The following is a 144,179-nucleotide window of genomic DNA, read 5'->3' as shown; positions in this document are numbered from 1 at the left end:
CTTAGCTACAAAAGGGCCCCCTGAAGTCGGGAGCTTCAGCTACACCTAGAATGTTTCTTTAAAAGGACTGAGAGAAATAAGGTAAGACTCATGCATTCAATAAATGCTGAGTGCCCACTAGGTGAGGGGCAGGGGTGGGACCCATGCAAAATTGCCCCCAAGAGTCTGGGTAAATGCTTCTTGATTCATACCCTTCTCTGGGCATCCATGCCCTCCTTCTCCCCAGCAGACATCACAAAAACACACAAGGTGAGTTTCAGAAGGCAGCTTTTTACCCACATCTGTGAGCGTGCATGCACGAAAACACACACAGACTTCAAAAAGAACAACACGACATGGCAATCTCCTCTCCCTATTATTCTTTTTTTTGGCATAAAGAAACAGAAAAAATTCAGGTCCATCTTTCACATCGTGGTAATAGGAAAGAAAAGAACAAAAATATAGCAAGAAAAAAGCTGTCAGCAAGACAACAGGGACCCAGTTTTCAGCGAAAAATGTATGCATACCCCAAAGCTGTAACCTCGCAAAGGCCCAGGAGGAAATTCAAAGAGGAAACAAATGTATGGAAAATGGTCAACCTCAGGAGTGGCCGGAATCCCCACTCACAAACCCTCCCACCTGCACACGTCGGGAGTGACGGAGGTGAAAAGGCTCCTGGGGCCTGAGAATTCCTACCCACTGGGCCCACAAATGACAGGGAGCAAGTGACCCTCAGAGAGGCCAGGCGTCTGGAGTGTGGGAAGGGGCCAGGCTGAAGAAGGTCGGGGACACCAGGCCATGTGGGGAGGCCGGGGGCTCCCCAGAGATTGTCTCAAACACAGACGATTTGTGAGTGCCTTAGCCGTGGGGCAACAGAGTAACTGTCACAGAAACTATGATGAAAGCACTGCTTTACTCTATTTCCAGTTTTTTGAATAACGCCCAGTGCTGGGAAGATGGGGGACTAAGAAAAGGAGAGCTTCTGTGCGCACAGGATCTGAACCATCCATGAATCACCCAGTGCCCATTTAGGGTGTGCTAGTCAGTTTCAGGCACTGGGGCTGCCCTTTCATCCAATCAGCTGGTTTCATACTTACAGCAAGTCTCTGCGGGGCATTGGTATGATCCGACCGTCACTGGACTGACCAACTTGCCCGGGTTTGACTGGGACATGCTTGACTTCAGCACGGAAAGTCCCGCATCCCAGAAAAACAGGCACAGTTGGTCACCCTACACTTTTTGGGTGAGGAAATCTGATCAGAGAGGTGAAGTGGTCGGACCAAGGCCAAGATGCCAAGCCAGGGTTCAAAGAATCCACAGTGGCACAGGTAGGGAGCAACAGAGAAATCAAGGGCACCCAGATCAAATCAACTTTGAGGGCCCTGGACACGTGCTCTTTTGGACAGAGCAGCTAAGCCTCAACACTGGGTGAGGGCTGGTGAGTTAGGCAGGCCCGGCTGCCACCCATGTCAGTGTCTAGAGGGCTGTCTCCTTGTAAAGCAATTTGGCTACTTGCAGTTCGTGCTGTGAAACTGTAGAGCCTTTGACTGAATAATACTATGTTTGGAAATCTATTCTAAGGAAATTATCTCTTTTTTTTATTATGATTGAAAAGCTCCTGGAGGACTTCTCCGGTGGTGCAGTGGTTAAGAATCCACTTGCCAACGCAGGGGACATGGGTTCAATCCCTGGTCCGGGAAGGTCCCACATGCTGCGGAGCAACTAAGCCCGTGCGCCACAACTACTGAGCCTGCGCTCTAGAGCCTGTGAGCCACAACTACTGAGCACATGTGCCACAACTACTAAGCCCGTGTGCCACAACTACTGAAGCCCATGCACCTAGAGCCCGTGCTCCACAACAAGAGAAGCCACCGCAATGAGAAGCCCACGCACCACAACGAAGAGGAGCCCCCACTCACCACAACTACGGAAAGCCCGTGCGCAGCAACGAAGACCCAACGCAGCCAAAAATAAAATAAGTAAATAAATAAATTTATTTTTTTAAAAAAGCTATTGGAAAGAAAATGTTCTCTGCAGTATTATCTGGAAGAGAAAAAAACCTGAACAGTCCACAGGGGGCGATGGCTTCGTACATCATGACCCATCTGCCCAGGGACATTGTCACACAGCCACAAAAATGTAATATGGATGACTGGCAACATGGAAAACTCTTACGATGTAGCTTATGGAACAGGATAAAAATGTCTCTTGTGCCTACAACTTTGCAAAATGCTCTTGATTGAGGATCAGGCTGGAAGGGAATATGCAGAGTGGCGGGCATGGTGGGGATAAGGGAAGATTTTTATAAATTAAAGATAGTTTTTAATCTCCTTATATTGTCTTTTCAAAAGCAAGAAAGAAGAATTTTCTGCACAGATAGGCTCATGCACATGGACAGAGACATCACTTACCAAGACGGTCTTTGTGGTACTGGTGGAAATACCAAATGATTGGAAACAACCTGAAAATCCATCAAGGGGGAATAGTTAAATAAAAACTGGTACATTCAGGGACTTCCCTGGTGGCGCAGTGGTTAAGAATCCGTCTGCCAATGAAGGGGACATGGGTTCAATCCCTGCTCTGGGACTATCCCACATGCCGCGGAGCAACTAAGCCCGTACGTCACAACTACTGATCTTGCACTCTAGAGCCCGTGAGCCACAACTACTGAGCCCTCGTGCCACAACTACTGAAGCCCACACACCTAGAGCCCATGGTCCGCAACAAGAGAAGCCTCCGCAATGAGAAGCCCACACACCACAACAAAGAGCAGCCCCACTCACCGCAACTAGAGAAAGCCCATGCACAGCAACAAAGACCCAACGCAGCCAAAAAAAAAAAATAAACCTGGTACATCCATACAATGGAGTATTACATAGCTGTTAAAAAGAATGAGGCGGCTATAGTTACAGGACGATTATTAAGATACATTAAGAAAGAAAGGCCAAGTGCAGAAGTGTGTAGAGAATGCTACTATTTGTGTAAAAATCACACACACACACACACACACACACACACACATACAGCTATACCTATATTCCTATATATGCAGAGACTGTCTCAGGAATGAACTCTGTGGAGGTCTATGGGTGCCTGGATGACACGGGTGGGAGGGCGCTTACCTCCCCTCCATGCATTTGGTACGTGTAGTGCGTTAAATGGTGATCCCCCCAACCCAGATACAGATACCCGAGGCATTCTACAGATTCAATGCAATCCCTATCAAATTACCAATGGGATTTTTCACAGAACTAGAACAAAAAAATTTTAAATTTGTATGGAAACACAAAAGACGGAAATAGCAACAGCAACCTTGAGAAAGAAAAACGGAGCTGGACAGGCTCCCTGACTTCAGACTATATTACAAAGCTACAGTAATCAAAACAGTATGGTACTGGCACAAAAACAGAAATATAGGTCAATGGAACAGGATAGAAAGCCCAGAAATAAACCCACGCACCTATGGTCAATTAATCTATGACAAATGAGGCAAGAATACACAATGGAGAAAAGACAGTCTCATCAATAAGTGGTGCTGGGAAAACTGGACAGCTACAAGTAAAAGAATGAAATTACACCATACACAAAAATAAACTCAAAATGGATTAAAGACCTAATTGTAAGGCCGGATACTATAAAACTCTTAGAGGAAAACAAAGGCAGAACACTCTTTGACATAAATTGCAGCAATACCTTTATGGATCCACCTCCTAGAGTAATGAAAATAAAAACAAAAATAAACAAATGGGGCCTAGTTAAACTTAAAAACATTTGCACAGCAAAGGAAACCACAAACAAAACAAAAAGACAACCCACAGAATGGGAAAAAATATTTGCAAACGAAGCAACCAACAAGGGATTAATCTCCAAAATAAACTCATACAGCTCTACATCAAACAAACAACGCAATCAAAAACTGGGCAGAAGATCTAAATAGACATTTCTGCAAAGAAGACATACAGATGGCCAAAAAGCACATGAAAAGATGCTCGACGTCACTAATTATTAGAGAAATGCAAATCAAAACAACAATGAGGCATCACCTCACATTGGTGATCATCAAAAAAATCTACAAACAATAAATGCTGAAGAGGGTGTGGAGAAAAGGGAACCCTCCTACACTGTTTGGTGGGAATGTAAATTGGTACAACCACTATGGAGAACAGTATGGAAATTCGTTAAAATTACCATATGATCCAACAATCCCACTCCTGGGCATATATCTGGAGAAAACCATCATTTGAAAAGATACATGCACCCTGATGTTCCCTGTAGCACTACTTACAATAGCCAAGGCATGGAAGCAACCTAAATGTCCACTGACAGAAGAATGGATAAAGAAGATGTGGTACATATATACAATAGAAGGTTACTCAGCCATAAAAAAGAATGAAATAATGCCATTTGCAGCAACATGGATGGACCTAGAGATTATCATATTAAGTGAAATAAGTCAGACAGAGAAGGAAAAATATCATATGATATCACTCATGTGTGGAATCTAAAGAAAAAAATGATACAAATGAAGTTATTCAAAAAACAGAAACTGACTCACAGACTTCAAAAACGAACTTATGGTTACCAAAGGGGAAGCATGGTGAGGGGAGGGATAAATTAGGAGATTGGAATTAACATTACACACCACTATATATAAAACAGATAACTAACAAGGACCTATTATATAGCACAGGGAACTCTACTCAATATTCTTTTTTTTTTTAAACATCTTTATTGGAGTATAATTGCTTTACAATGGTGTGTTAGTCTACCAATATTCTCTGATAACCTATATGGGAAAAGAATCTAAAAAAGAATGGATATATGTATACACATAACTGAATCACTTTGCTGTACACCTGAAACTAACACATCACTGTAAATCAACTATACTCCAATATAAAATCAGAATTAAATTTTAAAAAATATAGGATATCCAGGGAGCTGCTCACTGTGGCTGGGAGGGTGGGCTGGGGGTGGTGGGGGAATGTACACATCACCCTGGAGACGCAGGGAAACACAGGGAAGCCACGTGACCCAGGTCAATCGTGGAGGGGCGCTCCAGGAAGGGGTGCTCTCCTGGCCTGCCTACAACCTCCTGCGGGTCCACGGAGGCTCAAAGCAGTCCCAGGGATGTCGTGTGGATTGCAACCCTCCCCCAAAGACTGCACTGTGGTTGTTCTTGTGATCTCATCAAGGGTCAGTAAGGGCTCTGGATGTCATGCAGATCCACTGGATCCAGTTCATTAGTTCATTCATTGATTCCACAAGTATTGACTGAGTGCCTACTATGTGCCCAGCCCTGCTCCAGGCACTGCTGACAGAGCCGTTACAGAGACACACTGTGAAAGAGACAAATACATGGAAGCAAAGGTATGTCAAGTGCTGCTAAAAGCTAAGGAGGAAAAGGAGGTAGGGGTAGAGGGCGGGGAGAGGGGAGGGTTTGATTTTAGGTAGGACAGGCCCTTCACTTTTGTTTTAGAATGCATCAGTAGGTACTCAAAAAATATTTGATGAATGAATCGTAAAATACAAAAGGCGCAAGAGACTTTGAAGATCATCTGCTCCCAAACTCTCAGTTTACAGGTGAGGAGACTGAGGCTCCGAGAGGCTAAATCGTCAGCCACGTGTCACTGTAGCTATGAGGTGACCCAGCAAGGAAGAGAAGATGCTGGGGTCGTCTGCCTCGTGACGCCAAGGCTCCGCCAACGGCCCTCCCTGCTCCTCATTCATCACAACCTGTGGAGGGCAAGGTGACTCCACATCCGCCTGTGGCTGGAAGCAGTGAAAGCCTGTGGCGCCGCCCCTGACCCGCGTGTGGAGACGCAGGGCCGGCTCAGTGTCGGCGCTGGACGCTGAGCCTTGCCTCGCCTGCAGCTCTTCTCAGCAATCTCGGGGGATAACAAAAAGGTGCCCCTCTGCTCCTGGTGTGCGTTTGCAGTGACTTGGTTTACACAGAGCCCAGCCAGCATGTGGGGATCATGCACGAGGTCACCGATGGGCTACTGGCCGGGCCTGTACTGGTGCCCCAGGGAGGGGCCCAGGAGTGAGTAAGCCATGCCCCCCCTCCAGACACGGCCATCAGAGGTGCTGGGAACATGGCTCAAATATCGCAGCCTGCAGAGCAGGGGCAGAAAGTGAAGATCTGGGGGCTGTGACGGGGAAAGGGGCCTAGGATGGGGTTCGGGGAGCAGCATCGGTGATGGGACTTGAAGGATGGGCAAGCTGGAGATGATGGGGGTAAGGCCAGGAGGAAAAAGCACGGCCGGGCTCAGGGGCAGGTGTGTGGGTCAGTCCAGAGTCCGGGGCTGTACACCCAGAAGGGCAGGGTCATCAATGAGGCTAGTGGGGGCCTGGCTGTCGTGTCTTTGATGGAAAGCCGCGGGAGGTGTTGAGCGCGGCAGTAAGGGAGAAGGGAAGACGCTTCTCTGGAGGATCTGAAGTTCCGGATTCATTTCCTAGTTTCCTGTGTGACCTTGGGCGTGTCACCTGACCTCTCTGAGTCTCAGTTTCCTCACCTGAACACGGGACTAAGAATCCTTCCTGGGCTGCTGTGAGGAGCAAGTGAGCACGGTACACAAGCAGGAGCCGCTACTAGGATTCACGTCTTTGACAAATATTTATTGGGCACCTACTGTATGCCAGGCTCTGAAGCTGACCTGGGCTTCAGTGGTGAAGGGCAAAGCCTTCTGGCTTCCTGGGGGGAGATGGACAAGTTATCAAGGCTCTCAATTCTAGTGGGTGGGGCCTCGGGGCAGGGAAGGGCATCGCCCCAGCCTGGCGGCATCGGGGTGAGCTTCCTGAAGGAAGAGGAGACACTCCCTTGGTGAAGAGAGGAAGGAACAACGTAAGCCAAGACCTGGAGGGACAGCCTCACCCACTAGCCCCCTGTGCTCCTGGACACGTGTGCTCCTGGACATGTGTCCCCAGAACGTGTGTGTGTGGGAGCCACTGGCACTTGGCAGCGGCAGTGGGCAGGAAGGCTAGACATCCTGTAGTGTGCCCGCCAGTCCCCAGGACCGGGATGGGCCCACGTCCCGCGTGACGGTCTGACGTCTCACTGGGCATTCATGTAGGCAAAAACCCCGCTTGAAATGACCTGCGTCTAGAATCTAACTTCTTCATCTTACATGTAAATGCAAATTTTCTTTTCCTGCCCTGTTTTAATAGTCACTGGATTTTCCAGGAATGCCACCACCATGTCAGTTGAGGGAAGGTTGTTCTTTGTTTCATTTGGACATTAACCAAGAGCTGGTCACCATTCTGGAAAATCACGTCACCAACGGCCTCACCCACGGGGCACACCTGTGACTGTCTGCACTTGTGGCCGCTGCCTTCCTGGAGATCCTGGTACAGGACAAAGCTTCTGATTCCCCACATCATTTTATGACAAATTACCTTCCTTTTAATCCTCCACTTTTACGTTATGATGAGGGAATTATATCGCTGTTTTGGAAATCACACATACAGGTGAATTACATACCTATGAACTCAACTTCAGGAAAGAGAGTCACGTTACAAAATATTCGTTTTATAAAAGAAGCATCGGGGGACTTCCCTGGTGGTCCGGTGGTTAAGACTCCGTGCTTCCAATGCAGGGGGCACAGGTTCAACCCCTGGTCGGGGAACTAAGATCCCACATGCCGCGCGGTACAGCCAAAAGTTAAGAAATAAATACATAAAAGAAGCGTCAGGTCTGAATGGTTGCGAGCTCTTGAGTCAGGAGACAGACAGGGAACTGGTTTTATGACGGTGTCAGCCAGGGCTGAGTGGAGGGACCAGCTAGCCTGGGGCACCCACCAAGGAGCATGCAGACCTCAGGAATGAGTCAGTGATGTGGGAATGAGTCAGGATGGGGGATCAGAACCTCGCACCACCTGCTCCAAACAGTGCCCTCAGGCGGAGATTTCAAAAGTACCTTTGCCTGGTACTGACTCATCTGTGTTCTCATAGGTGCGTCCTGGGAGAGGATTGTGATCCCGAGAGCAGCCAAATGCACCCAGCCGCCCCGATTTGGGTAGGCAAGGTGGAGGCTCCTTATGGCAAATAAGACTTTGAAACTGAATCCACCTGGGATACGGTTGGCCTTTACGGAGGGTGAATGACCCACCAACGAGGGCAGGGAATGTCAAATGAGAGACACTTCCAGACCAAATGGCAGGTCACTTCAGAGGACATGATCTAAAGCTCCTGGGTTCACCAAAAGAGAGAGGGATGGACTTTCTATTCGTAAAAAATGTGGTTTCCTTTGGGATAAATGTGCAAATATTTAAAAACTATCAAGACGAGTGTTAAATTTCCAACCTGCCTGGGACCCCTGTGGTTGGATCCCGGCTGTCCCTTAGAGGGATGAGGCTAGAGTGCCAGGCATCGGCCAGATGACCAAAGGCCTCGTAAATCACGTCAAGGAGCTGAAACTTAATCCCAAATTTAATGGAAAGCCTTCGGTGGATGCTGACCAGGGAGCAACGTGATCAGGTCTGCATCTTAGAAAAGTCAGTTTGGCTACAGGGCGGACAATGGGTGGGAGGGTTCAAGACTAGGTGAGGAGTCTCGCAGCATGCTGGGGGAGGGAGGCAGATTGTCTTAGGGGACAGGAGATGACAGTAGGGGCCATGTAGCGGGGAGATGAGGGTGGCCCAAGAAATCTCGGGGGTGTGGGCACACAGGTGGTCTGGACTGTCCAGGGGGGAGATGTCAGCGGCCTGGCTTAGCAAATGGGCATGTGCAACCCTTCTGTAGCCCATGCCCTGGGCAGGCACTGCTCACGCAATCCTCCCAGCAAACCTCTATGGCAGGTCCATTGTGATCATTTCCATCTGACATGGCATCATTTCCATATGACATGATCGTGTCATTTTTACAGACAAGGAAAGAGAGCTTAAGCCCTTGCCGTGGTCATCTCAGTGGGACCTCATTCTCAGAGATTCCAGGGCTCTTTCGGAGGCAGACTGCCAGGTCTCATGACTGATTTGTGCTAAGGAAGAATGCGTGTCTGCATGGCCTGGCCAGGGTCTCCTCAACCTCATTCAGGAACAAAGAACTCAGGTTCTTCTGTCCAGGCAACGGCCCCTAACTCAAACCTGCTCATGCTGGGAAGGTGGCCCTGCAGAGTTGCCTCGCTGAGAAATGGGTGGTAGAGTGTTCCTGGTGGGCAGCCGAGCTGGGTGGGCGCAGCCAAGAGCCTCTTGTCTGAGCGGACACAGCTGCCCCACGCAGGGAATGGACCAAACCCTCCTCCCGCCTCCCAAGGTCACAGGCAGCTCTGATCAGGGCCAGCAAGGGTGCAGGACGCCCCTCCCTTCCTGCTTCTCCACCATCACCGGCGAGAGTCACTTAAGCCCTGTCCAGAGTCCAGCGGTCCTTCTGCAGAAGACCTGGCGGGGTACCGGCTGGAGGCCAAAGCGCGGAACCTCCCCCTTCCCCCACCTCCACGCCTCCCTGGGCGACCGTGAGAGCAGGAGACGCCGGCCCTGTGGGTTTGGGGCGCCCTCTGCTGGACATTTTCCACTGTCCGCCGTGTGATGCCGGCACCTGCCTCTGGACTGGATATTTGAGTGTTTGCGGCAGGCGGGGACACGAGGCATGTGGGGAGAGGATCTTCTTTCTCCTCAAGCTGGGACGAGGAGGCAGTCACAGGGGTAAGATGGACGGTCCCCAGCCGATGGGAAAGAATACGCAGGGCCGATGAGCCTACGTTTTTCATTTCAATTTTTGTGTCCCCATCAATAGCGATCTGCCCTGCTGGGACCCCCACTCCATCCCTCCCACAGGCCGTCTTTGATCGCTTACCTCATTTACGAGTCACAGTAGCCCTCGATAATCACAGTACTAAAATCATTTTAATGAATAGCACTGCTACTACTACTTATTTTATTGGATATTATTTATTAGCTATTGGATTCACAATAGCCCATGATAATAGTATTAAAATTATTTTAGTGGATATAATTATTCCTACTTATTTATTAGATATTATTTGAATGGCTATGCCAAATATTCTTACTTATCTGTGGGTATTTTATTCAATATTATTTGTTGGATTTGGAAATTTATTAGATACAGGATATTACTGTATATCAGATATTACTTATTGGATATTGGATTCACAGTAGCTCACAATTATAGTATTAAATTCATTTTTAATGGCTAGAACCACTCCTCCTATTTATTTACTGGATATTTGATTGGATATTATTTGAATGGACAAAACTGACAGAACTCAGTTATGTGACCAAGCCTCATTACCTCGTTTAATCCTCACTTCTATTATCAAGCCCATTTTTCAGATGAGAAAACTGAGGTCCTCAAAGATTAAGCCCCATGCCCAAATCACAGGCCAGCACTCTCCCACCTTCGCCTTGAGGGCCCCTCCAGCTGAGCCAGACAGCTTGCGCGCGCGCGCACACACACACACACACACACACACACACACACACACCGTCCCCCCACCCAGCCCCAAGGCGGTGGGAAAGTTCTAACTGGGCTCTGACTAGTGCAGGGAGCCACTTACCTTCCGCCACCCGCTGGTGCAGCTGTGTCGGGTAGCTCCTTACTTGAGAAGCGGCGGAGGCGAGGGCCTGGCCTGACACATGCGCACCGGTGTTCCCATAGCGCCTTCTGCGCTGGGGGTGGGACTTGGGGATGCCCATCACCCCTCCCTGCGTGCAAGTGAAGAAGACTTTGGCCGAAACCATCTATGTGATCAGGAATGTTGATTAAAGAAAGGTCATTTCTTGGCCGGGGAAGAACAGCCTCTTCCAACAACATTCTTTCAAAACAAATCCATCTCAGCTCTGTGGGGTGTGCGTCCCAGGGTGCTGGTGCTTCGTGAAGATCCCAGCACGTCCTAAGGGGCCCCTTCAGGTTTTCTTTCTGGAGACACACCTGAGCTAGACATTGGGCGGTGGGGGAGGAAGGACGGATGCAGAATTAGCCCTCACTGAACACCCTCAACCAGGTTTTCCAGGCTCTGTGCAGGGTGTTTTCATTGGCTATCTCACCAGCTCATTACCCGTGGGGAGACTGAGGCACAGAAATGTTAAATGACTTCCTTGCCCAGGGTCACCCAGCTGGGGCATGACAGGCCTAGGATTTGAACTCAGACCTTTCCCACTCCAAAAAACCCACCATTTCCCCATTAAAGTGACATTTGTATTTGGCCTGTGGCCTGCTTTGACTTCCAGATCTTGTTCTCCTCCACGTTTGCACAAGGCCAGTCCTATCCTGTCTGGCAGCAATACGCAGTGTTTAAGTGCACGGGCTCGGGGGCCAGCCCACCTGGGATTTAATCCTGAGCCCACTACTCACCTGCACCAGGTAAATGCCTTCATCACTTGGTGCCTCAGTTTCCTCATCTGTAGAAGAGGGATAGTGATAGCGGTACCTACCTCCGAAGGATCCTGTGAAGAGTAAGTGAGTTAATATTTATTTATGTAAAATTCTTAGAGTCTGGTCCAAGATAAATGCTCAACAAATATGGGCTTTTAATCACTGATGTAATTGCTCTCAGCCCTGGTTGCGAATCAACCCAGGAGCTTTAGAAAAATGCCAACATGTGGGTCCCACCCCAGAGATTCTGATTTAATTGGTCTCAGGTGGAGGGAGGCCAAGTGTAGGTGTCAGAGCTCCCCACGTGATGCCAATGCTAAAAGGTGATATGCAAAAAAAAAAAAAAAAAGGCGAGATGCACCAGGCCAGAGTCTCCACGGCAGGGCTGGTGTCCTGGGCACCCGGGATAGTGGGCGGCACCCAGCAGGTGTCAGGAAATGCTGGAGGGCTACTCAGATGCCCTGTAGGTCTATGTCACTCTTTATTCAACATCAAGATCACGAGTTTGGATCTCATCTCCCATCACTTAGGAGGGAGGTCACCCACTCAGATGCAGGTCATCAACCCTGAAATAAAGACAAGCTCTGTCCCATCCTGAAAGTTCCTAATCCAAACATGAAATCATCCCAACTCTGCCTCTGCCAAGGGCTGTGCAAGTTCCGCCTGGACTACACCAAGTCCCCGGAATTTCCGAGAAGGGACTCGCCCCGTTTCTTTCTAAGTCACCTCCTGCTGGCCCTTAGCTTCCCTGGGATGTGCCAGGAGGAGAAATTCAGGTCCAGTGAAGATGCTGGGGCAGGCAGAGGGCTCTGAGCTCCGGCCCACCCCTTCCAAGTCACCCAAATCCCTCTCCAGCCGAGGAAGTCGATACACGTTGACTCTTTATACCATCTTACAAATGACTTCCACTCTCTGGGTCTTTGTTTCTTTGTCTGAAAATACTTTGTAGGTTTCAGTGAGGATTCAAATGATTGAAGACCTTAAGTGGTGGTTATTTATTTATTTTATTTTTATAAATTTATTTATTTTTGGCTGTGTTGGGTCTTGGTTGCTGTGCACGGGCTTTCCCTAGTTGCAGCGAGCGGGGGCTACTCTTCGTGGCGGTGCTCAGGCTTCTCATTGTGGTGGCTTCTCTTGTTGTGGAGCACGGGCTCTACGCCTGTAGGCTTCAGTAGTTACGGCGCGCAGGCTCAGCAGTTGTGGCTCGCGGGCTCTAGGTGCGCGGGCTTCAGTAGTTGTGGCACGTGGGCTCAGTAGTTGTGGCGCACGGGCTTAGTTGCTCCACAGCACATGGGATCTTCCCAGACCAGGGATCGAACCTGTGTCCCCTGCATGGGCAGGCGGATTCTCAACCACTGCACCACCAGGGAAGCCCCTTAAGTAGTGGTTATAATACAACAGTCACACCCGTTGTGACGGGGGTGGCCCAGGCGCATCACCCGATGAGGGGTAGCTGGCCATGCTGAGTGGGGAGAGGGCTGCAGGGGTTCAAGGCCCAGGTCTGGCCCTTAGAGGAGGGGTCAGAAGCTGGCAGAGAGCAGACAGAGAAAAGTGCAGTTGGCACCAAAGTCAGACCCATCCCCTGCTCCATAAAATGTTCCTAACTGGGACCTGATTGCAGACAGAGAACACACTCAGGGACCACCATGGGTTCTGTTTGCAGCTCTAGAGCCAAGCATCCTCATCTCTGCTCTTCTGTCCCCAGCTGCAGATCCCAAGCATGGGGACCAAGCCAGAAAATGCCGCCCACCCAAGATGGCGTTTCCCCCCAGAGACATCAAGGGACCCACATTTCCAGAGTTCCTCCAAGCACAGAGCAATATGCCTACACAGGCATGACATGCATCTTGGGTAAGCCTCCCGGCAGCCTTTCAAGGAGACGCCAGCCTCTGCTCTCTGCTTTAAAGACAACTGTGGCTTGGAGGGGTTAGATGCTCTAGAATCCACACCCAAATTTGCTCAAGTGTGAAGCCATACTTTTCTATTCTGTTTGCATGCTAGAATCAGATGTAGCTGAAATATCAGCCAGGGGTCTAAGGGGCCTCCCTACATTATCTGGTTAAAATTATATGATGGAAGATGCACAAGTCTAAGAAAGTCACGTTCCCTTATGGGGGGACAGGTCACTCTCATCTCCAGCTTGCTGTCTCGTGACAAGGGGGTGGCATCACAAGTCTTTGTTGACTTAAACATTCATTTATTCATTCTTTGAGCAAACACTTATTGAGCACCTCCTGGCCATGATATGAAGCACTACAGACCCAACAGGGAACAAGACAGACAAGGTCCCTGGGCTGACAGAGCCGGCATTCCAGGGTGTGGGGGGAGCCAGGTGAGCAAGGAAGAGACAAAAAAGTAAACAAACAACAATGATGAAAGGCTGTAATAAGGGCTATGTATCGGTTATGTGTTGCTGCCTAACGAACACTCCTAGACACATGGCTTAGACAACCATCATTTATTTCCTCCCAATTCTGCAATTTAGGCCAGACTCAGCTGGGCAGTTCTTTTGCTGGTCTTGCCTGAGGTCATTGGTAGCCTCAGCTGTTATCGGGTGGCTTGACCGGGGGTGGGGTGGCTGGAGGGTTTCAGCTGGCCTCACCAGTGTCTTCTCTCTCTCCATGTAGTCTCTCGTTATCTAACAGTGTACCTGATGGCTTCCTCACATGGTGGCCAGAGGGTTTCAAGAGGGCAAAGGCAGAGCTGCAAGGCCATTTGGGGCCCAGGCTTTGGAACCAGTGCTACGTCACTTCTGCCACTTTCTATTGGCAAAGCGAGTCTGCAGACCAGCCCAGATTCAGGAGATGGGAAAATTAACTCCCCCTTTTTTTGTGGGAGCAGCTGCAAAATGATATGGCCATGTTTTTCAATTTACCCCAGGCTAGGAGAGGCATACCAGGTGCTGAGGTAGGGCAGAAGTCAGAAATGAGGCCCATAGACATATTTGCTTGGTCTCAACAGTGTTACACTTAAAAAAACAAAAATCAAATTAACTTTAAATGCAGAAACCAGAGCATTTCGTGCAAAACTCCAGATTGTCCAGCTTCTGTCCAAAACAGAAGTTCTGGCAACACCTGGCCAGCATTCCCACATGGCAGCAGACTACTTGCTGAGCCGTGGCTGCCACCACCAGATGGGTATCAAAGTTCTCACCTCTCCCTGCTGATTTCTAACCCTGAGGCTGAGCGTCTGTGGCCAGTTAGGACTCTTTAGCTACTATGGTTCTGACAGTAGAGCTAAGGAGGAAAGTGAAACATTGCTCCTACCTGTGGAAAAAACAGTAGACCGAGAAGAGCCCACGTTTGGTTATTTGTATTGTGTATGTCATTCGTATTTGCAGAGAATCAGCAGTTGGTTCTTTACACCTCTGCTTCACTTATAGACCCTTCTGGCATCTTCCACCCTTCTGATACAGAGTTGGAGGAGAGAAGCAGGGAAGTTCTCCATAAAGACGAGCCACTGATGCTGTACCTGAAGGATGAGAAGCCAGGATGAGTGAAGGGAGGGGGCACAGCATATGCCAATGCTCTGTGGTCACAGAAGGCCCCTGGGGCTGAAGGGCGAGTTGTCAAGTGGCACAGAATGAAGCTGGAGCCATGGGCAGGGGCCCCCTTGCAGTGGTTCAGAGGCCACGGCATGGTCGGGTTTCATTCTCAAGGCAGCGGGACAGCAGCAAAGGGCTTTTACGCTGGGGAGTAACATGGTGGGATTTCCAGAGACTGAGAGAGCAGATGGGAGGGGGCTAGGATTTGGGGGATGGGTTTTTATAGAAGTTGAGCGGGATTGGCAGAGAACACTGGTGAAGACAAGAGGGTCTGTCAAGACGCCTGTCTGTCTGAAGGAAGCCTGGGTAAAGAGAGGCCTCCAGTGACTCAGGTGGCCCAGGGCCTTCTGCTGTAGCCTCTGTAGGGTAGGAAGTTTGAGTGCCTCAGACCTTGAGGAGTTGGACTGGGAAACTCTGGCCAGCGAAAGCCTTGGCCAACTCTGGAAGCAGATGCATCGTTTCCAAGATGGAAAGAAATCTGGGAAATGGGTGGGTCTCAGCTCTGGCTGAACATTAGTCACCTGGGTCCTATTCCTGGGCCCCTCCAGACTAATCAAGGTTGAACTCCTGGAGGGTGGGGTTGTATGAGTTTCCTATGGCTGCTGTAACAAACCACCACGAACTGAATGGCTTCAAACAACACACATTTATTATCTCGCAGTTCTGGAGGTCAGAAGTCCAACACTGGTCTCACTGAGCTCAAATCAAGGTATCACAGGACCGTCTTCCCTCTGGAGGCTCCAGGGCAGAATCGGTTTCCTTCCTTTTTCCGACTTCTAGAGGCCGCCCACATTCCTTGGCCTGGGGCCCTGCATCACTCTAACCGCTGCTTCTGTTGTCACCTCTTCTCTTTGGTCCTCCTGCCTCCCTATTAGAAGAACCCCTGTCATGACACGGGGCCCACCTGGATAGCCCAGGATCATCGCCCAGCTCAAATCCTTAACTCAGTCACATCTGCAAAGTCCCTTTTGCCTCATCAGGTCACAGATTCTCTGGTTCAGGGATTAGGACATCGATGTATCTGGGGGCTGGGGGAGCATCGTTCCGTTAACCACAGGAGTTAAGGTATCGCAGGGATTTTTCTGCAGAGAACGGTGAGAGAGAGGGCCCTGAGCACAGCTGGCTCTTCTGGCCATGTCTCCAGGCTGGGTGCTGTGTGGACCCATCAGTGTGGGGACTGTGTTAGTACCAGTCTCCCTGTGTTCTGTCTGCTGACAAAAAGAGACAGCATAAAGGCAAAAGGACAGTTGTAGGAAGAACCTGGGCATGGGTATCAGATAGACCTGGGTCCAAATGCCAGTTCTGCCTCAGACCAGCCACATGACTTGGAGCAAGTGACTCAAATGGCTTGTGACGTTCCTGTCTGTCAGGGGACGGTCACGATGATCTCTTAGGAATGCCGTGAGGATAACCGGCAGCAAAGGACCCACCACTGTAGGGTAGGTGTCCGATGGGTGCTGTCCCCCCAGAGTCCCTGGGCAGCTTAAAGGATGGGGGGAAGCAGCTAAGGGGCACCGACACCCCAGGCAGGTGATACCCCTCTTCCTCCCAGCTGCAGTGGGGAAACACAGCAGTGGCAGCGATGGAGAATCTGGCCGGGCTGGAATTGTTAGTCAGTTTCCCCTTTCCTGGCCATAGCTGATAAGTATATCCTGCTGGATAAAAATACATCCACCCTTACGGTAAGATTCCCAGGCTGGGAATTCTCCGAGCACCCCGCCTCCAGCCTGGGGGAGCGTAAGTTGCCTTTCCCTGCAAACATCTTAGGAGTGGCTATGGTTCCTGGGCGAGGGGTCCGGCAGCCGTGCCACACTCTGAGACGGGGAGGAGGCTGCGGCTACCGCTGGGGAAGCAGCAGGCCAGGCCGGGCCGTAGCGCAGGGCACCCTGTTAGTAAGTGGCAGTGCCGACGGAGCCGAGAGGCAAGAGCCCTGTGACCAGCACAGGGCCTTGCCGTGCGCCGGCCGGGGCTTGGTGCCACGTGGTAGCCCCTTCAGCTCGCACTATGTCCCCAGGATGGTCCCGTTGTCCCTGAGGCACAGGGGGTAAGGAACTACCCCAAGGAAGCGTTGGTGGTGGAGACCGGATTTGAACTCAGCCGTCTGGTATTTAACAGGTAGACTAGCTCCTGCTGCATCGAATTCAGAAAAGCTGTTCGGATTTTCAGTTTCCTGATGGTGAGGAAGAGGTCTGTGGATCACCCCAGACGCCAGCTGACACACACACAGGTGGCAGACCTCGCACACCAGACACGTGGCACTCCCGCCCGGGGCCGTCTACAGTGCACAGCACTGGGGGTAGGAAACTGGATTCCCATTTCCTCAACCTTGCCAACGACCCAGCAGCTAGTGTTGATCATTTTTCTGATTTGTTCCCTATACTTGATCCCTCATCCTTTTTTTTGAGGCTAACTTCACATAACACAAACCATTTGAAAGTGTGCCATTCGGTGGCATTCAGTACTTTTCACGACGTCGTGCAAGCATTTCTATCTTTTTCCAAAACGTGTTCTTCTCCTGAAGGGAATCCCCAGGCCCATGAGCAGTTGCTCCCCGTTCCTCTCTCCCTCCAGGCCCTGGCAACCATGAATCTACTTTTGGTCTCTAGGGATTTGTCTTTTCTGGACATTTTGTATAAATGGAATCATAGAATACATGGTCTTTTGTGACGGGCTTCTTTCACCTGGCGTGTTTTCAAGGTTCATTCATGGTGGAGCATGTATCAGTGCTTCGTTCCTTTTTATGGCTGTATAGTATTCCACGGCATGAACAGGCCACATGGTGTGTATCCATTCATCTCTTGGTGGACATGTGGGTTGTCTCCACCTATCGGCTAATGTGAGCAGTGCTGCTGTGAACATTGGTTTGAGCCCCTGTCTTCATCTTTCCTGGGTATATATGCCTGAGAGTGGAAATGCGGGGTCACATGGTAACTCTCTTCAACTTGCTGAGGAAACGCCAAATGGCCCCCCATAGCAGTTGCACCGTTTTCCATTCCCACCACCAGTACACGAGGGTTCCAATTTCTCTACATCCTCAGCAACACTCGCTATTTTCTGTAGCTGTTGTTTCATGATAGCCATCCTAGTGTGTGCGAACTGCTCATCCTTCACTGTGAAAGTGGAGCTGAGATACCACACAGCCCCACCTCCACAGATCCAGCTGAGAAAGTGGATTCCCAAGGTCATCCTGGAACTCAAACCCTCTGCAGCCCCGGGGGCGACTTTATTAGCAGGGAATGCGTTGCACACAGAGAGAGATCCTTGGGTGAAAATGGACTGGGGCCAGGGGAGGCCACTGACACAGCTCTTGGAAAAAATTCCTGGGGACAAAGAGGATCATGCCCTACTCACACCGAAATTTCAGAAGCTACTCCAAAACCTAACAGGCAGTGAACGTGAATGAACTCAAGTTCTCCAGAAAGCTACAGGTTTCTTTTACAACAAAACACCACCACACACACACACACACACACACACACACACACACACACACACCTTCACTCAAAGTTGGTTTTTGTTTTTGTTTTTTAATTAATTTATTTATTTTTGGCCACACTGGGCCTTCGTTGCTCCGCGCAGGCTTTCTCTAGTTGCGGCGAGCGGAGGCTACTCTTCGTTGCGGTGCACAGGCTTCTCATTGCGGTGGCTTCTCTTGTTGTGGAGCACCAGCTCTAGGCTTGCGGGCTCAGTAGTTGTGGCACTCAGGTTCAGTAGTTGTGGCTCGCGGGCTCTAGAGCGCAGGCTCAGTAGTTGTGGCGCACGGACTTAGTTGCGCCGCGGCATGTGGGATCTTCCCGGACCAGGCCTTAGAACCTGCGTCCCCAGCACTGGCAGGCAGATTCTTAACCACTGTGCCACCAGTGAAGTCCAGTCTCAGTTTTTTAAAAAAATACCTTGGCTCTCATCAGCTTCTATTCCAGCTGAAAAAATGGTGGCGGCACCAGCAACGAACCTCCTATTTCAGCTCCCATCGAGGAAGTCTTCCCTGACTGACCCCTTCGGCCACAAAACGGTTTGATTTTCCATCCTTGGCCATTAAGCAAACACACGAGCAGCTTTCAAGAAGGTCTGTCCCCTTTCCAGAGAGACAGGCTGTTGGTCTGCCTGGCCTTGAATCCAGCTCTGCCCTCCCACCACCGAGCCTGACTTTTGGCCAAGTGATAACTTCTATGGGCCTCAGTTTTCTCTGCTGTAAAATGGGTTGTTGTGAGGATGAAGTGAGTTAACACGTGAGGTGCTTAATGCAGTCCCTGGCGCACAGTTGGTCAAAACAAGATACGTGTCACTCTCCGAAGCCAGCAACAGTATCAGGAAGGTGACACGGTCAACGTCCATTGTCCCATCTCCACCTGCATCAAAACTGGCAAAGCGCCCCTCCCCCACCACCTACAACAGGCAATCTGGGGTCTATTCTTCCAGAACTGGGTTCCTTTGCAGGGCAGGCTTTGAGCAGACTGACATCTCAGGTACTGTAGACATAAAAGGGACCTGGCAATGATCTGGTCCAGGGTTTTATATAACAAGGAATTATGTCCTTGCCCTCCAGACAAGGAAATCCAGTGACCTAAGTCTCATTTTAGAGACAAGAAATGGAGGCTCTGGGAGGGCAGAGACTGCTAAGGCTTCCCAAGGGTGAGTGGGCACAGCCAGGACCCCTCGGAGTTGCTGGTGGAGGCCTGGGCGTCGCAGGGTCGGGCTTCAGGCTGCGACAGCGCCGACTACACCTCCCGCAGCCAGCCCACTTGGGCACTGGTTTCTGGCCAAGTCTCTGTTTAAAAAGAAAGGGTTCCACAGCAACCTTCCCACCCCCACCCCCCAAAGATAAAAAGGCTGGCAGGCCGCTGGACCATAGAACCTTCTCGCTATTACGGAAGGTGGAAAGGATTTAAAACCAACTTCCAGAACTACCTGACGCTATGCTGTAGGACTGAAGAGGAATATTCCGTTTCTCCTCCTTTCCAGGTGACCTCAGGAGTGACTCTGGCCGACTTCATGTACGTAACCTTGACACTACTGGGAGAGTCTCTCTCTGCCCCGTGTCTTCGGTGGAGATCTGCCTGTGACATTTTTCAGGACCCCTGGTCTTTGTAGCTTTGTACTCTGTGGGCATGAGAGCAAGAAGAAATTACGGAGAATTCTGTTTGTCAGAGACAGAATTCTCCAACGTATAATTAGACCGTTGAGGTCAGGATCCTCTATTCCTCGTAAGTCTAATTTCATTCTCTCTTCCAAGGAAAGTAAGTCTGAAACTGTCTTTTGGGGGAGTCAGAATGGGGACTTATTCTGATAAGGGATGGAAGACACCAAGGCAATGACTGTGGAGTGTGGTGAAGGAGTGTATCTCACGCTGTGAGCCAGGATCCAGGGAGCTGATACCCAGACCGTTTAAGATGTGGTGTAAAAAAGATAATTTTCCATTCAGAAGTCAAGCCAAGCTGTATCGACAACGCTAACTTAGTGGGAACCACTGTAAAAATCAGAACCGATTACAATGCCTTCCCCATCAAATTGTTTTATTAGGTTAATTAAACAGCTTAAAGACGATTCGTTTGTTCGGTACCCTTCTAGAAAATATTTCAAGTTTTAAATGAACTTCCAGTACATAAAACAAAATTACTTTACCATAGACAAATTTCAGATCAAAATACAACACTCTGTTTCTGTTTTCTTACAGTTATAAAATCCAGTCAATACAAACTACATAAAAAAGATAAAACACTTTCACTGATCCTTGGTACAAGAGAACAGCACGAATGCAGTTATGTTCCCAAAGCACAAATCCTGTGCTCGTGAAACGGGGTGACCCCGTAGTTACCCCACAATAAACCAAGCTTGTAAACAAAGTGCGTGCTACTTAATTTTAAGAAAGTTAACATAGCCTGTTTGCATCAGTATTACTTGTAAACCATAAAGCAACTTTGTAAGAAAGGTCACTAATTCAAAATTACTTCAACTTCACTAAAATTTCGTACCAGCAACGGAATAGAAAACTACTCCACAGAAGAAACGAATACGCTTGTACCACAGGACGTTTGAGACGTGACGTTTCAATGAAATCACATTAGCACAATTTCTCTGCTATCCTACTGAATTCGGGGAGGATAACTCTACAAGTTGCAACTTCCCAGTACTTGAAATATTTTGAACTTTCCATAGCATGTCTTTTGTCTAGCTTATGTCTATTTCACTGCAAATCTCTGGTTTTTTCAGTAGTAGGTCTTTCTTTAAAGATCGAGATACCTCATCTGAACACATGTAACCTCATCGGAATACACGTCTAAGTAGACTGCTCAACTTGGAATCTTACCAGATAATAAAAGCTGCAGGATTTAAATTAAAAACTCTTCTGTACGTACCGTGTCAGAAAATATAGATATGTTAATTAAACAAAGACTTGCGTTTAAGAGGATGAATTTTGATACGGTATTTTGGGAATCTGGTATTCATGGACTTCGCTTTATGGTATTAAAAGCACTGAAAATGACAAAACAAGAGTGTGCTGAAAACTGGTTCTTGACAAGGGCGGCTGTCACACACGGCGGCTGGTGCCGCACAGGCAACCAGGCAACAGGAGTGTCGCTGGTTGTTCTTGCCGGACCAGGGCCCACTGTGAAGATCAGCCCTGAGTCTGGGAAAGTCAAACTGAGTTTATGGCCCTGTTTCAAGGAGTTCCCTTGGTAGTCTTCTCTCACAGCGGAAGACTGGGATCGGTGAGAGAAAACCAACGAATGAATCTACACGTTTCAGAATAAGTGATGGATGGACCCCATTCACAGATAGGTACGAGCGTCTCTGTCACCAGGAACATACAGTGTGAAAATGAAGTCTGCCAGAGCCTGCTTGAGGTACTTCTACAATAGTTTCTGATGAGGATGGGAGGGAAGGGGTGGAGGAGGGAGGCGCTTTTGTTAAATCCACTGATCACTCCAAGCTCTGCTGATGCAATTGCAGAACGGGCCGCGACAGGTGTTCAAAATGTTCTGCCGAAAACACGATTATTTTTTCATGGTCGACACAGTTCACAAGTGGTATGATCGAACACAAAACAAGTACCGCTATGTCACTGGCGACTTGAAGGGGTACAGGAATGAGGAGCCAAACAGAGGCTGTCACAGATGCGTCAAAATGAAAAGAATCCCATCAGCAGAAAAAGCCACTGATATTTAATGGAGCAAGTGTTGCTAAAGCACCTGTGCTTTGCTCAACTAAAGGCCACTTGAGACATTTCCCATCATAAAATCATCTACCCCATGCAACCTGGCTGATCTGTTTTCACGTAGAACTTAAATTTTGAGGTCCCCTATAGGAAAGCAATGCTGTAAACCCACCGACACTGAAGGTTTGCTTTCAAGCTGATGATACATACCCTTTTGCCCCACGTACCAGATCCTACGTAATTTTATACAAAGCATAGAGTCCAATTCAGTGAACATATGCTTAGATTAACAAGAATACATTTACTTTCTAGAGTCTCTTCTGAAGCAAAAATTCCTTTTGAAAAAAATACATAAAGATGGTCTCTCTCTTACTGTAAATGAGGAATTCTAATTTCCGATCCTAGTCACAATTTGGAGTGCAGTGTGTTTTTAATCAGAGCTAAATAAGAGGAAAGGACGAGGTGGAGCCCGCACGGCGCCTGGCAGCTGGGTGCTGATGTGGTATGTCTGGCATCTGGGGCCCCTGCTTCTAGCTCAGAGAGGAGCCCTAAGAACCTCCGGGGCAGGTGTGGAGGGTGAGGCCGCCTGGGGCCCTGGGGAGGCTGTTCCAGTCTAGCTGCTTAAGGAGCCGCAGAGATGCACCTGGCCATGCCTGGGGCGGGAGGCTCCAGGCCCCGGGTTCTCACGTGGGAGGAGTAGAGCAGTGCAGACTCCGGGGGCTGCCCGGCCTGGGCCACCGCTCTGGCTCTCTGGCGGTGGAAAGCGCTGGTCTCAGAGGCCAGGTGAGGGATCCTGGAAGAATGCTTTTTCAACACGTGTTTTAGGCTAAATGTCTGAGGAACTAGAAGAGCGCCCCCCACTCTTTTGGATACATAATTCAAGCAGTTAAAAAACCAGACTGGGAGAGGCCACGGGATGAGAACAGAGGGCAGGCGAGGATGCGATTGCCAAGAAAAGTAGGTAAATAAGCGTACACTTCAGAACGCAACCAAAATACCTCCCCCATCTTGCCTAAAGTTCCTCAACTGCCCAGAAAGAAGTGTCCAACTGCAGGAAGGGCCCATGTCCTCGGAGATCCCACCCACAGTCTGTGCAGGCACAACGGGACATGGGGAGGAAAGTGAACGCTGGTTCAAACAAAGGGTTAACAGTGAGTGAAGACAGCCGAGGGGATGGGCAGAAGGCACACGCCCGGAAAACAACGCGGACAGCTTCCTCCCTCGGACCTGGACCTGGACCTGGACCTGGACTTGGGTGCCTGTCCCAGCCTCTGCTCAGTCCCTGGGCTTTGGGGCAGGTGGGGTCGGGAGGAGACACAGAGGGGGAGTGGCGCCCCTGCAGCCCCGTCAACTGGGAGGAAGACTGCAGGGGCTTTCATAGAAGAGGGAGGGACAGAACCCGAGAGGAAGCAGGTCCTCTGGAAACGCCTCTCCAGGGATGACTAAGTAACCCATCAGCGAGGTGCCCATTCCTGGAGCTGGGAGGGGCTGGAAGAGGTCAGCCGACCCAACTCCCCCCAGTGCACGGTCCCCTCGACGGCATCCCAGGCCTTGCTTAAAAGAGTCCGAGTTTTACTTACCAGCTTTCTTAAGCCTGCAGAGGCACTGAGGGATTTAGAACAAAGAGTATATAAACAGCAAGAATCACTGTCTAGTTAACAACATGGCTTTAGGGAAATCTCTAGAAGTACGTCTATTTCTGAAGGTTCTGCTGAAGCTGGCTGTAGCCGTGGGCCAGTGGCTGCAATCAGGAGTGAGCAGAGAGGACGGAGGGGAGGGAGGCGGGGAGAGAGCACACGTCAGGAGGAACAGAGGCCCTTCTCCTCAAAAACAATGTGAAAGCTAAAGTACAAACGTTATTCCCCCCCCCACCCACTTTTTTACTAAACTGTTCACAGAACCTCATCTGCAAGAAGCTTTGGAGCCTGTGACAACATCCTGTCACCGTGCAAGACCCCCATGGTTGACAGTCACACCCACTAGTCACAGCTGCATGGGGCATCCTTGGGGTGATTCTCATAGCTGAGCGCTCCGAACCACAGGAGGCACCCATTTCATCACAAGGCAATTCTAGAAAGTTCTAAGAGTGACAGAAACATTCTGCCTCTACCGTTTCTGCCTCTCGTCTTGAGCAAGGCGCTCTGGGGCACGCACATCTGCTCCTTCTAAAGCCCTCCCAGCAGGCCAGAGCCTGGGGCCTCCAGAGAGCCCACCACCCCAGCTGTCATCCTCCAGGTGGCCTCCCAGGTGCTGGTGCCCAGAGTCGGCAGCTCAGTGCAGTTCCCAGGGCCCATCAATGCAGCATGTGGACGGAACAGACTTCCTCTTTGGGCTACCAGCCCCCAACACAGACAAGGGCACTATTTTTTTAAACAGTTGGCTTATGTTCAAATTATCAATGATTTCCCCCTCCCCACCCACCACACACATTTTTTTCTTTCCCTCTCAATTGGGAACTATCTTCTCTGAGCCTAGACATAAGACTATATTTAGCCATGTTATTAGACTGTAAAAAAAAGCACTGCAGACCCTAACACCCAACACTTTCCTCTGCTGTCTATAGTTTCATACAAGTTAGTAGTGAAAACGTTAAAAACGCATACTGCTAGATTGCCCCCGTCTGTGCTGACACAAGGGCCCGTTCCTATCAACACTGCCTGGGTATTTCTCAGCCCTTTTAAACCTATTTCTACTCCCTTTTCTCAATCACAAAAATATCAAGAAAGACTTTATCAAATGTCTTATTGAAGTCAAGATAAGCTGGGTATGTCCCGTACCACTAAATTCACCAGTCTGTAATCTGAACTGGAAAGGAAGTGATTTTATAAAAGGATTAAGTAGCTCACTTTTGGTATCACTTTGTTAAATAACCCTTCTTTACCTGAAGGTACAGAAGTTCTACACACACACACACACACACACACACACACACACACACGTAACACAAAGTTTCTTTGTTTTTAGGTTCCACATAACATCCAAGTTCAGAAAGCATAGTTCAGGTATACTGATCTCAAACAGAGATCTAGAAAACATCCAGTATATTGGACTAATATAGACTACTACCTTTAATATTTTAGGGAAAAAAGAAAAATTCAACTTCAGGAAAGAGTTTTAAATATTACTAGAGTACTTCATTAGGCAAACCCTGAAATAAGGGATATTTATAACCACTCTAAATATTCTAAACACATATTTTGGGGTGTTTCCGCTGTCTAGAGTTACCTTGAATTGAGGTCTTAGAGAAGCAGGAGGAGAACGGTGTCATGGATCCAGAAAATAACTTTGGAAGTGCAAATATGCATTTACTTGTGTATTGTGGTGGCAGACGTGAGAATGAAGAAAGCACTAAGGGTGGGGACACTCGGCGAAGGGCGAGAGCTAAGACCATGAGTGACTAGAGGCTGAGTCGGGCGGCAATGGCAGCTGAGATCCCAACCACCCCATCTGTGTGCAAGACACCAAGTTCTCACCGTCCTTACTCCACTGATTCCTCACAGCAACCCTAGCAGGTAAACACCCATCATCTCTTTCTACGGGGTAAAGAGCTTTGAAGCTCACGAAGCAGCCAGCGGCCAGCATCTCCAAACCCATGTGCACCGGGCCCTGAAGCCCACGCGTGCTCACAACCATTGGGTTCACTTGAGACAGTACAGAGAATGTTTACAGATATTTTCCTCAAAACAATTACAATACAAAAGCTTAGGGCTTTAGAGGGGTGAACCTTGGTTCTCTTGGCAACCACCTAAGGGAATGCCTCATGGCCGACGGCTAGAACCACCAGAGGAGGACTTTGTCAGCAGCAAGCCCTTTAGTCTACAAAGCACAAGCACATCCATTAAATCTTAATGCACAGGGACAGTTAAGGTTTTAGATCTCACCTGGTATGTAAGTTATTCCTAGTATGCTAGGTTTTTAGGAATGGGCATAACTCTTTTTGGCCATGAAGGGTACTGGGTAATTCCTATAAGAAGTCACCCCCGGAAGGGAAGGTCTGTCTACGAGAAGCGATGGGCCCCGCAGCTCCCCCTCACTCACCAGCCAAGTAGGCGGACAGATGCTGGCGAGGACAGCACCCACACGTGCCCTGTGCAGATGGTGCGTACGGGAGGAAGCTGGGGACATTCCACTGACACACAAAACAAACCCGATCACTCGTGATTTTAAGCGTAATGCAGTTCTATGTTGTTTGGTCAACTCAACCCTGCACTTTCAGAGTTTCATTTTAAAACCCCAGGTTATCAGAACTAAAAGAGAAGAGGAACTTCTTGATGAGCCCTATACTTTCATCAAAATTAAGATTCTTGGGAAACAAATTCATGAAACTACACCTAACAGACCCTTAAACTGCTCCCAATAGCACCTTATAGAATATGGAAAACAGTAGCCCCAAGCATCTAAATCCCAAACACTGGGTCCAATTACAGACAGACAAGATTTCCTGTCTGATCTGAATGACGATGGCAATGAAGCCCTCTATTTTACACAGCAGTGGTGTTTAAATATACTACTTTTCTACGTTATGAAAACATAGCCTTGTAAAGACTCTTTAAAGTTCAAGTTGAGTTTCAAGTAATCACTTTGCAGCAGCTCTAGGAGAATTATTGTTCCTCCTGATTAAAAGTGCCTATTTTTTAAAAAAAAGTAGTAAAATGGAAACTACGCCTTAGAGGATTGTATTCCTCAAGGCCACTTACTGCTTGTTTCCAGGCTTTTGTTAAAGGACAGAATGTGTTGAATTCTTCTAAACTGGCAGGGGATCAAGCACAACACTACATAATGAGGTAGCCGAGAACAGCGTCTTTCCTATAAACACGAAGAACAAGGGAATACGCGCATGTGTAATTCTCATCCGATTAAACAGGAAACATGATAAAGCAAACTGTGAACCAAATTCCTCGGTTTAACTTGCAAAAATTTAACCCAAGGTTCTAAGGTACACCTTGTGTGTAATTGATGAGTGAGAGGAATAAAAATAAGGTACTTAAAAAGCTGTACTGACATGCTAAGAATAAAGTTCTAACAAACATAATTCACCAACCAGAAAGAAAGATGAACCCACAGCCACTCGGGATCTGAATTATTTGAAGTGGCCATTCATTTACTTGGGTCACAGGAAGTGGCTAAGCTTTCTCCACGTCATCTTACGCAATGTGTACCCAGACTTCGTGGGCTGTCACCCCCTCCTACCTGCACCTTCTCTAATTCAGATCACAGTGATTTAAGAGTCTACCACAACTTTGTTGGGCCATGAAGACGTCAATATCAAAAATTATAATTAGCCTAAATTTCAGGTGAGTAGCAATTTTAAAAGATGAGTTTTTATCTCAACATGAAAAAGAGAAGGCAACAGACATTTCTCACTAGATCATTATGCAACGTTATTAGAGATCTGATTTCATAAGAAAGGGAAGGCGTTTAAAAATCCATTCGTTTAGGGAACTTCGATGACAGAACTGAAAAGAACTAGCTTTCCTAAGCAGTATACATCAGTCCAAAGAATACAGAGTTACATCCGAGCTTCTCACACGTCACATACCGCAGAGACCAAGTTGAGATATGTTTAAAATTAAAATAATAGAATCACCTCTGAAACAAAATTACAAAAAATTTAGAATTTTTACTAGCTGGTTTGCCAAAAAATAGAGGAAGTCTCCAGTTCAAGACCAGGAGGACTCCGCTGCCAGCAGGCAGGATTAGCTCACCTGAGTTCACACTCCCCTCACATGTGGGCAAGTGGGGCATTCCTCACCCTTGTACCATAAACTTCTATCAACCAGCTCTAGGGAATACGTCAGGGATTACTAGAAAGCTAGCAAAATGCTTCCCTCAACATTCTAAGACACAGTATCTTTTCCCTTACTGATTAGATGTGGTAAGAAAGGGAAGGATAAATGAAGCTTCAGCTTTTAAAAGTAAAAACAGCTTCTCTCTCAAACACAAACGCTTATGACCTCTATTCTTACAACTTTAGTAAATTCTTAAATTTCCCACAGCTAAATGACAAAGAAAACCAAAGATCTTTTAGTTTATATTTGTGCAACTTGCAAAGGATATGTTTGGGGGTTTAAGTTATACCATAAATGATTATCATATGATTAAAAATACTTGTATGCCTAAAAAATTAAGTGATACTCTAATACACTGAACAGTGAAACTGATAATCCAAAGACCAGATTCCACTTTTTGGCTTCTACTCACATCTGAAGCGGGGAATGAAGCTGTATCTACTGGGCCTCAAAGGCTGCTTTCTGTCCAATGGAGAGCACTGCACCCATCACAGAGATGTGAGGATCAAAGCAGTACGTTCTGGAAAAGATTTTGAGCCCCATAGAAAAAGCCGTGAACAAAACCCAACATTAGATGCCGTAAACATTATTGGGTGTGCTGAGTACAGGGTCTCAAAAATCCTCCAGAACATGTGGAGACCACAGAGCTGTGCGTCACATATAAGTCAGGCACTTTGCGTTTTTTATTCTGTACTGGTTTCCCACTCTGTATTATGAGGCCGGCCTATCTGTGTGCAAAGTTTCTCACTTAAAAGTAAGTCCCTTTCAATCCTGTGTAGAACGTCACCTGGATCACAAGGACACTGTATTCGTTGGTCATTTATTGACTACCTACTGTGTGCCAAGCACTAGGATTAGCAGAAGACTAAAGTAGGGTTCCTGCCCACAAGGAGTTTACAGTCTAGAGGGAGGGCAGGATTTCATCTGCCTCACTGTGAAGCTCCCCAGAAACCCGAGCAGAATTCTGAGTAGGTGCTCAATCAACACTGTTGATTAAACCCAGGGCGGGCTCTTCTGTGCCGGTTGGAGTCTCTTCTCTCACGGCTCCAGGGGCAGCCACTGAACCAGAGCAGCCTCACCCTTCCCTTCCCTTCCACTGGGTGCTCTGTACGGGGGTTCCAGCATCTTCAAAACTGATGTGGTGAAAGTGCCACCTCATTCTTTCCCCGGATAATCACATGTCTTCACCTGATCGCAGGCAGCCTCCTCTTAAATCAAGAAAAACAACATTCCGGAAGGTAATACTGCAGTGTTTTTAATGCTCCTTGGAAAACTTCTGGAGATCCCTGGTTTGGTGCAATGAAGCAGGAACACACCAAACGGAACCCCAAAGGACCTAAGCAGCTAACACATTTCTCTAAAAACCTAACTTGCTACCCTGAGTAACTGCAGTGCCACAGCAAAGGAGCCCTGTCTTTACCACATCAATATAAAGGATGTATCTCCCATGCATTGCCTAGGGAACTCCTCACTCCTAAATGACAAAATGGCACTTCCAAAGCATCACCGAAGAAAGTGCCATCATTAAAGTGGTCGTGCAAGATAAGAGAACACTTCAAGGCAAGCAACATGCCGTCCAGCATCCCCCAGATACTCTCTTCTGGTGGTTGCACAGCTTGAAAAAAGTCTACTGTCAGCTATCAACTCCTCATAGCAGTAAAAGACACGATGAATTTAGAAATTTCTTGGGCCAAATCTTTATAACATACCAACTGTGAGTTGGTAAACACTAACACTGTTTTTAATATGCTAAAGAAAAGAAATGCAAACGCCAAGTAAAACTTACTACAAACTACAAATACGTCAATATATACACTCAACATGAGTTAACACAGTAGTATAAACTGAAGGACCACAGGCTCAAGAATTTATCTGAAGCACCAGGAGACAATAATATATGTAGTTTGGAACGACAATTCCAAAGCTAAACATATACAGACAGACTTAGCTAGTCACATCACACACATACACACACTCACACACACACTCTCTCTCACACTTTTACTCTCACAGGATATTAGCACTATCACAAAAAAATTTAAAACTTCATTTTAAATTAAACACTTAAATCTTTGAAAAAAAATCTGTATTTGGATGTGTTAAACAAAGAAACAAACAAACCTACTTTAGACCGTAGCCTAGAAGAGATACTTTAAATTACTCTAAGCTGAGACAACTTTCCTTCTGTTGGTGGATAATGAAAACAAATTGCACTTCCCCCAAAGACACTGTATTTAAAATTTTAAGATCTATCTTTCGCTGCTAATTCCAATATACACCTGATAAAAGTGCCTAATGGAAAAAGAAGTATCAAAAATTTACCAAGAAAGGGTATTTCAAGGCATAAATGGATGGTTAAAACACAAACCTGTGTGAAATTAGTTAAAAATTTTTTCACGATACTAAAGGAACTGTAATTTACAAAAAAGTCATGATTAATTTTGGAATATAATAAAATTAAATACATGCCTACACTTCAATGTAATATTTTTATATTATTATATAGTAAAATAACAGTTTGGCACTTAGCAGCTTTTCTTGTTTATTGCATCCCATATTATGCAGCAAATTTAATTTTAAAAAAGTTACCTAATTTCTGCAGCTACAGTGTCAATGAACTAAATTAAAAAAAAAAAAAACAAACTACTTTTATAAAATGAATTGACCAAGTCATGCAGGCACTGATAATACTGCAACAGGGACCCATTCACTCCTGAACAATGAACTGTCTCCTTGGAGAGGCCTGGCGTAGCCTGGGAAGGACTTTAAATTTCAGAAATTAAAGAAAAGAGAATTGCTGACTGTCACGGCTTTAATAGGACATTAGTTACCACTATAATGTACCTCAGCTGTGGCTTCTGAAGGCCAAGGTTCTGTTCTGTATGGGACATTTTACCAAAGAAAACCCACTTTTTCAGAAATTTATTTCCTCTAAAACTAACATCTAGTTGTACAAAGAAAGTTTTCTTTCTTTGCAGTGGCCATGCAGTTTGCTTTGATTAGAAGACACCCAAGGTATCCTGGGGAAAGCATGCAGACAACTGCTGACTGGTACACGGTACAAAGCAAAGAGGCTGGCTTTGACTTACGCGTCAAATCTGACTGTTATGTGAATGGCCGGCAAATCTGGCCCAGTGCCTCTGATAGAGAAGAGGAAAACCCTGTACCTCCTTTTACCCATGTCTCTGCCAGGATGGAGAGTTAATGCGCACACACGACATTCTTTAGAATTCCCACAGACAAGGCTGCTCAGTGACTTTTCTAGCACTGGATTGACTTCTACTGTTCCTGGGTGGGAAAAGACAAGTGATGTTTCATATGCATGGGTAAAGCATACAGACATTCCAGGTAGGAAGTTTCTAGGAGAAATTCCTATTCTCAAATTTATAACCAAAGGATACACTTATGCATTTATTAATCATTACGACTAAATGCTGCTTCTTATAGCCATATACTAAGGGCGGGGGGAAGCTGTAGAAAACAATTAGAAATGAAGAGCTCTATATTAAATTGATTAGAAATCTGATATTGCATAAAATTCAAATGATGAAGTCATCAAGCACTTTGAACTCCTTGGTTTCACACTAAGGTGGTATAATTCGAATGGAAAACAAAATATCTTACAAGGTAAGTACCACTAATGACAGACTTTTTCCACTTTGAGGAGTGGAGTTGAGTGGGTCGACATGGGAGTGAGAGGGAGGGAAGGAGGAAAGGATTAATTTGCTCTACAGGAACAGAATGAAATTAAGTTGAGGTAGTTTATTCTACCAGCCAACCTTTACTTGTAATGTAATTTGTCTGAATCTCGTACTAGTGAACGGCATTGAGAAAATTCTGCTACAAAGACTAGATTCTTAACGTGGATTCGCATTCCAAGACACGTTTTCAAATCCTAGACAGTAGTAAACAAGACTCTGTGTGCTTTCAGACAGATTGCTTTTAAAAGTTTTTGATCCCTATATATTTCCTCTGGACTTTTTTTTTTGGTCATAGCAGACCTTTATTATTTGTCCGGCTCAGGTCCTTCTTTTACAAAATCTCCTACTCACTAATATCCTCATATTTATAAAACAGTTCTGGTTAGTTGGAAAGGAAGACTGGCACTGCATGAGATCCTTCACAACCCCAGAAATGACGGCATGACACGTCTTCATCTGAATTAACACAGAAGTCAGCAACTTCCTTTAAATTCATGGGAGGGCTGCCACCTGACTCCTTAATTTATTGAATCCTTTGGATTACTAAGATAGAATGTCATAAAAGAGAAATTTTATCTTAGTTTCAATTCATCATAATTTAGTTTAAAAAAGATTCTTAGGACAGAGAACTAGTAGTAAGTGGAGACTAACTGGCGTTGAGTCCAATCTAACATTTTAGGCACAAACCTTAAATTGTTGGGCAGAGTTAGGCATAATATCTCCTTCCAAGTGCAGTGGAAAAGCAACCCCGGTATGTTTGGATATGTTGATATATGCATGTTTGCTCGTTTGTTAACCAAAGCCAGGTACTCGAACAGAGCGGTCAGGCAGACGTGAGTTCCCCGCGGGGAACATGCACCTTGGTGCTGTAACTTCCTGATTTTACATGACACGGATTCCCACTTCCCTTTTCCTCTGACGCTGACTAGCCCGGTTGGTCTAGGGACACATCTCCTGGAGGAACTGACTCCTCCTCGTTTTTTTTCAGCAGTTACGTGTTCTCCCGAACAAGAGCTGGAAGCCCAGGCTTCTAAGCGTTAGAAAACCACTCGTGTTACCGCACAGAGGCCGGCGCAGAGCAAGGGTCGCCTGCCATCTCTGTCCCCTCGCAGAGTGCCGCGTCCCGGCGCGCTTGGTCAGGAGCTCCGCTTCCGCGCCGCGGCCCCGTCAAGGTGAGTGAACGCGGATGCGGAACAAGCCCTGCTGAAGCTGCAGGCGGAAAAGCTTGCAATTCGCAATACGTAAGGCTGCACACCCGGTGCGGCGCAGGTCGGAGGGGAGGAGGGGCTTGGTGTGGTGCCAGGTTCCCGTGCTCCTTTTGAACTCGCGCACGTAGTCGTAATTGGTACCTGCGCCGTGAGAATAAGCAGAGGTGACACACCGTGCCTCAGAATCACCGGGAAACCGTTCCGACAAGATCACTGTAACATTCTGACCTGTATCAAGATCTCCGATCACATAGATACTGGCTCCTATGGGGACAGCTCCGTACACAAAAGAGGAACTGGCGGGGATGCATAAATTCTGGTCATTAAGATAGATCCACCTGAGAACAAACAGAGGGACAGAATGAAGGAGGTCAAAGGGTGCCCACGACATCTCAGCAGGCTGAGATGACAAACTCAGTGAGCCACCTACAGTACCAGGCACGACACCGACACCCCTCTTCTGCGGACACACTCATTTCCTTCCTGTCACTGAAGACTTAGTTGTGTCTGTTCCAGAACGTCGCATATAATGAATCATGGAGTGCACTATCCAGTCCGCTTCCTTCACTCAGCACAGTGTGAAGGAGGTTCATCCATGCTGTGGCTTCATCGTTATCTCATTTCTTGTAATCTCAAGCAGGATTCCATTACATGGTACAGCAGAATTTGTTACCCATTCACCTGTTCAGGTTCATCTGGGCAGCCTCCAGTGTCTGGCTATTGTGAGGGAAGCTATTTTGGACTTGAGAGGGCAAAGCTCTTTTGTGGACTTACGTTATGGAATTGCTTGGTTATACGGTTAAAGGTATATTTCCTTTGATAAGAAAACACCACACTCTTTTCCAAGGTGTTGTGCCATTTTGCATTCCAATGAGCAACATGTGAAAACTCCAACTGCTCGGCATTACTGCCAGCTCGGGTACCGTCGGTCTTTTTCACTTTAGCCATATGAGTGGTGTGCTTTTCCCTGAAGACCAATGGTGCTAAGCATCTCTGCATGTGCTTACTGGACACTTTATGCATCTACTTCTGTGAAATTTCTGCTCAAAGATCTGCTCATTTTTCAAATTGGCTTTTCTGTCTTCTTATTAAATTTTAAGATTCTTTTTATTTCATGGATACAAGTCCTTTGTTGGATACATGTATCACAAATCTTTTTCCCAGCATGTAGACTGTCTTTTCATTATCTTAATGGGGACTTTGAGAACAGAGGTTTTTAATTTTGACGAATTCCAGCTTATCATTTTTTTCTTTTTATAGTTCATGTTTCCTATGTCCTCCTAGGAAATCTTTGCCTACTCCAAGGTTGCAAAGGTTTTTTAAATTAAAATTTCTGGAAATTTTATTGTTTCAGTTTTTACACTTAGGTCTTATGATACATTTCAAGTTAACTTTTGTGTATGATATGAGGTGTAAGAGTCAAGTCCTTTTTCTCCCCCATACGGATACCTAGTTGTTCCAGCATCACTTGCTGAAAAGACATTTCTGTCCCCACTACATTGCTTGGTACTTCTGTTGAAAATCAATTTAGCAGCCACTAAAAGGAGCCAGGGCTCCATGAAGAAGTGGCTGACTCCACAGAAGAGGCCGAAAATACAAGATGAGCCTGGATCGTCTTGCGCTGCCACCTAGGAAGAGCTTCAAACAGGATGAGTTGTGTCAGGAGGACACCGGAGCTGATATGCAGTAGCTCCCAATGGCCACGGTGGGAACAACTGGAGCAACGCAATGAATAATGATAATCCTGGACACATAACTCACAGAATAACTATCCATAAGTCCATACTGATAAAAACAAATGACTGAATACCTTAAAAAAAAATTAGGGAGAAGGGGCAGGTCTTCTTTACAGAATTCCAGCTGACAAAGGTAGAAGGAATGAGGGAAGCAGAAAATTCACCATTAGGCAAAGAGCACAGTGATAACTACTGCAAGGCCAGTCCACCAATGATGTTAAATTAGTGGTGAAAGTTTAAGGAGAAACAGTATATTCCCATATTCTCAAATTCTCTCTTCCAAGATACTCATTAATTACAAAGGGAGAAGTAGTGACTTTACAGTGGGGAAACCCAAAAGATGCCACCTTAACCAAGTCATCAAGATTAGCATCACCAGTAACGAGATATTATCGACATCATGCTCCCCCTGACGCCGGGCAGAGAAGGGCCCAGCAGCACTTCTGTGGGATTCCCGGCCCAAACGTGCAACCTCAGCCTCATCGCGAGACGTCATGAGACAAACCCACGTGAAGAGACATCCTAGTAAAAAACTGACCAATAACCTTCAAGGGTGTCAAGGTCATGAAGGACGAGGGAAGACTGAGGAACCGTCACAGATTAAAGGAGACCGAGGAAACTCAACAACTGAAAGCCATGTCAGGTCCTGGATCGGATCCCGGAGCAGAGAGAAAAAGATATTAGTGGGCAAGCTGGTGAAATTTGAATAAAGTCTGTAGTTTACTTAATAATACTGTACCTATGCGAGTATCCTGGTTTTGATATCTGTACTATGGTATGTAAGATGTCAACATTAGGAGAAGCTGGGTGAAGCTGGGAGAAGCTTTTGGGAACTCTTACTATTTTTGCCACTTTTCTACAAGTCTAAAATTATTCCAAAATAAAAGGGTTTTTTTGCTTTAAAACAAAAACAAATGACTCTGCTATGTAATAATGTTTACTTAAGGTAATCTGACCAAACAATTTCCCTTTAATAGCTAAAAGCATAGCCAGGTCAGAGCAGACCTCAGCCAGACCTTGGAAATGTATCTAAACCCTTCAGAACTACCAGTGTCTGGGCCTCCACTCACCATCAGAGCACGAAGATGCCCTGGCGCTGTTCCCCTGTGTCTAACTTTATGCCATCAAGTGTCCAAGAAGCCACTGGCTAAGGTCTACAGCATCTTGATGTTAAATACAAATGTAAAATTATTTCACTAAGAACAGCACTCTTATTTCAATGAGCACTCTTCCCAGACTGTTATATAAAGTAGCAGCTTCCATATTTTTAATCCCAAGAAACCCAGAAGCAGAATGATTTGCCCAAGATCATGGAACAACTCAGAAGCAAAGCTGCTGTAAAGCTGTCATACCCCTGAGTACCTTTACCTAACATCCGATTCCTCGAACATCTAAAAGTTGATTGGAATCAAGCAGTTAGCTGGGACTGGGAGTTCAGTTTGGCCCCTGCCTCCGAGATGCGTCTAATAAATAGGAAAAGGGAAACAGCTAAGAGCTCTCAATGCAAAGTGAAAATGGGGACCCGAACAGGCCTTTGAAAGAAAAAGTTTGAAAAATGTCAAATACAACAACTGGTTTGTTCATATTTTATGTCTTCAAGGCTAAATAAACATAAATAACTAAACCTCGACATTTCAATTCTTCCCAGGTCCTGAATCAAACAAAGCCGATGAGTATCCCCCTGCCCTGTCTGCAGCTGAGCCACTCCCAGGATGACCCTGTTGGAGAGGCATACAACCCTTCCAGCAAGTCCATCAACAGGGCCACAGGCACGCCCACAAGGCAGCTGGCACTTCTGCTGAATTAAGACATACGCGACTAGATTATCTACCGAAAGAACGCATCAGAATACGAGGGCATTTCTCAGTAATTTTGTAGAGTTGAGAATTCGACATAATTCCTCCCTGGAATAACACAACAAAGCTGAAGATATTGGTCTGTGTGGACTGTCTACCAAATTTGGTCCAAAGCAGATCAGTGATTCAGAGTTCCTGGGTTTCAGAAAAATAATCCTATGTGATCTATTTTATATAATGCTGAGGCTTCAAAGTACATAAGATATGAGAATTTAATTGGATCATATATTTAGCTGCTGCTTTTAAAGATGGTATAAATGGCATGTACTTCTGCATTTCTACCATTTATCACCTCGTTGACCTTGGATGACTGAGCTAACCCAGTCTCTCTTTCGTCATTTGTAAGGTGGGGACGCCATCACCAAGCTCAGGTGTCTGCTGTGAGGATGAAACGGAACAGCCAATGTAAAGTACTTTGCACAGTGTCTAGTACATAGCAGGCATCGTGAAGTAGCAGTAATCTTTGTAATGGACAAGGCAATATTATGCCTTTATTACACTGTTCTCAAACGTGGGCTCCTCAGGACTTGCAGGCTACAATAATGTGTCCTCTGGTAACTCAGAATTAAGAATCCCCCCTCCCTCAAAGGAAACTTTAAAATGGGGCAAGCTTCAGAGAGAGCAGAGAGGGAGGGGTAAGACAGGCAAGGAGAGAAGGTGGGAAGGAGAGAGGGAGGGGAGAGGAAGCTTCAGCGAGGGCTGGGCTGAGCCTCCCACGAGAAGCAGCTACAAACTCTAGACAAAATACAAAAGACAGACTGCCTGAGGGCTCTGGAGACCGAGCAGAAGCAGGCAGATTTGGGAAAGAAGTTGAAAGCTGAACAAGCACCCACATGGAATGAGTTTCCAGTTCCTTGGTAGCTCCGTCTGAAGGCAGCCTGGGGCTGGCAGCTCTGGGGAACAAAAGCCCCAGAGAAAACCCTGCCGTCTTTCTGGCCACCGGAATCAGGGGAGAGCATCTTGGGGCAACAAGGATCACTGAAGTGTGCGGGGGTCTCAGAAAGATGGGAGGTACAGAACTAAACTGACGGACATCCACCTGAGTCACGTCTGACTGACACTGGAGCCACGAATGCTTGCACCTGAGGCTCCATGAGTCTAACCAAATCCACTGTCTGCTAAATGCCCGGAGCAAGTCTCTGAAGCAACAGCAAGAGACCTCGGGGCCTCAACAATGTCATGTTCGCAACGCCCCGGACACAATCCAGAATTACTCAACAAAAGAGCCAGAAAAATGAAAACCCCTTTGCAAGGAAATAAACAATCAACAGACGCCAACTCTGAGATGACTCAGATGCTGGGATTATCTGCCAGACAGGGACCTGCACGCAGCTACCATGACGATGCTCAGTGAGGGAAAGGAAAGCACGCTTATGATAAAAAGATAGGAGAAATTTAAAAGATCAAATATGCTACCTGAAGAAGCTAGAAAAGGAAGAACAAAATAAACCCAATGTAAGTAAAAGGAAGGAAATAATATAGACAAGGGGAGAAACCAATGAAACAGAAAACACAGTGGAGAAAATGAACATGGATGCGTAGCTGGTTCTTTGAGAAGGTAAGCACAGCACAGAGAGCGCTGGTGGGACTGCAAGGCTGGGGAGAGGAAAGGGCTTCTTCCCTGGTGTCGGTGGCCTTTTCCTTCCTCCATCTGCTCTGCCGCCTCCTGTGTGCCGGGGGACCAGAGTGGCTCTCCCTCAGGGTGGTCCTTTGCCCGCCAGCAGGCAGCTTCCACGCACCAGCTCTGGCCCTGGCACCCCAGGGCTCTGCCACGTCTGGGGCCACTGCACACCCTCCTCCACGGAGGTAAATCCAGCCTTGCGGGGCAGGGAGGGCTCTTCCCAGTTTGCTCCTTCCTGGGGCACTTTCCCTCAGCCCTAAAGGCTGTAGTCGCGCTTCCTTCATCGGCTGTTTCTGCATTCTCTCACCTGTTAGCAGCTAACTACTCTTCCTAGTTAATAATTATGTACATTAAATCTCCCCTGCAGATTACGAGGTGGTTTCTGTCTCCTGGCTGGACCATGACTGAAGCGGATTTGGTTAGGAGCAGCGTTCATCTCCCATCCTCTTGCTCACGTGTCTTACAAAGGCATCTGTAGTATGTGCTACTTCCTAAGCTCAGACCCAAACAGCATAACATGGTCAACGGGGCAGACCAATACAGTACGGCACACCGAGGTGATCAAGACCTCTGGGGGCTAATAATATAGTGCACACGGCAAAACTGACACAGTCCTGAGGCAACACTGTACAGGGGTACCGCCGGTCCTGCCAGGTACAAGAAACAGCTGCTGGTGGTCACGGCAGACTGGTGTGCAGAGAAGGCATCAGCTAAGGCAACGGCGGCACCAAGGCCAGGGACTGTGCTGAGTAAAGACCCCACCCGCGGGACTGAGGCTGTGATCAGCTTAATCACCTGCTTAAGTTTATGGAAGTTCACGGTTATTTTCCAAAACCCACTTGACTTTTCTACGTTTTCTAAGTGAATTAAGTGGGGATGTGATACGTAGCGCGACTCTTGCATTTTCAAGTCTTTGGCGGTGGCACAAATGTCTGCACATTCCTCAGGATGCAGTACTGCTTCTGGTTTTCTATCTCGGCAGGGGAGGAAAGTTCCAGTGACTTCCACTTAACCCTTGCTACCATAATGGTCCCTTACCCACAAGTCAGAGAACCACAGGGGATTCAGCCAGTGGTCAAAGATATCTGTCCAAGTATACATTCAGGCATCAAAAGATGAAACTCACAGATGTAGGCTTCAAAGAATAGTTAACATGATTTACCTGTAATATAACAATGAAAGGGGGAGGGCATCTCGGCTGAGCAAATGCACAGAGACGATAAAACACAGGATGGCTCTAAGAAGTGAGCTGGAGCACAGAACATGTGAAAAGGAGAAAGCGAAAAAGGCTCAACATTTTTCTCAACCTCAGATCGTGGAGGGCCCCGAGTAGGAGGCTAAATACTGTTATCTTTACTTGGTAAGCAATGGGGAAACAGGAAGAATTTCCATCACGATGAAATGACCAACGTCAGATTAATCTTTCAAAAGCACAAGTAGGTGAAATGTATTAGAGAGACTGGTTAGAAGACTTTGCACATATAAAAGAGTGAGCTCACTGGAGTCAGGGCAGAAAAATAAAGGCAGGGGGAATGTGTGAAAAATACTACAGAGTTTAAAAAAAAAAAGAAAAAAGAAAAAACTTGGCAACTCATGAGATGTGAGGCGTAAGAGAGAATCAAAGATGACCTTATTTTGAATATGGACCACTGGGAGGATGGTAGTACGAGTAAAAGAACAGGGATACAAGGAACAGAAATAGAGATACTGTCTTTCTGGATATATGAAGTTGTTGCCATGACTTGGTATAAATAATGGCAATTTTTTTGGCTTTCCTTCGCATAGTTTTGTTTTTAGTCAGAAACACAGAAAATAGTAAGATATGGCATTTTTCCAGGAAAGTTTTAACCTAAAAATAGGGAACAAAGACAGGAAAGACAAGAGATTACTTAAAAACAGTAAATGGTCTCCAATCTAATGCAGGTTGTTCATCTGGCAACAGTTTCCAGAGTATGCAAATATCACACACTTGGAAACATCTGATCTTTAAAGAAATAAACTACTTATAGATTTTTTTTCCTTCTATAGATATTTATGGGAAAGCCTATATTTTTAAGGCAATATTGTGTGGTGGCTGAAAATGTGGACTCTGGGGCCCGAGTTCAAATTCCAGCTCTGCCACCTGCTACCTGTGTGTTTTGGGGCACATTACTTAACCTCTCTGTGTTTTGGTTTCCTCGTATGCAAGATAGGCATAAAAAGAGTAACTATATCTCAGAGGGTTGTTTTGAAGATTAAATGAGTTAATACACGGCACTTAGTGTTATGTGCATGTTTAGTGTTATCTAAACAGGAATCCTATATATCAACAGAAGTTAAGCTTTCTTCATTCTGCTTGTGAATCAACACTGGAAAGCTTGAATATAAGCCAACTAAAGATAATACAAATTTTATCTGTAAGTGCTTTTAAATAGCAAGGAAGAAGCAACACTCACGTTTAACAATTATGAACTGAAAGCAAGTAATATACTCATATCTGAAGCTTCTCAACTATATTAATATGAGATAACCTGATGGAAATCTAAAGGTTCTAATAATTGCTAGCATATCAAGGGCAGATAAAAAACTTTACAGCCAGATTTAAGTCCTACACAATCAAAATAGGGACAGAAAATGGTAAAACCATAAGCAACCCTGATTACTTCAGCAAGCGAGTTTATAGCTCTCTAGCTCACACTGTCCAAACAGTAATTCAGTCATTATGACAAAGGCTTATAACAATATTTTATCAGAAACCAAACGTACTGACCACTGCTTGTTAATGAGGTTGGGCACACTGTTTTGGGATTCATTTGGGCAAGAAATTAATAAACTACTTCATACCTTGAACAGTCAGCCCTCGCAGTAACACATTATGGAAGAGAAGTGTAGCAAAGTCCTTGAAATTCTGCCCCCCACCGCTACCAGAGCAAGCATTCTCAAACTGCTCTCACACGTTGTCTAGTAAATTTTCCTAAGACTGTTTGCTCCCTGTAATTGAAGGAAAAAGGGGGGGAAAAGGCTATGCAAATATGCTAACTTTAAAATACACTAATAGTTAGGTAACATTTATACATATTTCTAAAATCTTGGCAACCGCTCATTGTTTGCCCTTATCTAAAATAATATGAACTTGGACATTATATTCTGGCGCCCCCTTCTGGTAACACAGTTGAAATGCTATCACAAGATTAACTTCAGCAGGGCAGTTTCCCTGTAGGATTGGAACATATTACTGCAATAACAACACTGTTTGGTGGCTACAACAATATAACGTGTCAGAGGAGGGAAGTGAGGGGGTTGGAAGGATGCTGCCTACTTTACAAGACATATGGCAGCCTGTCAGATGTTTTAAGAATCTCTGACACCACGTTTACTGAGTGTCTGACACTGGCCAGGTATGATGCCAGAAGCTAGGACCCAAAGCTGAGCTGGAACTTGTCCTGAAGGAGCTTCCGTTACCTCTATCACATCCAAGAGAGAGATGTATAGGATCCCAGACTGAGGAGCCTGACTCAGACTGTGAGGTGTGAGAAGGCTTTCTCTGGGCAGTGATGATTAAGCAGAGTTTTGGAAGAGGCCAAATTAACTGGATAAACATGGGAAGGGAAATATTAGGCAAAGAGAATAGTACAAAAGCACAGAGCTTTCTCACAGCTTACCCTTCCCCCTCCCCATATCCTCAAGTCCATTCTCTAGTAGGTCTGTGTCTTTATTCCTGTCTTGTCCCTAGGTTCTTCATGACCTTTTTTTATTTTTCTTAGATTCCATATATATGCATTAGCATACGGTATTTGTTCTTCTCTTTCTGACTTACTTCACTCTGTATGACAGACTCTAGGCAAAGTGAGAGAGTGTCATGGACATATGTACACTACCAAACGTAAAACAGATAGCTAGTGGGAAGCAGCCGCATAGCACAGGGAGATCAGCTCGGTGCTTTGTGACCACCTAGAGGGGTGGGATAGGGAGGGTGGGAGGGAGGGAGACGCAAGAGGGAAGAGATATGGGAACATATGTGTATGTATAACTGATTCACTTTGTTATAAAGCAGAAACTACACACCATTGTAAAGCAATTATACTCCAATAAAGATGTTAAAAAAAAAAAAAAGCACAGAGCTGAGACAATCATACCATGTTTTGGAGGAAAAAAGTCACTCAGTGGGACTCAAGTGACACATCTGGTTGAACAGTAGCAGAAACAGTAGACATAGGCCAAATCACAAAAGGCCATATCTGCTAAGTTAAGGAGTTTAAACTTTCTCCTAAAAGCTATCAAAAGTGTCAAGGTCTGATCTACATTTTAGAAACATTCTTCTATGGCTTTCCTATGAGTTACCAAGATTTCCGAAGTCACTGAATAAATATCTACCATGCATTAGACATAAATAGATAAATTCAATGAAATAATTTCAAAACAAAACTAAACAAAGCAAAACATGCCTTTGAAAGCATAAAGAAAAAGTTGCAGAAGCCGCATGAAACCATTCATAAATACCTTTTAAACTCATCGTGGTAGAATTCCGACTTGCAGGTTACCATCTCGCCCCCCTGGATGTCCTCACGACTTCTGACTCCCCCAAATACATACAGTTCCATGGCGACTCCACAGGCTACAGCTCCAAACCTGAAAGGCCACATAGGGCATACTAGGTATTAGATTTACAACTCATGACCCGATTCCATAATTCCTCTTACGCTTGTTTTAGCTCTGCGCCATTCAACGTTTCACAAATACATGGGTCTTCCTTTTTCAGAAAATGGCTTATTAATTTAATGTTATATCAACCAAATGCCAAGTCAAATAAAAGATTAGCTGGAAAGAAGGGAAAAACAAAAGCCAGGTGAAGGGGGCTCTGCACAGTCCTTATCCAAGTTCTCTCACCTTCTCTCTTTCAGTGGACAGATAGCGGTCCACTGCTGGGTCCGTGTGTCATAACATTCCACAGACTCGAAGAGTTTTCCATATGATCCCCCACCCATGGCATAGATTTTCTTTTTCATAGCTGCATAGCAGCCAATCTGAAAGGAGAAAGCAACAGTGGGGGAGGCAACATTTATTATTAAAGTTGGGCGAGTAAATACCAGCTTGGCTAGAGAGCACTGGCAAATATCTGGAAAAGGATCTGACTTCTAATAGTAAGACTATGTATGGTGCCTTCCAATATTACAACAGAGGCTTTTAAAAATGAGAAGAGCAAGGTAATACACACACTGTTAATCCTCAGAAAAGGATTAACTCCATCTAATACTATTCCACTGAGTGAGTAAATAATCCTAACTTCTAAAGAGGCTTTCCAGGCTCTCTGTCCTCACCACTATTTCAAGAGTCCCACATGTGGACTCCTTGGAGCAAGACATCACTCAATTCCTGCCCCAAGTAAGTCAGTCGAAAGGGCACAGACGGTGAGAGATCATATTATGAGCAAATCCCGGTACACACGGTGTAAAATACCTAGGGCGCTGGACAAGGCTTTGGCATGACGATGAAACTCCAGCCTCCACCAGGGAGAAGAAATACAGACTAAGCTGTAAACAGCTAACATGAGCCATTTGTTTTCATCCTGCTCTGCAATGGCAGTTCTCTACCTATGGATGAATGTTTCTCCCCAGTCCTGCACAACGATTAAGAAAACAGGTTTGGGAGACCTGGCTCCTTCCTAGGTTAGTGCAATCACACAGCATTTATCAGGCGTGGGCCTTGGACACAGCAGCGCTGCCCAGAGCCCACTGCCAAGGTAAACGCTCTCACACACCGTTTCCTAGCTTGGTGTGTGGCTGGTAATAGTGAAGGCAAGCTACCAACAAAGACAGAGTTCTATAATGTTAATTCTTTTAACGCTATCAATTGTGTTAAAAGGCATATGTAGGAAATGAAGAAACATAACTTTAAAATCCAATTTGTGAATTAGTTATCACAAGATATCATTCTCACCTTTCTAACCATGGTTAAAGCGGGTTGCTTTGTCCAGGTTTTAGAATAAATATCATAACATTCCATGGAAATTAGCTCTTTTTCACCATCTTCTCCTCCTAAAACGTACAGCATCCCATCTATCTCCACAATTCCAAAGTTATGTCTTGCCTGAAAAGACATCAAAGATCTTTGTAGACAAAAGGCCAACTATCAGATTGAAAGCTGATATTCATACATTTAATAAAAATTACAGATATTATTATATTCCAGCATTCCAGCAAAGAAATACCAGGCTCAAAACCATCTCTCTCCAATATTTCTGGTTTCCCTAGCAGCTCACTCTTCTATCACAATAGACAGAGAACCCAAGTCCAGGAACTTCCCGGAACAAGGGAACTACACACGTGGTGAATTCACTGGCAGAATCCTTACTTTTTACTCACAGCAGCTCACGACAAGAAAGAGAACTATTACTGTGCGGCTCTGTAAAGTGATCTTCGTCCAGCAGTGGGCAGCAAGTGGCAGCTGACGTTTGCAGTCAAGTAAGGTCCACGTCAACAGCACTGCCTGTGGCTGGAGAGCCGGGGGTGGGAGGGCGAGAGGCCCGGGCTAAGGCTGCCTGGAGCAACAGAACCTGATGTGTTTCACACTCATCCACTCACAGCACTTCCTGGGTGCCCAGCCCCACCCCAGCACTGCAGGGAGAGCGCTGACCACACAAACAAAATGCGCTGCCATCATCAAAAAGTTTGTGCGAACCGTTGAGAAAGATCTAGTATGTGAGGAGGTTCTATGTGGTATGAAGAGAAAGAAAGCAGGGGAGGGGGCAGGAGAGCTGAGAGGCCGGGGGAGGCCTCGCTGAGGAGGAGCCATATGGACAAACACTGAAGGAAGCAAGCAGCGAGCCACGTGGGTACCTGGCAAAGGTCCCAAAGCAAGTGCACTCCTAGGAGGCTTCAGAAGGGGGAGCGAGGGAAGGCACAGGGAGCAGGGCCGGGAGGCGGGCACGAGTGTACCAGGCAGGGGGGCTTGGCGAGGCTGCTACCTCTTTCCTTATACTCAAACGCAAAGCAAACAAAAGTGCTAAAGGGAAAAAAGAAACATCAGACAAATTACAAAAGCAGTATTTTACCTCGTTCATTGGTGGCAGTGCGGTCCATGTGTTTGCATCTGGGTCATACTTTTCTCCTGAGCTCAGGGTCTGCTTATTTTCGTCTTGGCCCCCAAATACAAACAAAAATCCTTCTGCAAAAAATCAAAGACACGCAAGGAAGTTGAAATGTAAGTTTTCAACACCTATCTCTAGCCAAATACAAATGCCGTAAGGGCAGAGATAGGATGTGGAGATACCTTCTCTGACAACAACGGGTTCGAAATCTTACCAAGCCTGGGTGATAGAGCCAAATCTGTGAGTCACTCTGACCATTTCGCTTGCCTCGGGATCTCTGAGTGGATTCCCACTACCCTGCACCTTAAAAGGAAAACTGACACCACCCACCCGGTCAGCAAGTGACTTTGAGTTATCTCAGTTCATCTGTTCTGTTCCCCAGACTCTACTTAAAACAGTCTTCTTAAAGGAGAAGAAGCCAACAAGACACTATGGTAAAACTGAAGGGAAATGTGGGCCCTAGAGAGGTTACCATGCATGGAAACCATTTTGCTCTGAGGGCGTTTAGCAATCTGGGAAAAATGCAACCTTTCTCTTAATGGCTTTGAGGGGATGAAGAAGATAGAAATCTAAATCCCAGGCCCAGGTCCAGTGGTCAAGCTCCACGCTTGCAATGCAGCGGACGCAGGTTCGATCCCTGGTTGGGGAACTAAGATCCCACACGCCGTGCGGGGCGTACAGAAAAAAAAAAAAAAATTGACCCTAAATCCCAGGCCCACAGACAGTGTGGCTTCTGGCAGGAAAGCCTCGCTGAAGTTCTAACCATCAGGATGAAGGCCAACCAGAATTAGAAGCCAGATTTAAATCTCCTTGCTTATCTAGGAAATCTCAAAATTGGAATTCGATTTACAGTAATTACAAATTAGTAGTGTTTTCAGGCAACTGGCAGAAAAAAACACAAAAGTTCTATGGAAAAAAGTATGTTTATCTAAGTTTTAGATTCTAACATTCTAAGATTTTTTCACATTATCCCTACAAATAATTTTTTTTTTTTTTTTTTGCGGTACGCAGGCCTCTCACTGTTGTGGCCTCTCCCGTTGCGGAGCACAGGCTCCAGACGCGCAGGCTCAGCGGCCATGGCTCACGGGCCCAGGCTCACGCTCCACGGCATGTGGGTTCCTCCCGGACCGGGGCACAAATCCATGTCCCCTGCATCGGCAGGCGGACTCTCAACCACTGCGCCACCAGGGAAGCCCCCTACAAATAATTTTTAATAAAACCATCTTTGGCACTCAGCCAAAGATACTCAGGTATACAAAGAAACCAGACTCTATTAAGAAGAAACAGCAGAAGCAGACAATAGGGAGTAGTCTTGCAAAGATTCCAAATTTCAAATATTGGAGTAATCAGAAAGACAATAAAACAACAATGCTCACTATGTTTTAAAAAAGACAAATGTGAAGGTAACTCTAGAAGAAGAGAAGTGACATAGTAGATTTGAAAAAAAATTACAGAGAATTTCTAGGGAGAAAAAGATAAAAACAGATTAAATAAAAAATTCAATGGATGGATTTAATGGCAGATCCATCACAGTTAAAGAGAGAATTCATTAAGTGCAAGATAAATCAAAAGAAATCACAGAGCAACATGGAGAAGCAAAAAGATGAAAAAGAAAACAAAAAGAAGGTAGAAGGCAGGGGCTGGAGTAGAAAGGTCTAGCCATGTTTGATCTGACTTCCAAAAGCAGAGAGACAGAGGAGAAGGAGCAAGGGTGACAATATGGAGACATAACAAACAAGAAGTTTCCAGATTTGATGAAAGGCCAAGCTACAGAGTCAAGATGCCCAACAGTCTCCAAATATGGTAAAATTTCAAATAAAATGTTGCCTAAGCACACTACAGTGAAATGGCAGAAAAATCAAGACAACAAGAAAATCTTAAACACAGCCCAGAGAAAAGGCAGAACTTTAGATCTGACAACTGACTTAATAACAGGAATGACAGAAGTCAGTGGAAAAACATCTTCAATAATAGATGCCAACCTAAAATTCTATACCCAGCAAAAATATCCTTTAAGGATGAAGGCAAAATAATGACATCTTTAGACAAACAAATCTAAGAGTTTGCTACCACTAAACCCACATCAAAGGAAATTCAAAAGGATGAACTTCAAAGAGAAGGAAAATGGTCCTAGATGGAAAGTTTGAGGAGTAAGAGGGAAAAACAAAGAAAGTGGTAAATATGTGGATAAATCTAAATGAACACTATCTACAGATATGTGTATAAAACAGATAAACATATATATGTAAATAGTTACTTATAAATAAATACGTGTTCTAATACTGTAAGACTATGGAATGTGAAAAATAAGAGTATAAATGTACTATTTATACTACTAGACTTTGTTAACAGTACAGGCTGTGGATTCAAAAGTGACCTTCAGGGGACTTCCCTGGTGGAGAAGTGGTTAAGACTCCGCACTCCCAATGCAGGGGGCCCGGGTTCGATCCCTGGTCAGGGAACTAGATCTCACATGTGTGCCACGACTAAGGAGCTGGCGAGCGGCAACTAAGGAGCCTGTGAACAGCAACCAAGACACCTACCTGCCACAACTAAGACCCAACGCGACCAAATAAATAAATAAGTAAATATTAAAAAAACAAACATAAAGTGACCTTCAAAGGAATATAGACATAGAATATAACTTCTAACCTGGTAGAGGGAAGAAACCGAATGACAAAAAAGTCAATCAATTTTTTGAAAAAAGGCAAGAAAAGAAGAAACACAGAACGAGCTGGACAAATAGGAACTACTCAGTCATTTCACAACTTCAATGAATACAACTGGGCACAATTCCTCTCCTCATTGTTTCAAGTTTCTGAAACAACAACCTCTCTAGGAAATCTGAAAATCAGTGATATAGGAACCTTTGTGGTAGGTGTGCATGTGTGAAAATTATGCACATGTATACACATTATGGTAGGACAACTTAAGGAAGCTAATTTTAAGAAGGAACAGAGAAATCAGACCCACATCCTGTTGCCTACACCACTCCATCCAGCTGATTATCATTGACAAAAACTTCAATAATTGTGGAACCTATGATTCCATTTCTATTCCATAGCTTTAGGCATATCTAAAATATGGTACAGTGTGGCACAGCTTAAAAAATTTAAGGTAATGTTTGTGGACAAGCAAAGACTATAAAAGAAAAACTGCTAACAATAGTTAGAATGAAGTGAAATGGCACTTGCAGGATGAAGCCAACAAGGCAAATCCAAGGTGAAGAGAAAGGCAGCAAGGACAGCCTTCCCCATCACCTCCTGGAGAGAAAGCTTTGGATAACGTTCCAAACTTGTAAACGTCAACTAAAACATACTTCCTGTCATAAAACCACTTTAAGCCAGAGCTAAGTTAAGCTATATTTTCTCAAGTTTCATATGAAATGCCTGCTTTTAGACGACACTCTTTTGAATATAGTTACACGTTGCGATTCTACACTGCACAACTTTCCAAGATGAGAGGCTGTCACGGCTCAAAGAAGTCCTGCGCCTCAGGTGTGATCATCCAGCTAACGGCTGGTAAGAGCCACTGAGTTTTGCTCTTCTATCAGTTAAGTCATCCAACAAAATGCTCCTCAAGTGATGTCTTAAAAACAGCTACGTATTTAAGATTTGGGAACGATAAGGACTGACAGAAGACACTCTTCTTACCATAGTCTTGGAAGCTAGAGCCACCCTGAAAAAGTCACCACAGAGGGATAATAAAAGTATTTCTTTAAAAGGTTCTGAGTCATTCTGCACAACTCTGAAATGACATTACTTGATCTTGTGTTTAGGTAAACTTGATGACAGCACGGTACCTGCTGAGAGGACTCCGTGGTTGATTCTCGGCATGCTTAAAGGGGCCAGTTCAATCCACAGCTGCCGATTAGGGTCATAAAGGGGGCACATACATCGCATCGCTGCTGTTGGCTTCCGTGAACTAAGGAGAGAGATAACTGATTAGTAGTTAATATGTTTTATGTACTTCTGCTTATAATAACTATGACTAGTTTTACTACGCTAAAGAATGTTTCAAACATTTAAAAAAATCTATTGCTATTAGGCTTTAGATACTGAAGAGTGTTATAAATTTCTGTTTACGTGGAAATCTCTCTTCCCTACACCACCACCCATCAAACCGCTCACAGCCACGCTTACACTCTTTCCTCTCCGCCAACGGTCACGATGCACTCCGAGTAGCCCCGGGGCTTGAAGCTGGCGAGCATGGCCTCCCCCTGCTGCGGCTGGCTGAGAGGGATGTTGCTGCACTCTTTGACAATCTCTCGGACTAACGGCTCATTCAGCATCTGCTCCCGTAAATAGCTCGAGTCCAACCCTGAAACCCACAGCGCCGACATGACATCCTTCATGTGGACCTGGAGGGCGGAAAGCACGGGGAGGAAGAATGGAGAATACGTTGTACATTTAGAATATACGTTTTCCCACTCCTGGAAGACTAAAATTATTGACAGTCAGATTATCAACAGGCAAGTGGGTAAGGGTCAGTACTGCTTGAATGTGTTTACGGTCCCTTTTCTTTCTACTTCCCTTGGCCTTGATAAATAAAAGTTTAACTTAAAAAAAAACCATCACTTCAGATTTATATTTGATGTATCACTGCGAAGTTTTAAGCAGCTTTCTTTAATGCCCTACAGGGTTCCCACAGCAACAGGAAAACTTAGAAGAACCCTGCTATGATTTGCCTTATTTCACATGCTTGGATGTGCTGTGAGTTACATCACATTTGTAGAAACGTCATATACAGGAATAGCTTGATACAATATGGTCAACTAGATAATGAACATGTATCAACATTAACATTACAAGAAAAATCTGAAAAAGCCAAATTTCAAAAAAAAAATCCTGAGTACTATAGAATCATTTCTTCAGTAATTACTGTTAAAAATTATCTAACATGTATAATGTGAATGATACACTTTTTTAAAAAATATTCATGCATTTTACTTGCTTATTTTCCTTATTTATTTATTTATTTATTTGGCTGCCTCGGGTCTTATTTGCAGCACATGGGCTCTTTGTTGAGGCATGAGGGATCTTTTCATTACGGTATGCCGTCTGCTAGGGTTTCTCTCTAGTTGCGGCATGTGGGCTTCTCTCCAGTTGTGGCGTGAGGGTTTTCTCTCTGTAGTTTGTGGCACGCGGGCCCTCTCATTGAGGCACGCGAGCTCACCACTTGTGGTGTGCGGACTTAGTTGCCCCGCGGCATGTGGGATCGTAGTTCTCCGACCAGGGATCGAACCCATGTCCCCTGCAGTGGAAGGCAGATTCTTTATCACTGGACCACCAGGGAAGTCCCTGAATGATATACTTTTCATGCTCAATCATCAGATTTGAGCCAACTGACTATAGCACCCTACGTACATAAGGTGACTAGTTTTTCTGGGCTTTGAAATTGTCATTTTAAGGTACACTCTTTTATACCCTGAGTAATCAAAGCCAACAGTCCTTACAGCACCAAGTTCAGATTAACCACAGGATGAGGGACTGCCTCTTGTTTCCCAGCAGCCGTTCCATCTTATATGCCCTCATCACTTTAAGGCAAGAAGAGGGTCAGAGAGAAGATACTTCAGTGGTGGCAGCAAGGTGGAAACTCTTCTATCCCCTTTCCCAATCTACCCCACCAATGGGGAAAACAGAGGAGCTGTACTAAGGAGCTGAAGCTACGAATGTGGTTTCTAAGTGGACATGCTCATGGGCCTGCACATTTAAAAACTACAAGATAATCATTAAAATGTAAGCCAAGAGTTACTAAGAACAATTAACAATGCAATTATGCATTCTGAAAGCCACCCTGAAACCCAATATATTTCTTTATTTTGTTATAGTAACTGGAGCTAGGCTCTAGTATATAAATATTAGACTTAAAGCCTTGTGATTTAAAGGTGAAAGCTCCCTCCCCCAATGTATTAACAATGTGGATCTCAAGCCTGGTATTCTCTAAGACCCTTCCTTCCTAGGCTGTCACTCCTAGAGCCTTCCTATTTGGAACCTCATCGCCATGAAAGCTCCGGAATGCTCTCCCACTTTCTCCTCCAGTGGTGTCAATCACTCCAGGGAGAGCCCAGTGCCAGAATTCAGCCCTCTGCCAGAATTCCATGTGCCCTTTTCTCACCCCACTTCCTGCATCAGAGTCCCTGTAGGGGTTAGCCCACCATCACAGAGGGAAGGATGCTGAAAGCAAGGATGAGGAGTATAGGGTGCATTTCTATACTCTCCAGCTTAGCTTGAAATCCCTTTCCCCTTAATAACAACATTCAAAGGATATCATGTGACTTGTAAGTATTACTATTTTCATTGCTATATGATGAGTTACATGGACTTTGGTAGACTGGTCTGAACAACCAACTGCTTTAGTGAGGCTACAGGAAGATGTTTTCCAGGTTATGGTTTAGATCACAACCTTGTCAGTTTTTCAAGTTGGAGGAGAAAAATAAAACATCTAGAATTTGGATTAAAAATAAACAAACAAATGAATAAGTAAGTGAAAAGGCAAAGTCAGAGCACGCTATAAAGTACGGGTACCTTTCTTATTTCTGTGTCATGTGCTATCCATCGGATGACTGCTTCAAATACATATCGTTCATTGCCAACGTTTAACTTCTCAAGAGAAATCACTTCTTTAAGCTTTTGAGGACTCAGTTCTAGGAATTCCTCTGTGCTGCTGACATCTCGGAAGTGAGTCTCCAGATATTCTGTGGCCAGGTAATGGACGTGGTGCAGGCAGTAGTGGAGTGCAAAGTCTCGGATTCCGATGCAGTTCTCGGCGGCAATGCAGCCTTCTAAGAACTCACAGCAGAGAGTTTTAAGATCCGTCAGCAGGAGCAGGTCTGCTGCCTGCACAACATCTTGGATGGTATCTTCGCTCAGCCGGATCTGTAAGAATGATCATAGACAGTCTATGTCTGAATGTATATATTTAGAATGCAACCACTAATCTATCAGGCTGGACCATATGAAAGCTCCATTTGTAGAGGTCAAAGATGATTGAAAACTAGCAATTTCATACGGTTCAGCTTTGTTTTCAAGAATAGTCCGAGGGCACCAAGGCACCTGCGGACAACATAGGCAGCGTGTGGCTGATTAACTTTTCCCAGCTCTTCCCTTCCTTTACCGAGATGAACCACCAATATCCCTGCCATGGTGAACTGTCCATGGGGCTCGCTTCTATACTTAGAGAGAAACCTCAGATGACTGAAATGCTTAGGAAATGGCAAGTTCCGCATTCTATGGTAAACTGAAGGCGATTTCTTTAAACGCTAGCCCCTGAACTAGTGAAAATCCTGCCTCCAAATACATTACGTTCACTTCTTTGCCAAATGGTACGTGGAAGATACCACACGGACCCTTGAAGAGAGGGAGAGCCACACTGCCCGAGGGGGCCTCATTCTGAACACCAAACATTGCACTTGGTGCAAAAGATACAATCTGGTCTCAAAGCTACTTTCTGGAATAAATCCCTAAGAAGATTTTTTTTTTTTTAAATCATGGTGAACATTTACTTCCCCTTAATTTCCTTCAATTTCTTGACTAATGCTTCTTCCTCCACCCACTTCACAGTGTTTCTACGCAACAGTAAGGCAACATCAAGAAACAGGCCCCTAAAATACTGTCCCAATCACGAACGGTCCAGACTCTCCGAAAGAATGGGTATTTATCCTCCATTAGGAAGCGTTAAGTGAGATTTCACAGTGAAGTGCAGCAAGAAACAGTTTACCACAATTTGCACATTCTGTACCATAGATAAGTAAGGTTTCAAATTTCCAATGCAAGCCTGAACATGAATACACTCCTCTAACTTGTTATAACTGTCACTGAACTGATTTTACGAGTTAGATAAGAGTTTGGACCTAAGCCTGGTTTTGTGATGCTAAAGAGCATTGCCAGTATTTTAAGGGCTGTCCCCAAACTGGTTTAAATTCATTTATTTTTAATAATCATACACATAACCTTATTTCCACACACCCACCACCCAGTGTTCAGAGAAAAGAGAAAGTGATAACATCATGAAGTGACATAAAAAAACTTCAAAGAGGATGACGATCACCGAGTTTGACTCTGGACAGAATGAACATATTTAGAGAAAGTAAGCAGTACACTCAGAATACTTATGTAGGAGACAGAGCCTTTACAAAAGGAAAATTAAAAGAAGAATGAGGAAGAAGGAATAAAGGAGAGAGCAGGACATGAGCCCTCAAAAGGAGTAAAGATAAAACGTACTCTTGCGTAATGAGATGTGAGGCACATGAACTCCTTCCTAATTCATACCCAAGATTATCCTTAAGAGTCCTCATGCTATACACTTTAAATCACATAAACAGGGGAGTAGTGGGGTGGAGGAGGGCAAAGAAAGGGAAAGGACCACTAGCCACTGATCGCTTTCTTCCTTGGCTTTCATGAAATCCCCAGAAATATAAATGGGTACAGAGACTAAAGGGAAATCAGAAAGAACGAACGTGGGGGAGCGGGGATGTTGGTCCTCCTGAGGCAACAGGACGGAGGCATCGTGAGTACGATGCACGCGCCTGTCACTGGTGTGACTCTCGAAGTCTTTATTTCTACAAAATAATCCCCACCGCCCAAGGAGGCTCCCAAGTCCGTGCTGTGGAGACAGGACGAGTTCCCCGATAGTGTGGGTACAAAGCAAGACTGGAATTAAGATTTAAAAAACAAAAAGACAGCAGTGAAGGGAGCACCCCATGTTCCTCATGTCTCAGACTGGAAGGTGGAGCTCAGGACGGTAGAAACAAAACCTGGGATTTGGGTAAGATCTTACTTAGTCTGCTTTTCCTTCAAGGGCAGAGCCCCGGAAGAACACCCTTGGGTGCCATGTCCAGGAGGAGACCCAAGTCAAGCACACAGTGACAGAAGATGGAGATGGCGGTGTTGCTCGGTCACAGAGTGGATGAAGGCGACCCTCACCCTGAGCTTGAGGAGCCTCTACTCAGTCCTCCTTCCTCTGTGTCTCATCATACCTGCCCACTGAAGATGTAATCCAGGATCTCTCTCATAACCATTACCGATATCCCTTCAAGTTCAATCTTATAGGTTGATCCATCATCTTTTGGAGGATTATAGTTTAACTTTGTCCTAAGAAAGGGAAAAAACATGTAAAATTTCTATGAAAGAACAGAAATAGCTAGAAATATTTATGCACTAAATACTCTATAAAGTATATGATACGTATCCATATATGAATCACACCTAAAACAGTTTGTTAACTTTAGAGCAACATATTTTTTATGACTTTTAACTACAAAGCATTTGTTCCAGGATTCAGAGTGCTACCTCTTAAAAAAAACAAATGAAACAGACAACCAAAGCGCTAAGGTCCATGTGAGCAAGGATCTCTACTTCACCTTGGGAACCCTAGGCCCTTTAGGCTTATTTTTTTTCCCCTGTATTTAATTATCCAATTATTTTCAGTAAGGTAACAAGGACCCCACAAACCTACCACCCAAAACAAAAGCTAGGACCTTGACGATAACCTGCTTTTAGCCAAATGGTCCTCGCCACCAATTCATTCCTCTGCTTCCCCATCTGAAGTAACTATTATCCTAAATCCCACCTATATTCAATTTCCTCTTGCTTTCTTTTTGTATCCATGAAATATATATAACCTATGACATATATAGATTTATTGATGATCAATGTATATATATAATTTTAAGGTTTTAATTCTATAAGTCTTTCATGCTGTCTGTAACCTCCTGGCGCTAACTTTTTTCATTTAATATTGTATCGCTCAGTCATTCGGCTTGCTGCATGTCACACGCGTTCTTTTGCTCTTTCTGCTGTGTAGTGTGCCACGTTCCCGTTGATGAGCCCCTGGGCTGGGGCTCCAGGTGTTTGGTATTGTGAACAGTACTGCTATGACTATCCTTGTATATGTCTCCTTTTGTGATACGCAGAAGAATTTCTCTTGGGTGTATCCCTGGGAGTAGAATTAAGCTACTTTCTTCTCCAAAGTATGAGCTAATACTCAATTATTCTCCAAAGTAGCCGGAGCAGTTTTTAGCCTCATCTGGTATATGTAAGGGGATGTGTGGACCCACAAAGTCTATGGCATTTATCTCTGTCCCACTTCCTAATCCTCCAATGCACGATCCAGTGAGCGAAGTATGGTCTCCGGTGGTGGTTGTGACCTGCCTTCCCCTCATTACCCAGGTGCTAAACAGCTCTTCAAAGATCTGTAGCCCCCTGTGTTTCCTCTTCTGTGAAACACATGTCCAGTTCAAGTCTCTCTCTTTTTTATTCATTCATTCATTATTTATTTATGGCTGCGTTGGGTCTTGCTGCACGTGGGATTTCTCTAGTTGCAGCGAGCAGGGGCTATTCTTCGTTGCAGTGTGCAGGCTTCTCATCGTGGTGGCTTCTCTTGTTGCAGAGCATGGGCTCTAGGTGCGCGGGCTTCAGTAGTTGTGGCACAAGGGCTCAGTAGTTGTGGCTCGCGGGCTCTAGAGTACAGGCTCAGTAGTTGTGGCGCACAGGCTTAGTAGCTCTGCCGCATGTGGGATCTTCCCGGACCAGAGTTCGAACCCGTGTCCTCTGCATTGGCAGGCAGATTCTTAACCACTGCGCCACCAGGGAAGTCCCTCAAGTCTCATTTTTAATTGAACTAATCACCCTCCTCATATTGAGGTGTAGACATTTTTTGTTATCTTCTTGATATCAAACCTTTGGCAGACTTGACACTTTTTTTTAAGGTGATGAACAATGTGAAGAATAATTTTTCACAGTCAACACTTTTTGTGCCTTGTTTAAGAACAGGTACTTTACCCAAGATCTAAAAGATATTCCTAATTTAGCAGCGAGGGAAGCTCAGACACAACCTAAGTTGCATTTAATTACCCTCCCCAAGGCTCGGAATTGGTAGGATGAGGAAGCTGTGGAAGGAGGGGTGAAGGATGAGCTAATTACAGAAGAAGAGACTGACAAAGTCTTAGGAAATAGGTGAGTTCCCAGATCCTTGCTCCACACAGATACACGACTCCTCTGCCCTTTTTAGTAAGGCTCCCCAGCTCCAGTGGAAGATAAGTGACGTGCTCTGGAGAGTGTGAGATGGAGGGGGCGTCTCTGGACAGGGGGGTAGCAGGCACATCTGAGGGTAGGTGCACTGCACCAAAAACAGAGAGTCAAGAGAGTGTCTACATATTGAATGCTGAGATCAGAAGACTTTTTTCTCAATTTTGCTCCTAAAATTACTGAAAGCCAGATCTACATCCTCCAGGTGAGAACCTGATGACTCTTCTGAAGGATTTGATCAGCCCCAAAGCAAAGGTCTAAAGACATGGGCACAGATCTGCCTCAAGAAAATGACCCAGGTGGACCATGCAACAATGAAACCCACTGTCACTAAGCCAACCTATGGGCTCTGAGCTTCCCACACACTGTGGCGAGCACTTCTGAAACTTCTTCACTTCACACCACACACAGAAAATGTAATATGACCCTGGGGTAAACAGATGAGGCTGTGTGCAGGGCCAGGGGGATTCAGCCTCCCCAGATGCTGCCCTGCCACTTGGAGGGCTGACACCATCATTATCTTCACACATTATGACATATTTTTTGGGGGGGGCACGTGGGTTAAGAAACTCTGCTTTAGAGCCCCACTCTTAAAACTGAGCAACTCAGTAGATGCCTAACAAAGAAGAAAGACAGAAACCAAAACCAGCAGAAAAAAAGTCAGCTTGGAGGAAGTACAGATCTCACACAAGATGACAAGTCAAGGAAAAAAGAAAACCTCTCATTAACATTCCCAGAGAGAAAAGAGAGGATGTTGTGCTCGTGAAACAAGAATAGGATGCTCTAAAAGGGAACATTCAGAGAACAACAACAACAACATTTTAAAGACTACAAAAAAAAATTTTTTTTAATGTAATGTCAAAATTAAAATTTGTAGAAGTCATAGACTTGTAGACTTCAAATCGTAGAACTTGTAGACCTCAAGTCTGCCAAGAAAGCAAAAAACACAAAGGTAGAAAATAGGAGACACAAGGTAAGAAAACTGGAAGATCAGTCCGGAAGGCTGAACATCTGAAAAACAGGAATGCCCATGCCAAAAAAAAAGAGAATATTATCAAGTAAATGCTCATAACAAGAGAATATTATCAAGTAAATGCTCATATTATCAAGTAAATGCTCATAACAAGATAGGGATAAAAATACGCCTATCCGAGGCATGTCATCATGATACTTCAGAATACTGGAAACAGAAAAATTTGTATAAGCTTCCAGAAAGAAAAACAGGTTACACAGAAAGGAATGGGTATCAGAACGGCTTCGTACTTCCAAATGGAACTTTAATAGCAGTGTGGAAATGACTTCAAAATTCTGAAGGAAAATTATTTTCAACCTAGATTTTTATAGCCAGCCAAACTACTCATCAAATATCAGGACAGAATAGACATTTTCAGCTATACAAACTCTCAAAATAATTGATCTTCCACGCAGCCCTTCTCAGAATGCTGTTGGAAAAAACTGCCCCAACAAAGAGGAAGATTCTGGACTAAGAAAAGACATGATCCAACACAGAAAAGCAGGGACAGGAATGGTGAAGAATGACCCTAGGGTAACAGCTCTGCACCAGCAGAAGGAAAGCTGGTTCATTCTGGTACAGCAGGATGCCTCAGCAGGCCTTAGGAGGGCAAAACTGATGGAATATATAACATGTGTTTTAGACAACTTTGCTTCCCCCCTATATTCTGTATCTGCTATTCCTACCTCTACAGTTTCTATAGAACTAATAATTTTACTCAAAAGGCATTTCTTTTCTGCTTGCTGCACCCTAGGTGTACCTATATGACTGACACTTTTACTAAAAGTGAAGAAAAAAACTTCAGTCAGTTCTCAGTCAAGAGAGAAAAATAACGTAAGTAGTAAGAATAACACCTAAATCATTAATATTTGGCTCTGAAATCTATCATATGCAGACACGTCCTCCAGGAATGTTTCACTCAGGATGTCATGACTATTTGTATTTCTTAGTCACCGTGCTGGTTATCAACATACTGCCTCTCAGCTCCAAGTCCACCCTCTTTGCATGCTCTGTGAAAATGGCTCTGAGCCTTTCCAACAGTTTTTCTGCGTTAACTGGTACGATGTTAAGCTTCTCAGTGGAGGGTGCTGGAAAGACACTGCAGGAGGAGACAGTTTTGCTGCCGGGCTCTGGTTCTGCAGCTGGATAGGCTCCCGCAGTGCACAGCTGCCAGCAGCACCTTGCAGCTTTCCCTGGAACTCCCAGAGGCAGTTTTGCAGTCAACTGTTTCTGGGGAGACACCTCCCTGTGAACAGCTTTCCCAGACACCTTAAAGGACAGATTTCTGGCAAGTTCCAGAGGGCTGATTTCAAGCAAATTCCACCAGTGTGGCTTCTCTGCCATGAGGTGAGCTGTGGCTGTGTGCCGTCCAATAAAGTCTGGATCTCAGCCCTGGGTACACCAGCTACTCCTTTAATTTTTAGAGTTTACTTCTTAGTAGTCAATCCCTTATTACTCTAATCTCTTGCTGCAGTTAAAAATTCTTTATATTAAACTCTCCTTGTTCAAATTACTATGTGGTTTCTTTCTCCTGACTAGATACAGACAGAGTCTTGCCCCTATTTAAAGGCAGTAGCTCTAAAACGTGTTCAGATAGAGGGGCACCACCTAGAATTCAAGTTGTTCAAACAAGGGCTGGCTGTGCCTGCCCATGGGCTGTGGACAGTGCAGGAGGAGGGGGACCAGGCTGACGGGGAAAGGGGTTACAAAGAGACCGTGCAGTGTGTCCCCTTTTTATTTTTCAACCATGCGACTGGATTTTTTTTTTAAAAGATGACTATACAGTCATCTCTTGGTATCCTCGAGGGACGGATTCCAGCACCCACACGGATACCAAAGTCTGCAGATGAGCAAGTCCAGGAGTCCGCCCCCCGTATCCTCACCCACAGACTCAACCAACCATAGATCGTGTACAGCTGACCCTTGAAAAACATGGATTTGAACTGTATGGGTCCACTTATACGTGGATATTTTTCCCAATTAATCTGTGTATAAGTAAACCCGTGCAATATTGAAAAACACCCGTGCATAAGTGGATCCGTGCAGTTCAAAGCCATGTTGTTCATGGATCAACTGTACTATCCCATGTTTTCACAATGAAAAATGTTTCCTTTTAAAGAGTATGGTTTTCTTTCAGCAGATGGCAGGGTACAGACAATGGCTAAGAAGACAGAAGAAAAGACTCCTTTAAATATGAGCACTGACCATTTCAGATCCATAAAGTCTGACCCTTTTTAAAGCCCATGAAAAATGAGTCATTGTACTCTTGAAGTCTCTAAGCATCTGAGGGTTAAATTATAAAACCTTGTTTTGATTACGGTTTAAATTCAGATCCCAAGCTTCCCATCTTTCGGTCCCACTTCTGATCTCTCCCTCATGCCGTCTGCGCATGTCCAATTCCTGCCATCTTCTTAGGAGCTGTTCGAATGCCGGCCTGGCAGTGGCTCCCCTTCACCTGCCCTGCCCCAGGCTCCATCTCCGCCCTCACTGCCCTGCGGGTGAAAAGAACTCCTCATGTTATCAATTTCCCCAGCACTTGATATTGTGGGATCATCAGGTCCTGTCTTGTATGATGGTATTTATGTACAAAGCCCATTTCCTCTCTCCTTTATTAACCCCAAGTTCCTTGGGGTCAGAGTCCTCTTTATCACTATAACCCTACAACGCAGCCTGTCAGTTTACAAAGAATGGATGTTCAATAATGATTTGTAAAATAAGTTTTTGAATTAACAACAGTCTTTAAATATCTGAAGAGCTGTCACAGGAGATGTTTTTCCTGCAGGATCTCAGGTACAGTGAAGCAGAGCTAGAATCAATACAAGGAAGAACTTCCTAATAGTTTCATGCATTCAATGTTGAAAGGCCTGAAGCACAGAGCTTCTCAAGCTTTCAGAAGGTCCGTGGTGGGAGCTGAGTTTCTGCATTGGTAACACCCTCAGTGACGCAGACCTCTCCAGACCTCTCTGAGTAGCAAGGGGTTAAGTGATGCTTCTCAAATTATCCATGTGTGTTTTTGTATTTCTAACCCATCTCAGATGAATCTTTTGTAAAATATGATAAAAATGTAATGGGGATGAAGTGTACAGCACGGTGCCTAGTTAATAATACTGTACTGAATACCTGAAAGTTGCTAAGAGAGTAGACCTTAAAAGTTCTCACCATAAGAAAAAAAATTTTGTAACTACGTGTGGTGACAGATGTTAACTAGACTTATTGTGGTGACTCTTCTGTAATATACACAAATATTAAATCATTATGTTGTACACCCTGAAACTAATATAATGTTCTATGTCAATTATACCTTAATAAAACATGAATGAGTTATTAAAAAACAAAATTTAAAAGACATAAAATACAGGCCCCAATTCTTTTTTTTTTTTTGCGGTACAGGGGCCCCTCACTGTTGTGGCCTCTCCTGTCGCGGAGCACAGGCTCCGGACGCGCAGGCTCAGCAGCCATGGCTCACAGGCCCAGCCGCTCCGCGGCATGTGGGATCTTCCCGGACGGGGGCACGAACCCACGTCCCCTGCATCGGCAGGCAGACTCCCAATCACTGCGCCACCAGGGAAGCCCCCCAATTCTGTTTTAAATTTTTTTTTTTTTTTTGGTTACGCTGACCAGGGATTGAACCTGGGCCACGGCAATGAAAGCACAGAGTCCCAACCACTGGACCGCCAGGGAATTCCTGTGGCCCCAACTCTTTTATCATTAGATTCAACGGACATAAAATTATTCTGTCAAACTGCTACAAGAGTTTCTAACTTTTACTCTCCGTGTGTACTTATATTATCATGGCCAGGTGACAATTCACAGACCATCACCAGCCTGCAGGTGACGTCTCAGGAGGCTGATATCCATCTGTCTGTCAGGATTATAGTGAAAGTTGGCCGTTAGCCCTTATCCGTCTTAGACACTAAGAGTCACTCAGACCTGCTGTGAAACTGTCTTGCTTCACAGCCTGCTGTCATTTGCAGTTACTTCCTTCTTTCACTTCTATTTTTTAAAATTTTTTATTCGAAGTATAGTCGATTTATAGTGATCCAATATTTTTATAAGACTTTTTTTTTTTTTTGGCCTTGCCGTGGGGCATGCAGGATCTTAGTTCCCTGACCAGGGATCTTACCCCTACTCCCTGCATTGGAAGCACGGAGTCTTAACCACTGGACCACCAGGGAAGTTCCCCCTTCTTTCATTGCTTGGATACTTGCCATCCCTTTCTCATTTAGAAACCTGGACTTATTTTCCCTCTTCTTGTCTTCACTTCCCCCTCCCCCATTCCCCAATGAAATCTCTATATCCCTTCAGTTTTTGTTGCATTCTGTTTCACATTTCTTTCCTCCAGTAAATACCCTGATTTTCCCAATATCTACCAACACATTTTCTCTGTATTTTCCCTTTTTTAATCTAGAATTTTCTCACCTTGAACATCATTTCTATCGTCTCTGTCACATAAAACTGAGAATTCAATGAACTGGACTGAATGAGTTAATGAATTAAAAAAAAAAAAAAAAACCTAAGCCAAAGGGTTAATAACCAATAGTTTTGTTTCTAAAGTTAGTCCATATATATCAAGAAGTAAATCAACTCTTCTGTTTCCTTTCTTATTTTAATTAAAGTATAGTTGATGTACAATGCTATATAAGTTCCAGGTATACAATATAGTGACTCACAATTTTTAAAGGTTATACTCCATTTATAATTATTATAGAATACTGGCTATATTCCCCATGTTGTACAATATATCCTTGTAGCTTATTTTATGCATAACAGTTTGTACCTCTTAATCTCCTACCCTGATATTGCCCCTCTCCCTCTTCTTTTCTGTTTTGTATCTCCACCCCAGGAGATATAGAGTCATATGTAAATTTACTGGAAGTCACAAAATCCTTGTTTTTATTATTATTATGTGATGTCAATTTACAAACTCTCTCCTAGAAACTGCCGTAGTCTTAAAACATCACTTTGAGAATTTCATAACACTCTTTGAAAAAACTAGAAATAATGGGGAGTATTGTAAGATTGGGCCTCCAGTGTTCAGATATAAATATCCATGTCTATCACATTCTTCCCCAGTTTTCTGTTTCTAGGGCAAAACATTCCCCCCCTCTGCCCCTGTTCTCTCATTTGTAAAAAGAAGAGGTTAAATAAGGTGATCTGAGGGCTTCCCCACCCCTGAGCACTTCTGGGCTAAACTGCTGAAACACACCAAAAAGTTAGGGGGAGACTCAGCTCTGGAGACACATTCTGTTGAGTCCTAGAGGATAAAGTCCAGCCAACTCAATCAGTTTCATAGGATTTACAACATGCCTTCTGTGGGTGATGCAGTGCAAGTTCATTTTCCCTCCAATCACCTACCCTCTGGGCAAGCATTTATTTGCTGTTCTATTAAACTTAAACACCAGTGAAACAAGATCAGTTTTTCATTCTCTTGACAACACTGGAAAGACGTTTTATAAGAAAAAAGTTGTTGGCTAATAAAGAAGCTGGTATGATTCAAAGTTTTACATCTATGAAAGAGGTCTACGACTTTTAAAAAAGTGTAACAGAGCAAAGTCCTCTGCTGGTTGTATACTATCCTCTTCTAACTGGCTTCCAATGGCTGGAAAAGTCCGGTGTGTCTAAACGTCATAACAAACACCCCAGGTAATCAGTCCTGGTCCTCCTCCTACGGGAGACGTTACTGAACGGGATCTGATATAACAGTGACACAGAAGACATCTAAGTGACTTTTCCTCCCCCGGGATGCAAAAGCTTGTCTCCAATAAAAGCAAGGAAACCTCCTCAAATAGGATGCAAGAGAATGTAATGCTCAAGGAGTCAAGCTTTACAGAAGCTCCAGGGAAATTCAGGGGCATTACTCACACGGTTTCAAATGATTCATGTCACCTCAACCTGGGTAGCTCTCAAGAGCAGAGGGGCGTGGGCTCAGCACTGCATTTGCCCACTGAGGCCCAACTAATGACGTCTGCTCCTGTGGGGAGCCTGTTTTACAGATGCCCCCTCCTCCTTTTTTTGTCTTTGTGAGCTCCTAAAAACCACACCAAAAAAGGATCTTTAGAGCAGAGGAATTTCAGGGCAGTGACACTAGTCAGTATGTTACTACAATGGTGGATACATGTCATTATGCATCTGTCCAAACCCACAAAATATATACCAAGAGTGAACCCTAACGTAAACTATGGACCCTGAGGGATGATGTGTAATGGAGCATCATCAGCTGTAACAAAGGCTCCCCTCTGGTGGGCGATGCTGAGCATGGGGGAGGCTACACATGTTCTGTTGGGGTTTTTTCTGACTATTTAAAAATATATATTTATTAAAATATATTTCTTTTTAAGTTCTCAAAGCTTCAGACCATCTTTCATCCAGCCCATGAGGTACTTGAGTGTAGACATTACAGTGTACAGCAGTGATTTTTCTCTCCCTGGGTCTACTCTTCCCTTTTCTTTAAAGTGAAAAGGTTCACATATCTGAAGAGCCCCACCTAACTCTACTAGTGTAATGCGTTGGTTTGACTACTTATTGCATCTTCAGTCAGTACCCCCTGTGGCTTACTCAGTATTTTAAATGGATGAGTCGTGTTTCCCTACCAGATCATTATGGGTGAGCAGTAAGTAATACATAAAGAACATCTGTATTGAATAGTATTCAATGCAGTTCTTGGTTTTGCATAGAAGGAGGATCAGAATAAGAGGGGGGCATTAAGGCCATGAAGAGCTCCCTGACACCTAAAGACATTAAAGTATCATCTTCCTGCAGGCAGTGCTGTCTGATGGGAGAAGCTCACTCTATTTGGAGGATAGGTCAAAGCCTTGCTAACAGTCCTGCTTCTCTGCCTTTAGTCTGCTATCACTCTTCCCCCAAGAAAGGGAAACAGGTCCCAGCACATGCTGCCATCATCATGAAACCTGCCCCCCGGGTTCTGGTCTCTCCATCCACCCTCTGGTCACAGCAGCCTTCTTAAGGCACAGAAAGACTATGCTTGGGCCCTCTGCAGCCTGGCTGAGGAGCTGCAGTGGCCTCTGAACTTCAGGGAGCAAGTGCTGGCTTCAGCTCAAAGTTTCCAGGAGCTGGGAATGCCGTGAAAACAGCCAAAAGAAGAAAAAGGAGACGTGGGGCTGGAAGTTCAATGTCTGGAAAGAGGGGCCCCAGCTCTCTCCAGCCCCCAGAGCCTGCACAGCTGTCACCAGCTAAGTCATGCTGAGATGTGGACAGGCTAGGTAGTAGCCCACACCTGAGCCCAGGACCACGCCAAAGAAAATCCAGGTGTTGTAGGACATAATAGCCAGCATCATGAAGTAGTCGATGACCACCTGAGCAACATGAAGTAGAGACTGGCCGAAGTGACACAAGAACCACCTGAGGTGGGTTCTGCTGACTGCAGGGGACTCTGAGCTTGAAGAACTCTGGTCTATCTCTTCGATGAGCTGCTGGCTGGTGGAGATGGACAGGCTCATCAGGGCCTGGTGGAGCAGCCTGGCTTTGCCAACCTTGATGCCTTCATACAACACAGCCAGGAGCAAGACGACCAACACCGAAAGGGCCATGCCTGCAGGACTCTGGACACTCCAGAAATCAAAGAGAAGCGGAAGTAGGTAGGAGGTATATGGGGAACCTCTGTCTTCCTCTCAATTTTGTTGTGAACCTTAAACTGCTCTAAAAAAGACAGTCTCTTTTTAAAATGTAATTTTTTAGTCCCAGTCAACTTTATGAAATATAAATGTGCAGGTAATATTTCCATCAACAGATGGCATCCTCTCATGACAAGGCCTGCTTTTTGGTGGAAGGGAATGCAGGAACCCATCTATCTCCCAGTTCCTGCCACCTAAGAATTCCATCTACACAGGAGAAAAGCATTTACACAGATGTCTGACACGTGACCAGGTGTCCCAGAGGGAGGTCCAAGGAGATCCCGAGGCACATGGCGGGATATGAGCTAGGTGCCACCGGCCAACCTCTAGGTAAGCTCCCCTTGCACAGCACCTCAACCTACATAGGCTAACTAATCCTTGCAATGCTCCTCCCACAAGACTGAGCAAAGTCAGGGAGCAGTGAGCAGAGGAAACCACGAGAAAACACAGGCATGGTGCTGTGTGGCCCGTCTGGGAACTGCCACCAGCAGGACATTGGTTCACTCAGAGCAGGAGGTGCCAAAGAAAAAGTAGAAATGCGGACCAGAGCCGCAGTCCTCTATTATTCTAAGAATCAAACTTTATTATAAGAGTAGCATTCTCATTAAGGTTCAAGACTGTTTCTTTCCCTTCATTATTTCATTTCCTCTATTCATTTCTCTTTGCCTCCAATTCTTTTTTTTTTTTGCGGTACGCAGGCCTCTCACTGTTGTGGCCTCTCCCGTTGCGGAGCACAGGCTCTGGACGCGCAGGCTCAGCGGCCATGGCTCACGGGCCTAGCCACTCGGCGGCATGTGGGATCTTCCCGGACTGGGGCACGAACCCGCACCCCCTGCATCGGCAGGTGGACTCTCAACCACTGCGCCACCAGGGAAGCCCTGCCTCCAATTCTTTTTACCCAGAGGGATTATGGTTTTTACTTATTTACCATCAACACTGTTTTCCTCATATAGATCCTGGAATGACTCATACTTTTACTGGATTTTAAGAGTAGCTCTGCTTCCCAGAAGCTTCTGAAGAGTTTTTATAGAAAAGCAGGTCCTAGACCAATTATGTCAGGTCCAAGACAACGTATATTTTAAATGTTTCCCAGCTTATTCTGATGTATTCCCTCCTGCCTGGAATACTCTCTCCACCTCCCACTTCCTTGATTAGTGGAAGGAAGACTTAATCCTTCACTGACTTCAGGTCTCTACTCCAGGAACACCTCCAAAGAGCGGCCCAGGTACCTTGTTATCTAAAATAACAGCCCCTGGGCTTCCCTGGTGGCGCAGTGGTTAAGAATCTGCCTGCTAACGCAGGGGACACGGGTTCGAGCCCTGGTCTGGGAAGATCCCACATGCAGTGGAGCAACTAAGCCCGTGCACCACAACTACTGAGCCTGCGCGCTAGAGCCCGCGAGCCGCAACTACTGAGCCCACGTGCCACAATTACTGAAGCCCGCACGCCTAGAGCCCGTGCTCCGCAACAAGAGAAGCCACAGCAATGAGAAGCCCCTGCACCACAACGAAGAGTAGCCCCCGCTCGCCGTAACTAAAGCCTGTGCATAGCAACTAAGACCCAAAGCAGCCAAAAATAAATTTTAAAAATAGATTAATTAATTAATTAATTAATTAAATAAAATAACATCCCCACTCCCCTCCCTGCTTTATTTTATTCCTAGAATTTACCACCATCTAATAGACGGCATTTGTTTAATGTTTACATCCATGAAAACAGGGACATTGTTTTGTTCACTGCCCTACCTCCATACCCCATAAAGTGTCCAGTACTGAATGGGCACTTGAAAAATATCATGCACTTGATAACAGCACACAGCCAGGTGGGGGAACCAATGGATTTTAACGCTGCAATGATCAGTTACTGTTTTCATTTGGCTCCGAAACAAAATGAGCACAAGTGTGCAGAAGGGGCATCATTCACCAGCTAAGCATCTGTACGCTCCCCTGTACAGCATCCGCTGGTTGGTCTGCACTGAGGGGAAGGTGCAGCTTTCCCCCGGCATCCGAGCCAGGGTGTGCTGCAGTCAGCACTCAAGAATTGAATGTTCAAATGTTCCACTATCCAGAGGCCCCTGATGCAATCATCTGCCTTTGTGCTGAGGCCCGAATGTAAACTGGCTGTAGGGGAGGCCTGTCATCTGTGAACGTGCCTAACTGCCTGGCGCTCCATCCTGCCCTGCTTCGCTGCCTTCCCCTCACCAGAACTGGTGCACTGCATGGGAACTTAGGAGCTACAGAGTGATGGAGAAGTGCGAAGGTTAGGAAAGGTTTCCAGAAAGGAAAGGCTTACTGTCCAGGTGTCAGCCAAACCAGCCCCTGGGAATGAAGCCAAAGCAGAGCCCCTTCACCATAGAGGATGCAGAGGCCACAGTCCTATCTGTCCCTGACCACCTCCCCGCTCCCTGATCACACAACACGTGAGGATTCACAAAAATGTTTTCCATCTTCCTCCTCTTATCACATCATCCACTCTGAAGATGAAGTACAGCGTTTCATATTTAGATCTGCTCTGAGTAAGCACATCCTATGACATCAATATCTGGAAGAGATACGAAAACACAAACTATATGCCTTCCAGTCATGTGATTTGAACAAGATAGAAATTTACCTCAGGGAAGGTGATGTTTTCTGAAAAGAGAACGTGGAAAGTGTGAATTACACCTCAAACAGGGACAGCACAAGGAAACTGTGTAGACTGTGAGCCAGTGTTGGGGATGGGGGGAGCGGACAGGGAGGGAGGGAGGGAGGTGGTATCCACGAAATATCACAGGGACAGTGGGTGTACACGACCACGGGTGACATTAATTACTCCTGGCAGAAACGCAGAGATTGCCAGAGGGAAAGCTGTAAAGTGAGACCAAACCCATAAAAATGGTGACTCTGTTTTTGCACAGCTAGTCCCTTCACTGCCCGGGCACAGCATTCAGCACTGGGCATGGATTTAGACACTGGATCTCAACCAGCCGGTGGTCCCCACCCTTGAGGAACTGACCAACTGTCACTTCTATTTTTTTTTTTTTTTTTTGGCAGTACGCAGGCCTCTCACTGCTGTGGCCTCTCCCGTTGCGGAGCACAGGCTCCAGACACGCAGGCTCAGCGGCCATGGCTCATGGGCCCAGCCGCTCCGCGGCATGTGGGATCTTCCCGGACCGGGGCACGAACCCATGTCCCCTGCATCGGCAGGCGGACTCTCAACCACTGCGCCACCAGGGAAGCCCCAACTGTCACTTCTAACCATGGTCTTAATGTTAGTAAAATGAAATGTTACCAGTCATTTCTAGGAATTGGGGTTTTAACCCCCTCATCTGAAGCCTCTAGATAAAGTACCCTTTACGTTCCACAATAAATCTTTGTCCCGACCTGCTGAAAGCCTGTTCCTCCCTCTACCGTCCCCATCGTAGTAAACGGTACGATTTCCTACCCAGCTGCTTAAGCCTAAAATTTAGGAGCCCGACTAATACATACAGAAGGAATGATAGTTACAGAGCATAAGCGGATGCTAAAACTAGAAAGTTGATGGGGAATGCAATATTTACATAATCTCAAAGTCTCGCCCCATTAATTACATGTTAAGTACAAAGAGAAAAGGAGTGGATTAACCTGGCGGACATCATCTCTAACCATGTGATCAAATCAACACTACTGATGTTGGGACAAGCTGCCAACGCGGACCCCTGATACAATGCACCGAGGAGGGTGCAGCATCGCTCATGTGCTGTTCTTGCCAAAAACGAGTAACCTCCATCGAATTGTAAAAAATCAAACAAACCCAAGTCGAGGGACCATGCAAAAGAATGTGGACTTCACCTTGAGGGAAATGGAGACACTCATGAGGAGTTTCTTAAAAGTCTTTTCATTTTGAAATAATTTTAAACTCACAAAAAAGTTTTTAAGAATTGTAGGGTTCCTGTATACCCTTCATGAAGCATATCTACTGTTAATAAATCACAGTCTTTAAAAAAATTTTTTTTTTTAAAATAAAAATTTTTAATTAAAAATTTTTTATTAAAGTATAGTTGATTTACAATGCTGTGTTAGCTTCAGGTATACAGCAAAGTGTTTCAGTTATACATACATATACATCTATTTTTTTTCAGATTCTTTTCCCTTACATGTCATTGCAAAATATTGAGTAGAGTTCCCTGTGTACTACAGTAGGTCCTTGTTGGCTATCTATTTTATATATAGTAGTGTGGATAAGTTAATCCCAAACTCCTAATATATCCCCCCCTCCTTTCCCCTTTGGTAACCGTAAGTTTGTTTTCTATGCCTGTGGGTCTATTTCTGTTTTGTAAATAAGTTCATTTGTATCTTTTTTTTTTTTTTTTAAGATTCCACATATAAGCAACATCATTTGATCTTTGTCTTTCTCTGGTTACTTCACTTGGTATGTAACCTATATAATCTTAGCACAATGATCAAAACTGAGAAATAAAGACTGGTCAGTACTATTCAATAAACTATAGACTTTATTCAAATTTAACCAGTTTTCCCCCTAATATCCTTTCTCCATTCTGGGACCCAATCCAGGGCTCCAAACTGCATTTAGTTGTTGTGTCCCTAACCTGTGACAGTTCGTCAGTCTTTCTTCATCTTTAAAGACCTGACACTTTGGTGAGCACTGGTCAATTATTCTGTACGATGTCCCTGAACTTGGGTTTAATTTCTTATGATTAGACTGAGGCTGAGCATTTCTGGCAGGGATACTACCAAAGTGATGCTGTGCCTGTCACATCAGGGAATACATGACGTCAATATGCTATTAACCTTGGGCATGTTATTAACCATGTGTCAATGTGCTGACCTTAACCTTGGTCACTTGGTTAGGTGCTGTTAGGTTTCTCTACTCTAAGATACTATTTTTCCCTTTGTAATTAATAAATATATCAGAAGAGGTAATGTGAGAATATGCAAATATCCTTTTTCTCTTCAAACTCTTGCCCACTAATTTTAGTCTCCATTATTACTGTGGTGTTCAATGGATGATCTCCTATTCTCTTATTCCTTCTTCTACATTTATTAATTGAAATTCTTCTGTAAGAAAGAACTGTTTCTTCTCCACCATTAATTTATTTATCCATCCAACCATTTATTCATCCATAGACACATAGGTATTTCTTTATTCTATGGATTATAATCCAATGTTGTTGGTATTCATTTTCTTGCTCAAATCATTCCAGCTCTGGCCGTCGGGACTTCTTTCAGGCCAAGTCTGTGCTCTTTCTAAAAGCCTCTATCTTCTTTTGAGCACCTCTTTACCTTACTTTCTGGCACAAATGCTCCAGGCACATAGTATATTCTTCCTGCCCCAGCGCCTGAATCAGCCACATCCCCAAAGACACTGGAGTTTCAAACATTATCTAATTACACTCTAGAAACATCACTCTGGTGGCAGCTCTGGGAGACTGATGAACCAGCAGAGATCCTGCCACAACTCAGGAATTATGGAAGCTAGAGCACGAGTGCCGGCGATGGTAACGAAGAGACAGCTTCCAGGAGGGTAACGGAGGGGGTGGCGCCCTGAGGACTCCCCCATTTCTCCTGGAGAGTCTGGTAATGAAGGACAACCTGCCTGGGGGCAGAGAGAGCTGGACCTGACTGGGTGTGGGGTGGCCGTGTAGCTGGTCGTCGGATGTCCAGGCCTGGGGCTCAGAAGAGAGGGGGCAGCAGCACCTTTGGTGCTGATTTGATGAGACTGTCGTGGGGAGAGTACAGGGAGAAGACAGAAGCTTGTGCCACATCACGTTTAGGGACAGATGAGGAAAGAACCAGAAAGGGAGACTGTGGGGGAAATGGGACAAAGGTGTCACAGAGGCCTGGAGAGCCTGAGGGTCAAGAAAATGCCCTAGAGTGATAAACACAGTAGACAGGTCGAGTGCGAGAAGCACTTAAAAGTTTGAACTTGAGTAAGTCAGAAAGAGAAAGACAAATACTATATGATATGACTTATATGTGGAATCTAAAATATGACACAAATGAACTTCTCTATGAAACAGAAACAGACTCACAGACATAGAGAACAGACTTGTGGTTGCCAAGGGGGAGGGGACTGGGGGAGGGATGGATTGGGAATTTGGGGTTAGCAGATGTTAGCTTTTATATATAGAATGAATAACAACAAGGTCCTACTGTACAGCACAGGGACTATACTTAATATCCTATGATAAACCATAACGGAAAAGAATATTTAAAAAAAGAATGTGTATATATATATATATATATATATATATATATATATGTATAACTGAATCACTTTGCTGTATGGCAGAAATTAACACAAAATTGTAAATCAACTCTACTTCAATAAAAAAAAATTTTCACTTGATTTGGCCATTATATTTAGCAATTTTCGAAAGAACAGTTTTAATGGAGTGAGAAGTCACGAGCCTATGGGCAGAGTGAAGCAGGAGGTGAGACCGAGGACGAGATACACAGACTCTTCCTTGAAGAATCACTGGAGCAAAGTCAAGGAAATCGTGCACTTGTTAGAAGAGGGTGCAGAGTATGTTTGCTTTTAATGGATGCATTCATTCAACATTTGCACATCTCCTAAGTGCCGGTTGCTGGAAAGGATTTAACCATACTTTCATGCTTGGGAAAAGGAGCCAGAAAGGAAGGAAAAGAAAATTTTTTTTTTAAGGAGAAGGAAGACACAACAGACCATCCAAGAAGAAAGAGATGAATACGGGGGGCGGGGAGGAGAGCAGGTGAGGGAGCCAGGGAGAATCAGCCTTGACTGCCAGCCTCTGCTCTCTGGAAGACCGGCGTGCAAATCACGACCTGACATTTAAACTGCATTAAGGATGATCACCAGCGTTAGAGGTTTTATGTCCAAATTTTAAAAACTCAAATACTCTAGATCACGGTTGACACACTACAACCTACAGCCTGTTTTTGTATGGCCCTTGAGCTAAAAATGGTTTTTATGTTTTAAAAGGTTGTTGTTAAAAATAAGAACAAACAAAGAAGAGTATGTGACAGAGACCACATGTGGACTGGAGAGCCTAAAATATTTCTGGCCCTTTAGAGAAAAAGTTTGCCAAACCCTGCTCTAAATATTTTTGCCATGGCAAACATACAACATTTAGAAATCCAGCCTAACGAAATAGTAATAATACACAAAATAGTAATAACTTTGAGAAACCACTTGCAAAAGGGACCAGGCAATGGTAATAAACCTGAGGGGAAAAAGAAATAATCAGATACACACTGCCAGGGTCTTGATATGATAATCCAGTCTTCCTGGATAGTAATCCGGTTTCATACAATAAGAACAAATTTGTTTCTATCTTCAGAAACAGATAGGCCTGGGACACAGTCCCCACAGTGGGTTTACCCACAAAAAATACAAAGAAAAAACAACCAAGAGTCTTTTTTTCCCCCTAACTTGTTTATAGTGACTATTCAGAAGAAAAAAATAACTGCAAATTAAAATGTCAAAGAGGAATGATGACGCAAATTATATGGAGCAGCAACATGACGTCATAACCAAGAGCTATTAAACGTGATTACGGGCATTACACTGAGATGTAAGAGGGACACAACTGGACTTCAAATGAAAAGATGAACCAGAAATAATGTGTACATATAGAATACAACTGTAACAATATATTACGTACCCTGGTCAGAACCAGAACTTGGGGTGACATAAATAATTGAACCCTCATGTGGTTTTCCATAAAACTTTTTGTATAAAAAATTCTTAAAATTTACATCTAGTTCTTGTACATCTGAAAGTAAAGCAGTCAATAAAATTTACCCTTTAAAAGACAAGGTTTGAAAATGCATATTAAAATTTTAGGGTGAGTTCAAAGACAGGACCATGAGGCAGCAACTTGCGAAGCCAAAAATTCTTCCAGGATGAAACAAGCCTGATGCCTTGTTCTGGTCACACCCTGACTTTTTGGAAATAAAAGAAAGACATTCATGCCTCAACCTGTCAAATAGTTCCAGATGTTCTCCTCAGGTATGATTTTTCAGATGCTGTTTAAAAGAGGCTCCTCCTATAACCTTAAGAGCCCATGGAGGGCTTCCCTGGTGGCGCAGTGGTTAAGAATCTGCCTGCCAATGCAGGGGACACGGGTTTGAGCCCTGGCCTGGGAAGATCCCACGTGCCGTGGAGCAACTAAGCCTGTGCGTCATAACTACTGAGCCTGCGCCGTACAGCCCACGAGCCACAACTACTGAGCTCGCGTGCTACAACTACGGAAGCCTGCGCACCTAGAAACCGTGCTCCGCAACGAGAAGCACCGCAATGAGAAGCCCACGCATCGCAACGAAGAGTAGCCCCTGCTCACCACAACTAGAGAAAGCCCATGTGCAGCAACGAAGACCCAACACAGCCAAAAATAAATAAGTAAGTAAATTTATATATACATTAAAAAAAGAGTCCATGGAAATATATAACCATCTCAAGAGTCTGGGGGGCATTCTCACAAGTCTTCTCTAATTAAAAACTGCTGGACCTGGGTCTTCTTTGCTGCAGTACACCCACGGCACTGAATACTACAGAAATTTCATACTGCAGAAGTAGGTCCATATTTCTACTCACTTTCTATTCCCTCTTCCCAATGTAAAGAGTCAGAAGGAAGGTTTATGTCTTTTCAAAGGCAAAGTGGAACTCCTGAATAAATTCAAAGGAGAAGTAAGAATTTATATGAATTTATTCTTGTCTTTGTATTCATCCTTTCTTTCTTTTTTTTTTTTTTGCGGTACGCGGGCCTCTCACTGCTGTGGCCTCTCCCGTTGCGGAGCACAGGCTCCGGACGCGCAGGCTCAGCGGCCATGGCTCACGGGCCCAGCCGCTCCATGGCATGTGGGATCCTCCCGGACCGGGGCATGAACCCGCGTCTCCTGCATCGGCAGGCGGACCTTCAACCACTGCGCCACCAGGGAAGCCCTGTATTCATCCTTTCAAAGGAGTTCAAACCAAAGTGTTAAGTGACGGTTAAGAAGCTCTTTTTTTCTTTTTAAAAAAGGATAGTGGGACTAGGAAAACAAAACCAAAACCAAAAATCAACTACAGCCTGAAACACACGCCCTTCAAGTTTTCTTTAATAAATGAGAGGCAGCTCAGGATGAGCTGCTGCACTTCAGCATCTCACAATGATCTTTCTGCTTCTGGCGCCTTCTTAATTTATAATCTACTGTTATAAACTTCTCTAAACAACCTGAAGCTGAAAATGCCTTCCAAAATGTTGTCAAGGGAATGAATGCTTCCCTATTAATTCTTTAGTCATGTTGTGACAAAAGCTCTCTCACTGGAGCTACTACTTTTGAATAAAGAATTTGGACCCTTCTCCCAGGTTTCCTGGCACCAGAAATGGACTTTGTTGAGCTTGACTGCGCCATGTGAAACAGTACAAAAGTAAAGACTCTCTTCTGGTTAAAATCTGTTCTAAGATGGTTTCTTCTGTCCCTCTCCCCCAGTCCCCAGTACATATTCAGCTATACAGTAAAACGCCACAGCCAAAAGTTTCATCTTATTTGGAAGCAGTGTATACAGCATCCTGAACTCTGATCTTCTACTTCTTCATCAGTACTTAGACTGCGGTCAAGTCAAGTCTCTTACCTACAGACTTTCCACTAATAGATTTAGTGCCTCTGACCCTAGAGATAAAAGACGCTTTAAAAGCACCCAGTCCATCTGTCTGTTCTATTTCTCCCCACTGAATAAAAGTCAGTAGGGCACTGACACGTGGTACACTGGAGGTACACGCCATACACTACAGAGAAGCCTGTAGGACAGAGGGATTATTTGGCAGAATTGGGAAAATGTTACAAAGGAAGGGATACCGGGTCCTGAAGGATGAACAGGAATTCCTCTGCCAGTAAAAAGCAGGAAGTCAAGAGAGGCAGAGGTGAGAAACACACATTCGCAGGTAAGTGTCACACTCCATAGAATGTAATTAAGGGGTTTATAGAGCGATGCTACCTTGAATAGGACACATCGAAGACAGATGTTACCTTCCCCACTTTTCTTAAGCAACTGGCCTCAAAACCTCTTAGCTCTTCCCTCTCCCTCAGCCTAATTCCCACGTCCATTAGCAGTCGATTGCTTCCTCCTCTAATCCCGACCTCGGTCCTTACTACTGACATGGTGCGGGACAGCGCCACGGGGTGCTGACCTGAATCCGTAAGCAACTCTGGTCCCCGTCTCGGTCCTGTGAACAAACAACCGCCAAGTCACCTTCTTAAAGCAGAGCTCTGTTTCTATCACTAGTACTACTGGTGAAAGACTGAATAAAAATCTAAGAGATATGGGGATATATGTATATGTATAACTGATTCACTTTGTTATAAAGCAGAAACTAACACACCACTGTAAAGCAATTATACTCCAGTAAAGACGTTAAAAAAAAAAAAAAAGAAAAATCTAAGCGAACTAGCCTGGCACTCGGGAATGCCGTCCTGACCTGCCCGTCCACCAGCACTTGCCCCCATCCCTAGCCAAGGCTCCAGTCCAGCCCGGGGAAGTATACTTACTACCCTGGGCGCATACAAGCCCCCGCACTCAAACCTTTGTTCACCTGAATCCTTCTCCTTGCCCTCCTCTTCCCCTACCCGCCCACCCACCCACCTCCAACTCCTCCCCGAGGCCGTGTTCAATTCTGTTTACGAAACCTTACGGGATCACGCAAGGGGTCCTTCCTCCTTGGAACTCCTATGACTAGAAGTGTCTATGCAATTAAAAGAGCCTTGGTTCTACACTTTGTGCCTTCAAAACTAAGCTAAGAGTAAACTCTGAGGACAGATGCTGTGCTCCACAGAGTCTTTTACAGCTGTCATTATACCCACAGTAAGTGATGATAAGCACTGGTCACTGAGGATACTGAGGAAGTGACCCTGGGCTCTCCTGGGTCTTTCCCTTTTCTCACCAACAAGTCCTATTGCTAATCTCCCTACTACAGCCACTTCACTCCAAGTCCACAGACCCACCCTAGCCCAGGGCACCCTCATTTCCTGTCAGAACCATTGCAGTGCCCTCCTAAATGACTCCCATCAATGCCTAACCTAAAGCCTTATAATAAAACCTAAACTCTCTTGCATGGAATAACCCATGTCAGAAAAAATTCTGAGGTCCCTTTCCCACACCCGCCACCTCCCCAGCTGGCTCCCCACACACAGCCCCTCTGGGAGACGTTCCCGCAAAAGTTTAATCTTGCTGGGGAGCAAGCAGTGCACGTGCCAACCTGAACTCAGGACTACGAGGCCCTGCTACCCCTCTAGTCTGGCTTCCTGCCACACTACCTGCCGCTCATCATCTCACGCTGCTGTTCTCCGCCCCCCTGGCTGTGCCAGTCTGATTCTGTCTCCGGAGCGCAGCACTTCTACTCCCGGTGCCCTGCCCCTCTGCCCCCAGCTCTGCTCACACTGAAGCTCTCCTCCAGATCTCAGGTGAAGCGGCACTTCCTCAGAGCAGTGTTCCTCTCACCCATCCACGGCGGCAGCCACGTCCATCCCTCACGTCTCTCTGTAACGAGGCCTCTTCATTGTCTGCCTCCCCAGCTGGAGTCCGTGGATGCCGGAGCCTTGAAAGCCCAGAGCACGGCAGCACCACACGTAAACGCTCAAGAAAAGTTTAATGAATGAACGAGCATTTAGGAAACCTTGGCCAAGGATCTATGTTCTCTACTTAAAAACAGCTGTTTCTGGAATCCGCCTGTCAATGCAGGGGACATGTGTTCGAGCCCTGGTCCGGGAAGATACCACATGTCGCGGAGCAACTTAGCCCGTGCGCCACAACTACTGAGCCTGCACTCTAGAGCCCGCAAGCCACAACTACTGAAGCCTGCGCGCCTGCAGCCCGTGCTCCACAACAAGAGAAGCCAGCGCAATGAGAAGCCCTCACACTGCAACAAAGAGTAGCCTCTGCTCACCGCAACTAGAGAAAGCCCGCGCACAGCAACGAAGACCCAAAGCAGCCAAAAATAAATAAATAGTTCTATTAAAAAAAGTTGTTTCTGTACATGTGATTAATTGCGGTTACTAACATAGTAGCGAATGATCAGATGAGTCATTTAAGTATACTCTTTTTTTTTGGCGGTACGCGGGCCTCTCACTGTTGTGGCCTCTCCTGTTGCGGAGCACAAGCTCTGGATGCGCCGGCTCAGCGGCCATGGCTCACAGGCCCAGCCGCTCCGCGGCACGTGGGATCTTCCCACACCAGGGCACGAACCCGTGTCCCCTGCATCAGCAGGCAGACTCTCAACCACTGCACCACCAGGGAAGCCCTAAGTATACTCTTTATTTTATTTTATTTTTAACATCTTTACTGGAGTATAATTGCTTTACAATGTCGTGTTAGTTTCTGCTGTATAACAAAGTGAATCAGCTATACATATGCATATATCCCCATATCCCCTCCCTCTTGAGCCTCCCTCCCACCCATCTAGGTGGTCACAAAGCACCGAGCTGATCTCCCTGTGCTATGCGGCTGCTTCCCACTAGCTCTCTATTTTACATTTGGTAGTGTATATATGTCCATGACACTCTCTCACTTTGTCCCAGCTTACCCTTCCCCCTCCCCGTGTCCTCAAGTCCATCCTCTACGTCTGCAACTTTATTCCTGTCCTGCCACTAGGTTCATCAGAACCATTTTTTTTAGATTCCATATATATGTGTTAGCATACTGTATTTTTTTTTCTCTTTCTGACTTACTTCACTCTGTATGACAGACTCTAGGTCCACCTCACTGCAAATAACTCAATTTCGTTTCTTTTTAAGGCTGAGTAATATTCCGCTGTATGTATGTGCCACATCTTAATTATACTTTTTAGAGCAGAAGTGACTACTCCAAAAATAAAGTCAATCTCTTCTTTTCCCATTCTTTTTTTTTGCGGTTGGCGGGCCTCTCACTGTTGTGGCCTCTCCCGTTGCGGGTCACAGGCTCCAGATGTGCAGGCTCAGCGGCCATGGCTCACGGGCCCAGCCACTCTGCGGCATGTGGGTTCTTCCTGGACCGGGGCACGAACCCATGTCCCCTGCATCGGCAGGCAGACTCTCAACCACTGCGCCACCAGGGAAGCCCTCTTTTCCCATTCTTAAAATTCTGGTACTACCACACTACACAGTACAGTAGTGAAAAATTAAGTGAACGTCAAAGATAATCTAAAAACTGTTCGCTTTATGTTTCTTTCCTTTACTGGCCCCACAGGTGGAAAAAATAAGTTGAGTGATTTTGATCTCCACGTGCTCAGTCTCAGTTTTGACAGTGTTTGTGCGAGATCATTGAATATACACTCAAATGGCAGCCAGCACACAAGAAAGACAATGGAGCCTGGGAAGGTGTAACACTCCGCAAACCATGAAATACAAACTCCTGCCCGTCTCCCCCCAGCACCCAGCTGTTGCTGATACCCAGTGTCTCCTGTGTATTTGTTGAAGGAATGATTAATCCTAATCAGTCAACACTAGTTATGTAAGGTCCCTTGACAGGGAACTCCATCATGAATTAATACATGACACATTTCAACGACTTATGACAATGCTAATTCTTGAACTGTACTTTATTATTGGTGAGCACAATCCCACAAGCATATGGGTTAAGGTGGTGATGACATTTCTAAAGAATGTACCAGCAGCGGGACAATAGTGCACATTTTCATAGTCCCCTTTCCTATCAATAGGAAAACAGTAAGGAAAGGGAACAGAACACCTATTCTTCTCCTGTTCCATTGCAGGAGGTGAGAGAAATGAAAATTTTGCTCCCTCTCGGCCAGCAACAGGGATTCTCCCTTTTGGGCAAGGAACAAAGTTGGTAGCTCTGCTCATACAAGCAGCAGTGTTAAGAAGTCAGGCAGGAAAATAAACCAACCAACCAATCAACAACACCTGAAAGAAGTCTCTAATCTGCGAGGTAAGTCTGCACTCCCCATACCAGCTTTAGCACAGGAGGAAAAGCTGGACGGGGGTGGGAAACTCTTCCCTTGACTAACCAAATGGAATATTCAAGAAGACCCTGGGTTCTGCTGGCCTCCAATTCTATCCCTGAAGCAGAAGTGGGCTCCAGCGAGGAAAGAATAGAAATCAGTGATCAATGACCTTTCTTTCTAAGGATTCCCATGGCTTTTCTCAATTCCACCGTTCTCACACTGCCGGCCACTCCCAGTGAATGTGCTCTAAGTGTCAGAAGAGACTCATCCCAACCTCACACCCTAAATATGCAGTTTACTCCAATTCAGGGATGGACTCATATAAACAATTTCAGTGACAGAAGTCTGAAAATATTTTGAACTCAACAGTACTAGACAATTTACAATTATTCAGAGGCACAGGCAACTGGTTAATGATGAATGCGAATATGACTATCAAACTATGTTTTACAATATTTCTACTCATCTTATCGTGTTAACATAAAAATCACAAGTGTCAAATGGTCTTTAAAATTGCTCCTGAAAAGATACCAAAATACTTAGTAGTTGAGAGAATCACAAAATACCTATGAACAAAGATGTACATTTAAGGTTCTATATCCATTAGCACGTTAACTCTAAACAGAAAAATGAAGGACACTGTATTGGTCTATATCCCATTATAACAGTCTATTTAAAAACCAGTCTTCCCCCCTTCCACTTGATATGTGCTGCCTCCCAAAGCTTTACTGCCTGAAGGCTAACTGTTTTATCTAACAAAATACTTCACCAAGATCTTATTTTTCCCTAAGCATTCTATTTTTCTAAAACTCTCTTAAAAGAAGAAAAAAAATTATAATTTACTCCCACAGAGAAATGGAAGCAGCAAACACGAGACATTAGATCATTGTGTGGTGAAGATATTCTTTGGCAACACTTAGGAAAACGACTTCAGTCTCTGCTCTTCTGAGCACGGGGGTCAAGAACTCCACCTGAGTGACAGAGGACGTTTAGATGGACACACGACCTTTACCCTCCATAGAGCTACAGCTGCCATCTTTGATCTCCTTCCTTCTTTGGACTCATCGGGTCTTAGGAGGCAGAGGACCCATGGGAAGCACTCAAATTCAAGGCTGCAGCCCTAACCTGCCAACTGTCACACCCATACCCCCGCACCTCCACCCTTAACCTAGGATTCCAACTTTAAAATTATGCATTTATATTATAGCTCTAGTGCACAAAATGATAGATTTGTATCCTTCTGAAGGATGAATCCAAACAACTCCTTATTTGTCCTAATTATGTTTTCTTTATGGATTATAGATTTTAAGCCTCACTTTGATATCATGAGACAGACCGACTAACAGTGTAAACAACGGATAAGGCGGTTTTGTAATCTGGATGCTCAGTCTCTATTATCCAAATCTAAATCCAAGGAACCAACCTTTCTATGTGGAAAAGCACTTTGCTTGACTCTCTAAATTATATAATAAAAATTTCTTTAAGAACACTGAAGAGGACTTGCAGCGGAAAATACACACTGCAAGAAGAGGTAAAAGTCAGAGGGCACAGGTAAAAGAGGGAGAACTTATCAGCTGGTATTCAGTGGAGCTAAGATTTACTTCTATCACATTACTATTACTCAAAATGACAACCCTCAGGAAAGTTCTACAATAAATCTAAACATTCAACACTTCACTTTATGTTAGATTCACTAGTCTAACAAGAATTTTATTGATTTGTTTCATCGTTTGAAACCTTCCGAGAACCTGTCCAGAATTAGAGCATTCACTGCTACTAAGCGTGGCAACCACTGCCTTGTACAAATAAACACACATATTCCACCTGAAATAAGTAATATATGTTAAACTTAGAGCTCCAATTCACAAGCTCTTAGTTTCCTTAAGAAGCCCAGAGAAAATACTTCTTCGATCTTCTGAAAGAGAACATACTTTAATATTGGTTTTGAAAAACTCATGTTAAGAAAAGGGTTTAATCAAATATGACTGCAAGTACTAAAGAGGAAGAGGGGGAGGGGGGAAGGGAAGGGAAGGAGGGGGAGGGGGAAAGGGAAGGAGGGGGAGGGGAGGGAAAGGGGGAAAGGGAAGGGGAGGAGGGGGAGGGGAGGGAGAGGGGGAAGGGAAGGGGAGGAGGGGGAGGGAGAGGGGGAAAGGGAAGGGGAGGAGGGGGAGGGGAGGGAGAGGGGGAAAGGGAAGGGGAGGAGGGGGAGGGAGGGAAAGGGGGAAAGGGAAGGGGAGGAGGGGGAGGGAGGGAAAGGGGGAAAGGGAAGGGGAGGAGGGGGAGGGGAGGGAAAGGGGGAAAGGGAAGGGGAGGAGGGGGGCAGGAAGAGGAGGAGAAGGATGGAGAGGATCATTTTGAACCATGGGACTGTAAGCCCTTCAGGACAGATTTCATCTTTTTAAGCAGTTGTAAGGGATGCCTTATAGTAGATGGATAAAAACAAAGAAGCCTAGATCCATCAAAAGATTTTCAGGCCCAATGTATCTCCCATCACCATCAGAGGATAGCAAGCAGTAGGTAAAGCTGATTTGATTTAAAGACTGCTCAGGATTCAGCAACAGTCTCAGAACCGGGAGCTTCTAGCTGAACCCTTGAGAACTAAGAAACTTAACGGGTTACAATCGCTATACAAAACCCTTCTGACAATCATTCATGAGCTGCTATATACACAGGTGACTATGAACTCAGAGCACAAGTGAAAGAAAAGGGACTTGGGGGCTGACAGCTTGCTCTGCACATAGCAGACAACACTACTGGACTTTACTGCTCATAAAATACAGGGCAGATTTCAAGTACCCAAAGAAAGGATGATAATTTCTGCATCACCATGAAACTTGGACTCCTACAGAGATCACATCCGTCTCCTTGAGAAGTTTCATCAGCATCATCTATGAGTCAAATTTTAGATTTAAATGGCAAAACAGGCTCATCAATAACTAGGCCTTGGAACGCACCCAGATTAACAGCATAAAATAAATGCTTGTTACGAAACAACTCTACAGGGCTGGATTTATACAGCAGAATACCCAACCACGTCCTGTGTGACAGGGCAAAGGAAAGGCCTTAACATCAATGGGCAACAAAACTTTACATGATACAGTAAAGCCGTAAGAACAGAGACAGACTCCCTCCCCACAACACAGACACGCCAAGCGGACCGAAAACAGCACGGAGCCCAATCAACCTCACTTCACAGATGAGAAGACTAAGGCCCAGAAAAGTTGTCCAAGATGATCCAGGCTGGATTCTAGGCCCAATGCCTCCACTCCACCCTCACTAGACCAGCTTCCTCTCAAAAAACAGGGACAAAAACTGTCATTCTTATTGTTGGCTAACTCATCAAAGGATCCCAAAATCCTGGGAATCTTTCTTTCCTTTACTCTCCAGGACTAAAAGCTAAACGAACTCACATTCCAACAGATTCCCTAGAAAAACCAAAATTCCCAAAAGTGGATACGGGACTGGAACCTGTACAGAGCCACTATAATGCCACTGCAGAATCACACGGCAATTCATTGCCAAATCCTTTCACATACGTTACCCCCAAAGAACCACAGCTCACGAAAGAGAGGAGTCTGAACTCCACATCAGATCAAGGGAATTGTGCCAGCATGAGAAGAGCCTCAGACATGAAGCAAAGCAAACTTTGCAATATTCAAGAGAAAAGGAAATTTCCTATAAGCCTCAGGGAACCTTTCCCAGAAGGTCTCAGGGTTGCTGAGAAAGGAAAGGGTTGCTGTGGGTCGTTGTTATAAGCTATGAATTCAATGTCATCATTCTTAAAGGTCGTCAGCTACATTTAGATTTTGTTTTCCCAACAAACCAAAGGAAAAATGTCATTCAGGATCATGAGAAAATGCTGGGCAGAGGGCATGCTGGGAAAGTAGCTTCCCACTTACTGGGCTGAGTGATGAACTATGGAAGCTCCTGCCTGTCCTCCCTGCAGCGTTTGAATCTTAGGCTGCGTGACACATACCCTACATAATCTTCTTTCAGGTTATCACTGGGGTTTTGCGGCCGAACTTGGGTTTTTTCTGGCTTTTTCCTTTTATACTGAAAGTGTTTCTAAGGCAGTATGATTGCTAAGACGACCCGGAGGAAAAACAAATGTTAAACCAAAGATAAAGCACAGGAAAAGAGTAAACCAGTAAGGCTAAAAGACTTCTATATTTAGTAGAAAGTATGCCAAATGAGTTGTTTTTTTTTTTTTTTTTTTTTTTATGTGTTACGCGGGCCTCTCACTGTTGTGGCCTCTCCCGCTGCGGAGCACAGGCTCCGGACGCGCAGGCTCAGTGGCCATGGCTCACGGGCCCAGCCGCTCCGCGGCATGTGGGATCCTCCCGGACCGGGGCACGAACCCGTGTCCCCTGCATCGGCAGGCGGACTCTCAACCACTGAGCCACCAGGGAAGCCCCAAATGAGTTGTTTTAATTCCTAGTGCAACAGTGTTGGACTGGTTCCCTTGGCTGATGATACAGAAGCAAATACATAACATTGTTTCTAACCTGCACTTCAGACCCCTATGACAGTCACTAAAACCAGGCTAACTGAAGACATTAAACGAAACTCAGATTTTTATAAAACTTCAGAGACTACCAAACTTTTGAACTCCCAATCCCTATGTTCATGATATCACAGACCTAAATGCTTAAGCTTCCAAAGGGAAAGTGAGAAACATCAAGCTCTAGAACATACAAACTCATTTTGTTTCAATAGAATTCTTTAAGTTCCATTCAAACAAAACAAAGATGTTATAAAAGCCCAACATCATTGGTGTCAAAAATTAAAGTTTGTTTCTAAGTAGTAACACAAATTAGTCACACTACTTTGAAGTAGCCTTGAGATTGATAATTTTAAAAGAACCCCAAGAACAAATATACCACTTCAACAGTCAAATGAAGTTACGGCAATTAGTCACTGAAAAAACACATATTGACTAATTCATATTTATCTGTAAAATGTCAAAAATATCTGCCCTGCCTACTGTACAAGATGGTTGAAAATGAAAATCAAAGTGAGACAGCATGTGAAAGTACTTAATAAGCACGTAAATCATAACATATTGCGTAAACTCTACCGCTTACTGACTTGCAAAGAATAGTTACATGTGAGTAATGCTGTAGCTTGGTATGGTAAACGAGTAGGAGACTAGGTGTCATTAACCTGCAGTCTAATTCTAGTTCAACCATTAAGTGCTAATAACCTCACTGTAATACAGATCACTAATGCCCACCGAGCACCACTTCTTTATCTGGAAAGTAACAGAATTGGATTAGAGGGGTCTGAAGTCCCTTTTGGCTCTGCTACTACGATTAGTAATATTTCACATCTAAATTACTGCTAGCGGGACTTCCCTGGTGGTCCAGAGGTAAAGAATCCGCCTTACAATGCAGGGGACGCGGGTTTGAGCCCTGGTCGGGGGAACTAAGATCCCACATGTTGCAGGGCAACCAAGCCCGCGTGCCAGCCAAGCCCGCGCGTCACAACTACTGAGCTCCCGTGTCTCAACTAGAGAGCCCACGCGCCCTGGAGGCTGCACGCCACTAGAGAGAGAAAAACCCTCAGGCCACAACTAGAGAGAAGCCCGTGCACTGCAATGAAGAGCCCACACCGCAACGAAGAGCCCACGCCGCAACGAAAGATCCCGCATGCCGCAATGAGAGATTCCGCGTACCCCAACAAAGATCCCGCGTGTCGCAATTAAGCCCCAATGCAGCCAAGAGTAAAATAAATAAATAAATCTTAAGAAAAACAAACTAAAAATAGAGAAAAAAAATACTGCTAGTCTAAATAACATTTCACATTACTAAATATTCTCATACGTGCCACCATGTCACAAGCGGATGCCCCACCTTTCGTAATTCAGCAGATATAGCAGTGATACCACTACCTTTGGAAACCTGTGTGCAGACCTGTGAGCGGCTCAAAGCACTATTACCTACTTCTTCACAGTGTGGGTCAAAGATTAAATGAGATGAAGACGCATTTTATCCCTCATTTATCAGACTAGTGAGCTGAAGCCAAGATGAAGTCATCTACGGACAACTCGCAGAAGAGTGAAAGCTGGGAGCAGAAAGCAGGTGCAGGGCTCTTCTCAATCAGGGACAACTGAGCATCTGAAATGGAAATGCACCAGGGCCGGTCCTCTCACGTCCAGTCTTCTGTGGCATAAAGGAAGGCAGTCCCTGCTTCAACCCATCTGCTAACCACTAGGCACTGGTCTTTCTGTGTGCCAGGGATACGGTAATGAACGAAAGGAAAGTCCCTGGCCTCTTGGAGCTTACACTGTGGGTGGGGAAGATCCACAGAGTAAATGAATAAAATATAGGGTATATTATAGTGGCAAGTGCTATGGAGAAAAATGAACCACGGAAAGGGAATAGAGAGCATGTATTTGGTGATTTGCAATTTTCTTTTAAGCCAGCTGGATGTCACTTACAGAACTACACTAATACATCTAAAGTAGTTTTCCTAACCATTTCCCCAGACAGGGAATACTTTGGATACAGGGAAGACGCTGGCTTGCTGATGCCAATTTTATATTGACTGCTCAAAGCTCTGAACTGCCAGCTATGAGATATCTGTCATGTTGGCAATCTAAATCCACACTAATGACAACTCACCCCAACCGCACCTTTAAATCCACAAAGAAAGAGTGCAACTGGATTTAAGAGAGCCAGGAGGAGCCAGAAGTTACCAGAGCACTTGAACTGCTTCTGACTTAGCACAAATGTCTGCCAATGAAAAGGTTAAAATGCAGTTTGTGTGCCGAGTTCTGCTAGGACAATGCACTAAGAATGCAGCGCACATCATTTTGCCTTTTCTGACCTGTCAATTCTAGTGACATTCTCTACTATTAGTCTATATTTAACCAGCTTACTAGGCAGTTTCTCCAGCTTCTAGAATTTTTTTTTTTTTATTGAAAGAGTAACCCAGTTTGCAAGAAAGTTGCTGTAACATAACAGCCCTCTCAAGATGTGACACACTTGTATGAGCACTGTCGTATCAACCTTTAATTCACCTCATTAGCTGAGCTGGCAAACCAGGTTAAGCTTTGTTTTAAATGCTTTCTGCAAGTCGCTAAAATCTCATGGTCCTTGGGCTGTAACAGCATCCTGAGAATTACAGTAAGTCTTTTAAAATGTGCTACAGCTTACTTTAACGTCTATAACGCACTACCCTTCTTTTTAAAAGGAGTTCCCACAAAGGGTGGAAAGTCACTTTTGCGAAGAACTTGGGGCTGGGGGGGAGGGGGTGTCGGATCGTCCATCCTAAGAAAAAGATCCGACAGGGTTTTCCCTCTGCCAACACCCGGAGAGGAGGTATTTGTTTGGCTTCGCGGGAGGGACGCTCCCTGGCCGCTTCCGCGGCGCTGGGCCCGGCCCAATATGTGTCGATTAGGAGGCGAACGGCCGGCAAACTTCACCCGGGATCCGCGGGCTGGGCCGGGGCGAGGAGGCAGCTCTTCCTGGGCGCCGCCCAAGCCCTGCTCGCGGTCGCGGGGCCGGGTCCGGCCCAGGACGGCGTCTGGGGGCCTCCGGGGTTCTGAGGCCCCGGCCAGCGCCGGGCGGTGGGAACTTGAGGAGGGAGGGCGGGGGGACTGAGGTCCGGGGTCAACTCCAGGGGTAGTGGGGTCCTGTGGGGGGCACTGGCCCGGCCCGGCCGAAGCCATAAGAGCTGTCCTGCGGGGAGGCAACGAGTGGGGCCCGGCCGGGGTGTCTGCCGGCAGGGACACCGCGCTAAGCGGTGACCAGAGGGACCCCGGCAGCTGGGGGGTGGGGACCAGGGGCTCCGGGGACACGCCCGCCTCGCCCCGCCCCCGGGCTCCGGGCAGCGCGGCCCCGCCCGGCCCCCTCTTCACCTGATGTACGGGCTGGCAGCCGCCAGGATGTTCTTCTGTACCGGTATCTCCTCCCCGTCGAGGACCAGGTGCGCGTCGCAGAAGCGGGACTCCTCGCGGAAAGAGCTGAGCGCTCGCAGTAGGCGCGTAGCGTGCTGAGGGTCTGACACTGCGCTGCCCTCGGCCATCGCGGCGCCCGCTCCTCAGCCCGCCGGTCGGGCTCCGGACGCCGCCCAAACGGACCTCTCGAGCCGCCCGCGTCCAGCGCACGCCCCGTCTGCACAGCCCGCTCGCGCCCGTCTGCCCGGGCCGGCTCCCAGCGATGCGAGCAAAATCGAGATCTTCCGGAACGCGCCTGCGCCGTGCGCCGCTCGAGAGTCCGGCGCCTTTAAGGAGCCGCGGTGTTGCGTCATTTCTGCGCGACGCCCCTGCGCCTTTGTGCCCTCCCTCTCCTCCGGCGTCGCCGGAGGCTGCCAATCCGAAGCCTCGTTCCTCCTACTGAGCTGCTGGTCCCCGAACGGGCGCTGCCGGGCGCGGTCCGCCGCTGAGAGCGATCGCTGCAGAGATGGAGGGGTGTGCGGGCAGGCTGGCACTCGGTGGTTAAGCCCGTGGCCTCTGGCGCCGTGAGTCTGAATCCGAGTCTCGGCTCTTCCACTCACTAGCTGTGTTACCATGGGTAAGGTGCCCATCCTTAATTTGTCCGTCTGCAAAATGAAGATGATATCTTAGTGTTGTTGCGGATTCATGTGAGATAACGCATGTAAGCGAGGACGCAGTAGTTGTAGCGTTCACTATTTACGAGAGAAAAGGCGCTTCCCAGGTAAGAGCACAGAGACCCGAGAAACCAGGCCCTGAAAAGAGCGTTTGGGTTGCCGGCCAGGGAGGAGATGGAGCAGAAGCAGGGCCTCCTTAGCAGTGATAAGGAAGTTGGTCTTGATCCCGTAGGTGTTAGGAACCATGAGAGGGTTTTTAGCAGGTCGTTTCACGATCACTCAGCCGCTGCGTGGAGAATTGGTGGCGGTGGGGGGGTTGCCAAAGGCAGAAAAGTGCTTAAATATTGCCGTACTTGAGGGAAGGGAATGGTGGGCTGGATGGAAGGGCGATGATGGAGGTGGACAGTAGTGGATGGCTGTAAACGAATAGGCAGAATTAGAAGGGAGAGGGAGTCCAGGATAATGTTCTGGGTTGAGTAACTAATTGCATGATGTTGGTACATTTCAGAGAGAGAGAGAAACGCTGAAGGGGTGGAAGGTAGAGAGGCCAGATGTTCAGATGTGACCAGGCTCCCCACCCAGTGAAGATCAAGGTGGTGACAGGAAGCAAATCTGGGGCAGCTTGGCCTGCAGAGCAAGCCCCATACTGTCTGAGGTTTCTGGGAAGGTTGCTAAGGGCACATGGGAATGTGGAATGTAGCCCCCGTTTTGTCCACACATTAGGGGCTCAACAAGCTTATAAGAAATTAGCAGTTTAAGGCCAAGGACCAGAAGAATATGTTCAGTATTCCAGATAAGGCAGGATGGGGTTTTCACTGGATCAGCTCAGGCTTTTCCTTCTGTCAACTCAGAGGCTCCAATAAAGTCTTGGATCTTTACCCTGAACCAGTCAAGGATTTGGGGTTACTGGTGGGAATCAGGGTATATAACTCTGGTGGAGTAGTCACTGGCAAAAGAATAGATTGGGAGAAGGATGTTACTAGCGGAAAGTCCAGACATTTCCAGCTCAGTATTATGGATGAAATGATTAAAACGTCTAGGATTGGCTTCCAAACAAAACAAAGGGATGGAGTGAAGTGGGTGGAGGTATAAATGAATCAAAAGTGGCTATGACAAAGTGAGAGAGTGGCATGGACATATATACACTACCAAACGTAAAATACATAGCTAGTGGGAAGCAGCCGTATAGCACAGGGAGATCAGCTCGGTGCTTTGTGACCACCTAGAGGGGTGGGATAGGGAGGGTGGGAGGGAGGGAGATGCAAGAGGGACGAGATATGGGAACATATGTATATGTATAACTGATTCACTTTGTTATAAAGCAGAAACTAACACACCATTGTAAAGCAATTATACTCCAATAAAGCTGTTAAAAAAATAATAATAATTGAAAAAAAAGTGGCTGTGAGTTACTACTTTTAAAGCCGGGTCATGGGTACATGGAGATTCGTTGTACTCGTCTCTATATTTTTGTGTATGTTGTAAAATGTCATGATACAAAGTCAATAAGATAAGCAGCTGGAGCTTGTCTTCTCCGTGATACCTGCCCAGTATTCATGGGAGCAGTCAACACTTCTTTTTAAAGTTATTGCTGTACTTTGAACGTTGCTCTGGCAGGAAAATTACTGTAAGGGGTTTATTTATCGGTGTCTCCTGCTAGCTTGTATATTTCAGTGCATCTCCATTTCTAGGTGCCAAGCTCACTGCCTGGCCCTATTAGTGCTCAGTAAATGTTGGATGGATGGAGGTATTTTAAAAATTGTGAATATCAGGCATTTAATAAATGTTTTCTGAATTGCAGTCTGTTTTCAGTTTGTGTTTGCCTTCTTTCTCAACTGGGTCGTTGTTGGAGCCAAAAATGATATATATGACAGAAAGAGTTCCAGTCAAATACATAGGTGTTTGATGAACACTTACTGATCAATTACTTGGAATGCTGGTCTATTCTTCAAATGTCAGAGGTTCCAAAACAAAACAAAGAGCTCAAATAACAGAATCACCCTCAGGTAGCCAGTTTTTCCAGAATGGGAGTGTTGCCTTAGTTGAAGTAACTGGAGGTGAATGGGGATTAGTCAGGCAGGCTCTTCCTGGTAGAGGTAACCTTCTCTGGTGTTTTGACAGATGGAAGGTATGGGAGGACCTGGGCAGAGGGTTATAGACAGACCAGCATCAATCAGGGGAAAGGTAGTTGCTGGCTTGAGAGTTTCCCCTGTGCAACAGGCAGCAATTCGGCAGAAGATCTTATAAATGCTCTCCATTCCACCCCTACTGTTTGCAATATTCGCCACCAACCACCTGCCTGAATCATTCATATTCATCCTTCAAAATCTAGCGCAGTGACCTTCAGAGAACCTCCAACCAGTTTCTCAGGGCAGAGACCCCATGCTGTGCCATGGTCATGCCTTCTGTGCTGCATTTAGCTCACTGCACTGTAATTAACTGGTTTATACACAAGCTCCTCCAGGGTAGTAGCTGTGTTGCGTTTACGTATTCCAAGAGACTTGCACAGTGCCTGGTGCTCAGTGGGTTATCCCTGAATGCTTCCCGTAATCTGTTAGAGGTGGCAAGTTGGGTGAATGAGCCCAGGAGGCAGGATATAGCACAGTGGGGGCAGGTGGGACCACAGGGAGCTGAAGAACACAGCCCCTGTGTCGGGTGGGAGGCTTGCCCTCACTTCCAGCTGATTGCTCCAGGTGATGAGGGCCCACGGGTGCCAAATCCAGTGATTTTTCAAGAGATCTGAAAACTCAGATTCACATGTCCAGTGTCCCAGTTTTTCAACATTAGCCACGAATTCCATCTGAGAAAAAAAGATAACAGCATGTGTCTGCAGACAGGATCTGGCTTCCATTCATTTCCAGAGCAATCAGAAGACCATCTTGGTTTACTGAGAAGGGAGTTACCAATCGAAAGAATGCTAGATTCGCAATAAAAATTGGTGAGTTGAACTCAAGTGCCCCAAAAAACCTCATCTTGGTTCTGTAGGGAAGGAAGAGGGCCCAAGTGTGGGAGGAAGGACTTGTGGGGCAGCTGCTACCAGAGCCACTCCTGGTTAGACCATGGACTGTTTCACAGCCTTTCTTGATATTGCTCAAACCGAGCCACCCTTGATATTGTTTATGGCCATTAGAGTGGTGTATTTAGTGTTGTTGTTTCCCTACATTCCATAGATAACAGACATCAGCTGTTGTGAAATGTGTAATCTCAGAGATTCGATACAGTCCCAGCAAGTTTCAGTCTCTGGTGGCTATAACTATAGCCTCTTCAGAGGCTAAACAACCCCAGAGAAAGGATTCTTTTTTTCCTCTGAAGACTAAAAAGGATGTTTTCACAAGATACTAACAGTAGTCATTCATTCAATAAATATTTATTAAGCACCTGCTAATATGATACCTGTTGCAGAGGCACTGATAGTGAAAACAGACATAGTTACCTCCATGGTATCATTGTAGGGACTTTTTATCTCTGTGCTTTTCTGAACATGTATCATTTTACAGTCAGGGAAAAAACACGTTTCATTTGCAAAAAGAAAATACTTTGCTTCAAAAGATGAACCCTCAAAAGAAAGAAGAATCACCTTGGAGTTTGGGGTTTTATTTTTAAATAAATGTTAGAAAGAGGAATAAGAGTCCAGGAGAAGATAATGCAAAGAAAAAAATTAGTAGTTTGGAAGTGCTTTGGAAAATACTGCCTTCAGTGGATTCATTTTATTGAAGTGAAAACTGAAGCAAGATGATGGACTCAGTCAAGGTCATACCTGTGACCTAGCTGGGCAGGACAGACAGGCCCAGAGCTTCTGCCTTCCAGCCCTGTAAGCTTTTCCATTACACCAAGTTGACTCTTCATAAACATTAATTTGGTTGAGGCAGTCTCTTCTGATTCATTTTAAGGCAGTCTTCAAATATTTTATTAGGTAAATCTGTCATTTGTCCAAAGCTATATATAGCTCCTTTCTTTCCGAGAATCTGAGCTCTTCCAAATTGCTGAATCAGAGAACATCTCAGTATTTATAACTCTTGAGAGTTGATTCTATATATTTACACAATATTCAGAGAAGTGTCTCAGAAACCAGTGAACTAATTAAGCTGTAATGAAGATAGTTTATGTTTCTGGGCAAATCCATGCTGTATTCCCAGCACCTGGCACAGGGCCTGACACACAGTAGGTACTCAATAAATATTTGCTGAATGAATAAATGTTAATAAGTAGGGAGAACTGGGATTTTTCTATCCACAAGGGATTACTTCACTTGTTGTTTTCCACAGTACCCCCATGAACTCCAAGCTGGTCTATGCAACAGCAGGCTAACATCTCTGGTTGAAAATAAACTCCTGATTTTACCCCTTAAACCTAATCATTCCCCAAATAAAGTGGTAGCATCATTCGTTTAACCAAGGACAGAGATTTCGGGACATTCTTGCTCTTTTTTCTCGTGCCCTTCATCCAATTCACTAGCAAACCCTGCAGCTTCTCCTGCAGACTGTGTCCTGAGTCCAGCCTCATCTCCTGACCCCCATCAGTACCACCTGAGTCCAGCCACCAGTCAGCTCCCCCTGGACTCCTGCAATAGCCTCCTAGGCTGTGCTCCCTGTTCCTCTTGCCCGCTTATGAGTTCTTTCTCGCTGTAAGTTAATCAGATCCAGTTGCTTCCCAAAACAAAACCCTCCAATAGCTTCCAATCAAACTTAGGGAAAAAAAGTCTAAAGTAGAAAGCCCTGAGAGATGTGGGCCTCGTACTTCCTCTGTGATGTCATTTCCTACCACTCTCCTCTCCCTCGATGTTCACTAACCAAACTGGCCTTCTTGCTGTTCCTTGGACAGGCCTCACAGATGCCCACCCCAGGGCCTTTGCACTGGCTGATTTCTAAGCCTGGAAATGTCTTTCCTCATATTCTCAGACTTTGATCTTTCCTTCTGCATACATCAGAGCTCAAATGTCAGCTCCTCAGAGAGGCCTTCACTTATCTTCCTGTATAATGAATGCTTCCCTCAATCTCCTTCATTTTTCCTCACTGCATTCAATGAGTACCTAAAATAATATATGTTTATTTGTGTATCGTGTGTCTCCTCTGATTATAAGTTTCATGAGGCCTGGCAGGAACTTCCTAGTTTATTTATCACTGTATCGCCAGCCTCTAAAACAATGCATGGAATATAATTGATACACAATAAATATAGACTTACTGAAAGAAAGAAACAGACTGAAGGAAGGGAGGAAGGGAGAAAATCTTCCTGGATCTTTTCGTCCCTTGCTGCCTAACCTGACCTTGCCAATGTGGAGAAAGATGAATTATCAAGAGCGATTCAAAGGACATGAAACTTCCAAGCCTCAGAAGGTCACGATATAACAGCTATGGGCAGAGGTCGCCCCAGTTACTTCTTTCAAACCAAGTCCTGTGCAAGAACCTTTATTTCCTCCTTCGAGCCACACCATTTTCCACTTTGTACTCTTTAAATTTAGTATGTTGTTTATATGCCCAAAAGCATGCAAAAGATACTCAATTTCTCTCCTCCCTCTAGAATTCTAGCCAATACGCTGCTGATTTATTCTGCAGCATTTATATCATGTAAGTAATTTGCCTGCTCCTTAGACCTGTTTTAACGTGAAGTCATTTGAATTCCTTTAAGTCATTGGATTTCCTCACTACCTCCCCACGGGGTCTCTTTCTCCTATTCTTGGAGGCTCCGGGTTAATTACTCCGCTTCTTCAGTTTCTCCCTCTGTAAAACTAGCAAAATCGTAGTGACTTCCCAGAGCGGTTGTGAGGATTAAATGAGATGATACTAGTGAAGCACTGACAAGAAGGTCTGGCACATAATAGGTGCTCAGCAAGTGCTAAGTGTTCTTATGTTTATGATCGCTATCATCACCACAGTCGTCCTCCTGGTTTTTAATGGCATTTTTCCCAGCTCACGAATTATTAGCTTCTGGTTGACTTTCAAGTCAAAAATCTAGTCTCTTCACCTCTACAGTCCGGGCTCCACCAGCTACCTCCTCTCGGGTCTGGCTTGACAACTTCACCTCTCACTTCTCCCTGATGTAAACGCTGGACTGTAGTGAACTTTAATCTATTTTCTGACTCCATCTGCCATTTTCCCTTCCTATTCCAGCTCTTTAAACATCGCTATTCTACTGCTTTTTATTTCATGCTCCATGTATTTAATTTGATTTTTTAACATTTAAATTCATTCTTATATTTTCAGAAATATGTTAGACATCTTTGCCTAGCAAGGTTTGAAACTAATTAACACTTTAATATATTTATTATCTTGGAAAAACATCTTGATTGAGGTATAACATAAAGTGTACGGCTCAGTGAATTGTTCCATGTGGATACACCTGTGAACTCACCATCCGGGTCAAGATAAAGAACATTCCCAGTAACCCAGAAGGTTCCCTCAGTGTTTCCAGTTAGTACCTCCCACAGGAAACCACTGTTCTGACTTCTATCACTATTGATTGGTTTTTCCTGTTCTTGAACCTTTGCATTTGGCATATTTCACTCCATACAGTGTCTTTGAAATTCTTCCATTTGTTATTTTGAAATTCTTCCATTTGTTACTTGTAGCAATAGTTGATTCTTTATTACTGTGACTCTACCACTGCATGAATATACCACCATTTATGTATCTGTTTCCCTGTTGGCAGATACTTGGACTGTTTCCAGTTTGGGGCTATTACAATAAAGCTGTTATGAACATTCTCAAACAAGTCTTTGTTTGGGTGGACACATGCGCTTTTTTCCCTTGTGGATATGCCCGAGTTCAGTTGCCGGGTCACAGAAAAGGCATATGTTCAGCTTCAGCAGACACTGCCAGTTTTCCAAAGTGGCTGTACCAAACTACACACTCCCACCAGTCGTCTATGAGAGTTCCAGTTGCTCCACATCCCTCAATAATCGGTGGTGTCTTTGTTTTAATTACACCCATTCTGGTGAGTGTGTAGTGGTATCTCGTTGTTTTAATTTGTATTTCCATAACGAATAACAATGTTGAGCACCCTTTTATATGCTTTTTGATCACTTGTATCTTTTTTTAAGTGCTTGTTTAACCTTTGTTTCATTTTTAAAAATTGGGTTTTCAAATCGATTTTTTTAGGAGTTCTTTTATTATGTATATGGAACACAAATTTCTTCTCCCAACCTGTGGCTTCTGGAGGATCTTACAGAAAACCCCAAACGCACTTTTTGGCCAACCCAATACTTTCCCCGTAGAACATCGGTGTAGATTACATTCCCTGCGTGCCATGATCCTGTCTTTCTCATCCTTCACTGGTCCCCCAAGTCCCTGTGCCTGACTCATGAGGTGTCCCACCATCTGGCCCACTCCTCCCTCCCCACCCTCACCTTCTAGACCCACACCGCCCTCCATCCCAGACCCTGTGCACAGACCCAGCTCTTCATCCTGCCACCTCTTCCCTCCTGCCTGGACTCCTTCTCCCATGACTTTGGTGCCTGAAAAACTGCTCGCTGCTCCAGCACCTCCTCTGTGAAGCCTCTCCTGGCTTCTTTCTGTCTCTTTGTGCCTTGAAATCTGCCTCTGGAACCAGACTGCTGGGTTCAAAGCCTCCTTCTGTCCCTTTCCAGCTCTGTGGCCCTGAGGTTTAAATGGCCTAAATCTCAGATTCCTCACTGGGAAAAATTGTGGTTCCTGCTATATATGGTTTTGTGCAAATAAATGAGATGATCCAGGTACAACTGTTTAGCACAGTGTCTGGCACATAGTAAGTGCTCTGTAAATGATTTTTAAAAAATGTCAAGGGGCTTCCCTGGTGGCGCAGTGGTTGAGAGTCCGCCTGCCGATGCAGGGGACGCGGATTCGTGCCCCGGTCTGGGAAGATCCCACGTGCCGCGGAGCGGCTGGGCCCGTGAGCCATGGCCGCTGAGCCTGCGCGTCCAGAGCCTGTGCTCCGCAGCGGGACAGGCCACAGCGGTGAGAGGCCCGCGTACCGCAAAAAAAAAAAAAAAAGTCAAAAATAGTCATACCCATCACACTAATGACATTTATCTGTTAACGTATTGGTCTTTTCACTAGACTGGGTGTTTCTTGAAATCAGAAGTCATTACCTTAACTTTTGGAGTTTGTGGAGTTCTTAGTGCAGTTTGCTGTGCAGGGAGCTTTACGTCCATTACCCCAACAGATGTTTACAACAACCTGCAAGGTAAGTATTAGGATCTCCATGCCATGGGTTACAAAACTGAGGCTCCAGCCCACATCCCTCAGCTGATTCATAGAGGAGCCAGGATTTTGACTCCCTGATTCACTGCAAAGTTTTTAAGCCATTCATTGGACATTCTTGCCTCTCCATGTGTCCCCAGCACCTACACAATGAGCTTAGTAAATATCTGATGAGTAGAATTGAGTCTAATAAACCCCAACGTACCCAAGCTTGTCAGAAAAGAACATGGGTTTATCTGTGCTGCTGAAGTTTTGAAGCTGACCCTCAAAGGCCAAGCAATTAGAGACTGAGATCCTTCTGGCAAAACAGACAGTACCTAGAGCAGGTGCCTGCTTTCAACTTTTCCCTCTCAGGAAACAGTGGTTTCAACATCAGTAAGTTGAAGGTGTGCTCTTTAATTGACACAATGCTACATTTCCAGAGGAACAGGTTATCGCTTTTCACAAAATTTGTCCTATTTAATGAAACGTTGTTTGCTATCTTAGTTACCTACCATCTCACCTATTGCTATATTGCAGTCCCAAGCTTTTAAAATGCTGTACCAAGAGTCTTGGGACGATCCTTTTCAGGCAGATTCTGGAAGCTTGGCCTCTCCAGCTCAATTGTAAATACTTTGAGAGCAGGAATCACCTCATATCCGTCTTTATCTCCCATGGCACCTGACTCAGTTAGGCAGGAATTCAATAAGTATTTGCCAAATCCATTACTGCCTGCTTATTTCATGCTGGGGACTGGGCTAAGCCTTGGGAAGGAGAAAGGAGGAATCACATTCAGATCTTACCCTCCAGGAGCTTCTAGGCCAACCCAGGAGGTAAGAGTCACATGTAAACAAAAAGCATCTGATATGGAAAACGGTGTTTGTAATGGGGATTATAGCAGAGAGCTACACTGGGGTACCGCCCTCCCCCCACCCCAACACACACCCAAAGCACCATCTGTACCTAAAGATTGCTGGGAAGTTCTTTGCTACTAAAATAAGCATGGACATACTGTGGAGTACACTCTAACATGTACATGCACTTTAAGGGAAAACGTAGATTTCAAGGTGCTGTATTTGGTAGACCCGTGCCCCCACCTTTCTTTAGCTCCCCTCTCCTCTGCCTCTAGGAATGTTTTGGTGGGTGTGTTGCTGAACACTGCTATTGGCATCAGACAAAACCGGGTTTTCATTCAGGCTCTGCTCCATCACTTTCAAGCTGTGTGATTTTGAGCAAATGGTCTGAGCTCTCTGAACCTCAGAGTATTCATGATTTTTATGAGGGTTAGTGTTTCATGTAAAGCTTTTGTTACATACACAGTAGCTTTTATGCCTGTTGTGAGAAATGAAGTGTGGGACGGATGGATGGATGGATGGAGCAGGGAACAGGCCAGCCTTGCCACAGCAAAAAAGGCACATTCCCTCTGACATGAACGCTTTGCAATTCTATAGCATTTTATACACTTGAAGCATTTCATAATCATACAAAAATCAAAGAAAGTAGAGCCATCCCAATTCTACCTATGAGAAAAACTGAAGCCCCAAGAAATGCCCAGAGGGGCTTCCCTGGTGGCGCAGTGGTTAAGAATCTGCCTGCCAATGCAGGGGACACGGGTTCGATCCCTGGTCTGGGAAGATCCCACCTGCCACGGAGCAACTAAGCCTGTGCGCCACAACTACTGAGCCTGTGCTCTAGAACCCATGCGCCACAACTACTGAGCCCTCGTGCCACAACTACCGAAGCCTGCGTGCCTAGAGCCTGTGCTCCCCAACAAGAGAAGCCACTGCAATGAGAAGCCCACGCACTGCAACGAAGAGTAGCCCCTGCTCACTGCAACTAGAGAAAGCCCATGCGCAGCAACGAAGACCCAATGCAGCCAAAAATAAAGAGTCTTGCAAAGACTGAGATCGGTCATCTTGAGATTTGAGCCACTGCCTGGTTCAGCATCTTTAACACAACAGCTTGGGGACTTGTTAGGCGATAGAGGATGGGGAGAAGGGGGCCTGCCTTTCAAACTGCTGCCTTTCCTTTCTGAGCTGTGTACGGCCTGTTAATTTGACCTACATGTTGTGAGACACAGAGTCACAGAATCCTCACGGCTGGGGTAGTGCAAAAGTCCTTCACTTTCCCTGTTGAGAAGCTGATACAAGCAATGGACTCTACTCTCCTTAAGAACATGCAGACACACAAAAACTCACATACAGTTTCAGGAAGCCCCGGGTGCCCTGAAGCCCCTCCACCATGCCCCCTAAGGCACTCAAGCCCCCTCTACAGAGACCATCCTGAGCCTGACCAACTGCAGAAGCCACAAGCTCATTTCCTCCAGCAGACCGGTAGAAACAGTATAACCCAACATAACAAAGCCCTGCAACTTCAGCCAGGGACAACTCCCCCACCCAGCTCTGCAATCATCCGAATTCTAAGAAGTCTATCCTTCAATAAATGTCCAAAGTCAAACCATCCATTTCCCTCCCAGACTTTCGCAAGTCTTGGTGGAGATAATTGAGGTTATCTGTGTTTTAGAAATTAAAATTGCCAGTGTGTTAACAGAACGGGGAGACCCGTGAACAGGATTAATACAGAGGTTACCTGGAGTCGATTGGCTTCACCACAGGCAACGCCTTCATTGTCATGAAAGCCAAGATTGAGCACAAAAGATAAAGAACCGGGTCAGCAGCCGAGGGAAATTTGGTGAGGCATTCAGTTCATGTGTTCATTCAGCACTCACGTATGGAGCACTTACTACGTGCCAGGCACTGTTCTAGACCCCCAGGATACATCTGAGAGTAATACAGAAAAATCCTCACACTGAATGTAATCTTTGAGCTTACATTCTAGTGGGGGAGATGGACAAATGCCAATAAACATAATAAATAAGTCAATTTTATAGTATGCTAGAAGGCAAAAAGTGCTATGGGGGAAAAAGGAATTAAGCTGGATAAAGGGATCAGGAGTGTGTGTTCAATGGAGGAAGCAAGTTGTAGGGTTCAACTAGGGTCAGGAAACCTGCATTGAAATAACATTTGAGCAAGACTTGAAGGCGAGGAGACCACATACACATCTTGAAGCCAAGATGATGCCAACGACAATACTCAATGGCTTACATTCACGTATTCACTCAACCAATATATACTGAGTGCATTAAGAGCTAGGTGCTTGTAGTCGGCTGAATAATGGTCCCCAGAGATATCCAGGTCCTAACCCCTGGAACCTGTGTATGTCACCTATATGGCAAAAGGGACTTTGCAGATGTCACAAAGTTAAGGATTTTGAAATAGGGAGATTATCCTGGATCATCCAGTGGGCCCTAAATGTAGTCATGAGGGTCCTCATTGCAAGAGGGAGATTTGACTTCATAGAAGGAAGAAAAGTGATGTAACAAATGTATGGATACCGGGGCGGGGAAAGTGGTGGGGAGGGGGGCGTGTGTGATGAATTGGGAGATTGGGATTGACATATATACACTAATATGTATAAAATGGATAACTAATAAGAACCTGCTGTATAAAAAAATAAATAAAATTCAAAAAAAAAAGTGATGTGACGATGAAAGCAGGGAAGAAAAGGTGAAGTGAGGCGAGACCATAAGCAAAGGAATGAGGGAGCAGGAAAAGGCAAGGAAACCGACTCTCGCCTGGAGACTCCAGAAGGTGGCTGCCCTTCTGACACCTTGATCTTATTCCCATAAGACTCATCGTAGACTTCTGACCCCAGAACTGTAAGAATAAATCTGTGTTGTTTTATGCCACCACCAGTTTGTGGTAATTTGTTACAGCAGCCATAGGAACCCAATACAGCGCTATTTTAGACAGGGATACAGTGAGAAACAAAACTGATGAAAATCCCTGCCATGTGGATGTCCCATCCTTGACCACTCATTCTGTGCCTGGCACTGGCCTGTGCCTTTGATACATAGCATCCTTTTAATGATCACATCCGTCCTAGGGGATGGCTGCTATTTGAACTGAGACCGTGTAACTCGGAGACCCTGTTCCCTGACCATTGGAGGGTCTTCTGGTCATGCCCCATTAGACTATGGCTATTTTGGGTGTGCCAGTGATCTGCTTCTGTCATCTCTGATGCCACTGGTCGCTCTGGGTGCCTGGGACACTGTCCCCATCCTCTCTCACCACACCAGGAGGAAGGCCCTTCCGAAAGAGAGAAGGAACAGCCTTCGCTTGGGGGTTTATGAGTAGCATCCTCTGCATGAAATGCCCCCATAATTTTCGCTAACACAGATGGTTAGAGGCAACTAAGAGGAAGACACTTCTTTTTTTTTTTTTTTTTAACATCTTTATTGGGGTATAATTGCTTTACAATGGTGTGTTAGTTTCTGCTTTATAACAAAGTGAATCAGCTATACATATACTATGCTCCCATGTGTCTTCCCTCTTGCGTCTCCCTCCCTCCCACTCTCCCCATCCCACCCCTCCAGGCTGTCCCAAAGCCCCAAGCTAATATCCCTGTGCCTTGCGGCTGCTTCCCCCTAGCTATCTACCTTACTACGTTTGTTAGTGTGTATATGTCCATGACTCTCTCTCGCCCTGTCAAAACTCACCCTTCCCCCTCCCCATATCCTCAAGTCCGTTCTCCAGTAGGTCTGCGCCTCTATTCCTGTCTTACCCCTAGGTTCTTCATGACATTTTTTTCCCTTAAATTCCATATATATGTGTTAGCATACGGTATTTGTCTTTTTCTTTCTGACTTACTTCACTCTGTATGACAGACTCTAGGTCTATCCATCTCATTACAAATAACTCAATTTCATTTCTTTTTAAGGCTGAGTAATATTCCATTGTGTATATGTGCCACATCTTCTTTATCCATTCGTCCGATGATGGGCGCTTAGGTTCTTTCCATCTCCGGGCTATTGTAAATAGAGCTGCAATGAACATTTTGGTACATGACTCTTTTTGAATTTTGGTTTTCTCAGGGTATATGCCCAGTAGTGGGATTGCTGGGTCATATAGTAATTCTATTTGTAGTTTTTTAAGGAACCTCCATACTGTTCTCCATAGTGGCTGAACCAATTCACATTCCCACCAGCAGTGCAAGAGTGTCCCCTTTTCTCCACACCCTCTCCAGCATTTATTGTTTCTAGATTTTTTGATGATGGCCATTCTGACTGGTGTGAGATGATATCTCATTGTAGTTTTGATTTGCATTTCTCTAATGATTAATGATGTTGAGCATTCTTTCATGTGTTTGTTGGCATTCTTTATATCTTCTTTGGAGAAATGTCTGTTTAGGTCTTCTGCCCATTTTTGGATGGGGTTGTTTGTTTTTTTGTTATTGAGCTGCATGAGCTGCTTGTAAATTTTGGAGATTAATCCTTTGTCAGTTGCTTCATTTGCAAATGTTTTCTCCCATTCTGAGGGTTGTCTTTTGGTCTTGATTATGGTTTCCTTTGCTGAAGACACTTCTTCTAAGGGCTACAAGAACATTATTGAATCCTCACTGTAGCCCTGCGAGGTGGGTTCTAATGTTATCCCCATTTCACAGGTCAGGAACCAGAGGCACAGAGAGTTTAAATAACTTATCAAAGGTCTTATCACTAGTGAGGGTTGGGAGCCAAGATTCAACCTCTTAACTGTTTTTAAGGCCCGTAAATAAAATAGCTAAAATGTATTGAAAACTGCTATGTGTCAGGCAAACTTCATTTAAATTTCATGACTCTCTGAATGAGGGACGTGGACTAGCTCTATTTTATGGATGATGAAACTGAGGCATCCTCGGGTTTCGAGAGGATCAAAACCCAGGCAGTGAGCCTGGAGTCCCTGTTCCTTTAATTAACTACCCACCTTGTCCCAGCCACTAAACGAAGCCCTGAGGGTGAAGAAGTGAATAAGATCAAGACAGTAAAAGTAGTGGTTAAGAAGTTAGACATGTGGTCTCAGGAACCACCTGTGTGATCTCGGGAAAGTTACTTAACTGTTCTGAGACTCAGTTTTCTCATCTCTGAAATGAGAATGGTACCAGGACCGACCTCAGGGCTGTTGCGAGGATTACGTGAGAACCACACTTACAGTGAGGTGTCAACACACGTCAGCTGATGTTATCCTGTTGTTACTATTATAATAAGCTCCGTTCCTGCCCTTAACCACAGAAGATGCACAAACCATGCAGACATCACTGTTCTTTCCACATTGATTCTGATGATAATTTAAGGAACCCTGAACTAGGCTAAGACCTCCTGCCTGCCCAACCCAAAGGGCAGACTGAAGACAAAATCAGGGAACCCATGCCTTTCACTGGTCCCAACCTCCTGCAAGGGATTTGCATCTCTAGGAACACCAGTCACCCTTGGCCCTCCTGGAACACAGTAGATGTACTTAAGGAAAGAAAAAACTGGAAAATCCTACCAGGGGATGTGACTCTGAATCGAACATGCATACACTGGACTTACCTGGAACTTCGCCAGGACCCAGTGATGAAGATGGAGGAAGATACTAAATCTCCACTGACAGAGGCTCCATCTTGGTTTCCTTATCTCTGAACCAAGGCCTTGCTGGAACCAGCAGAGAGCTGCCCTACAGTTTCTTTTCACTGTTTGAAGGAACCATCTTCAAAGGAATGGTGGAGGAAAAGGAGATACATTTTGTTTCCTGTGTGGAAGGAAGATTTATCAACCCTAAATGGTGACTTTTATGTTGGGACAATTGGATACCCATATGCAAAAAAATGAAGTAGGACGCCTACCTCACACTGTACACAAAAATTAACTCAAAATGGATCATAGACCTAAATGTAAGAGCTAAAACTATAACATTCATAGGAGTACATCTTTGGGACCATAGATTAAGTTATGGTTTCTTAGATATGACACCAAAAGCAGAAGAAATAAAAGAAAAATTAGATTAAATTGGACTTCATCAAAATTTTAAAACTTTTGTGTTTCAAAAGCACCATCAAGGCTTCCCTGGTGGCGCAGTGGTTGAGAGTCTGCCTGCCAACGCAGGGGACATGGGTTCGTGCACCTGTCCGGGAAGATCCCACATGCCGCGGCGCGGCTGGGACCATGAGCCATAGCCGCTGAGCCTGCGCGTCCGGAGCCTGTGCTCCGCAGCGGGAGAGGCCACAGCAGTGAGAGGTCCGTGTACCGCAAAAAAAAAAAAAAGCACCATCAAGAAAGTGAAAAGACCACCCACAGAATGGGAGAAAATATTGCAAAGCATACACGAGTAGATACTTCCCCAAAGAAGATACATAAATGGCCAATAAGCACATGGAAATATGTTCAGCATCATTAGTTATTAGGAAAATGCCAGTGAAAACTACAATGAGACACCACTTCATTTTATCTAGGATGACTGAAATAAAAACAGCAGACAATAAGAAATTAGGGAGGATGTGGACATACTGAAACTCTTAAATGCTGCTGGTGAAACTGTAAAATGCTGCAGCCACTTTGGAAAACAGTTTGGCAGCTCCTCAAAATGTTAAACATATTTATACCATGACCCAGCAATTTCACTCGTGGGAATATATTCAAGAGAAATGAAGACATACGTCCACATTAAACACTTGAACATGCGTGTCACTCATGACAGCTCAAAAGAGGAAACAACCCAGATGTCTCTCAACTGATGAGTGGATAAACAAAATGTGGTATGTTCATACAATGGAATATTATTTAGCCACAAAAGGAAAGAAGTACTGATTCATACAACAACATAGATGAACCTTGAAAATATTAGGCTAAGTGAAAGAAGCCAATCACAAAAAACCCTACATATTGCATGATTCAATTGATGTGAAATATCCAGACTAGGCAAAGCCATAGAGATAGAAAGTAGATTTATGTTTGCCTAGAACCGGGGGGAGGGGATGCACAATGAGGGGGGACTGCTCATGGGTACAGGGTTTCTTTTGGGGATGATGAAGATGTTCTAAAAATAGACAGCGGTGATAGTTACACAATAGTCAATATACTAAAAATCACCAAATTGAATACTCTAAAAGAGTGAATTTTATGGTATAAGAATTAGATCTCAAAAAAGCTATTATTTAAAAAATTACTGGGAATTCCCTGGCGGCCCAGTGGTTAGGACTCCATGCTCTCATTGCCGAGGGCCTGGGTTTGATCCCTGGTTGGGGAACTAAGACCCCACAAGCCACGCGACGTGGCCAAAACAAAAAAATTACCGTCGGTCCTTGAAGAAACTATTGGAGACTTCTCTTTAGTTAATGCCAATTCCACTTCTTACCTGAGTACGCATAAACTGGGGTTCTGGCTGAAACTTGTCTTTTCTGCCATCTTCTACACCACAATTCTATGCCCACAGAAGTTCTTGGTAAACTTCTACCTTTAGTTTACCAAGCTCTCTCCTGATTCCATGCCCCTTTCTTTATCTGCATTGCCCATTTCACCTGGTTACCTGCTACCATGCTTCACATATCAGCCATCCCTGGCTCCTGAGACAGTATTGGGGGTCCCTGGGGGTTCCCTTTTTACTGCCAGTCCATTGAATTGTGTTGGTTTGTTCCTTGGTGCTGTGTCCTTCACTATGCTATACGCTCCCTGAGGACAGTGGAGGTACTCGTTCTGTTGACCCTTACATGCCAACATAATCTTGGTCATCACTGAATGAATGAGTGAGTGAGCGAATATATGCTTGAAAAGGACAAGTATCTGAATGGAGTGGAAAGATACAGAGGATAAGAAGGAATAGAGGAAAGGAAGAAGGGAGAATTTGGATTAAACTTACATTCTCATGTACCTACTCTTTTTCCCTATTGCCTGAGAAATGTGGATTTCTCAGCCCTATAGCCACATTGACCATTTGAGCCTCTCAGATTCTAGAATGGCTTCTCAGTTTCCTATGAATCAAACCAAAACCTTTGGCCTTTCAAAGAACACCCGAACCTTGTTTTTCCACTCTTTGGCTCAGAGATCCAAAGTTGGGAATCTAGCTAAAGAAAATAACAATAACAAGCACCTGAATACAGAGAGGGATGCGGCGTGGACCCTAAAAATAGACACACATTGTATATAATACAATCTGGCATTGTTTATAATAGTCAAAACCTAAATGTCCACCAGCAGGCGGGTGTACATCCTGCCATGTCCCAAAGATGGAATAATACGCACCCATTAGAAGAATTTCATGATCTGGGAAAATCACTGTATCACTATTGTATAGTAAGTGAAAAAAGCAGGCTATAAACTGGTGGGTTACAAACCTATCACCAATATGTAAACTGTGCATAGAAAAAATTTTTAAATTCGGGAAAAACCACACCAGAATGATTTCAGGGGTTTTCTTTCGGTAGTGGGACCCTGGGTGCCTTTCTCGTTTCTTTTTTTAACATAACGAGGTGCTCTACTGTGAACATATATGACTTTTATAATCAGAGAAGACAACACCCCCTAATTCTCTCACTCTTTCCACTGCTCTTTCATGGGAAATTCACTCAACTCCTGCTTTGTTCAGTCAACCCACATCCGCCTTCAGATCCTCATCCCGAGCTTCACCCTCAGAATCTGGGCAGGCGCTCCCTCCAGGAGGCCTTTCCTGGTCGCCAGGGGGAAGGAAGGCTGGCTCATCCCCACCCGTCCCAACACAGGGCTCCCACATCTCTCCCTGCTCACCTTGTCCAAGAAAACTCCAGCCTCCCTGCTGGTGCTTGACCTCGAGAGACTGCTTCCTGCTGCAGCCCGGCAGCCAGGGCAGTGGCCCTGCGTCTGCACCTGGTCGCTGAGTCCAGACTCCTGGAAGGAAGCTGAAGAGCAGAGGCCATTGGTCTCACTGTCGTTGGATGATGAGGAAGGCGGTGATGACTTTTCTGTCTGCATGTCCTGATTTACCATGGGAAAGACTTCCCCCGGCCATTTAAAAACCATCCACACTGTCTTTAAACAGCTGAAGAAGTGATCAAAGGTGTTTTCACTTAATCTGGACAAGCATCCTTCTCAATAGAGTCGGCCCACTGCTCGGTAGCTTTGGGAGGAAACGAGTACAAACCAGTCATGCGGATGGAGCTCGAATGCACTTGGATTTTTTGTGAGTTGATTTGTCCACGTATACATCCAGCTTGTTCCCGAGATGGAATCAAATTAGAGAAACCCTTGAAGGAAAAATTAGTGGGTCAAACATCTAAGGGCTTACCACATACCTGACACATCTTAGAGCGCTTGTGAAAAGCTGTGGCTTTATCAAAGGAATAAACAAATCCGGGGTGATTTTTCCTGCAGAACTTCCTGGACATGCACTACACCCACAAGGAAGGCTCTGAGGATAAGACGGATGGTCTCGGCTTCAAGAAAGGCGCATGTGTCTTGGCTCCTGTGGCCTTTTGAGCTAATTACCCTGGCCTGTGTCTGAAATATGACAGAATTCAGGATCAAGGCAAATTGGACGTCCTGGCATTGACCTTTGGTGTGTCTGAAACCAAGAAGAAAAGATCTGGTGTGCCAGGCTTCCTCATTGGTCTGGTATTTTACCTGTCTTCCTAAACAAGGAAAACAAACCACGGACATACTTTTCTTCCCCGCAGAACTGCGTCCTTTTTCATGACTAGGTCTGGGTATTGTTTGGCAATGGGAATTCAGTAGAATAGCGGTGGGGAAGCATTTTTTAAATACCACCCTCTTCTCAAACGTTTAAAGTAAAATAATGAATAGGTGAGTGACTGTCCCATTTGTCAACTCTTTTCCATTCCTACCACCCAAATGCAGGCCTCCATCACATGTTTCTTAGGCCACCATGGTTGACATTTCTTTCCAATCCATCTTATCAAGGCTGGAAGTACTGAGGTCTCCAGAGGAGAAGAGTAGATGTTCTTCATTCTGCCATCCACGGAGTTTGGGTTTTTGTTTAATGGGATCTATGAGCTGAGCATGAAATGGAAATGCTGGGATGGTAGAGGAGTTTTTGAGGAACCAACAGGGGAAGAAAGAGAGGAGAGATGAGGGACAGCTGGGAGAGGAACCCTTGTTGGGAATTTGGGGGTGGTGTTCCATGTGAACTGTCTTCCTTGTCTTCCCAGGAGATCCTCAGTAAAGTATCCTGTTATTTTTTTCTTTTTTTAAATATCCATCCCTTTTTGGTACATTATGGAGTTGGATTTCTTTGTTGGCGGAATTCATTCGTTCAACAAATAGTTAATTTGTTGGTAGAGCCTGCATCTACCAGGCAGTGTTCTAGAGGATAAAGTAGTGAATAAAACATACCCAACACAGGACAACTTGGATGAAAACAAACAACAACTTGGATAGCACTTCCCTGGTGGTCCAGTGGTTAAGAATCCGCCTTCCAATGCAGGGGATGGGGGTTCGATCCCTGGTCGGGGAGCTAAGACCCCACATGCCAGGGGGCAACTAAGATCACGTGCTCTGGAGCCTGCGCGCCACAACTAGAGAGAAGCCCGGGAGCCGCAACTAAGACCCGACGCGGCCAAACAAATAAAAAGGAGAGCAAAACAACAACGACAACTTGGATGAATCTCCAAGGAATTCTGCTGACAGGACCCCCTTTCCTGTATGGCTCTGGCATGCCTCGGCACCCTGGTTCTCAGCATCAGGCAAGACAGGACTCAATCCTGGATTCCAGCCCCTCCATACCCTCCTGCAGTGGGGGACGCCCACACCAGTCTGCTGTCCCACTGGGTGTACAATGAGGCACCTGGCGGACTATGAACCGTCTAGCTCTGCCCCTCTGTTTTACTACCTTAGAAGATCTTCAGAGGAAAGAAGCCATGTAAAATTAAAATAAGGTCTGAAAAGGCTTTAAAGTTTTATTATTTTATACTATGCCCTGCCTTGCATGGAATGACCACAAAGTACACGCCTTCTGGGCCACGTAGTCTACTAACAGCACAGGGTTGAGAAAGCTAGAACTCACGATGTGGTCCACGGGGAAGAAAGGAGGGAGGGAAGGGAAAGAAAGCTGGGGAGGGAGGAGCAAAGATAAATATTTCTGTGTCTCTTTTCCAGTGGGTCAGTGGCTGCCCATTCTAGGAGCAATGATTATGTGCCTTAATACAATTGCTGATTCACGGTCACGGTCTTTATACTAAAGGAAAGGGGCTTTTAGAAGTACTAGAGCTAATCAGTAAATATTTGATCAACTTTCCAACAAGGTTCTAATGGCCAAAATGAAATGAAAGAAAAGATACTGATAAAAGCTCTATTTCCGTAACTTTGTCTCAAAGCAACCATGGAAAGAATAAGTGCAAAATAAAATGAAGGGCCCCCCTGCCCCCCACCCAGGGAGGGACCACCCTTGAGTCTGGTGGAGCAGTTCTCCAGGGCCCGGGCCCCCACCCGGCCAGGTCCTTGGGGCCACACGGCGCTCAGCAGCCCTGTCCCGCTCCTCCCGGGAAGGGGCCTGCTTCCCTGCATCCCAGTCAGCACCTGGGATGAACAGCCCGTGGAGATCCAGGTGCATCTCTACATCAACAGAGGCATGAGCCAATTCCGTAAAAGTCCTGGCATCCAGAACCAGCAGAAAGGGCAGCTTATGGGGATCGGCAGAGACAATGGCTGATAAGATAATCCCTTTGGGGAAACAAAAAGAGACACTTTGTAAAAGCGCAGCCTTGAACCTGGTCCAGCTGGGGGGATAAGTTTCTCAGCTCTATCTCCCTGTCCTTTGAATGTAAGTTATCTAATCAAAACAGAAGGGAAGTGAATTTGGTATTCTGTGGGAGCAGAAGGGAAAGGCCAGGGAAATTGGAAGGCTTGGCTGAACCAGTCCCCTCACCTTTCTGAGCCTCAGTCTCTTCATCTGTAGAGTGGGGATAATCCTCCCCCCCCTCAGAGGGTTGCTGAGAGGATCTTGCACGGTCAGTTATGAAAGCACTTTGTAAATCATGACATGCACTGAAGAATGGCTATTTTCCTACTGTTTAGAAACTCCAGTTATAGAGAATCAGCTTTGACGCTGCACTTAGGCTAGTATCCGTCACTCGGCTAAACCCGGACCAGTCGCACTCAAATGGCATTTGAATGAGTCCAGTTCATCTCATGCATGTGCAGCTTTCCCCTCTGTAAAATGGGAATATTCTAAACACCCGCTCTCAAGGGACAGAGGGCTAAATGAAATAGTGCACGTAAACTTCCAGCAAAAATTTGTGATTCTTCCCAAGGCCTCCCGGGTTTCAGAGTGGCTGAGGGCAGCTGAGGTCAGATCAGCTTGAATTCGACCCTCCTCTGTATGCACTGGGCGTGTGACAGACCGTGGGTAAGACCTCACTCTCTGAGCCTCTCCTTTGGTGGAATGAAGACCAGGTTGCTCCCTGCCCACAAGAGATTGTGCAGGACGCACTTGCCCAGCCCAGGGGGAGGCCAGCCTCAGCAGGAGGTGGCACCAACCATCCCCCACCTTGGAGGTGACAGTGACACGGGGTCCCTTACCTGGCGTGCCGTGCAGTGCAGGTTGATAGGAGGACCCAGGTAGAAAACCATTCCCTTCTCACCTGAGGGAAGCAGCTGGCAGGCTCAGCAGGGGGCAGCCTGCCCTTCCCCATAGGCATGGGCAGCCCCACCCAGGCTTGTAGTACCCTCCTTAGCATCCCTAGGAGGTGGGCAGGGCATTTCTGGGGCAAAGGCAGAATCAAAGAGGGAAAGGACCATTTGGTCAGGTGGAAACCTGGACAAGAGAGGAGGGCCACAAGCATTTCTAGGTGCTCCACGGAAAACTTACATGCTTAGAGGAGTTACAAATTCAGACCCAGCCATTGCAATGGATTTTAAAACCAAGATTCTATACTCTGGGCAAGGGTAGGGCAGCTCCATGGAAAGGAAGTGGGCTTTTGTGTCGCAAACAATTTAATCACCCCGGAAGGGAGGTCTGACCTTCTGCTCCTGGGAGATGACCTCTAAGCCTTTGGACTGACGGTCTGATGAGAGTGCCTTTGTTTACCTGGGGCCACTGCATATAACCCATCCTAGCAAAGTGATTTAGGGGAGGCCTGGGCCACAGGTGTCAGCTCAACCTCCAGAGGGGCCGAAGACTGGAGGTCACTGCATGACCACGCCCCACATGGGCTCCGACACAGGGCTTGGAGAGCTTCCCTGGTTGGCCACACTCCGTGGACGTCGCTGGGGAAGTTGGCGTGGTCCTATCCCCACAGGAGAGGACCAGCGGAAACCCCAAGCACAGGACTCTCCTGGATCCCGCCCCACTCGCCTTTTCTCTTTCAATCTGCACCCTTTCACCGAGATAAACCCTAACCATGAGTACAACAGATTTCGGTGTGTTCTGTGAGCTCTTCTCTTGAAACTGAGGGTGGTCTTGGGGATCCCCAAACTTGCAGCTGGTGTCAGAAGTGGGGGTGGGCTGGGGGACTCCCTCATCCCACAGCTTTGGACTCAGACACACCTGGGCTTCAAAGCATGACTCCACAAGCTGTGTGATGGGGGGGGTCACTGCCCCCAAACGATGTCTCTGTTTGAGGGGTGATCACAGGTACAGTGCAGCAAGCGGGCTGCCCTTCCTGGAGCCTTACCGTGATCCTCGTCCTCGGCACCTGGTGTGGGCACGAACACTGGCTCCGCCGGCCAGCAGTGCACCTCTCCCCACTTCAAGGATGACTTCGTGAGAATGTCGTATTTTATTATCTGCGCATCCAAAGGGGAGAAACATGGGAATGAGTGGTTGGAGATCATGCTTATTCCCTGCGAACAGGAGGGCATCAAGGCCCCAGAGAGAGGGGGGTGGACTCTGGTGAATGTAGACCCCAAATGGCATCTGCCTCTGGTCAGTGTAACAACAGAAACAAAAGCAGCTTGCTTCCTCCTCCGACTTGAAGCAAAGGTCCTCCTGCCACTGCAGAGCTGACACTACACACTGAATTCTTTCAGAAATAAAACCCCTGGATTTATCTGGTACTTGACACTATATTGCTTTTTTTTTTTTTTTTTTTTGCGGTACGCAGGCCTCTCACTGTTGTGGCCTCTCCCTCCGCGGAGCACAGGCTCTGGACGCGCAGGCTCAGCAGCCATGGCTCACGGGCCCAGCCGCTCCGCGGCATGTGGGATCTTCCCAGACCGGGACACGAACCCGTATCCCCTGCATCAGCAAGCAGACTCCCAACCACTGCGCCACCAGGGAAGCCCATATATTGCAGTTTTTATACACATTAGATAAACTATTCAATGCAAACCTTTAAAGTATAATATGATTCCTTTGTTGTTTTAAAAGTGCGAGTCCCTGGCCTTCTCTCAATCTCTAATAGGCCTCTTTCCCCTGAGGGTGTGGGATTAGAGGGGAGTGACTCGGGGTGTGCGTATGTGTGTGGCGGAACCTTAATTTTTTGCTTTGTACATTTCTGCACTGCTTGCATTAAAAAAATTTTTTTTTCCATTTTATTACTAAAAACTGAAGCTACTAAGGAAAACTGATGTCTGTACAGCACTCAGCATGGTCCCTGGGAAATAGCAAGTGTTCAAACAAATAGCAGTTTAAAAAACAAAATATGAATCACTATGCTGTACACCTGAAACTAACACGATATTGTAAATCAACCATACTTCAATTTAAACATAAGTTAATAGGGACTTTCCAGGTGGCGCAGTGGATAAGATTCCGCACCCCCAAGGCAGAGGGCCTGGGTTCGATCCCTGGTCAGGGAACTAGATCCCACATGCATGCTGCAACTAAGAGTTCGCATGCCACAACTAAGTAGGCTGTGAGACGCAACTAAGGAGCCCACCTGCCGCAATTAAGACCCAGTGCAACCAAATAAATAAATAAATATTTTTAAAAAATAAGTTAATAAAAAAGAAACGTAAATCGTCCTAGTTTCAGCTCTACCCTCTCTGCTTGAGACAGTGAGTTCCTTGAAGGCAGGAACTGGGATCTTCCTGTTCACTTCCTTTTCCTCGGTGCCTACCACATTGTAGCACATACCTGGTGCTCAATAAACATGCATCCAAAAAAGAAATCAATGGATAAACTCCAGCCACCACATCCTTCTTGAGCGACAGCCCATAAGGTGCAATTCCCTCCCCTGGATGGTCCATCGTTGCTTCCAGTGTATTTTGTCCCAAGCTGACGTCACTTTCTGACTTACCCCCACCCCAAGGGGACCTCGGTTCTGACCCCCCTGAGAACCTGGGAACTCAGCTTTGCAGACAGACACGATGGTTATAGGCTGCCATCTCCCAAGGACTAGTACCTTGCTTGGGATGGGGCTCCACTGGACTTCAGCAGCAAAGACATAACGGTATCGCTTCCCGTTGTGAGCGTAATTGATCCGAGGCAGCTCTAAGCCTAGAGAGAAATGACACAGCTGACAAAGCCCCCTTCACCGAGAGCTGGGACCACGTGTCTTTTGTGGCATCCAGGCTGGGCATCCTTTTCACAAAAACGGTTCCCAAGCCAGGATCCCTGAACTTGATTCAGGCCCTAGATTGGATCAAGGGTGATCACAGGGCAGGAGGAAGGAACTTCTGATAACTACCCCAGCTTCATTAGAAGCTCCATTAAGAGCAAGGTAAGATAGACCTGGGTTTCTAAGTGTATAAACATCTTTAATTATCCAAGATAGAAATCAAAGAAAATTGCATGATTAAAATCAGAGGCTACTGCAATTTTTTACAGCTCTTTTTAAAAAAGTGTGTGCGTGCACATGTGTGGGTGTGAATAGAAACTTCTGAAGCTGTGGAAGGAACATCAGTGGGGAATATTTAAATAAATCTGGTGAAATCATATAATAACATTATACAAAAGTAACATTTACAAAGAATTTTAGTAACATGGGGAAATGTACACATCATAAGATTGAATGGAAAAGGCTGCTTATGGGATTATCTCCACTGTGTTATAAATGAAGAGAAAAAGTTTGGAAGCATTGCTGGGGTGATAACTTCCTCATGGTGGTTTAAGGTTTGTACTGTCCATTCTAAGTTTCTCATTGTGTGAAATTTTCATTATACCTATTACTTTTGTAATCCAAAAAGCCTTAAAAATGTGTCCATGCCCATGCACATATATTTATATACGCTTGTTGTGTCAAATTGAATTTCTAAGTCTGAATATTGAAATGAAAGTCCCTCTTATGAAATACTGCAGCGAGTTGGAGCCAACTGCTGGTGAAAATATAATGTCCAAGAAAAGAAGAAGTAGAGATGGAAACATCTGCCACATAAAAGCCTCCTGAAGAGGACCCAGGGCCTAACTGGTTATCGGGCTCAGTGGGGAGGGAAGTGGGGTGCAGCAGTAAGAAGGGAAGATGTCCGATCCCACAGTCGGGTAATCACGAAATTCCCAAGGTCAAGATGAACATGAGGACGAGGGACCACCCACACACTCAACTCAGAAAAAAGATGCCCACTGTCGGTCCCAGAGTCGGTCTGAGACTCCCTGTGATGCTCCTGGGTCCCTCGAACCTGGTCTGGAGCCCCCCTTTCCTCCACTCTGTAAATGACCAGCTATACGCCCGTGGTTAAGTAAAATGTGATTCATGCCTGTGAATTCTGTCCGGCTATTAAAGCCACGCTCTTGAAGAATCTTTGGGATGTGGGGAAATTGCCAGGCTACGTTCATGAAGTGGAAGAAGCCGTTTCAGAACATTCTAGATGGTATGGTACGCATTTTGTATAACCGTAAATGCAGAGGTTAAGGGTTTTTCGAGTCAGTGAAGCCTGGGTTCAGATGCAGGCTCTGCTGCCCAACTTCAGGCAAGTTACCGAATTATTCTCAGCTCTGCTGTCCTTGGTTCTAAAGCACGAACAGCACATGGCAGCTCCTGACTCTTAGAGGTGTTCTAGTCACGGCTGCTTTTAGCTGGACCCTCACTGCGGGCCAGGCCCTCAGCTAAGCCCCTTACATGCATGGACTCACCTAACGTGATAAGAACAGGATGAGACTGGGGAGGAAAGGACGGGAAGTTGGGGAGCCCCTAGAAGAGGGCCTGGCATGCGCCGAGCAACGCCTACGTGATGGAAAGACTGCGTGGATGTTTCCAAACGGCCGTCACAGGCGGAGGGATTATGAAGGATTTGTCTACGGTCATGCTTTTCAGCGCTGCCCAAGGTTGCTACGATAAACAAGAGTTCCCTTCCCAGAAATAAAACGACCGTAGTGTTTTACTCCTCCATCTGCCCATGTGAGTGACAGGTGAGCAGAGATGGAAGTTGATGCCTTAAGAATAGGGACGAACATGTCTATATTCACTTCCAAAGACTCTGAGGGGCTGGGCCACCACACAGAACCCATTATGGGATTCATGGGATGCCATGTGTAGACGGGGTTCTTGGTGGGCAAATCTGAGGTCGTCCTAGCAGAGTCCCCAGGACTGTCCTTCCAGATGCCTGGCCCTGGCGTGGGGCAGCGACATGGGGGGCCGGGCTCCCAGCCTAGAGCCCCGCCCGCCACTCCCCAGCCCTGTCCTGGGCAGGCCTGTTCATTCCACACTGCAGTACTGAGCACACCCTGCTCTAAGCCAGACTTCTGTCACATGCCGGTGACAGCACTGAGCACACAAACACGGTCCCCACCCCACTGGCTTCTATGCTAGGGCAGTGGTTCTCAATCAGGTTGGAGGCCAGGGACGCTGATTTACATCCTCCAATGCCCAGGGCAGCCCTCCCCGCAAAGAACGACCCGGCCCCGGTATCAGCAGTGCCCACATTGGGACGCCCTGCTCTGGTGGGTGCTTCTCTCTGGGGGGGTTTATGCTCTGGGTGTAGCTCAGGCTTTCTGAGGCCCAATTTTCTCCTCTGGCAAATGGGGCTGATAGCACAGATTCTGCAGGGTGTTCTGAGTGCGCACAGGTAGAAATCTGCACGTGCCATCCCTTTCAGTAAGTCAGCGTTCAATACACAGCAGCATTTGATACAGAGAACAAACTAGTGGCTACCAGTTGAGGGGGGCGATATAGGGGTGGGGGAGAGGGAGGTACGAACTATTGGGTGTAAGACAGGCTCAAGGATGTATTGTACAACACAGGGAATACAACCAATACTTTGTGATAACTGTAAATGGAAAGTAACCTTTAAAAACTGCATAAAAAATTTAAATTCAAAAAAATAAACTTTTAAAAAGAAAGCAAAAAAAGAATAAAAACCAAGGAAGCATTTGAAAGGCTAGCCGTGAAAGTCCCTGGGTCCAACGACGACCCGAGTACCTCCCTGGGAGGGGTATGAAGATACATGAAAGAGAAGTGTCCCCAGATGCCTCTCCCTGGGCGTCCCAACAGCCTTCCTCTCAGTCCCTCGTCCTCACACATCTCCTCTGCATCAGAAAGAGGTATCATATAAAGAGGACATTCAGCCCCTCCCTAAACACAGGAGAGAGGATGCACTTTACCTTCATAAAGCAACTCCGGCTGGCAGTAGACTTGGTCCTCTTCTTCCTTCAGGGCTCTTGCTGTTGTAGATGACAGTTTGATTAAATTGGAGCCCGTGTCTGCGTTCTGAAAGAATCGGTTTTCCAGAAAAATAAAAACTTGGTATCCAGAACAAATATTTGTTTTACTATGCACATGTTAAAAAATGCTTTAGTGTCTGTCACCTTGTTCCGGCCTCACATTAACCACCGGAAGCAGCTATTATACGATTGGTATTTTCAGTTAAAAATGAGAGCTGGGGGCTGGAGGTAACTCCCCAAAGAGGGCAAAGCTGGTGGGTGGTAGAAGGGGGGCCCTAAAAACCCTGGATCTTTTCTTCTACTCTGGGGTGCCTGATCTCTCACAGGTGAATTAATGTACTTATAAGTTCTCGCTTTTTAAATACTGGATGATTCACCTGTAAAAGGCTGCATCAGTCATTCAAAAGGTGTTTATAAAGAGTTCATAATAACGTGTGAAATGAGTGAAAAAAGCAGCAGACAGTCTGAGCTCAACCATGTTCAACAAAGAAAAAGAAAAACAAATTACATTGAAAACAGCCTGGAGAGAAATACCAAATAGTAACAATATAGCATGCGGTGGGATTATGGAGACTTTCATTTCTTTTTCTAGGCTTTTCTAGATTTTCAGTATTTTCTCCTATGAAAATGTACCCCTGTTGAAAAGAAAACAAACATGCAATAAAAATTACTTGGGAGAAAAATAGCTATCAAGGACATCTCTTGGTCTCAAGTGACAATCAGACTTTGTTCAGTACTTTACCATCATCGTTGTAACCCAGGAGAGAGACTGAACACAATTAATTAAATATCTATTGAGCATCTACTACTCCCTGTGTCCCCACATACTCTCTACGGGACCTTGAACAACTTATTTGGTATCTCTGAAGTTCAGTTTCCCCATCTGTATGATGAGGTATAGCACAAGCGTCGTATAAATAGTATGTGTGTCTCCGAGTTATTACGCAGGCTAAATAAAATAATCCATGCAGTTGGTTTATAAGAGGGCCTGGTTAGCGGCAAATGCTAGATAAATGTTAACGGCTATTGATAACATAATTGTATTATTATTAGCATTATTTTTACTACTACTACTACTGCCACTACCCCTGGGGGTAGGTTCAGGTTAGCTGCTGAGGGAGAAGGGATAACAAGACCGCAAATCTCTGCATTCATGGAGTTACGGGAGGAGAAGTATGGTCATGTCTGACTTCTCATTTAAACTTTTCTCTACTTTCCAAACTTTCCAAAATAAGCTTTTATAATGAAAACAAACCTATTTGAACAACAGCAGCTTTTTGCTGAGAAGGTGGGAAATTTACTGCATCCTAGAAGCTGAACTGTAGGGCCCCTCTGAGATTTGTTCAGGGCGATCCCAATTAACAGAAGAGGAAACTGAGGCCCAGGGAAGGAAAGTGACTTGCCCAAGGTCACACAGAGGGGAGGAGAGGCTGGGCCCAGAGCTTTGCACTGAGATTCTTCTGCTCAGAAACAAAAGCACTACAGGCAGCAGGCAAAGCAAAGCCCCTGAGGCTGGCTGGTTCCCATCCCATAGTTCTCGGCTCAAACATCCCTTTCCCTGACAAGTTAGTCTGCAGTGTCTCCAAGGCATGTGTCCCAAGCTGTAAATATCTCCTTTATGGACCTGCTTCCTTCTTTCATGCTGTCTTCCCTGTGCAGACAGTGATCAGATTTTATCCAGTGCATGGCACATAGTCAGCTCCCAGGAAGTAACTGCTGAAGGAACGAGCAAATGCATGACTCAATGAGCTTTTCCTTTAACTCTTAAGGGGCAGAACATGGGCTTTGCAGGTGGCTGTAAAAATCAAACGAAGGGCGTGAAAAGGTCATCTAGCGCCTAGCACATTGGGTGACTTGGAAGCAGAGGCTCTGTTTGCCTTCATCTGTATGTGCAGCCCCACATGTGAGAGGCCCTGCCCTGTGCCTTGCTAGTCAAGAGGCAGCCACAGGCCTCTTGTGCATGTCCCGGGCTTGATTCTCAGGGAGTCAGTCCGCAGAGACGTTTTCTAGCTGCGGCATGAAACTGGTCAGACTGGTTGAGGCATAAACTGTGAATTTTTCCACACACAGTAGTAACGAACATGACTTGGCAGCTTTCTATGGCCAATGTGCTCAACTTTGGGAAGAAATCACTTTCCAGCCAGAATTCAACGAAATCCTGCAGTCTGGCTTTGAAACTCCTCAACTCGAGGAAACTCCCATGAGAAGCAGTAATCTCAATAATCCCACAAAACACTGGCTTTGGAGTTTGGCAGCCTTGGGTGTGCAGTATGACTGTAGAGCTTTCTACGTGAACTTGAGCCTGCTTCCTCGTTTATATAAAGGGGGGCAATCCGTAACTTTTGGACGGGTGGTGAGTACAAGCGGAGGTCCCTTTGACCTGCGTCTGGGGATTGTGGTTAGCATTAAATTAAATAATGGTTATGAAAGCACCTGATCCAGGGCCAGACCATCGTAGTCAGTAATTTGGAGCCAGACAGACATGCATGCCAAGCCCAACTCAGATCCTCTGGATGATTCTGCCATGTTGGGCAAGTTACTGTCTCTCTCATCTACAGTCATGGGGATGACAAATAACCCCAAGGACTGTCATACAGATTCGGTGAGAAGCATGTGGAGCATTTCACAGGGCCAAAAATGTTCAGGACCCAGGATGAGAGCAGAGGCCCACCAAACCTATGTCCACATATAGCAAACTGTTAAGTAAAATACCGTTCTCTCCCGCCTTCCTTTATGCACAGAGCTTCAGAATGTTGTGGAACTGTGCTGTCTGATACGGCAACCACCACCAGCCATGCGTAGCTGTTTAAATTTAAATTTAATGAAATTTAAAATTCCCTTCCTCGGCTGCACTGGCCACATTTCAGTAGCCTAGATATCTGGCTGCTACTGCTTGGACAGAGAATACTCCCTCACTGCAGCAGGTTCTAGTGCCCAGTGCTGGTCTGGAAGGACTCCTTGGCATTCTGAGCTAGAAGCAGGTGGCAGAGTGAAGGCTGGCCTCTGGGCCCAGGCTTCCCGCCTCCTTTTCTTGCCACTGCATGGAAGCCCCAGCCAGCCCTGGCCTCCCTGGTGGGTCTGAGGGCTGCCTCCAGCAGCACAGCCTGCCCTTAGGAGGACAGAGGCAGCTGCTGCAGGCTGGCTTGGGTCATTTGTGCAGGGAATTCAGGGATCCCAGGCCACAGTTGGGGTCGGAAGGGCGCCCCTCTGGGTGGGCACCCTGTGAATTCCTCATCCAGTGAAGAAGGGACACTGATGGAGAAAGGCCAAAGCGGGGGCCCCTCTGGCCTGGGTCTAAGAGCAGAAAAGGCATCTGACACAGGGCCACACACAGAGTGAGCTCTTTAGAAGTGGTGGCTTCTCTTATTATTGGGTCTTCATTTTTGCACTTGAAAACAAGACAAAAACCGAATCTACTGAGCCAGGAGTTGGAACCATCCCTTCTAGCTCCAAGATGCCAGCTCCGCCCCTCCCTGGAGCCCTGCAGGATGAGGGCAGGGTGGCTGGCAGGGACTGCTGGCACCGCCCATGCCCCTTGGGAACCAACCCCGCCTTAAACACCCCCCCGCACAACCCCTACACAAACAGGCAGAGGGTGTCAGTGGGCCCCTCCTTCCTTTGACCCCAGCTGGCCCAAACGCCGGAGAAGCTGGGGCAGCTGGGAGGCCCCAGACTTTTGAACACACTTCAGTATAGCCCATTCTATGTGGAAGGCACCTTCCGCTTGGGAAATGTTCCAAGCGCTAAAGGAAGACCTTGTGCCCTTTTAGAGACCTTGCTTCATCTTTTTCATTCATTCATCGTTCATTCATTTATTTAAAATCTAAGGGCTTAATGAGAACCCTCTGAGTACCAGATCCTGTGATGGGCTCAGAGGATAAACTGCTGACAAGACCAAGAGTCCCAGCCCTCTGGGAGCTTTAACAGGAAGCTCATTATACCTGCCATCAATGTGAGCAAAGAGCTGCAGGTGCCATTAGAATATACAAACCCACTGAGGGAGTCAGGATGCCAGACCTGAAGGACGAGCAGGGATTAGAATCCCCTGGAGGTTGTGCCTTCACTGGGCTGGTCTCAGAGACCCCAGGTAAGTCCAACCTGCAGCCGGGACAGGAGCAGAGGTCTCAAGGGAAGAGGACAGGGTTGCAGGCAGAGGGACAGCAATGTGCAAAGGCCCCAGACTGAAGGGCATTTGAGAAAGGACAGCATCCCCTAAGGCCCTTCCCTAATATACTTTTGGACGGGATGGAATCAGAGCCGCCGGATCTGGACACATAGGCCATGTCTGTAGCTCAACTTTCCCCTTTCAACACGCAGGTGGGGCGACTTGAAAGTGAAGCAAGGAGACATTTTTAAGGGACAATCAACAGCAATTAAAAAGCGTGGCCGGAGCTACCCTTCCCAGCACTCGCTCTTTTTGCAGACGGCTCATGCAGTGCCTTTTTAAAATACACGTGCTAAACTTCTTAGCTTGGGTCCAAGGAAGCAAATCATTTCTAGAGCTTGATAAAAGGTTATAGAATCCTGCAGTGTGTGGGCAGCGGAAGGGAGTGTTTCCTCTCTGTGTATCATCCACAGGCTGAGGCCTCCACGAGGCGGGGATGGGGTGGGAGGTGTGGTGGAGGTGGGCAGGCCTCAGGATTTGCCACCTGTGTGCTTTGTGACACCCCCATCGCATCCTGAAGCCAGGAGACACTCCAAGCGCAACACTATGGAACTTCCCAGAGTGACGGGCACAGAGGCCAGCACCTCAGATGATGATTTTGTGGGACACGGCTGTTCATTCAATAGCCCTGAATCACATGGGGAGAAAGTTAATCCCTTTTTCTCTTCCAATCTTTCCGACTGGGTCAAGGTGAGAGTCTCAGTTAAGTGCCACTATGTCTTTGACACCTAATACTTTTCCAATGTTCTCTTTAAGGAAGAGATCAGGTCGTCGTCATAGGTTTCCTTCCAAACGAGTTAAGGGAAGAGTGAGTTGATTTAAATGAAAACATGATTTTGTAAACGTTAATAGAGGTGATAGGAAATACGGTGAAAAGCATGACAGAGATACACAAATGACTGCAGATGGGGAAATGCTAGAGAGAGGAGAAAGGACCCAACTCTGGAGTTGGACAAAGCTGGGTTCAGATGCGGGTCTTCCGCAGCTGGTTGGGAGGTGCCTGAACTCCTGCATGGAGGAGCCTGGAGGGTGGGAGAAGGCTCCCTGGGCTTCTGTTCCCTAGGCCTGCAGGGCCCTGAGAGAGGTCAGGGTGACCCTCTGGGACTCTTTCCAGGAGTTAGGCCTGCTCGGGAGATCAGGAGAGTTACACCCCTTACCAGAAGAAGGGTTTAGAGCCAATCTTGGCTCTGCCACTGGGCTGTGTGACCTTGGGCACATTCCTTCACCTCTCTGTAAAATGAGGCTAACCTGAGGATCTCTCCCATAGATTGTTTTGATCAGTAAGTTAGGTAAGGAAAATACAAGGCTTAGCAAAGTACCTGCCACATAGAGTGCATTGAGTAAGGATGAGCCATCAAAACTGAATTGAATTGAATTTGGATTCATTTAAATTAATTAAGTCACGAAGTCAGGAAGTTCTGGAGCCAGAAGCCTCTGTAGCCTTTAAAACCAAACCCAGAGCCCTGGCAGCATCAGCGTAATTAAGGATAACATCTGGCCCAGGGGTCATTTTTAATGTAAGAACAGGACTGTTCAACATCAGGGAGACGGGTAAGCAACTGGTGATGAATCCCCACCACGGACTGTCAGGCCAATATTTAAAATGATGTCATAGAAGAATATTTAATGTCATGGAGAGATGTCTACATATACAAGTAGGTGGAAATAGTATGTATAGCAGTATACTAAATAGTAGGTACATATTCAGCCATGAAAAAAAATGAGGCCCCGATACGTGCTACAACACTGATGAACTGTGAAAACATGCTTCGTGAAAGAGGCCAGCCACGGAAGACTACATACTGTATGATTCCATTTATATGAGATATCTAGAATAGGCAAATACACAGAGATAGAAAGTAGATTAGTGGTTACCTGGGGCTGGGGGGGATGGAGGGGTTGGGGGGTGGGAGGCTGATAGTTAAAGAGTACAAGCTGTCTTTTGGGGAAATGAAAATGTTTTAAAATTGATTGTGCTCATGGTTGTACATTCAACTCTGTGAAGATGCTAAAAGCCATTGAATCGAACACTTTGTTTTGGTTTTTTTAAGATTTTCTTTTTAATGTTGACCATTTTTAAAGTCTTTATTTAGCTTGTTACAATGTTGCTTCTGTTTTATGTTTTGGTTTTTTGGCCGGCAGGGCATGTGGGACCTTAGCTCCCTGACCGGGGATTGAACTCTCACCCCCTGCATTGGAAGGCGAAGTCTTAACCACTGGATGGCCACAACTACTGAAGCCTGCTCGCCCAGAACCCGTGCTCTGCAACAAGAGAAGCCACCGAAATGAGAAGCCCGCGCACCGCAATGAAGAGTAGCCCCGCTCGCCGCAACTAGAGAAAGCCCGCGCGCAGCAACGAAGACCCAACATAGCCAAAAAAAAAAAAAAGAACAGCTCATTTTGAATTTCAATATTAACGAAATTAGAGCCAAAGTCACTTCCTGAGTGGGCTCACATCTCCCAGGACTCAAGCCATTACCTTGTCCATGTGGAGGGGCACTGCAAACCTCTTGAGGGCTGGGACGGAGGTGAGCCTGGAGTTCTCCTCGAAGTTCTTGTTCAGCTTGGCCAAGTAGAAGAGCTGGTAAAGGCTGCTGTCCTCGTAGGCAATGACGTCGAACAGAAGGCAACTGTCCTCTTCGTAGGCATTGACGTGATGAAACACCACCATGGGGTCCGTGTAAAATTTGGTCAGCACGGACTTCCTCGTCCTTTGGTCAATGATGTGAATTTAAGTCTGAAAGGAGATGCACATCAGTGGTCAGCTCTTCCTCTGCAGGCCCAACACAGCGGCATCAGGCAGGGGACAAGACCCAGCCCTGCCATCCACTTGCTTGTGACCCTGAAGCATTCCCTCCCCTTTATGAGCCTCTCTGTACCACCTCCAGACACACGCAGAAGTGCTGAGGGAGGAGGGAAGCTTTGCTACCAGGGCCCCTTCCTCACCAGGAGGACAGTACCCAGGGAGATACAGGATCTGAGAGTGTATCGTCTCCCCAGCCTTCGCTTGACTGTGATCCAGGTGGGCAGCGACAGGCCAGCTCCCAGGCCAGGCCAGGTTGGGGAGAAACAGTCAGGTCCAGCCCTCTAAGGCTTCTCAGGCCCCATTGGTGGCCAGTGCCCCTAAAGCCCCTCCTGGGTCCCCTCTCCTGACCTTTGCCCACTGCAGGTGTGGTTTCCCCGGTAACCCGGCTGCCCTGGAGGGCTGCGGTGCTGAGTGACGGCTCTAGTCAGGGAGTCCACGTGAGTATCGGCTCATTAGGCAACCTCAGGCACCTCTGGGTGTCACAGGCAGTATCACTCTGGGTTGCAAGTAGCCGTATCTGCAGCCCCAGTTGCCTAATCCAAGGAGGAAGGGGTATTTTCTTTCGTTTGGCAGCTCTGGCCTAACCATCCTCCTTCTGAAAGGAGGGAGGGGCTGCTCCAGGCTGCCATTTCCCCACCTCCTCTGGCTCATTGCTTCTTTCTCTCCTTTCCCAGAATCAGGCTTTGAAGTTAAGTGGGGGAGGGGCGAGGAGTAGTGTACAGAGGAGGAGGGCATTGGTAGGGAGGGTGGGTTTGGGGAGGTGAACACAGGCGTGGTTACTGTAGGCTTTCTTCCCCATAAACCCAATCCCAGGGTCAGCCACAGGGACTTCTTGGAAAGTTCTCCAAATGCATTCCAAAGCCCTTCCCAGGGCTCTGTGCCCCGTCCTCGAGGGCTCTGTCTTCTCACTGTGGTACACTCCAGGGCCAGAGGTTCCCAGGGGCTGCAGACTGGAGGCCTAAGGGGCCCCGACACTCCTGCTGGCGGGACGCTCGTGGTTCTGTGGAGCAAACCCACTTCCGCAGGCTCCCTGCTGGCCCCCTTGCCCAGCTCATTCAGCCCACAAACATTCATATGAGGGCCTAAGACACATCAGATACTTTCAGGGGAGCTGGAGAGAAAAAATAAAGCCACCCGCCCACTTTCATGGAGCATATACTTCAGTGGGGGTGAGGCCAAGGTCAGTGATCAATACATACAACATGTCAAGGATGACGAGTGAGCATGACTGAGAAAATGGAGTGGGGGTTGGAGAAAGCCTGTCGGGGGTTGGGGGGGTCTGTGATAGACAGGCGGACCTCAAGGATGGGGGAGTGTAGAGCGAGACCGGGATTGATCAAGGGAGGAAGCCATCTGGGGAAAAACATTCCAGGTGGAGGGGACACAAAATCAAAGGCCCTGAGGCAGGAACGTGTTTGGCAGGTTTGAAGTGTAGGAGGTGACCACGTGAGCAGGAAGCCAGCGGTTGGGATGAGGGCATGTGGGCCTTTATGGGCTGGTGAGTGAAGCCTTTGGATCCTATTCTGAGGAAGACGGGAAATCACCAGAAGGTTCTGAGCAGAGGAGGGATCTCGCCTAACCCCTTTGTTCCCTCGAGGACCTCACTCTCCTCCTTGAGAATACAGGCATCATAGAGGTGGCAGCCACACGCGGGACACATATTCGCGTGGGAACACGACGATGCACGTGCTGCACAGAAAGAGGACTAGAAGGGTGTCGGATGGGTGGTGTGGCTCCCTCTGGAGGGGGCTGGACGGGGAGGAGGAAGGGGACTTGATCTGTTGCTTTCTACGCTTGTGTGCTATTTGAAGAGATGACACGGAGAATTACTTGATTCTTTTTCACAAGTAACAATAGCAAATAAATACTTACATACACCTATACATGAATAATGTATTCATACCCACATGTCTACACACATACACACACGCAGACATCACATATACAGGGAGGTACACGTACATAACAGGCACACAGATATTCTGAGCACTCCACTCAGGTGCACCTAAATCGAAGACGTTTCTGTTACACCATCCGGTGGGACGCTCTGTCATCATGATGTCTAAATAATCTGTGACATCCCCTCCCCGCCCCCCAGCAGGGATGCTGAAAGGGGCTTGTCAATGGACGGCGGAGGCTGGAGGAGGCCAGGCGCCGGTCAGGGCTGATGAGCAGTCCCTTTGCTGCTCGGCGAGTAGGGGCTGCCTTGGCTGCCGGGGCTGCCTCGCCCAAGGTCCCACGCTCTTCTGCGGATGGTCTGCTCTACTGACTTATGGATGTCGGGGCATAAAGGCCCAGCCCCTTGCCCTAACTGGGGACCACTGTGAAGGACCATCCCAGCTTCAGAACTCGCTGGAAGGTCGGCTCATGCCTCTGGGGAGACTGCGTGGCAGCTGAGGGCCTCCCTACTGAAGCCGCCCCTGCCTGCTGACCTCCATCTTGCTCTGGCCGTCCTCGTGCTGTGGGGTCGCCAGCCCTGCCTTACCTTGTCCTCCCTGTGGAAAGCCAGGCAGGAAGCCCAGCTTGCGCCCCGGAGGTAGGCGGTTGCCATCTTGAGGATATCCATCTTGAAAGGCTGTTCGAGGAAAACGATGTAGCTCTCGGTGACTCCGAAGCTGTGGTAATAGCTCGGGGAGAGAAGCGAGTGCGAGGCGATGGAGCAGAACACCTCCATGTGTTTCAGGGGGCTCAGCCCCTTCTTCCCGCCCCCTAGAGAGAAGCCAGCTTCAGGGGCAGTGCAGGGCCTGGCGGCCCCCGAGGGGGCCACCGTCTCCTGCAGCGCGGCCTCTCAAACCCACCCGGCCGCTGAGAAGAACCTTCGAATGAGAGCCGACAGGAAACGGGGTGAAGGGGCTGCTGCCTGGCTGATGCAAGGACGGGGCCCTTCCCCCGTGAGATCTGGTCTGGCATCCAAAACCATTGCATCCCCAGGCTCTGGGCCTCTGGGCCAGGCGTGTGCAACTCCAACACGGGGCTAACCCAGCCTCCACCTGTTTTCTACGTAGAGGTTTATCTGGACCGTGGCCCCTGCAGGGTCCACGGCTGCTTTGCTTTCGAGATTCAGAGTTGAGCACACGCAACGGAGACCATACAGGCGGCAAAGCCTCAAATACTTATTTTGTGGACCTTTACGGAAAACGTTTGCCAACCCCTGCTCTGGAGCAATGTTCCTCACTTTCACGTGCACGCGGATCATCTGGGCGTCATGACAAAATGTGGAGTGTGACTCAGCCTGTGGGGTGGGGCCCGAGGCCCTGCACTTCCGTCAAGCTCCCAGGCAGTGGGCTAGCTTCCCAAGGTTAAGTTTTGATATGTTGCTGAGAACCATCATTTGACATGTACTTCACGGGGTTTCTATGAATTTCTTTTGGCATTGCCCGTTCTGAAACACCTGGGAATGAGACTAAGTGTCTATGGTAATGTGACAGATTGTGACAGTCAAGGTAGGCTGCACGATTCCCATTTTACAGGTGGGAAACTAGGGCTTGGTGGGACGCTCCATCATTACAGCCAGAGGCACAGGGTTAAGCCGGAAAGACACAGGCTCCTTAACCTGGCTGCCTACTCTGTTATTAGAGGGAAGGGAGAGACCAGGGGAAATCCTGCAGGAGTCCAAGTACCTTGCTCAGCATCCACCACGAAGGTGCTCGGGACTATTCGGTTTTCTTTTTCCTCTGCAAGGATGAGTCACCCGCTGGCCAAAAGGCCTCCCCACCCAGGCCTGGGGCTGGGTTATAATGAGTTACATGCAAGCTTCGCCCGCCACCTTTCTTTTGGCCACCTGTGCACACTGTAAACAGCTGGCTGGTGGGAGGGATGTTCTGGGTTGTGGAGCAGTTCTTTTCTTCACCAAACCAATGGAACACAAAGCAAACTGAAAGGAAAGGCACCCGGGCCTGGGAGGCAGGACACAGGTGTGAATCCCAGCAAAGCTGCCAGCCTGGACCAGGTGTGCAGAGGGTACCTCCTGTGAGCCGTGCGCATGTCACCTGATGCCCCTGGGGCTCACAGTGCTCTGTAATATAAGGTGGCAAACTCAAATGGCTAGACCACCCCCAGTTCTGCATTCTAGGATCCCAAGCCAGACCCTATATCCCTTTATTGGCTTAATTAATGGCAGTTCCATTTAACAAGAGCATTGTACCTTCTGACCTCGGGGGCTCCCATCTGCCAGCAGAGCCTGGAATCTGTTGGGGGGGGCGGGGGGGGCTCTACGGGACTGTGAGGGAGGGGAGCCAGCAGGGATCACAGATGGAAACCGGCCTTCCTAAACCAGAAGGTCTAGCCAAGCACCCTCATAGTTCTGTCTCCTGAGCCTGTGCAGCCACTCTTGGAGGCCTGGTCTCCTGGGTGTGGTTCCCAAGAGAGTCCTGGACAAATAAGGGCTAGGAGCCCCGCCCTCCTCCCCCTCAGGAACATAATCGGTCTGGGCTCCACGCCAGGTTCCCGCCCCTAAATGGAGAAGGTCCAGGAGGCCAGCAGAACAGGGTGGGGATCTGGAGTGGGTGCCAGCAGGGCTGAGCTCCCTGAACAACCCTGGGAGCCTGGCTTCAGGGGCTGGGATGAAAGAGGACAGCACAGCCCTGACATACAGAGGTTTGTCAGAAAACTAAAAAAAATGAATGAAAGAAAGGAAGGATGGCTGGATGGCTGGATGATGGCTGGATGATGAATAGATTAATGGATGGATTGATAGGTAGATGATTAATGAATAATGGATAAATTAATGAATTAATGAACAGGAACCTAAAGAAAAGGAGGTTGGAATAGCAAAGGGATTCACTTCTTCCAAAAGGAAGCCTAGCATCATTTCTTTTCTCCTAAAGGAGAAAAGTGAGTTCACGGTCCTCTGAATCATCTGTGCGGGTAAGTGTCAGATTGAGTGCTGTGTTATCAACCAAAATCAGAACTCTTCCGAAAGAGCCACCCTTGGTGTCTGTACTCCATTACAGCCCCAGAATGACCCACCTGATACTGTGGCAGGGATCTTAAAGATCACATATTTTGTCTTCCCCTTGACCACGATGGACGTACCAATGTTGAGAACATTTCCAGCGTCATCATAATGAGGATGTGATGTTGCCAGATTTACAGCCACATGTTTACGATAATCAACCTGCAAAACATGACAGCCACCTGGTTTTTGAAAGGGGAAAGGGTGAAATCCTGTGAAAAGCTGACTGACTCCAGGTTCAGAGAGACGATGGTTATTTTTGCACATCTCCTGATCTGAAAATAAGGCAGACATCACCTTTAAAGGAGATGTTTCCTCTTGCAACCTGATGTAACCTCGAGGGGGCCTCCCACAGCTAATAGGCTGCAGGGGACTTGGTGAGCTACATGTGTTTTCTCTGACAGTTGTTCCTACCCTGCCACCTGGCCTTGCCAGCAGAGAGGCAGCCTTAGGGCTAATCTTGGCCACTTCTTTGGTGAAGCTATTTAAATTCTCCCCTTTTGCATCCCACAGAGGCATAAATCTCCAGGCCTCTCTCATAGGGTTATTCTGGGAACAGAAAAGTTACAAAAACATTTGGTCAAAGGGAAAAGAGACTAAGGAGCTCAATAATGATCCCAACTCCTAACAGGCCACAACCATACAGCAATGGGGTGGCCCGGGAGCCAACTGCCTGCACTTCTTCCCCCAGAACAGCACAACCTCCTCCAGCCAAAAGTCAGGCAATACCTCGTTCTCTCCTAGTAATTCCTCTCTGCAGCTCTGTGGAAAGCGTACATCAGTTGGACCTACGCCGCCTAGCCTAAAAGGAGCTGGACGTAATCTCACAGCTAAGGAAAGCACTCCTTCCAAGGGATCATTAAATTGTATTGCAAAGACATCCAGGCTTTGAACTGCCAGCTGAAGAAAACTGAAAGTGGGTCTATTGATCTTCACGAAAATGTAGACTTGATTCTACCCAGGAAAGGTATCTGCTTGGGCACTGATTTTTGCACCCTTGCTCTGTGCCTAATGCCTCCCTCTTCAGGTCAATACAAGGCAGGGCTGCTGGGAGTCCTGGGTGGCCCAGTATAGTCATTCATTCAAATTTCCATTGAGGTGCCACTCAGTGTCAAGGAGTATGGATGCTGTTAGGGGTTGAATTGTATCTTCCAAAAAGATATGTTGAAGTCCTAACCCCTGGTGCCTAAATTTGGAAATAGGGTCTTTGTAGATGTAATCAAGTTAAAAAGAGGTCATTCTGGATTAGGATGGGCCTTCACACAATGATTTGTAGCTTTGCAAGAGATTGGATTACAACAATTATTGGTTGTTCCTATAAACCAAGGAACAACCACCAGAAGCTGGAAGAGGCAGAGAAGGATCCTCCCCTAGAAACTTCAGAGAGAGAATGGCCCTGCTGATACCTTGAATTCAGACTTCCAGCCTCCAGAACTGTGAGAGGATACATTTCTGTTGTCTTAAGCCACCTAAGATACATTTCTGTTGTATTCCTTTGTTATGGGAGTCCTAGGAATGAATACAGACACAAAGATGACAGGACACAGTCCTGCTGTAAGGAAGCTTAGAATCTAGTGCTAAGTGCTGAGATGGGAGAGCCCAAGACCCAAGGGCATCAGATGAGGGCTCCTCTGTGAGTTCCTGCAGGCTCCTGGCCTCCTGCAGGGGGTCCCTTTCTTGACTCAAGAACTGAGGCTGGTTGTAGATTTACTGATACCTTCTCCAGGGTTTCCAGGGTCTGGGGATTGATTTTCCTGATGTAATTGGTCTCCATGGTTGCATAGAAGTCTTCTCCACACTTCATGATGTTGATCAGACAGTTGTCTGTGAAATCAGGGATGGTGTGGGACAGGTAGGAGAAAGCTCTGGGGAGGAAGCAAGTCAACGGGGTCAATGGCTGTGTCCACCCAGCTGGAAAGTTCTACTCGAGATGGTTTTAATTTTCCCACCACTTAAAACACTCTACTTCAACTAAGGGAGAAAAAGTACTGGGTCCTAATGGGTTCCTTGAGGAATCCTGAGGACTCAGAGATCAAGTTACCCAAAAATACCACCACATTCAATCAGCTAAGGAGGGAGTCAGCTGAGACAACAAGGCTGCCCACTGAGCGCCCCCTGGGCTACCCAAATCCCAAAGTCTCCTGCACCAGAGCCATCAAGACCTGGTGGATTGTTCTGAAGTATTTTAAGAAGCTCTACAGAAATCATAGTCATACCCATAATGGCCCCCCAAAGACTAGCAAAACAGCTAATCTGGTTTGCGCAGGAATGTGAGCCCACCCTGGTTACCCAACTTTGTACAGGATATTAGATTTTTGAAAAAGAAAAGTAAACTAATTATGAGTTAAGAACTGATCACTTGATTAGAAGGCAAACTCAAAGCAGGAAGTCCTGACCTCGTGTACTGGTTAGTGCTCCCCCTACTGGCAAACAGTGTAACAGCAAGGAGGCCCCACAGGCTGCAGTTTTAAATTCATTCCCTCCCCTCCCCCAGGCTCCTCCCCCAGCAGGGAATGGGAGTTCCCCGCTTGCTGTGTGCCGGACTCAGCACTAGACGCTAAGACTGGAGAGATGATGTCAGTTCTGGAAAAGTAGAAGCCAGCCTCCCTCTCTGGGCCAGTCTACCCCTAAGACATTTCACAACCCTTCTATGTCTAAAGAGTATCAGAAAGGAGGTACTGATGGCTGGCCTGATTCCCTGGCCAACAATTTAAGTGTTGAACATGTATGTAATACATTCATATGCATCACAACCCAGACGATTTTAACTGTATACAACTGAAAATTTCCCCATCCTTCCTCTCATCAGTTCCCCACCTCCCTCATGCATCCTTCCAGAGTTTCTGCACATACGAAAATAAATCTAGATTTCCCCGTGCCTTCTTACACAAAGTATAGCATATTATATGCTTTCTACACTTCGCTTTTTTTTTTTTTTTTTTTTTTCCACTTAACAGTATATCTTGGAAATCTTTCATTTGGAACATAGAGAGCATCCTCATTCCTTTATTTACACCTGCCTGGTATTTTCCTGTAGTGTTACTGTGATTTATTTAACCACTCCTCTGTTGATGATCATTTGAGTTATTTTAAGTTCCTCATCATAACAAATAATTCAGCCATGAATAACCTTGTACATTTGTCATTTCAGACACAAGCAAGTACCCCTCTGGACTGAAGGGAATGTGCATTTGTAATTTTGAAAGATAATTCCAAAGTGCTCTCCCACCAGCTATGTGGGAGAATACCCAACAATCTGTCAGATGCTCTTTGCCTCTCTTGCTGTCAGTGATCAAAAACTGCGTAGCGTATATGGTCAAAGGCCATCACGGGAAATTTTCCACCCAACCTACAGACAGCCAACCGGAGCAAACACTGGTTGTTTTGACTGTAAAGGACATTGGAAAGCAGAACTAGATTCAAAATGGACAGTTACTTGGAAAATATGTTTTTGCAGGGGTCTGGATAGGCCATTGTTCCAAATCCTGACACCACAATCCTATTCGCTTCAATATTGGCATTGTAGGTATCACTTCTCAGGTATTTGCTCCTGTAATAGACTTCACCTGAAAGAGAAGCAGCAGAATCATCCCAGACTGACACCTTTACAGGGCTTTGAAGTTGATTTCAGCCATTCTAGGGATTTGATGGGCAGTGGGGGGCGGGGGGGGGGGGTTGGGAGGGAGGGGGTAGGGAGTTCACTGGGACAGTCCCTTTAAAGTGTGTGCTAGATAAAACAAGCATTTGGAGGGAACTCTCACACACATTTCGGCAAGGTTGAGACTCACAACAATATGTCCAGGTAAGTATTCCTGTTCCCAGGCCCATCTTCATATGAGGGAACTGAGGCTCAGAAATGTTCCATCCCGTTGCCCAGCATCACCCAGAGAGGTGCTGACCCAGGCCATCAACCACCCCTTCCACCATATTTGTATCTTTCCAGGTAAGGTCCAGATTTGGAGGATTAGTCCAGAAGGCCCCGTACTTAGGCTAGGTTTCTCCAGGGCCCTGTTCAGTTCTGGGGGCCCTACACTGACAATTTAGCCCCTGGAGTAACATTTCATATCTCTTTGCAACCAGGGAGCACCCTTATACCCAATTCTGCACACAGTAGAGGGTCAGTACATGTGTTGATGACACTGCAGAGAATCTGACTCACTCCAGAAAAGCATGGACTCTTGACTAGTCCACCAAGACCAACCTGAAAATATACCAGATGGTTCTAGACCTATATTAATTTCCTATGGCTACTGTTACAAATGATCATAAATGTAGTGGCTTAAAACAACACAAATTTGTTATCTTACTGTGTTGGAAGACATCGTCTGAAATGGGTTTTACAAGGCAAAAATCGAAGTGTCAGCAAGGCTAGTTCCTCCTGGAGGCTCTAGGGGAGAACCTAGAAGCTGCCTTTATTCCTTGGCTTGTGGCTGCATCACTCTGAGCTCTGATTCGCTGTCACATCTTTTCTGACTCTGACCCTCCTGCCTTCCTCTTTCCTTTATGACTACACCGAGCCCACCCTGATAATCCAGGACAATCTCCCCATCTCAACGTCCTTAACTTAATCACATCTGCAAGACCCTTTTACCATGTAGAATAGCACATAATATATTCACAGGTTCCTTCTGGGGAGAGAAGGGGGAGGGAAGGGGAGAGAGGGGAGAGGGAAGAAGGGAGAGACATATGGAGGGAGAGAGATACATATACTTTTCGTGGGTGTGGGTGAGTCAGGAGAGGCTTCACAGAGGAGGTTGCACTTGAAAAAGCCCTTGAAGGATGAGTAGAATTGAACTGCAACAGATCCGGGAGGTGGGGCTAGGAAGAGGGTCAGGTGTTCCCATGGACTCTCCCCAGAAAGTGTAAGCAAAGACCTAGGGGTGGGGAGTACAGCCCACTTCCTGGAAGGGCTAAGTCAGTGTGGGCTGGAACACCAGGCACTTGGGAGCAGCAGGCATGAGATGAGGCTGGGGGTCATGTGGGGACCTTACTAAGTCTTCAGGGCTGTGAATACTGAGGCCTTTGACCTTTGTAGTGGCCTATCCGGACCCCTGCAAAAACATATTTTCCAAGTAACTGTCCATTTTGAATCTAGTCCTGCTTTCCAATGTCCTTTACAGTCAAAACAACCAGCGTTTGCTCCGGATGGCTGTCTGTAGGTTGGGTGGATCATTTGAAACCTCTAGGGTTTGTTTTTGGTTTTTTTTTTTTTGTGGTACGCGGGCCTCTCACTGCTGCGGCCTCTCCCGCTGCGGAGCACAGGCTCTGGACGCGCAGGCTCAGCAGCCATGGCTCACGGGCCCAGCCGCTCCACGGCACGAACCGGCGTCCCCTGCAATCGGCAGGCGGACTCGCAACCACTGCGCCACCAGGGAAGCCCCTCCTCTAGGGTTTTTGTTTCATTTTATTTTGCCATTAGTTAGCAAATGACATTATGTTGACTTTTCCCCTCTAGAGAACACATTCCTTGCTGTAGTATAACCTATGCTTCCAGGGTTGGTACAATGATAACATGCAAAAAAGTAGGACCCAGGATATACTGACAGTTTGTTCCCATAAAAAAGAGGTTCATCAGAGAAATGCCCTTCATGTATCCACTGTCACAATGATGGGCTTCAAGGAGAGACTGAATCCCAAGAAATTCCTGCCCAGGGCCTTTTTATATTTTCAGGAGAGGAAATGAAACTAAGAGCTAACATTTATTGAGCATGTGTGTGCTAATCACTGTGAGGGCACTTTATGTGTATTATCTGGTTTAATCCTCTGAACATAAGAAGTGTGTAGAAGACTCTAACTAGAAAAGTATTCTTTAGGGAAAAAAAAATCAACTTAATGTCATTTGCTAATTAACAGCCAAATAAAACAAAATTTAAACAATGCTTGAAGGTTTCAGATTTCTTACAAAATGAAGGGCAAAGGGCTTGGGCACTCACGACCCTGCAAGCCCATTTCCCAGCTAATAAGTTGAGGCACAGAGAGGTTAAGTACCTTGCCTTAAGCCACACAGCTAGCGAGTGGTAAACTGGACTCAAAAGCTGGCAACTGGAAGATCCTGACACAGCGACCACGTCAATTGACCATTCTATCTGTTCCTTGTTATTAAAAATATACCTATAGAAATATGCTACCATAACTGTATGGTTTGGTGAAGTTTCACAAACTAAACCTACCCATATAAACTACTTCCTGATCAAGAAACAGAATGTGAGCAGTCTTTGGGAAGGCCGCTCATATCTCATCCTGTACTAGCCTCCCCGATCCCAACCCTGCAGGGGAACCACTATCTTGACTTCCAACAGTCTTGGTTAGTTTTGCCCTCAGGGTTGCGTTTTCACCTCTGTTTCCAAAGGATGTGAGTGTACGTTTCAGCAGTGATGACTCCAACCTGTGCATTTAAGTGGCAATAGCAACAATAATGGTAACACTCGTCATGATAAAATTAGAAGAGACCATGAAAGACCTTCTGGTGCTTTCTCCAGTCTTCAGGAGGTAAACTGTGTGTCAGATAATCATCTGTCCTCTTTGCAAGCATCTTTTCAGGGGTGGCTACTGTACATCAGTATCTCTGAGATATTTGGTGGGGGGAGCTTTGTCCCTGGGGCAGCGGAAAGGAACATGGAGGAATGGTTAGGAGCAAGGGCTCTGAGACTATCTGGGCCCGGGGTTCACGCATTTGATCACTATTTGTTAAACATCTGGATGGGCCAGGATGTGAGTATGTAATGGTGAGTGGGACAGGCAAGGTCTCCACCCCAAGTAGGTTCGAGTCTCCACATGGATATGAATCCTTGCTCCATCATCTACCGGCTATGCACTTGACCTTGTGTCAAAGGCAAGCCTCAGTCCCCTCTGCTCTGACATGAGAACCCTGACACCTTCCTCACAGAGCTGCTATAACAGTTAAGGCCTGTAAAGCACTTAGCACATAGTAGGTGCTCAATAAAAAGCTACATATGCTAGTCAGATATAGTAGGTAGCTGGGGCAAGGCTTTGGCTCTGGGCAAGTCCCCATCCAAGCCATGTGACCTTGGGTGAGTCCCTTTGTCACTGAACCTCAGTTTCTTCAACGGGAAGCTGGGGATCATACAGTCCTCCCCAACTAGAGTTGGCAGTTTTAAATGAGATGGGACGATAGAAGGAGTTTGGCTCCCTGGCGCTTAGCATGCACGTGATAAGTTATGGCTGCAGTTCTGAATTCTCCAAAATCCTGGAGGCAGGAAGACTCACCTGGGGGCTGGTGAGGCCACACCTACTGGTCTTCATGCTACACAGGACCAGCTTTAAGGCCACTCTGGTCTCCCCTTGAGCCAGTCTGCCCTTCACGGTCACTCTCTCTGAGGGCTGCCACCCATAGGTACTGGCTAATGTGCTTTGCCTAAAATGCTGAATTCTGTTCATATGAAACAAACACCCAGCCCAGGCTGGTCGTCAACAGGCAGCCCATATCCTACAAACAACCAGTCCCAGAGCAGGGAGCACTCAGAGGGCCATGGGGAAATGTGTCTCTGGAATTACTCAAGGCCGACACTTACTTTGAGGTTGAGATTAAAGAAGGAGGCATGGAGCGTTCTCTAGCACCCTGTTCTCGGGAGCCCAATTAACCACATTCCTTCTAAAGGGACACAAGTAAACAGACGTGTTCCCGCCTGGGATCTTCCAGAACTGGGTCAAGTGTTATTATTTGGTGGGGCAGGAGATATACATATATATTTTTTTTAATTAAAAAAAATTTAAAGCAAACTTTCCAAAAGACTACATTGGAGCTACAACAGTTGAAAAAGTCAGTTTTGGAGAGGCTTTGTGCCTCTAAATCTCTGTGACTCTGCTGTTGGTGGGAATGTAAATTGGTATAACCGTTATGGAGAACAGAATGGAGGTTCCTTAAAAAACTAAAAATAGAGCTACCATATGATCCAGCAATCCCACTCCTGGGCGTATATCTGGAGAAAACCATCATTCAAAAAGATACATGCACCCCAATGTTCATTGCAGCACTATTCACAATAGGCAAGACATGGAAGCAAGCTAAATGTCCACTGACAGAGGAATGGATAAAGATGTGGTATACACACACACACACACACACACACACACACAAATGGAATATTACTCAGCCATAAAAAAGAACGAAATAATGCCATGTGCAGCCACATGGATGGACCTGGAGATTGTCATACTGAGTGAAGTAAGTCAGACAGAGAAAGAGAAATATTGTATGATATCACTTATATGTGGAATCTAAAAAGATGATACAAATGAACTTATTTACAAGACAGAAATCGAGTCACAGATATAAAGAAAACAAACTTATGGTTACCAGGGGGAAAGTGGGGGAGGGATGAATTGGAAGATTAGGATTGACATATACACACTACTATGTATAAAGCAGATAACTAATAAGGACCTACTGTACAGCACAGGGAACTCTACTCAATGCTCTGTAATGACCTATATGGGAAAAGAATCTAAAAAAGAGTGGACATATGAATATGTATAACTGATTCACTATGCTGTACAGCAGAAACTAACACAACACTGTAAATCAGCTACACTCCAGTTTAAAAAAAACATCTCTGTGACTCTGACTCTTGGAATTCACATGTTCAAATCCTCACGGGACACCGACTTTGCCTCTTCTTGGAAAAGTATCAAATGTGCTGCTAAGGGGGACCTGGGTTGACTCATCTCCATGCCTGCTTTATAAAAATTTTCCATTTTGAAAGAATTTTAGACTTACAGAAAAGAGCGCTCCTGTACACCCTTCACCCGGCTTCCCCATCTCCACTCTGCCTTTTTTATTCAAATCTTTTTTAGTTTGTTAAAGCATTATCTTCTAGTGACTTCTGCTGAAGGCTATGAGTCATTTTCCTGTCTTTTGCTTTCTTACTCCAGTCCTTTCTTCCTGGTTTGGCACTAATTTCCATTCTCCATGCTAGCTGTCTACTAGAACCACCTGGTACTTTTAAAAAATCATGGAGGCCCAAGTCCCAAACCACCAGTGTGCTTGGGGTCATCTGGGAAACGTGTTGGAAACATAGATGCTCTATCCCTACGCTTCAAGCCCTGGGTACGGTCTTAGGATTCACAACCTAAATGAGCATCCTGGGGGATTCTGATGCAGGAAGCCCACAAACCACCTTTTGATAAATACTGGCTTTGTGTTATGTGCAAATCAGAGAACCCTGATTGCACTGTCCTCTTAAATTGTGTATGGTGGTACTTAACATTTTTGGTTTATATTTCCACTGTTAAACACTAGGGAGCCATTGAGAGTTCAAGAGGAGAGGAGAGACGACGCCAGGCTGTGCTACACCAACACTGGCAATCTGGCAGCCTCGGGAGGATTAGGCTGGAGAGTTGGGGAGAGATGGTAGCTGGCAGGAGTGGGGAATGGGGGCAGAATTGCATAATGCGTAGGACTTAGGATTCTGGATTTAAAGAGCACTGAGTTTATAACTGACTACCACTGCTTCTTAGCTGTGTGCATTTGGGTAAGTTCTTTGGCTACTCTGGGCCTTAGATGGCCATCTGTAAAATCAAGATAGTAACAGTGGTCCCTTCCCCAGGAGCTGCAGTGAGGGCTGAGTCGTGGATGGCCATGAACCACTTAGGCCAATGGCCAGCAAGCACTCCCTGTAGCAAGTATTGAAGAGATGGACTGGGGAAGTATTGCCTCCTTCTACCAAAACATCTTCACCTTGCTTGTGTCATTTCAGCTCCACAGAGTTCCTAAGTGCCCCTGTGGGCCAGACCCTGTGCTAAGTGATGAAGATACAACAACCTGAACAGGGACCCTGCACTCTGGGGCCTCCGCCCTAGGCTGGAGAACGGCGCACTGATCATTGCAAAGCAGAGTGGGGCCACACACCCTTGACACACGCCCAGGTTCAAGAGCAGGACAGGCAGGGGAGGGCGAGTAATTGGCTATAGTCTCCATTCCTCCCACTTTCTAGCCAATTCCAGATTATGAACAGAACTGTCTTTCATGCTGCTTTATTGTATATATTTAAAATTTTCTGCATATTATGATGTTTTCACACCTTAAAAAAACTTTCTGGCTGGAACAAGACTGGGTCTCCCTGGACCAGACAATTCTTAGAGGCAGGAAAGAGCCCAGTATGCTTTGATATGCAAACTAACCAATCCTCCATCTGGTCCATACGCCGCCGGAGACAATGTCCCTCCGCCTTAACCAGCCCAGGACCAGGTACCAGGCTACTAGGGACCATCCCTACAGCCCAAAGTTCACTGAATTGTTCACCTAGCCAGTCCTAGGCTGTTCACTCTGCCATTTCCTGCCTTGCCCTCAGAAACCCCAATAAAGGCCTCAGTCTCAGAGTTCACCCCGCTCCTGTCTTCTGTCTCCTGTCCACCCTGGTGGCTTTCCCATGTGCCCTGCGTGACTCGCCTCCTGTGTCCAGCACCTGTGGGTAGAATAACCTTGATTTTCCTGAGTCTCTCTGTGTCTCCTCTTGTGGTTGCACCTGACTGGCCATCTCAGAAAAGAACAGGAAACAGCTACGTGCCTCTGACAGTAACCTTTTAGTTTGAAAACCTACTAGAAGCTTTTAGAAAGTCTAAATAGTATGGGATAACTTTGGTCACTGGCGCATTTAGCCCACTCAAGGATTTTGGTGGACAGCAGCCATACTTCTGTAAGACGGCTAGGGCTCGGTCACCTCCTGCTGGTTCCCTTGTCCCTGGATTCTCTACTGAAGGATACCATTTAAGCATCTGCCATTTCTCAGAGGTATGTGTGTGTGTGTGTGTGTGTGTGTGTGTGTGCGCGCGCGCGTGTGTGCTGGACTGAGGACAGGAGAGAAAGCTGCAAACGAACTCCAGACAAGTTCAGATCCCAGCCCTACATCAGTGACTTTGGATCAGTCACCTAACCTCCCTAAAGTTTCAGTGTCACATGTGCAAGGAGACAAGAGTACCCCCCCCACACATGAATGTGAGCTCGGAAATGGACCATGAAGAACCTGGCAGCGGGTGAGGCAGGGCCTCAGAGAAGGGAAGCCTCTCAGGCACCTCATCCAGAACAGCACTTCTGTCCCCAAGAATCACTGGGAACTTCTGTTTAGGAAAAGAGGGGACTGTTAAGGCTCAAGGCTGTTGGGAAATATGGAACTACCCAGCCTGTAACTGAGTCACAGTAAAAACTGTGAGTTTTTGCAAACTCGGAGCTCATGGCATTCACACACGGTGTCTGTTCATGAAATGCTAGAGCAAGTCGCTGGCGGAGTCCGCACTCAAAAAATAATTGCCGACTAGCTTGAAAGAGATGACAGTTATGTGAAAATTATAGCTAACGCTTATGCAGCACATATGATGAGCCGGGCATTATACAAAGCCCCTCACACATATTAATTTATTTAAATTCCACATCAATTCTACGGGACATGCTACTAATAGCCCCATTTTACAGATGGGGAGACTGAGACACAGATAGGGTCAGTAACTTTGGCCAAGTCACACAGCTTAGGTATGTGTTAGTTAGCATGGTGGAGCTGGGATTCAAACCCAGCAACAGTGATGGTGGGTTTTATTTTATTTTACTTTTCAATAAATTTATTTACTTATTTTTTGGCCATGTTGGGTCTTCGCTGCTGCGCGCGGGCTTTCTCTAGTTGTGGCTAGTGGGGGCTACTCTTCGTCTCAGTGCGCGGGCATCTGACTGCGGTGGCTTCTCTTGTTGCGGAGCATGGGCTTTAGGCGTGCTCCACGGCATGTGGGATCTTCCACGACCAGGGCTCAAACCCATGTCCCCTGCATTGGCAGGCAGATTCTTAACCATTGCGCCACCAGGGAGGTCCTAGGATGGTGGTTTTTAATCAACTGAGCATCTACCAGGCATCAAATCCTTGCTGGACACCTAGTACTTCTGATCATCACAAAAGCTTTCCAGGGAGAACGATCAAGCTCCTTTAACTGATGAGGAAACTGAGGCCCAGGGAGGTGGAGTGGCTGCAGCTTGCCCAAGCTGGAACACAGGGGTCAGAGTAAACTCTCACCACGCTGAACCCTACCACATGGCCCTGAGCCTGCTGAAGCCTCCCAGAACCCATTCCAGACCTTTTAAGAACCCGGCTTGTACTTTGTGACATAAATCAGCTCAATGACCAATAGCAGAGAGTAGACAATTCACCTCCTGAGTCAGTCATCTGAACTCGGAATTTCACTTTAGTTGCGGCACTTCCTACCTTCTGCTCTGTGTTCAGTGTCTTCTCAGGGACGTGACTGACCTGGCTCTCCCTGCCTGGTTTGCAATATGCTCACTTTGTTCTTTTCAGCTCTACGCTCCTATTTTAATTTGATGTGTGTCTGATTCCAAAGCCTGTAAACTCCCACCTGTCCCTGCCCACCTTACTGAGAATGCATATTATTTTTCCGGTTGAAGTCGCTGAAAAACAACCCTGGCCACCTTTCCAGGGAGGTATGTGCTTGTGGTGGGCTGAATAATGGCTTCCCAAGATGTCCACATCCCAATCCCTGGAACCTCTGAATATGTTACTTTACAGGGCAGTAGAGACTTTATAGACGTGATTCGGTTAAGGATCTTGAAGTGGGTGATTATCCTGGATTATCTGAGTGAGCCTAGAGTAATTACAAAAACTTTTATAAGAGGGAGACAGGGGACTTCCCTGGTGGTCCAGTGGGTAAGACTCCACACATGCGTGCCACAACTAAGAGTTTGCATGCTGCAACTAAGAGTCCACATGCCGCAACTAAGAAGTCTGCATGCTGCAATGAAGATCCTGTGTGCCACAACTAAGACCCTGAGCAGCCTAAATAAATAAATATTTTCAAAAAGAGAGAGAGAGAGAGAGAGAGAGAGAGAGAGAGAGAGAGAGACAGGAGAGTCAGACTCAGAGAAAGGGATATGATGATAGAAGCAGAGAGACAGAGAGAGAAAGAGAGAGACCACAAGATGGTATGCTGCTGGCTTTGAAGATGAAGATGGGGCCACAAGCCAAGGGATGCAAGTGACTTCTAGAAGCTAGGAAAAGCAAGGAAACGGATTCTCTCCCTGGAGCCTCCAGAAGGAATACAGCCCTGCCGACACCTTGATTTTAGCCCAGGGAAATACATTTTAGACTTCCGACTTCCAGAACTGTAAGAGAATTAAATATGTGTTGCTTTAAGCTACTCCATTGCTGGTCATTTGTTACGGCAGCTATGGCAAATCACACGGTGCTCTTACCGTCTCTGATTGTGAAGCTGTGGAGCAAGGCCAGGCCATCGAACCAGTGGTTGTATCTGGTCTCGCCCACTGTGTGCATCCCAGGCCCATTGCGGAGCAGGGTCCCCTGCAGCCATGCTGGAATCCTGCCTGGTGAGAGAAAGAACATTTAGTTTCCAGTTCTGCACCTAAACCAAAAAGCTAAAAGAAGTGGCCACACAGCCCCTGTACCACTTGCTGCATCCGTTCATTTCCAGAAAGAATATGTCTGGCATTGTGCTAGCGCTGAGGATACCAAGATGAACAGGCATCATCCCTGTCTCCAAGTTGCTCCCCATCCATTAAAAGACAAAAACAAAGGAAAACACTCAAAATACACTGTGCTAAAGGCAAGGCAACAGACTCAGCAAGGGTGCTGCGTGGAACAGAACTCCACCCTGAAATTGGGTGATAGCAGGAGGGTGAGGAATGTTTCCTGAGGAGGCGACCTGGTTGAGTTTTGAGGGAGAGTAAGTGTTTGCCTTGCAAAGGCCTGAGGAGAGAACATTCTAGAGCTGTGCTGTCCAATGTGGTAGCCACCACCCCCGAGTGGCAACTGGGCACTGGAAACGTGGCTAGTCCCAACTGAGATGTGCAGTAAATGTGAAACACACACCACATTGCAAAGACTTAGTATGAAAAAGAAATGTAAAACATCTCATTAGCAGTTTAAAAATATTAATTACATGTTGGTCTGATAACATCCTGGATATGTGGTATTAAATAAAATATACTATTAAAATTAATTTCATCTGTTTCTTTGTATTTCTTTGAATGCGGCTATTAGAAAATTTTAAATTACACATGAGCAGGCGTTATATTGCCATTGGACAGCATTGCAGGTGCTGTTGGGGTCCCGCCCCTGTCCCCTTGGCGTTTACTTCTCCCTGAAGGCTGCTTTCTGCAAATACCTACAGCTCTCCACCTGAGGGCTTTGTTCTCACTGTGCAGCAGCTCTGCCCACGCGTGGATGAGCTGGAAGCTCACTGGAGAGTTAATGCCCATGAAAGCTGCTCTCACCCAAAGATGGATGGGATGCTATGGGTCAAAGGCCACCGCTTCCTTGCCCTCAGCTGACACAATGCAAGGCATATTTTATGCTTTGTCCAGAGGATTTGGCTCCAATGATTCCTGGTGGTCAATGTCTTGACAATGTCTTCTTCATTGGCTTCCCTCCCAGTGTTCCTTGGGAAGCACATCCCAAATAAACGACTTACACCTGAACTCTTATCTCTGGAGAAACCCGAACCCAGAGATCAAAGACCAATTCAAAGATCAGGAGATGTGCAAGTTGTTTAGTAAGAGCTGGCCTGTAACTTTCAAGCGAGGACATCATAAATATTGCGGCTGGAGAGTTAAGTAGGGCCAAGCGACCAAGGTCAACAAGACCACACCAAGCTTTGATTTGGTGCCCAGAAGAATGGGACACCTTTGATGGTTATAACAGGGAAAGTAGGATCAGATTTTTTTTTTTGGTGATTTTAAAAATTGAGATAAAATTCACATAACATAAAATGCACCATTTCAAAGTGTACAGTTCAGGATTATTATTTTTTAATGAACATTTACAATGCTGTGCAACTATCACCACTAACTCCAGAACATTTCCATCATCCCAGAAAGAAGTCCTGTTCTCATTAGCAGGCAATCTCCATCCCCCGCTCAGCCCCTAGCAACCACTAATCCACGGTCTGTCTCTAAGGATCTGCCTCTTCTCATACTAACGGAATGTGATCAGATTTGGGGGTTTCGAAAGTTATTTCTGGCTATGGTGTGGAGTGTGGACGGGAGGAGCCAGAGGGAGGTGGAAAGGCCAGAGAGAGGAACAGGGTAGCAGCAGTGGGGATGGAGAGAAACCAATGGAACAAAGGGACTTAGAGTTTGACTAAATGTATGGGGAAGGGGAGGGGAACACGCAAAAACTGCAGCCGAGTCTCTTGCCTTGGGTGGGATTATTCACAGAGACCCAGGACACAGAAGGAGCAGGTTGAGGCAGAGCAGGGAGAGATGAATCTGAGCATATATTAAAGCCCTAGACATAATAAGAAGACCATTTATTGAGCACTATGTGTTTTAATAGATTAAATCATTTAGTCATTGCGGCAATCTCATGTGGTAGGTACATGTTAACTTTATTAGACGTGAGAGGAAACTGAGTCAGAAAATGCTTAAGTAACTCGCCAGAGAAGCCTCAGAGCCAAGAATGCACAGCTGGACGTGAAGCCAGAGCCTTGGCCTGGCCCCCCGGGGCAGACGTGTCCACACAGGCACAGTGTTTAGTGAGCTGTCTGCCAGCGGATGCTGACCAGCTGATTAGACGTGACCCGGGGCTGGAGGCCTGCCCTAAGCTGGAGCCCATCCTCGGCTGGCCGCCGGGACTCAGGCAAGTTGCTGCTTCTCCCTGGCCCTCGGCTTCACACCTGCCCAGTAGGGAGGCCTGATTTACAGCAGTGGTCCCCCACTTGGAATCACCCAGAGGGCTGTAAAAACACAGGTTTCTGGGCCCCACCTCCGGAGTATCTGATTCAGAGGGTCTGAAGTGAGGCCAGGAATCTGTGATTCTAACAAGAGCCCAGGGGATGCTGATGCTGCAGGTCTGGGGTCCATCCTCTGAGAACAGCTGATCTAGATCTAGAGGTTCATTTGGCTTCTCAGGTCCTAGGATTCTTGTTTTCTAAAATTTCCAAGCATTTCCACGCAGTCACTAAACATGAGCTGTAAAGGGGTATAATGGCAAAATGTCCGTGGTACCCCAGAGAATAAAAGGATAGGCATCAAGGATCCCTTTTATAAAAATAGAAAGTTAACAGTAAGTGTATATTTGTTTTTTGAAAAAGTATTTATATGTAAAACCTATTAATAGATCTTTGTACTCTCTATATTTATGTATCTTTTAAAAACTTAAATAGGCTCAAATATTAATAGTGCTTAAGAGGTGGAAATACAGCTGAGTTTTATTTCCCTCTGTGTTCTCATTTGCACTTCCAAGTTTTATGCGTAATACAGACACGCATATAGATTTCACATTACCTCTGTAATCAGAAAAAATATACATAAAACCTTTTTTTTTCTTTCAAAAGCCACCCAAGGCAATTCCTCAGCTGAGAAGCTCCAATCTGACTTGCCTCACAAAGGGCACTGTTGTCCTGTCCTTGTGAAAACTGTGCATCTATCCAAAACGGTGGTGTGGCTGAGCCAACCCCCTCCCTGTTTCAGCACCACTCACTCCTGGGACGGGAGAGTTCAGATCCACTTACTGCCCTGCAGAGTCTAAACAAAATGGTCCCACGAAAGTGGCCACTAAGAAGAGGTGGAGAAAACCCATGAAACGTAGATTCCTGAGGAGGCTCCCACCCTGGGCTCTGCAGGTACTCGCATCCTGAAATCGTACCTTCTAGGAAATCACATCGGGCTCCGTGATGCCCCCCAGCGCGCATGTGCAGCAGTGGGCGCTCCCACGCGATTCTCTTATTACTTTGAAATTAACTTAGGACGCGCACATTTTTACAAATATATCACGCACTGGGGATGGAGCACAATTTGCAGAAGAATCCCATTGTCTGTATGCCAATTGCAGCAGTCCCGGGACTTTTCTCCTGGAAATAGTGAGAACGACTCTCTCTCCTTGAAAACTGTTATAATGCATAAAAGCACAACTAGTTTTTCACAGAGAATATATCTAGATTATGGATCATCTTCCCTCTATATACCGCTTTCCAGATTTTTCAAAAATAATTTATAATAAACATTACTTTTATAAACAGAAAAAAAGTGTACATCTAAACATATAAGCACCCATCGCTTATAGAAAACGCTTACCTGTCACTCTGGCCCTCAGAGGCTCCAGTTGTTCCTTCTTATTTCTGCCAAATATTATATCCATCGTGCAGGGCGATGAGCAACAGTGGTATTAACAGTGAACAGATGCTCCTCTGTGTTCAAGGCGACTGCTCCTGGCCCCTCCTTGCCTTCCCGTCCTGCTCTCCTGCAGCTTCCTTTACATCTCCTTCCCTTCTGATGCCACTCGTTTCTCCCTTTGCTTTCTGCTCTCCGCTCTCCGCTCTCCGAGGGCCTGGGATCTCTTCGTGCACACGGTGGCGGGAAGCTGCACTGGCGTTATTTATGTTTGGTCAACGGTCAATTCCCCAGCCACGTGTCCCTGTTAATCTTTAATTCTCTGATTGTGTCCTCAACTCTCCCTTTCCACTTCCACTTTTGGTTGAATCAAGAAAAGCGAGTTTCTTGCTGTGTTTAAGCTGACAGGATCCGGGGGGCGGGGTGGCGGGGGAGGGATAAATTGGAAGATTGGGATTGATGCATACACACTACTCTATATAAAATAGATAACTAATAAGGACCTGCTGTATAGCACATGGAACTCTACTCAATACTCTGTAATGGCCTATATGGGAAAAGAATCTAAAAAAGAGTGGATATTAGTATATGTGTAACTGATTCACTTTGCTGTACACCTGAA

The 144,179-nt window shown here is 46.0% G+C and overlaps 2 protein-coding genes across 3 annotated transcripts; both read right to left on the bottom strand.

Moving 5' to 3' along the window:
• Positions 1-32,664: 32,664 nt before the first annotated feature.
• GAN (gigaxonin) lies at positions 32,665-86,558 on the bottom strand. 2 transcript variants are annotated; one of them, XM_065899293.1, is made up of 11 exons: positions 86,392-86,558; positions 53,962-54,076; positions 51,512-51,862; positions 49,127-49,344; positions 48,787-48,908; positions 44,949-45,061; positions 43,835-43,984; positions 42,785-42,921; positions 42,398-42,526; positions 32,934-33,043; positions 32,665-32,846 (listed from the first exon to the last, which is right to left on the bottom strand). In XM_065899293.1, exons 1-11 carry the CDS (start codon positions 86,556-86,558, stop codon positions 32,665-32,667), a joined length of 1,794 nt encoding a protein of 597 aa, XP_065755365.1. The 2 variants fall into 2 exon arrangements, with proteins under 2 accessions (XP_065755365.1, XP_065755364.1); XM_065899292.1 differs by having other exon boundaries at positions 53,962-54,100; positions 86,398-86,558.
• A 15-nt stretch (positions 86,559-86,573) lies between these two features.
• Positions 86,574-143,585, bottom strand: BCO1 (beta-carotene oxygenase 1). The gene is given in 14 exon segments (XM_065898406.1): positions 86,574-86,927; positions 104,832-104,951; positions 107,397-107,513; positions 107,515-107,738; positions 109,691-109,802; positions 111,362-111,456; positions 114,496-114,601; positions 121,200-121,457; positions 124,012-124,235; positions 126,495-126,642; positions 128,198-128,345; positions 129,917-130,046; positions 139,685-139,813; positions 143,522-143,585. Coding segments are annotated over 14 exon segments (2,229 nt in total).
• Positions 143,586-144,179: the final 594 nt, after the last annotated feature.

The sequence above is a fragment of the Phocoena phocoena genome, chromosome 20 (assembly GCF_963924675.1).
Source record: "Phocoena phocoena chromosome 20, mPhoPho1.1, whole genome shotgun sequence".
NCBI classification, from domain to species: domain Eukaryota; kingdom Metazoa; phylum Chordata; class Mammalia; order Artiodactyla; family Phocoenidae; genus Phocoena; species Phocoena phocoena.
This window is presented reverse-complemented; position numbering and strand designations above follow the sequence as displayed.

What these genes read in the sequence shown, in the direction of transcription:
- GAN (XM_065899292.1), bottom strand. Translation starts at nt 86,558, where the DNA reads ATGGCCGAGGGCAGCGCAGTGTCAGACCCTCAGCACGCTACGCGCCTA. An exon ending in GTTGGCGGAGAGGAAAGAGT is followed by an intron (nt 48,909 to 49,126) that starts GTAAGCGTGGCT and finishes CTCTCTCCTTAG; the next exon opens with TTCACGGAAGCCAACAGCAG. An exon ending in CTTTAACCATGGTTAGAAAG is followed by an intron (nt 42,922 to 43,834) that starts GTGAGAATGATA and finishes TTCTCCTTTCAG; the next exon opens with ATTGGCTGCTATGCAGCTAT.